Here is a 128,340-nt window from a genome sequence, read left to right as displayed (position 1 = left end):
CTACACAGATATGTACAGAGCGACCAAGCAACACATCAGAATACTGAGTAATAAATCTGGAGTGGGAAAGGGAAGGTAATAATAGTTCACTACAAATGCACATATCCCACTACTTTTTTGTGTAGTCGGTCCAATCTTTAAGGCTATTCTTTCTCTTGCTACAAATGGGGAACATAGATTTGAGTCACAGGTCTGTGCTTAATCGGAATATGGCTGCTTTGTGTTTCTGCGTGCTGGGCTGGCAGCTGCCCTTCTCCTCAGAGATTGTATAGAGAGGAGGCGAAAAGAACAACACTTAAGAAAGCAACATGAAGGTATGACCAGGGATGAGGATGCTCTTTTTTGTGCTAAATCATTCTCTGGTCCACAGAGCTCTGTAGGAAAGACAAGGTAATGTGGAGGGTGACGGATGAGAGCCGCTAATGGACAAAGAATCACAGATAGATGAGGAAGCATGGATTACTGGGAAATTAGCCTGTGGTGGTGTATGCATGGCCAGCTGAATGGGAGAGTAAATGAGCAATTGAGCAGAGGAAGTGGAAATCTATACTTGGTGGAGGAATAAGATAAAAGCGTTGTAATAAAAAACAGAGTGGACATGAGGAGAGAGAAAGAGAGAGAGAGAGAGAGAGAGAGAGAGAGAGAGAGAGAGAGAGAGAGAGCGCATCTGCCAGCTTCAGCCAACAGTCATTCTGTACCTTAACACACTGCTTCACATGACAAACTACATCAGAGAGGGAGGGAGGAGGGAGGCACTGCACAGAGAGCACTAGCACTATCATGGACGGACACACAACTACCATACACACACACACACACACACACACACACACACACACACACACACAAACACACACACACACACACACACACTACTGCACAGGGTCCCAGTCTGCGTTCCACTGCACTCTCCTGGCTGCCAGAACCTCACTGTGTCTCATCAAGAAAAACAACAAACGAACCGATCAACAAACAAACAGACGTAAAGAATAAACAACACACACTTTGGATCCCACTGACAATAATAAAAAAATAAACCAGAACTCAAACCTAGAATATAAAAAGAGCCAGTGGCACTGGGTTTTACAGAAAGCATTTTCTCAATGACTGGCTTTTGAATAGCTCTATGCTTTTTCTTTTAGTCTACCAAGTATATACTATTAACCTTACCAGGCAGCTAAAATCTATACAGTACTGTCATTTTCATATATTTATAGATATTTATACACTATACAAAGTTGGCAAAAATACATAAATAAATACATTAAATTAGATTGTACACATCACAATTGTGTGTTTTAAGTCAGAGCACTCTTTGTTGAAGAGGTGGGCCATGGCAAGTTGAGAAAGGAGGTGAAGAAACAGGAGTGTTACCCTGGACATCCCGTAACGCAAAGGAGTGACCATCGCACTCGGTAAGTAATAATTCAGTGTATGGCGTTTGATTAATTACGTGTATTGCTTATTACCTACCTGATTAAAAATGTCCACATTATGGCAGGGGTTAGAGGCAGCTCTAACCGAATCACAAAGTCTATTTACAACCAGCGAGGAAAGAAAAACAATCATATTCTGAGGGATCTGAATTTAGGGAAAATAGTCAGAATTTATTTTCAGTGCATCGAGAAACGACAAATTGTGTGTGTGTATTTTCAGACTCCCCGTGGACTCCCTCTAAAGGATGGTATTACAGATGAAGGCAGGGCTGTATCCACTGTCCTTCCTGCAGACAGCTGCTGGGAGTATCGGCTGTACTATATCATGTCTGTGGCAGAGACAGTCCTAAAAGTAATACGAAACTGATAAGCTCTGTCCCTGCACTGTACACAGGCCCTGCCAGATACATAAGGCTGTGGCATATGGAAAATAGGGAAGTGGGCGTACACACACCTGCAGTGAAAACAACTACAGCCCTGTGCAATTATTTTGGATGCAGCAGTGGGCTGAATATATGTATGTTGAGAAGGCACAGGGCACATTTTGGACATCTGGAAATATCAATCTTATTCTCCCTCACTTATTTCCACTATGTCTGCCATATGGTGTTTTATAGCACTAATCCCGGTTATTCTTGCTGGAGTTTGAGAGTTCTTACAAATATCTGACTAAGCAGGAGACGAGCATATTATGTGGCAAATTCATGGCAGTCAGTTGTGCTTAATCATGAGTCTAACCCCACAATAAGAGGCTGAATCAAAAGCATGCAAATTGTCTTTAAAAAGGGTCAGACGAATGATGTACGTCCTTCACTTGGAATCTACTCCCTCCTCCACACATGTCTAACCCCATATACGGCCTCCAGCTGAGCAATAATGACTCCAAATTCAATGAGGAAGGCATCATCAGTGTCAGTACAGTGCCAATCCCGTCTAACACAATGGCATTACAGTAAATCCCCAAGCCTATAAGCAGACAGGGTGAGATGTGATGCCAAGCGACCAGGGCAGACTGACTCCACAGGGAGGTGAACAGTCCTCTTACATAGCCAAGGAGTGCTTGATTTTTGTAATAAAATGTTTAATGGCGTACATAACACAGGCTACAATTTGTGCCACATATCGCTCAGTCTATTTCCTGAAATGTGTACGGGGGTAAAAGGTATGTGGCAGTGTTGCTACAGCAGGCCTGGGATGTGTTGGGTATCACTCCATCCCTTTGTTTCTCTTGCCCCGACCTCACGACACTTCCAACAAAAATACAGCGGACATCAAAAGCCCTTATTCAAGAAGGGCAGGTATAATCAGCTTCAGCATCATCCACATCACCACTGTTACTCATCAATATCATCGTTTTCCCCTAATCGTTTCACGTGACAAATAAAAACCCAGCATACAACAAACGTCATATTCCATCAACGATATTTACATACAGTTTCCAAAAACAGGATTTTCTTATCATGTTTTTATAAAGAAATAAATCCAACACAAGAACACGAGCACACACATACATACACACTGACCAACAGTCAAACGTGAACAAAAAGAAAAAGGATATTATTACTCATTGTTTTTCATATTCATTTTGTTACCATTTAAATAATGCTTACTTGAACCCTGATTGGGAGAAGTCACATTGGTTTTCACCAGATGCTTAAAACAATTGAAAGGGTGAGTTAGGGGAGGCGAGGTCTGTCTGCGCAGGGTGAGACTCACACACTGACTGACTGGACATAAGACAAAGGTGACCCAGACGACTTCTGGGCTGACTCAGCCGTCATAATATGATTCAGCAGAAATAAACATCAACTCCAGTCCCTCTAGGATGAGATTACTACAGCCTGATTTTAACACACACACACACACACACACACACACACACACACACACACACACACACACACACACACACACACACACACACACACACACACACACACCAAGAGATAAAGCACAGTGTACCTTTAATTTAATATTGCACAAACTACAGCAAAGCAGGCACCTTTCCAACAGAGTGAGTCATTGACGCTCATCTTAAGAAAGCCATATACATCAGGGAAAACTAGCGTCGCAGAATAAGGAATGGGCTGAGAGTATGACAAGGACAAACAATATCATCAGACTCTGAAGAATATCTTTCTAATCCCTTGGCAAACAGGTGTGACCCCTTCAGCCAATAAAGCTTTCAGTTATTTAGAAAGTAAACAGAGAAGGGAAAGCTGCAGGTGCAAATGATAAATTTGGGGTGGACACACCCATCCTCTAAATAAACATCGTAGAGAAGATGAAAGTTCAGAAGATGAATCACTATATCCAGCTGCTGTAGACAGCTAGCAGCTCTGTACAGCAAGGTTTTGAAGCTAAATGACAAATTGGCAGTGCTTAAATTTGCAGAAAACTACAAACAAAAATGTAAGTGTTCCAACACCCTCCAGATTAAACGCTAAATAGAGACATCTAATAAACTGGGTAAAAATGTAATTTACATAACAAAAAAGTCAGTTTTAAGAGCCTTAATTCAGTGGCAAAGTTGTGGGCAGTGTTGGCTGTGTCTGTCTTCTTAAATTAAACCTCAGTAATCAAACCCTAATTATCCACACCTGCACCAGCGACCAGTTGGCCTTGTAAGGGAATGAAACCCTGATGGAAGACAGAGCTGAGGCTGAACGTAAGGAGAGCCAGTACACTGAGTGGAGTTAGTCTGAAAAAAGTCTTGACTGGGAGCATCTGTAACACTACCATGCTGTATTCATGAGCTCAGGATTGTTGAAGGTTATTGCTGACAATGTTGGTGCCAACAAAACGCAATATGTTTAGAGGTGTGAGACAGGTGGCAGTATAATAAAACTGGGATTTGGAAATTGCTTCCTCCTTTATACTGTTTGGCTCTGAGCTCACCATTCACTTTAATGGTGCTGTTTGACTGCAAGCGATGAGAGAACATAAACATAATGTTTGCGACTCGTTATTTTGTGAAAAGTGCAACTTTTCTAGATACTCTGTGATACGCTGTTTCCAAAAGTACATAACTTTTAAAACTAAAGCTTATGAAAGTAAGAGCAATATTACAATCACATTTGAGTATTTTGTTCTTGCCATTCTTAGACGTAATAGTTAACTTTGTGACCATAAGCATCAATAGTCACTTAACCTCTTTTAATGTAGATACATTAAGATAAATTATAAGATACCCGCTGAATGAATAGTTGCATATGTAGAGCGTTGTTAGCCTGATGTGCTTTTCAACAGCTCAAAAAACATACTTCACATTGATTTATCATCTAGATACGAACCTCATGACGTTTCCTGATTTTATGCAAACTAGTACAGTGCCCGTTAAAAATGTGCCTGTTTGGAACGGGCCAATTGCTTGGCCTGTGGTATTGCTGCTTGTAGAATTCTTCAAAACCAAATTGTACCCCAAAAGTACTTACAGAAGGACCCCAAACCACTTCATATGCAACTCCACTGTATATCCTACTACTGACTTACTGTGTAGGCTACGTCTACATCAGAGGAAGACATTGTACTACTATATTTACCTGACAGAACGTTGCAGATTCAGAGTGTAATCACAAAATATCACAATGAAAATATGGAGTAATCAGACATTAGCCTAATAGACTCATGGCAGTGCGCTAACCACCAGTGGAGCTAATCAACACATATCTTTGTTAATCAACCACCAGAACCGGTTGTTTGTGTGTATGAGAGAGAGAGAGAGAGAGAGAGAGAGAGAGAGACGTCCCGTGAAGTATGATCATTAACAAATTTAACACTTCAGCAGAGGTGTTAATTTTCATACAGGTTTAGTGGCTTGACAGTTAACGGTGAAGTATGTATTTGATTTGCGGGGTTATTAGTGTTGTAAATTAGCAGTAAACTTAATTAACCCGACCCTGATGAAAACTGCTGTGTCTGCCCGGTTCAGCTCTGAGATTTTCTTGCATTGCACAGCGCTGTGAAGGAATAATCTCCGAGATGACGTCATGTTCAATGGCAGTTTATATGCAGTTTATAGCAAAGTGAAAAAGAGAAAAGAAAATGATTTAAAACTGCAATAACTAACAGTGACATATCCCATTTTATGTTGATATGATAAACCTGTTAGCAAACAGTTGCTTATTTTGCACATCCTGCAGTTTCGGAGCAACATTATCATTAATAAAAGTCCAATATTCACTCCTTTTAACTCTGTTTTTGGTCTCTATTAAAAAACATTTTTACATACACAGCATTGAGGAAGTAGAGCCAATGCCAACTAAACACAATGGGTAATAAAACAACATAAAAAAGCATTTCACTATTCCATTTATTCCAGTAACATCCTGCCTTTGCCTTAGTGTCAATGGCTAATTATTTGATGACCGTCCCATTTAAGTTGTTGTGCGCTGGATTCACATTTAAGAAGTCTGTATTCAAAAGCACTCAGGAAGTTTTAAAATCCTGCAGCCCTCCAGCCTACCTTCGAGGATAAGCGACATCACACTGTGCCTCATGTTACTAAAAATAAAGCCATATCCCCCATTTCACAGGGTCACTGATGACTAAGCTTTGTAAACCCTCGTAGAATCACAATTTATCACTCCTGGAGCTACGTGTAATCTTGGTGAAAGGAAATGTCCGAGGTATTGTGTTGACTCATCACCTGCACATTTAAACTATGTTTGGTTTTTGCAGCTTTACACAGCCAACGCCTGCTGATTATTTTCCTCATTTCGTCAGACGAGCCTATATCCCTGTCCATCACCTATATGCTTACTAATAGGAGCGCTCCATAGTTTTGTTTTATTCTTAGCGAGTATTACCTCTGCAAATAGCAAGTTAGGTCCAAGAAAGCAGATATTGCTCCTTTCTGACCACCTAATGGGATAGTAATGTGCTGTGACACTGCAGGCAGTGGCTGTCAAAACAGTGGGCCATGTTCCACGGCAGGCCAATTGTTCTGAAGGGTGCTGGACTGGATCAGTGCATCACAGCAGCCAGCAACGAGTCTCACACGAAAACACACTGCCTCGAACACACTCACAGCACACAGTGTGCTGCCCAGACCGGCTTATAGAGAGAAGAGGACTAACCTGGTTCAGATTAGACTACAATTACACAATCTTTATTGTGGTGATCAGGTTATCATTATCATAAATCAAAACAAGCCCAAAAGTAAAAGATGATATCAGGTTATCGCATGATAAGGGGAAATAAAATCCAATGCAGGGCCCTCAGTATTTTAGGCATGGATTTTAAGCGGCCAGAGTTAGCAGGAACTAAATATGCTGCATTAACAGAAGCAGTGATGCTTCAACTAAAAAAACAAACTGATTATATTTGCTTGTGTTGTTGATTTTCTGAGGCCGATTTGTTGAATCAAAGAATCTTCAGGGAGATCGGATGGTGCAATAATAAGATCTTTATTTCCACAAAGATCTGAGAAGTCCCTGCAGAGAAGTTCTGAAAATTCTTACTACAAGCATAGTGCCTTATACCCAGGCATTACCTCAGCTCATCGTGTGGTCATCTGGTTGTCCTTGCAACAAGGCTAAAAACATGTCCAAATATGGTCAGTTGTCCTTCTCATGTTTATCTATTCCAGTAAGCACTTCCCCCCTGTATCCAATATGTTCTAGGACATGAGATAACACAAATGTCATGACATGACATTACGGTCATGACATGAATGACATTAGATAAAGGTAATGACGTGAAATAAACCAAAAGTTAACACTTGCTAAGTCAGTCAAACATGAGATGTTTTAAAGGTGGATGCTCAATTAGACATAAAAAAGTTGCTCCAGTAAAAAAACTAATCCTGAATAGCTGACAGGATTATGCTTCACAGGACTTTAAGAATGTGAAAACACAGAACAGTTCCAGTAGAGTGTACACTAAGAAAGAGTAGACGTCTGTGTGAGCAGCTCTTAATGGCTGGCAGTATCCATGTTGCAGCTTTGTGACGGTTTTATTTACGTTACAGAGATATCGAGCTGAGCTGAATGTGCCTGACAAGCAGGGCAGCTACCAGTACACTCTGTGGTGCTCTCAAGCACTCAGGGAAGAGATAATGTCTAATCTGCTTCTACGGTATCTCACAGCGGCAGATCAGACCATCATCTAATATCACACCTGCCATCTGTGATACATGGCCGTTTGTAGTTTCTCAGAACGCCTTGTTATCTTATTTGTCTTTCAGCGTTAAAACCAAAATGTACATCTGTCTCACTGTTTCCAGATATGCACCGATTGTGCAGCATCAAGGACTCACGCAGGAGAATCCAGACTCTTGGTTAGAGCTCTGACTCTGCTTTCGCTGTTGATCAACACATTGTGTAATAGCACTGTTGTTGGCCACCACCGTGTGACAAGCAGACGAGCTTGATCTCTCAATTCTCGCCCGACATTTCAGACACTAGCAGCCTGCCACCAGGAGTCTGGTAGGTGACGTACACACACAAACACACACACACACACACACACACACACACATACACACACACACAGGTACACTGAGGAAAACAGAGGAACAAAAAGGAGGATGAGAGCCCTACATCCATCCTCCGTCTCCTCCACTTCATCTCCAAACCCTGAAATCACAGAGCAGACGTCTCCTCTCCCCAACTGCTGCTCACCCTTTCAGATACTTCTCCCTTAATTTTCACCAGTACTATAATCATCATCAAAACTGTCATTATTATTGTTATTACATTTTTAAAAAGTGCAGATAGAATTTCCCTGTGCCCTCGTTCAGAAGGCAGGGCAGTAAAGGAGGATGGGGGAAACAATGGCAGTAAGAAGAGCAAGAAGAGCGCAAGATGAGAAAGAGAAAAGAGAAGAAGATTTCTGCTGTCTAAATTGTGTTGCTCCTGTGAACTCACACGTACACACACACGTACGCACACGCACACGCACACACACACACACGCACACACACACACACACACACACACACACACACACACACACACACACACACACACACACACACACACACACACACACACACATTAACGCAGCACACCATCAGGTCAAAACTGGTGGAGATCGACCCCCATCAGCACAACACAACAGCACAGGGCAGCACAAAGAATTCATAGCATCAATAAACAGACAGAAGTGTGCACTCACAACCGACTGCTTGTGCACAAACAGCGCAAACTTTTTGATTCAGTTTTCATCTTAAACTTGGAAGATTTTAAATTGGTTTCCTCAGTTGGTGATGCTGTGAAAAATGACATCATCGTATCATTGGGGGATTTGTTTTTTTCCATCTTCTTTTTTCTCTCTCCATGTCAGGGCTTTTTGTCTGGAAAAATCAGGAGCGATCCATTTTATAAGTTTATTGTGTTCCCGCTTTCCCAGTTTTGGAAAGTTCCGTTTATTTTTTTTATTTTTAATCTCTATTTTTGTTGGAGCTACAGCACAGCACCCACAGCACACAGACGACAAGGGGTGGGGGGTCCAGAAAGGGTTGGGTACACTAATATTGTGCCAGAGTAAGAGAAATAGGGAACAATAAGGACAAAGGAGATAAAGAAGAGCATAGAGAGGAAAAAAGAGGAGAAAGGAGACAGCAGTATCAGCAATTCCATCTTGAGTTCAGGTTTCATCAAAAACTCAGTATTGATTGCTTTCCACAACTTCAGATGAACATTAAACCGCTTTTGAGTAAAAGGACTGAAATAGGGAGAGGATATTGTACACTTGAGACAAATGACAAGACAAATGAAGAGCAGGAGACGAGAAACATTAGACAGGCTATGGATAACATACCGTATATTAGTCGTGTGTATAGGGGGAGTTCTGCCAATCTATTCTCCTAATATAGTAATAGGTATATGTACATATTGTACATACTGTATTGTGTACCTGGAATAGTCATATAATAGGATTATATGAAATTAAACCGTTACTTAAGATTCTCTGTGATCCCACGGGACTGGCACCTTAAATGGGTCAGGGGCTGCAGTGCAGTTCAGAACCAAGGGGTCGACAAAAAACGGAATATCGGACTTCCACAGGCAAAGTGCATAAGGACAGACAGACATACAGACAGTCAGAAACAGGGGGACCATTGGCAAAGTGGTGAAATACAGAAACTAAGACACGGCTGTATGAAGAAGAGGGAACAGAAGAAGCGAAAAGAGTCGGAGAGGAATACAGATTTTGAAAGAAAAGAGTTTAAAGGTATAAGAGAGCAAATGGCTAATTGTACCCGTGTTTCGCAGCCTGGCAGCAAGTCAGTCTTGTGCATAAGGACGGGAATGGGAGGAGGGGAGGGAGGAGGGGAAGTAGGCGACGGGAGGGGGCCATGGAGGAAACTGGGCAGTGCGATCAGGCCTTGAGAGCGTGCCACTGGGCAACGTTAGTACGCGGCCGAGCGAGCATGTCTTTCCAGTGCTTCACCTCCGCTGGTCCACTCTTCCACGATAGGTAGATCTGAGTGAGGGAGAGAAGGGATGATAATGTAGACTATAAATAATAAGAGTACGTAACATTGCTGGCTTTATCGCTCCGTTAAAGTAATGGCCTTTTGTCATTCAGACATGTAAATTACGTTACTGTTTGCCTTTATTCAGACATGATTAAAGCTTTTTGGAAAGATCCACGATGTTTGTGGTACGTGAGAGGAAGCAGCGGCACTGCCAGAGAGCAGTGATGAGTTGAAAGGTAATGAAATGAAGGAAGAAGACTGGTCTCAGTTCTCTCACAGGCTGCATCACTTATAGATTTTTAAACATATTTTGACGTTGAAGCCTCCATTTCTTGGCTGTAACTCCCTGGAGTGTGTGCTGGTTGCCTGGCAACTGCTAGAGCCAGACCAGAGCCATGCTAGCCATTTCCCCCTGCATTCAATCTTTATGCTAAGCTAAGCTAACCGTCCGCTGGCTGTAACCTTATATTTAATTGCTAGACATGAAAGTTGTATCAATCCTCTCATCTAACTCTGCCAGAAAGCAAATATGTGTATTTTCTAAAATGGCAAATTATTGCTTTAACATAAAGGAAAAGGTTAGCACTATGAGAAGATTAATACAGTATGTTTTGCTAATTGCTAAATGTATTGGCCGCTGATCAGATAATTAAACTTTAAAACTACTGTTGCTTTGGGACGTTTCACCTCACTGATATGTTACCTTGCCGATAACGTCGTTGCGGCTGAGCCTGTCTTTGTCCATGACAGTGATGATGATGGTGGTCTCCCTCAGCACATGGGCGGGCACGTCGAAAGGGAAGGACTCGTTGAAGATGGGGTTCAGACAGCGCTTCATCGTCACTGTCTTCTTCTTCTCTACACGCTTGTCCTTGTGCATCAGCCACACCTTAACATACGGATCTGCAATGTGGATGCAGAGAACAGCAGTTTCCATGAGAGCGAGGATGAAGATGCCCATAAAAGGTGAATTTTAGAGTCAGGTTTGCAATTACCCTTTTAAAGTCATGGAAGGCAGCAGGGAGACAGATACCTAGTTTGAGCTCAAGGTCAACTTATCCCATGAGCTAGGAAACATCCAAATGAGGAAGTATTTATGGAAATAGGGCCTGGGATTTGTACTACCAATTCTGGAGCATTATCGTATTCTGTAATACAAACGGACACCGCTTGTACTGCTGCAGGAAGCAATAATTTTACAAAAATATGCCACAGAAAGCAAGGCACAGTGAGAACTGGTACTTTAAAAACTAGCACCAGACTGAGCTGACACAGTTTTTTCTCTGGGAGGCTGAAGATCCTCATAGATATGTAGAGAGAGAGAAAGAGAGAGAGAGAGAGAGAAGGAAATATAGAGGGCATGGAGAGATGCTTGCTGTAATGTCACCTTGCTGCAGCAGTTATCTACGATGCAACCCGGCTTAAGAGCCAGACGGTAACCGTCTTCTGCTTGTTTGAATGTTTGAACACAGAGATGGAGCTTCTAATGTCACGAGGACTTCAGATGGGCGAACAAGGGTTAGAAAGAGAAAAGACTAAACAAACTTACCTGAGGTGCCCCCGATATCCATGGCTTTAAGATTGCGCGCTTTGATGATGTTCACAGTGATGGTGTTGGCAGTGGGATTATAGCAGAGAGACAACAGGAGGTCTCCTCGTCTCCCCTGAGGAACACACAGGAACATAATGGCGTATGAATCCCCCAGTCTAATATCAGATTTCATCAGGGAAAATCAAACAGATTACTCACTAGCTCGCTGTGTAATCTTACATCACTACTCTAACCCCTTGTGCCAAACACAGATGGTCCAGTGACAAGGCTGGCTTAGCTGAGCTCACCATTCAATTACGTCAATCAAGCTCACATGTTGAGAGCAGTCAACAAATGGCATCACACTTTTAATAAAACTGTAATTACAATATCTGAATGAAAACAGATTCGTCATCATTCGGCCTCTCTTACACTGCCATCACTGCAGGGCTTGAGCTCCTTCCAGAAGGTCTTTATCTGGCCCAGTTCCACCTTGTTAAGGGGGATTGACACCTCTCCAATGGGGTCATTCCTGCTGAAGCGGTCATAGTCCAACACCTGAAGGTATAGAGTGCGCTCTCTCACCTTCTCATAAGGGAAGCCTAAAACAGAGACAGAAACTTCAGAAACACTAATGGGAGAGCTAAGTTACAGAGTGAAATACATATTCTTGACAGTACAGAAAGGGCAGTGTAATCTGCACCACGCTAACCGGGATGAATTTGGCAAAGGCCAAAGTGCATTTCAAAAACTGCAGGACCAGCCAGCGCTCTCTCAAATGACTGAGAAAGATCATTATACTCACAAAATAGTAGTATAGTATAGTCACAAAGAACTATCTCATTCATTTTCAAGACCACTGGCTATTGTTCTAATTTTGGAGCCTCTTGAAAATTATTTTGACTATTCTACCATTGCGCTGTCATCCGAGCACAATGTTCCAACATCAGATCATAGAGAGGTGAGACACTTCACTGCTCTCTGCATGGTTGCTAGCTACTAAACATCTGTAGTATGCAGTGCTCAAGAATATAATTTTTTTAATCAAACCTGTCTGTAGTTTTTTGAGTTGAAGGTTTTATAAATGCAAATTTATTTTTCTAATTTCACACTTTGTGAATTTTCACACAACTCCCACAATGCTCTTTCTGCGTTAAGAAACCACTCTTTGTCATTCTCATAAAAACTTGAAAGAATGATGAATAAAACGATGGCACAAGCTTAGGTTTGTGAGTGAGCGTTCAGAATTCATTTTGGTGATGCTTGAGTTTATTCTTAAAGAAGAAGATCGATACCACTCTCATATTTGTCTGTTAAATGTAACTCTACAGTAAAGCCAGATGTTAGTTTAGCTCAACATAAAGAGAAAGAAATAGCTAGCCTGGCCCTACTATTTCACATGAGAGTTTTCAGTGAAACGGAAATATGTAATAACAACAATAACAAATGCAGCAATTCTTTGATAAGTAGCTTAGTGAAAACAACACAGACCCTCAAACAGGAAGGTTTCGTTCCAGTGGGGGTTGAGGTTCTTCCTCTTGACCTTGGTCTCCAACTTGTGCTTTTTGTCGGGCAGAAGGTAGATTTTGACAAAGGGATCGGAGGTGCCGGAGAAGTCCTTGGCCGGGAGCTCCTGGCCCCTGAGAACTTTGACGGTAAGGGTTGTGTTCTGGAAGCTGTACCCTATGCTGAACTGGATCCGGCCCAGCTTCTCACTGACAGGCCCTTCATCATCCTCCGAACCAGGAGACAGCTGCGGGGGCCACAAATGCAATAAAATAAATATAAATACATGTACATGCAGCAACAGCAGCCACTGATATGGAAAGTTCAGTCCAAGGGCACACACTTGACACAAGCACGTGCACACAGACCGTGACAGAGAGAAGCTGTGAGGGGAGGAGACTTTAGAGCTGCATTTCTATCATGGCGTACTCAAGCAGCTGCTTAAAGGCAGAGATTGGTCTGGCATTAACAAGACTGAGAGAGTTTAATTTCCTTTCTAATGTTCTTAAGAGGCAGGAGGTGCTCAGATTGAAGATAGGGGAGCTTTAGACCACCCATTCTCTCTCACAGCCACTCTGACTGCTTTATCACTGCTGTGCACTAAAAGGCCACTATCTGATAGAAGGCAGCGGACAGAGAGAGGAAAAGAGAGAGCGAGAGACAAACAGAAAGAGTAGGAGAGAGAGAGCATTGCATGAGAGGCACGCAGAAAACAAAAGCACAGCTCAAGGTTGGCATTCTGCACTTGCAGCCGTCTTTGTGGTCACTTCTTTGGCTCCACCTTCTGTCTTTGTCCTTAATTTCTCTCTCTCTCTCTCTCTCTCTCTCTCTCTCTCTCTCTCTCTCTCTCTGCAACAATAGCACTGATTGGAATGAAGCGATTGAGGACATTGAGGGAGAGAAGACACCTAGCAGTTCATAAGACCACTTTGTTCAAGTGCCTCCACTGATACTTTGAAAAAAAGATCAGCCTGGTTGTCTGGTTTACCTGAAATTGTTGGTTTCCGTGCTTTAGGTCAGAGCTTCAATTTCAAAGTGGAAAAGACTCACTCACTCAGCTTTTGTACATATGGGTTTTATAACTGACAGGTAGAGCATGTGTGAAATATTCCAGGTTTAATAAATCAAACAGTGTCAGTCACCTTGGAAGGCTTGTCCGTGTAGGAACTGCCGGTGTGTTTTCTTCCTATTATGGCTCTCTTATAACAATGTGCAGCTTTAAATCAACCTGGCTCAAGCATGGAGAATGGTGAATGATTCAGCAACACTAGTCCTACCTCCTGACTAAGAGTTACCCATAGAAATAAAATGTACATTCTATGTCTATGGAGTTACCTCATGTAGTACATGGTCAAAAGCATGTGGACAGCCGCATATTACACACTTGTGATCACTAAACATTTCCATCCAAAACCATGATGGGCATCAATATGATTCCACCACTCTTCTGGTTATGAAGCTAGTTGAAGGGATTTGCCTCAATTCAGCCACAAGAGCATTAGTGATGCTGGGCAATGATTTTGGCCGATAAAGCCTGGCTCACAGTTAGCGTTCTGATTCATCACCAAACATGTGACAAGGGGTTGGCAGGATAGTCAAATTCTTCCACATCAAACTGGAATTGTCATTTCAAGGTCAGTTTACTCCCCATGAGCAGTACTACTCAGCCAGTGAAAACAGCTGTATATGTCTGTGGCTCTGGACAGAGCTTTTTAAAATCTTAGACAATGATTGTCCGATGTCCAGGGTAGGAGACTACAACTTTAAAGCCTGCTTTAAAAACTAGGGGGCATGGAAGTTAAAATACACAAGCATTTAGGATCTAGGATCTAGCATTTTTGAAACTGGACTGAAAATCTGAATATATTGGCCTCTTTTGCTTCAATTTATTTTTAATCCGTGACTCATCATGTGAGTCCCCCATTTTTGGAAGTGCAATATTAAATTACTGAAGTGCCTCTTTAAGATTTCCCTTCATCTATACGTCTGGTGAAATTCTATATCTTTCATACCATTAACAAATGCCATGAAAAGCCAAAAACGAGCAATGAATTTATCCTACTAACATGTGTCTGTGTAGCTAAAGCCTCATATAGCTTTTTCCTCTTTGCCATAGAGCTCCATTGTAAAAACTATTAAATTACACATAAATGAGACACATTCTTGCACTGGGTGACGTTCAGTTTTTTTTTTAAATAGGTATTAATATTTACTCCCATTTGACTCATACTTTCTACGATCTACAGAGCCCAGCTGTATTATGACTTTTTGAAAGGCTCACATGTTCAGTAGGAATCAATGCTTGTGGCACAGACTATCCCAATGTTTAGTTTTTTTGGGGGGGACTTGTTTGGTCTTTATTTGATAGAATAGCTGAAGACAGGAAAGGTGAGCGAGAGGGGGGACGACATCCAGCAAAGGGCCACAGGTCGGACTCGAACCTGGGCCACTGCGGTAAGGACTGAGCCTTAGTATATGGGGCGCACGCTCAACCAGGTGAGCTACCAGTGTGACCCGGTTTTTGGCTTTTAAAGGGACATGTTGACAATACATGATATAGAGTAACAGCCACCTTACACTCAGAATATGTAGGGTGGATGTGTGGTGGGATGAAGGGTCTTACCATCACCATATCTCCAGTGAGAGAGTTGGCCAGGTCAGTTACGGAGGAGTGGCCGTCAGCATCAGGGGGTTGGCCCTTGGGGCTGTTAGCTGGCTTGTTGCCCCTGTAAGCAGAAACACAGTATGACCCAGAGGGAAAATGGTGAGCACATGAGCTGAGAAGCTTACTCATCTCCAGAAAGAGAGAGAGTGTCTGAGCACGCAAGGAGCCCAACCTCCACCTGTTTGGCGCTTGTAAACTGCCTATCTAAAACAACCAATTGAATCCAAGTTTGCTTTGGATAGATGTCCCTTCAAAGTAGATTGTGCTTTGTCTAGCTATCATGAGCGAAGCCAAATGAAATCTGCCAAAAATTCCACAGATTAACAGCGGGCCCTAGAACTAAGGACATTTGATGCGGTGAGTTGTGTTTGATGAAACTTGGAATCTGAGATGACTATACATATGTCCAGTGTGGCAAACATCCATGTCTCTAACAAGAAAGTTACCTCCACAAAGTAAACAAACACATTTTCAGACAGAACACAAAACAAAAACCACTAAATGTAATCATTATCTCCCTCTACAGACATCAACGAGACACACACACATGTATAATGACATGTACAGCAACATGATGTCACTATATATACAAGAGACAGACATGTATAGCAACATGTAGAGGACCAGACGTTTAACAGGACAAATGTTGAACAGTTTTGTAAAGTGTTGTGTGAAGTGTATTTCTTTGAATCTCTCAGTTATTAAGAATATGCATCAACAACACAAAATATGAATAAAAACATAAAAGAGAGAACAGAGATCTCCCATGGCACAGCTGGTACTTAGGTACAAATGTTAATAGATGTTAAGTTTAGTTCCCCGACACGAGGATGGTTGAAAACATAGCGTTAAAGTGGGAGAAACATTCTGGGAGAAAAACCTCTATGTTCATACATCATGAAAACAAGAAGAATCACAAAGTGTAAAGAAAACAAAAAATCAGCAAAAGAAGAGAAATTAAAAGAGAATATTATGAGATTAAGAAAGAATGAGAAAAGATAGAACAAGAAAGAGCCAAATGCAAAAGTCCTGGCCAATGTAATGTGACACATTGGACAAACAGCACTCCATAGATGACTGGTCAAGGCACATGGAGAGGCTGAACACTGAAACACTGTTAGGTAAGAAACAAACATCAAACACAGAAGAAAAACAACACACACACACACACACACACACACACACACACACACACACACACACACACACACAGAAAGAGAAAAGACATGAGCAGATGCAGAGAGAATGCTGAAGTTGCACACACACACACACACACACACACACACACACACACACACACACACACACACACACACACACACACACTGGACAAAAATTATAAAGTCTGTAGATAAGATAGAATGATCCACAAGGAATGAAAGAAATAGAAAAGCAAGCTGAATTAAAAAAAAATCTGTATTAGAAGAGATAGAACATATTAATAGCATGAACAGTGAGGTTACGAAAACCAAAACCAAACAGAGAGTGAGATTGTTACAAACACCAGCACATTAGAGAGAAAAAACAGAGCTGCAAGAAAGGATAGGGAATGAAGGAAGGAAAGCCTGGAAACACAAGAGAGGCTTAGTTTGGTCAGTCTGATAAGTTTCAAAGAATAAGAGACAAAAATAAAGAGCTATGCACACACAATATCTCTAACAAGAGACAAAGGGACGAACATGCTAAAGGGAGAAAAAGAGCACAGAAGAAAAGAAAAAGACAATAAATACAATTGATCACAAAGAAGATCAAGAACCATCGTTCTTTACATGGAGAGCTCAAAATAAACAATAGATGAGATATAGTATGAAAGAGAAATAAGGCATAAATATACCATACAAAAATATAATATCATTGAAAACACAAAAAGGGACAAATAGTAAGAACATAGGTAATGCACATTTAGAGTGTCACAAAACAGGGCGCTGGTAGTAATGAAGTAATAACTAAAAATGATAACTTTACATCTAACCTGATTTTCCAACCATTTAGCAACACTCTAAAAGTGTGGACTGGGGACACAAGGGCCAAAGCACAAACTGGCATTGGCTACATGTGCATATATCATATATGCAAGTAGTTGTCACTCACAGAGTGAAGGCAATGCCTATGACAGGCAGAAAACAAGGAGCCCATAGAAAGTCTGTCTGTCTGGCCAGCAATCTCTGTCGAGTTTTCACTGAGAGAATGTACTTTTTTTGTTGGGCGCTCTAATTTGGATGATAATTGATGTTGAATGCAATAATGTGTACATTTTTGCTGAAGACAAGGACAGAACCGGGGTAAAATATACTGACAAATAGACAGACAGAAAAAGCAAGCAAACAAGACAAGCAAACAGACAATCCAACAATCACTTCAACCAGCAAAGGAATCAGAGCGAGACGAGGGGATGGGGAGGAGGAGTGTTAACCATTTAGAGAAGGGAAGGGAATATTCATCACATCAATTGGTGTTAGTTGTATTAGTTGCCAAGGGAGGTAATTGCATTTCCAGGGGCATGTTTATTTTTTGCACAGACTCTGAACTGCAGGCAATGAGTTTGAGAGGCGAGGAAAAGGCTGGGTAAAAGACTAAACTAAGATCTGAGGATCAGCTCAATAGGGCTCTAAAGCACGGAGAGAGACTTTGCGTTTTGAAGTAAATCAAGGCACCGCCCTCCTCCTCCAACCTCCCAACTATCGATGGGGGAGTGAATGTCTTTAATTATTCATTCTCCGTCATGCTTCATTCAGGGGTTCAGAGCATTCTCAGGTAAAAGCTAGTACAGCCAGAGGAATGGCCTTTCTACCAGCCCTGCTCCACAGCACATGAGGAGGTCCTCTGCTCCAGCGCCATTTAAACAAAGCGGCTGGAGCTGCGGATTTGTTGAAATAACATACTTCCTCCAGATCATGCAGTAGGAATCAAAAATAAAGATTGGTTTAAGTTTATTTAATTTCTAAAAAGCGATATCAACTATGGAAGATGGTAAAACTACAACTGCTATATTTTGTGTCAATGCTTTTTCTGTCTGACCCCTTGGGGGTTGATATGGAAATTGATGCTTTAAAGCCTGCAGTTGTCTACAGTATCCAGTGGGAGGCAGAGTGGACTCGAGTTCAGATCAGATTCTCCCACAGCTAAGGCACAGAAAGTGGGCTGTTGGCATAGCAACGGCTCTAGAAACACAGACCATACATTTGGGGGTTTAGGGTGTGTGTGCCAAGAGGTTGTTGGGACTGGGCGCTGGGGAAGGGTGTGTTTGGAGGGGTGCAGCAAACAGGCAAACACACTGAGAACAAAGAAGATAAGGTATAGGATATATGACAGGTACGGGTGAGAACCTCGCAGACACACACACATGAGCAGACATATGGAGGCAGGCAGGGCCACTTTGGGTTTCACCGTCCTGTGATACTATCCTTTTTTGTTACCTGACCGAGGGCCAGCAGCTCGAAGAGAGGGGGAGGGGGGGAAAGACACTCCACGTCTAGGCTGGAGAGAGACGCGAGAAAGAAAGCCCAACCCAGCCCCCTTTTTTTTTTTTTTCCCCACCCCTTTGCAAACATGTCACACTCAACCAAACATGCTTGCCTGAGACCATGAAGTGATGTATTTTCAGTGTCTATGCTCAATTTCATAGCCGCCCACTAGATCTATCATTCTATCATTCTTCAGGGGCCACAGCATCCCAGGATCATACACAGTCAAAACCACAGCAGTGAAGCATGGCGCTGCTTACATAACTCATCATCCACATGAAACACATGTACATTCACACTAGAGTCAGCCAGTCATTCCTGCTGCTTCACTACACAAAGTCTACGACCAAAAATTCTGCTGCGACATATGAATATGGATGCTTTCACTGTTAACTAATTACTTCCCGCATGTTGGAACTGGAAATTACTTACTATAATCCCTTTTCAGAAAGTATCAACATGGGCGGTGCTAAATGCTGCCTTCTGTTTCTGCTTCTTAAAATGGAAATAAAAAAAACACAAGTCAATTCAGTGGGTGCCAAAGGTTGATCTTTATAAGCACTGTTTAATGTCTATTTTCATTTGATTAAAAGCCGTATTTCAGACGTACTACTTTTAACGTTGGTGGCCAGCAATTGCCCTTTTGACTATACATACGATACAGTTACAGTTAGAGTTAAGCATTGCAAACATTACTTTTGAATCCAAAGATGAGCTTAGTGTCCACCCCATCTATAACAGTTCAGTCCCCACTTCCCTTTAAAGCCTCCCAATACTCTCTGCAATTTAACATTCATGATGTCTCCGAGTTTAATTAAAACAAACTAACCTATCGTTCTGGGGAATTTCAGCAACATGAAATCATCCAAACATTTTTTTTAAAGTCCATTAAAATTCGAGTCTACCAAATATTTTGAATCACGATTAGATACAAAGATTGCCTCAGAGGTGGAGGCTGCTGCACATGTGCCACCTGTTCTGAGGCAGGACACAAGGGTCCCAGGCTAATGCTCCAAATAGCTCATCTCCCCAACTGCCATCCCTCTATCTGTATGTATGAGATGAGCATGTGTATCAGCATGTACCTGCTGGCTAAAGTGCTGCTTTCAGCCCCGCATAACGCATGGATGTGCAAAGTACAATAAGTACTCCCTCCTCCTGTTCATGGAAGGAAGATTGATTTGCGCCCTGAATATTCTCTCATCCTCCCCTGACATACTGTATGGATGGATGGATGGATGGATGGATGGATGCATTAACCTCTGCCTCTTCTCTTTGTGACTCCTTTTTTTCCGCCTTAGTGCTATCTACTTTCCCCCTTCTTTCAGCATGTAACTGAATGCATCTCAACATTCCCTCTATGATGTGTGGATGAGCATGGCGGCCACAGTGAGCCAAAGCCCCAGGGACAGTCTTAAGCAGAGCCCCTAAGGACGCTGCTGATTAGCCGGGCCCATAAAGACCCTGTCAAAGGAGGAGCCGACTAGCAGGGCATAGCATAATCAATTTACATGTTTATGTACAGACAGATTATATCATCTGGAAGCATAAAACAGCAGTTTCTTTTATTTTATTTAAGAAAACAAGGCCCGAAATTACCACCTTAAAATGCTACTCTGCACATGTATCTGACCTCAGAATAACCTAACATTACATTAGCCTAACACACATCCACCACCACATAAAGATTAAACTCCTCCTACTCAGAATAATGTGGTTTGAACTCAAACACACAGTCATGACTTTAAATAAACATACATTTATATTGATTTATGTTAAAGGTCATACACTGTCATTGTATTTGCCTTTCATCTCAAGTTAAGCAATTTAATTAGTTTTAATTAAGTTTTTCAATATCTGCAAGATGTATTCTGAAAAATAAAAAAACTCCACTTGCTTACACAACATTATGTAATATGCATGGATGAATAATTGAAAGACCACAGGCAAGTGGATTGAATGTTAATGTAGCACAAGGATATATCCCGCCTCTTCTGTTCTGAACCTGCATCCTGATTGGGCCGTTAGCTGGCTGCTCAGAGAGAGATCTAGATTCAAGGCTCATGGGGATTGTGGCTTCTCTTTATAGCAACACGGTTAAAAGAACCTACAGTAGAGGTTCACTGAATCGCAACAGAATTGTATGAGTGAAGACCAATGAGGCCTTACCGAGCCACTCAAGCATCGTAATTAAGCTTTCTAAGATTCACAACCTATAGGTGCCTGGGATATAAACATCTCAGCATGCGTGGCCCCAGAATCAAAGCAACACACAATCTTTGTAATCCAACCGAGTTCCTCTGCTATTTTATCGTGCAACATCCCTCCCGCTCTGTCCCCTAAAATTGTGTAACCTTGGTTTGAAAGTCTCAATCAGTACCACCAACTCTGGTGCAGTTCAAACTGTCAGTCAGCTCCTGCCTCACTTCATAAACAAATGGCTATGCAGAACACTTTCATTCAGCGATTGCACACACAAGGTCAGTGAAGGAGCGTAATGAATAACACGCACTATAACACCTTCTCATGGCCTCTGGGAATAACAGTGTGCCAACTATGGCCAGGCAACAATGAAGCATTAACACACGGCTGAAGGGTCAACAAAAGGTCCCTCTGTTGTTATTTGGGCCTTAAGTACTTTACATACATGTTCCCATTAGCAGGATTATTTGGCTAATTGTGGTACAATGCACATTAATCAACATTTCTGTAAATGTGCCAGTGTTAGCCAGTCAGCTAATTTTCAACTGTAGTCCTAGTTACCTAGCACACATGTCTTTGTGGTGGGAAGAAACTGGAGCACCCGGAGGAAACCCACGCAAGCACGGCGAGAACATGTAAACACCAAAACTCCAAAGTTTCCAATGGTGGAAGAAGCACTCAGAGTAACAATACAATGATGTAAAAAAATACTCCACTTCCTGTCCTGCATTTAAACTCCTACTTAAGTTAAGTAGATACAGATGTAAGTACAGATGTTTTATCAGCAAAATAAATTTGAAGTACTAAATAGAAGTAATCATTCAGCAGAAAAATCTATTATAATATTTGACTTTTGACTGTTGAAGCTGCTTGAGGTCGGGCTAAATGTTTTACTGTTAGGTAGTCCAGTGGTTTCCAACCTAGGGGTCAGGCCCCCACACAATAAATCTGAGGGGTTGTGAGATGATTAATGGAGGAGGAAAGAAGAAAAAGGTCTGCTACACAAATTTGTATATATATATATATATATATATATATATATATATATATATATATATATATAAAATATTCTCCAATCTTTGTTTTTTTTTTTGTAAAATATTTGATAATTTGACCTCTTTGGGTGTTCTATGTTTCAAATTAAACCATGTGAGATATTTAGAGTGGAAATGTCTGAAACGTAACAAAAGGCTGAAACTACACCACAGGATTGGCACAATTACAGTTTTTTTTCAATAGCTAAACGACAGTGGTCACAGCTGAAGCCACATGTGCAAAACTCTAACTACAGTCTGCACTACCAACAGTCACCTGAACTTAACAGTTCACATCACCTGCAAAACTCATTCCAAGCAACACAACTCTTCACACACGTCTCAAAACAGGCTCAGTGCAGCCAAACACTATGAACAATACTCATCTAGATAACACACACTGTCACTAAGAACACACTGAGAGTAAAAACACTAGCATCAAACACCAATACACAAATTACAAACTTGTCATCTTTACAGTTTGAATAATTTAAGTGAGTTTCTTTAAAGAAAAGAGTGAAATTAACATTTTTATATTATAACATACCAGTTTTTGTAGGAAACAAAAAGGAATGAAAATCATCAGTTTGCTTCAATAGATATATCATTTTATTTTGATTCCTTGTGGAGGGAAATCTATTTTTAGAATGCATCTTACAGAGCATGGCAGCAGCAATAACAATACACAGCAATATGCGTATATGTGATGCATAATGCTTATTTTAATTAAAAACAGTATGTAAAGTTAGGGCTGTACCAAATAGTTTCGGAGCTGTACCGAATAGTTCAGAGCTTTATTCAGAACGTTAACATTCTGATGTAATGGTCTGCCTCCGAAGAACGAGCTGCGCTGAGCAACTGCCCACTCTCACTTGACAACAGCAGAGAGAGACAGCGGGGGAAAACAGCATGTAGCCATTATATTCTATCATCTAACTCTGTGAATTAAGGGATTTTTAACTAGCTGTGTGTCACTGCAGCGCGGGCAGTACATGCCAGTAAGACTCTGACACGCAGAGTTTGTAGGCCTACTTCATATACTGCACAGGTTTATTTCGACCAGAGTTGGCTGTGTTACTTATTTAGTTTATTTATCAGACTAAAAAGCTAAGCGCTGGTGTTCCTTCATTAACCCCTCATAATGGTAAGTAATCGAGCAATCGATTACACTTGCCCATCCCTACTAAGTCACAAACCACTAGTTTAATCTTTAATTATGCATTATCTATCTATGCATATTTTATAAGTTATTCTGTGTTTTATTATGTCAAATCTGAATCTGTACTGTAACTATTAACTACTATAGCTTTTAAATAAATGTAGTGGAGTAACAGTTACTTTCCACCACTGGTTGTTTCAGTAATGTAGGGCATCACATATCAATTGTGCAGAATATTCATCAACAGTTCCAGACTTCCCTTTTATGTTAGAATTGATGGTGCTAACGTTTGAGAGTCAACTATTCACATTAACTTCAGAGGCTTTATAATTTGCCAGTCACATGATGTCCAGATGATCCATTTAGTTGAAATCCATGGGGTATAACATGAGTGATGCAAGTATGGAGATAAGGGATGGGCACATGAAGGACATGTTTGATGTAAATGCACAGACTGCGATGATATGGATATACAAGGGGTGTGGAGAGCGGGAGACGAATGAAAGCGCAGCTTTGTCTCCGGCTCGAGAGCCCCATTCAGAATGAGCAATATGCCAAGACCATGATTGATTAAATCATGGCCAGACATCTGTGAAGTCAGCACTAACACCACGGGGAATGATATAGTCCCAGCAAGCTTACACCTTGCATTTCTAATATACTGTGGACTTGTGACATTTAATTGAGCCTCTAAATTTAGCATCCAATTAAAGTGTGGCTAAATCATTTATTATACATTTAAATTTGTAATCTATCATGAAACAAACAAAACAATGAGTGGCTCAAGTGGAATTAGTTTACAGCTCAGGAGAGGGATACACAGGAGCTTGCTAAAGGGCCAAGACATTTGAAGCATTCATTATATTCAGATCTCTTTTTCTCCATCGTTCACAGACTAGAAGCTGCCAGTCATTCTGTTTTGACTGAAAGAAATTAAATGAACCTCAGGTTAATCTAGAAAATACCACAATGCACTCAATCACCGTTAAATCGAGATGAGTCCTGCAGGCCAAGAGCTGGACTGAGCAGCCCGCAGTTCCTGCTTGCTGTTTAGTCTATTAGTGGATTTCACAACCCATTTAAGGAGGTTTCCAGGTGAATACAAAAGCTGGGAAAGCCAGATGTAATGTGCACAGCAAATTACACAGCAAATTGTTCTCCTCTGTGGCTCTACGGGTTTAATCCTGAACAATGCAGATAGTTTTGATGTTCTCAAAAACTATCATGCGACATTGTTACTGAAAGAATATTTTCATGCTTGTTTGTAACTCCTTGCTAGCCTGACGTTGTCATAGTCAGATTCTAGTCAGAATGTGACCTCAAATCGAATCTTGTGGGCGGGGCTAAATTCGGCTGGCATCCAGGCTAACTCCTTGCAGCACTGTGTTGACTTTAGGAAAAGGCCAAAGGCTGCTTACGGCAAGAGACTAACACGAGCCACAAATGAACTAACATGAGACACAAATATCTTTCACTAGTTGCGTAGATCTAAAGGCTACATTTTAAAGATAAATAAAAGGTGCTTATTAGTTCAGGGAAGACAATTGCTATTATGCTAAAGACACAAGAGACCCTGCAACTGTCTCCAGTTGCACAGCCCACATGTGCAGTTTCATACAGCAGCTGTGCAGTCTAGATATGAAAACAGTTACCATCTGTATTGTAATAGAGCCTTAGTTTTAAATCACGTGTCAAATTGATGAAACACTTGTGAATGGGTGTGACGAGTAAATCAGAATTTCTTCACCCTCCCCTGCCATTTTGTTTTAAGGTGTGTGCCATATTATGCATCTCCCAATTGTCTCCAATTTGTCACAGAATCAAAGTGAGGTTAAAACAACCTAATTGGACTGCAGAGGAAATCAAGTGTGTCGCATCTGCCTAGGGCTGGACCAAACGCAAGATTTCACTCTGGCTCTATGGTGTTACACGCTGGCACAAATAATCAAAACCACCATCCATGGCCGAAAAATGAACAAAACAAGCACAGTGCGGTTTCAGCTTGTTGTTTCACATGACACAGCCACTGTACTCATTTGTGAGTCTTAAAAAAATTGTCCACTTCCTAAACAAAATGCAAAACTAATTATTTTTGGGAGACAGGGAGATGCGAGCGAGAGTGGTGCATCCTCAAAGATGAGTAGAAATATTTTGACTTCTAGTGTGTAAGGTGGCTGGCAAGGAAAAGGTTTATTTTTAGAAGCGTGTTTATGTAAGTGACTAACATGTTTTGGAATAATGAGGAGGCTGTCTAGGCCCTCGGTGGAGCTACAGAGACAGGACTTTCAGAGCAGCAGGGGGTGATTGAAGGAAGCTAATGAGCAGGAGGGACAAAAATGAACACAGGAGTAGAAAGGACTGGGATAAAAAAACATGAAAATACAAAGGAAATACGACAATTACCAATGGGAGGTCTCTGTAAGGCTGGAGCAAAAAGAAAAGCAAATAGAGATGAAATGGTGGAGAATGTTATTGTGATGGGAGAGATGATTATGGTCAGGAAAAAAAAGACCACTGGCATGAGAAAACACTGTTTTTATGTGATTGACTGAAATTTCCCCACTAAAAGCAGTGAAAAGGACTGCAGTACCAGTGAGCATCTCACTGCTGTGATTTATGAGCTCATTACTGCTTTACAGCTAACGTCCAAATTGCTTTATCTCTTTACTCATCTCAGCATTACAGGCATTTTTTCTACATTTGGTTTCATAGTCAGCTCTCATTTTTATTTTTGTAACAGTGTCAAGCTCTGGTGCTATTTCAGGTGCAGGTCTGTGGCACAATGCACTTAAGTGCAGTGACTCACCGAAGACACTACAAAACAAAACTACTCTCCTCGCCTAGATATATCCTTCACATCCTTTCATTTGCAACTCATCATTCTCTCACATACAACAAGCACTCTCATACATTATCTGGTACCTCTTCTCAGGAGGGGGCTCCTGATTGGATGATGGTGGTGCCTGCGCTGTTTCCTGCAGGTCAGGGATATTGGCAAAGTCATCTTGCTCAGCCACACCAATGGCCAAAGCCAGGACCACCAGCTTCCCTTCACTGGCTCCCATTTAAAAATACAATAAAGAGATAGAAACAGAGATGGAACGAGAGGCGAGAAAAGATGTAAAGGATAGAGAATTCGGACATAAAGGTGTGGTGCAGGGGGAGAGAAGAAAAGAGAGGTCATTTCATGTGACAGCGAGGACAGTTAGCAAAGAGGCGGTAGGACAAAAAGAGAATATATGACATTAAACAGAGGAAGCAGTAACAAAGAAAATGTTCATCAGGGAAATCTGCAATGCCACATAAAACCCCAGCAGTAAGCACTTTATCCAGGGAAGGATATTAAGAAACAACCTTAAACTAAAAAGGCCAAATTAATAATAATGTATAATGTTTTTAATGAGGTGGTGCTGACAACAGGTGCAGGCTGTGTTCACATTGTACAGACAACAAATAATTAAGGGAACTGTTGGTGATTAGTTAATGATTGTTAATGGATGTGATATTCAGCAGCTTGCACATCAGCTTCCACACATGTAAAAGGTATGTACAGGCCTGTATGCACACACACAAACACACACACTCGCACACCACACTCATAGTAATTAATTTAGTTATTTAACCTGCCTTTTGCTTTCCATAGAGACTCACCTTTCCCATCGAACATGCCTGTCGTCTTTTTCCAGAGTTGAGATTTAATTAAGCCTCATTAAGAAGATCTGGACTAATTGTTTCTATTTGAGTGACACAGTATCTTGAGAAGGTTGGTGTATGTCATTGCTTTCTGGGTCACTGCTCTCTCACTAGCTGTGTTGCTCTCTTCTCATTCATCTTCTCTATTACACTACACTTGCTCTCCAAATCCCCTTTCCCCCTCATCACTATCCTCCACTCTTAATTCTCTGCCTCCTTCCCTACTTCCTGTCACCCACACGCACAGTTCTATAGCCTAAGCCTCTGACTGCGTTACAATACCTCTGCTAAGAAAATGCAGTGCTGCCAAGCTGTGGAACGTTATCACCTCAAAGCTCACAATTTCATTTTTCTTACATGCCGTCAAAGGCTTTTTTTTTTGCAGCACCATAAAGCCTTGTTTAATAATCTCTGTTATGTCTATACCAGTGGTTGTGGGGGTGGTCTGACCTACCCCCACAACCACTTTCAGATTAATTTAAGTACCCCTTTCATTAAGACCATTATCCATTGCTCACTATTTCCAACCGTTCATCCATTACTTTTAGCTAAATATTTCAACCTTTTATCCTTAGCTCACTATTTAAACCGTTTAAACACTGCTTTAGCTCACTGTTTCAACCATTCATCCATTACTTTTAGCTAACTATTGTAAACGTTTATCCTTAGCTAACTAGTTCAACCATTTAAACATTACTTTTAGCTCATTATTTAAACCGTTTATACTTTATCTTTAGCTATTTCAGCCGTTTATATTTAACTATTTAAACTGTTTTTTTACCGCTTTTAACTTACTACTTCAACCATATTTCCTCTGTGTTCCATCTGTGTCATGTGGGTTTCACCACTGCCACGCCTCTTTAGGAGACCAGAGGCAGAAGTGAACGTGAACACAGATTAGGACCTATTATTTCACCCCTTAGTCACCAAAGTAAATATTGGATATAAGTGGAGCCTGAATGGACTGGTCTATATACATATAATGGCATGGTGCTTTTAATGATACTATTAAGTATAGGTTATTGGTTAATGGTTATTGGATCCCTCTTCTCCCACCACCTTTTAAGTACTCAATGAGCATTTACACTTCATATTTGTTAAACAACTAATGCACCAAACATTAAGAAAGCAGAGGCAAGAGAGGGAACAGGATAAGTTATTGGTTTTAAGCTACAAAGCATGAAGACCAATCACCCAAGAGACCCATTTGGTCAAATGGCTCCAAAGGCTAGATATCCGTGTCAATCACATAAACACATTCATTGAGCTATGATTCACCCAGATAGGGAATCTGGCCAAGATTGAAATTAACTGGCTTGAACAATGGGTCATGTCTATTACTGAGTGCTCTGTTATCAATCATCGGAGGTGTTGCTGTTGCAGAGAAGGCAATACATCATCATATATGACCTCAATCTCACATTTACAATGATGAGTTGACTAGTTTAGTTGTGTATAGGCAATATGCTCAACGACCTTGGTGGTGGCATGTGCTACATTGCTAATGCTCAGTTAGCCGGTGACATTCATTCAGCTGTGACATACAGTACTCAAATGCCCAGAGAAGCTTTAACACAAATAAAAAGGAAATACGAATGGTGAAAAGCTACTGTAAAATTGATTCAGTGCAAAGGGACATTAAACACATGTTGTACCTTGGCATTGTCCTTCCTCAACCCTTCATCACCCCCCTCTCTCCCTCATCTGCCCTCCCTCCACTTCTGGCCTGAAGTAACAATATGTTGTGGAAGTAATGGTGCCGGTGACATAAGATCAATGCTTCAGGGTTAACACAAATCTACACACAGCTGCTTAACTCTTGTTCTTTTACTGATGCACAGTGCCATGTGGACTGTGTGATGTACACATGCTGACCCACGTCAAACAGCACAACCAGCAGACTAAGATTTTCTATAAGCATAAAAGTTACCCATGGTACCGGAAAAAGAGGTGCCATTTCAGTTGCAAATTCTCATGAAATATGGATTAGACCTACTGGTGTGCCTCCTTAGCAGGATATTTACCAGTCATTCCAAAGGATGGCTCAAAAATAACATAATGTAATTGAGTGGGACGGTGTGAATATAAAATGTGACTTTTTAATGACGCAAACTCATAAATTTCATGAACTAGTACCACGTCCTGTAAAGACAATTGCAGCAGACAGGCTGAATGCCATCCAAACAGATGTTACTGTTTAGCAGAGCATACAGTGTAAACAAACAATTTTTCACAGAATGGGATAGAAATAGCTCACAATATGTCGAAACTTCTTGCCATTTTTCAGGCATGTTATTTATTCTACAATTAGGAAAAAAATTATTTAACAGATTTCTCAATAAGAAGCTTTGTAATTAATTTTAACTGATCACTGATATAGCACTGTGAATTCATTAGAACAAATGTTAAATAAGGATGCATTAACTTCAGTTGACATTTGAAAGGATCATAAAACATCAAGTACCCCCCACATGAACTTCCCCTCTAAGAATACAATCTAATAAACATAATGTATCATTGTTTATATTAGTGTGTGATCTATAAAGTCCTAATAAAATGAGTTGTTGATCCATCTCTTACACAACCACAGGGCTTAGAGTTAAAAGACAATAGCTTTACCCTTATTAGCTCTACCCTTATTAACATCTATAATACCTTTTTCAAATAGACCAACCTCTGGCCTTCTCATCTACGTTCACCTTCATCATCCTACACCAACATGATTAGCTTTAACATGAACTAAATTTCCTTTTTAAATGTATATAAAAATGTATGTTTAAAATAAAAGTGTCACAGTGAAAGGAATGACTAAACTTTGTGCAAGAAAATCCTGCACATAATCATGTAAAGCAGAGATCTTCAACAGGGGGTCCTCAAAGTTACTAATTATGGTATAATGTATAATATGCAAGTTCATTTTATACAATATACTGTATGTAGTAGGAGGTCCCTGATCCGTCTCTCTCAGTTAAGGGGTCTGTGGCTTAAAAAACGTTGAAGACCCCTGATGTAAAGCTAGGGGTGTAACACAAAATTCTGGGCCCTGTAGAAAGGCATTCTCTATCGGCCCCTCCCCACATCCACAGCTATTCATTCTAGCATCTTTTTGGGCCCTCCTCACATGAGGGCCAGGGGTACTCAGTCTCCTTTTCACCCCCAGTCCAACCCTTGTGTAAAGCCATGAACCACAAAAACCCACCCCTACATGATACATAATACACATTTATACATGTATGCACACAAGCACAGTAGTACATATTTTGACTGGCAGGAGTAATATCCTTCCCTGTATATCAGATGCAAACTGAAAATAAAAACCCAAAAGAAGAAGCACAGAACACAAAGGTAAAAGGTAAATGCAGGTTAGTTAGTACTTAAACATAGATACATTATGAACTATTTGATTCATTCAGCGTTGCATACTAAAGCAAATAATTACCTTAAAGACTAAGCAGGTGATACTACAAAGAACTACATAAAGATATGACATACAAAACACTACATAAAGATATGAAGGAAGAGTTGCAGAGACTCACAGGAAGGACTTTGCGTCCAGGCCGCGATTCCGCACCTGGTCCATCATGAAATCCCAGCTGCCAGGATTGCCACGTGAGCGCCCTGCTGCTCCACCTCCCCTATTGCGAGAGGCCCCTGATCCTGATGGGTTGCCCCGTACACCCCTGGGGCCGCCTCGTGTACCTGCACCCCCACCCTCACCACTGCTGCCAACTCCCTCACCTCTCCCAGCACCCCCGCCTCCCCCAGGCTGTCCAGGTGCAGTGTGTAATTGTCCCAAACTCTGGGATGTGGTGGGAGGATGGCTAAGACCACTGCCTGGTGGGTGGATGAGAGGCTGCTGAAGACTCTGCTGGCGCAGTAGTGTCCGAGGCCGGGAGGGGATGTGCTCCAAAGTGGACGCATACGATAAGACTGGATCCCCAAAGCTGGGAGGGCAGAGGAGCAGGGAGGAAAGAGAGCGCGAATAAGGCCACGGCCGACAGAGGATAGGATGATGAGGATGGAGGAAGGAGTCAGAGGCCACGGAAGAGGAAGATGAAGATGTAGATTTAGGAGAGGAGGCGTGGCAACAGGAGGTGAGTTGGTCGGAAGTGGTGAGGTCAGGAGATGAGACGTAGAAGAGAGGGAAAGAATCATCAGAGATGAGACAAGGTGGCACAGGGCAGTAGGGAGACACAGCAGAAGAAGTCAGGTTGACGTCAGGATGGATACAGGAAAGTTCATCCAAACAGGAAGTTGATGATTGTGAGGGGGAGGAGGAGGAATGAGGAAGAGTGATATATGATGACAATGTGGAGAAGGAAGAGGGAGGAGCGTTGGGAGGTGGAGACAGGAGGAGGAGGAGAGAGAAAGAGAGCAACGTGAGGCAGCAGCAGTAACAGCAGTAGCAGAAATAGCAGTAGAAGGTGCAGCCTGAATGATCGCTGTGTGCCGTGTAGTGCTCATAGGGCTGCGTCAGGCAGCAATGTGCAGACTGTGAGCTCGCCCTGTGCGTCTGCGTCAGATGTGTGTGCACCTTGCGTGTCTGCGCGGCCTGAGCATGCTGTTTGCGTGAGGGTGTGTTTCGCGTGGGCAGTGGTCGGATGTGCACTGTCCGCACGAGTGTGGCGCGATTCTGTGCCACATGACTGAGTCGAGGCGCGTGGGTTGTGCTTTTGCAGGTTCCAGGCCTTCTTGATGAGGGTGTTTTGGTCTGATGAGAGATCCCCATATCTTCTACTCGTCAGTCAATTTTTTCCATCTCTGATAGCCTCTCTTCCTGTCTCTAAGTCTTTTTCGTCTTTTAAATACATGCTGCACCTCTAGAGACATCCCAACAGCCAACCAAGTCCTACATTATGACTCCCTCCCTCTGTCAGCCTCTCATTTTCCACTCCTCCTCTTTATAAATGCTGTTAAATTGGCTCATTGCCTTTCTTACAAATGTTTCAGTAGTTACATCAACATGAAGGTGTGACACATTTTATTTAGATGCCATCACTTACTTACACATACATCATTCCTGTGTTTTGTGGGCTCTACAGTATCCTGTATCATCCTTTTTAGATATTTTCTACTCACCAAATTTATCCTCCTCTCTCAGATCGCTGTGTAACCCAGACTACCAGAATTAGGTCATGAGAGAGCTATTCACATCAGTTAGGTGCAGTTTACTCCGCTCTGCATTACTTCACCTAACATAATTTTGCACAAGGCTTTTAGTGTCCATCATATTTAACAGTCACGAATAAAAGGATAAAAAGTGTAATGAAAGGTTTTGCGGAAATAAAACAGTTTGTGGGCAAAACATAAGAAAAGGAGAATGAGAGGGGTGGCTTTACACAGCGACAGAAAGATGGAGAGAGCAATGGGAACAATGAGAGCAGAGGGTGACGATGGAGGATAGACAGAAAATGGGGTGTGAAACACAAACACAAGAGACACAGACACTTATAGCAGCCTGAAAATAGAATCCAATTATAGACAGGGGGCAAAAAGAAAGATGAGAGAAGGAGGGAATGAAGAGTGAGGTAGTGATGAGTGTAAATGTGATGTGGAGGAAAAATATCACAGGCACGAGGTGCCAAAGGAAGGTGCAAAAAATCACGGAGAACTGAAAATGAACTGCCTCATTTACAACATGCTGAATATAGATTATAACTTATGTCATACGTCATGCCTGTGGGATACATTTAGTTAGTGACCAACATGCGGTTCACATTCCAGCCTAAATCTTAATTAAAAGGCGGGATGGCAAGGTATAAGCCATTATTTCAGTCAGAGTGAGAAAATGAGACTATTTCTGTATTGCATTTTTGAAAGTACACACAGGCAGTGCGGTTCCTCACATGAATAAATCATATTCTCCTCATACACAAGGCTACATTGTGCAGCTGGGCCGACTGTGTCAGCTGAATGTTTGAGTCAGTGCGAGGCGGCTCGAGCAGCTTTTGTTATCTTCTCATGATGACGAGAGTTCACATTTCCCCAGTGCTCACACCTTGATCTGTGCCCACACGCTCACCTTGACACCTGAGCTGCACTTTTCCCCTTGCTGAACTTGACTTGACTCTCCATGTTTCTACTCAGAACTGATTCATTCATCTAATCATAGCTGCTGCAAGAATAACATTTATAAGAATAACATTTGCATTGTAATGTGTGTTTATTCTTCTGCGCCGTGATTGAAATGTTTCTACCCGGTTCTGAACTCACTCGCTGGGTCTCAATCCTCCGGACTTCATGTGGCCCTGGACGGTCTGCCACCTCCCGGCCTTCACTCCCTCTGTCACCATGCTCTTCACGCTGTCACTGCGATAAGGACCCCCCATCATCCCCATGCCCAGTTGCTGCCCCCTTCTGACCCCCTGACACTGCCCCACTAAGAGAGAGAGACAGGGTGCGGAGGTCCCACAGCAGACAGAATGTATAGAAGAGGGAGAATAACAACAGGCAGAGGAGAAAAAGACCAAAGAGTGTAAGAAAGACAGACAAAAACACACTCACAACTGAAAATAGATTGAGTAACCACATGGCTAAGGGGGTGAGACAGATCAGTAGAGTGTGTGAGTGGGCATGTCTAGTTTTCCAGGCCAAGTGAGAGGCAGGAGGATGAAAAGGTCTGTGTGGAATCCAGTGTGGAGAAAGAGAGGGATGGGGAAAAGGAGAGCAGGGAGGAAGAGGAGAATTTACAGGGAGCCTGTGGAGGATGGAAAACCAGCAAGAAGTCACTTCTTTGAGCCTGGTGGACCAATACTACAGCTGCCAGCATTCACTAGTGGCAACAGTGTGTGGACGCTGGTTATTTAAGTCTCATTCTCTCATTCATTTAGGAATTTGGGGCTTGAGAAGTGCTACTATACAAGGCAATTCAATAGCAACTTAGAGCAACTGGAGGATGGCTTGTACTGAAGTGCCTCATGAGCAAAAAGAATTAACTCATTTGGGAAGTCATCCAAAGTGACATTTGCTTAAATACAAGTGCATTTGTAGCTGTACAACATCAATTACACCATATTTTTAGATCTTAATGTATAATATTTAATTTTTAAAGATCTGCATGTCATCTGATCACCACTTAGCATCAATAACAGTAAACAGGAAGTCGTGAATTACCTGCACCACACAGTAGAAAAGATCATAAGGGCAATCTAATCGGTGTTCATACTTAAGAGCACTTGCTGACTCAGATTTCCTCCTAAAACTGGTTTTACATTTAAAATGTCATATCTACTCTAAAAGCAGTGATGATCAAAAAATAAAGCACAGTAGTGCCCTCTGGTGACATGACTACATTTTATTAATATGCATGTTGCTCCTGCTCCAGGAGACACAAATTATGAGGCACAGAAGACAAGTCGTCTGGTGTGTAAGCATGGGGTAGGGGGGGGGGGGGGGGGGTGCTACACTTGCATCATGTCCCTTTGAAGGTCACCTTTCACATTTAATTTTGACCAACTGACCTGACGGTACATGCGGATAAGTCATCAATCACAACAGCATGGATGACACCGCTGAAGCAACGGTCAACACAAGAGACAAGGGCCTGATTTATCGAGCACAAGGTGAACGTCTTTACTCTTTATTAAAGGTAGGAACACATAAATAAATGGGACAATGCATCACTTGTATTTACAGGAATATAGCATTCAGATATCAATCCTGTTTCTGACAGACTTTACTGACAGTCGAGTAGCAATTTAAAAAAGAAAATCTCTTGACAGTTTTTCATCTCATAGCTGTCAGATTGATCAAATAAGGTATAATATACTTGATGGGTAAATTTGAAAAAATGGTTTATGTCAATTCACCACGAATTGTATCATGACTGTTGCTGACATCAAATGTATAACAAGTTCAATATTGAAAAATGATAGTATTGAACCTCCAATCCAATTAATCCTTTAGCATGGAGAACAATCGTGCAGGGAAGGTAACCTGCTTGATAAATGAGGCCCAGTGTCATTACAGAGATTGAAAGCAGCTGATCTCGAGAGATTCTCAAACAGGAAGTAATTCCTAGCTGTCTGTTGGCTTTAGTGGCATATTATTGGTTGGAGTCAGGAGGTCGCAAAAATATCTTCATGTTTTCTTATTTTAATTGAATGTCTGTGTTTTTACTGGCTCACACACTACTGATAAAACATAAATAAAACTGCATTTCAACATTACTGCAGTGAAAAGTTCATTTATTTTTTCCCGCTAGAGAGACAGGATAGCTTTTTGGACAATAAATGACAACCTTGAGGGTTTAAAAAAAATAAATGAACTTCTCAAAAACAAGCACTAGGGTCTAAAGCTGGTTTCCTGAGATCAGCAGCCATCATCTTCAGGCAGAGTTTTCAGACAGCAATCCATATATCCATCGCGTTCATAAGCACACTGCTGCCTCCTTTCTCCAGGCAATTTAACACACAGTCCTCAACAGCTAGGTCTATTAAAGATGACCAGCTATTAGACAGTTTATCAGACAGATGCCTGGTAGCAGGATGTCTAAGCTTAGAGCCTTCACGGTGCCTGGAGGGAGATAGGTATGACCTTGCTACTGCTTTATTGGATTCAAGTGCCAGTGAGTGAAAAATGCATTTATTGCATCAAGTTAAAACACTGTTGCCTTATCTCCCAATGTGACAGACTATAGACACAGTTCAAGTGCTACAATGTTAGTGCAGTACACATTAGAGATTAGGTTGATGGGGATCAGAGAGAAGCCACAGATGGATGTAAACCACAGGTGAACAGTGGCACCACACTGCAACCTGGTTTAACGGTCAACCCTCCACAACAACAACAACAACAACAACAACCATTTTAGTTCATACAAGCAGGACAAGGACAGGGAGATACACAGATTACAGAGGTGGGTTAAAGTATACACGCCTTTTGGAGAGAAAAGGTACAAGGGTTGTCCGTCTCCATGGTTACAGCCCCATGGGAAAGAGGTGAGAGGTTAGAGGTCAGGAGTTAGTGGGACCGGCAGGGCTGTAGGGAGTAGAGGGGCATCTGAACATGCGCCTCGATGTGAGGAGTAGTGGCAGAAATTAGCCCGGGGCGGTTACAGGGCTGTGCTGCTTTGACGCTGCAGTAATAGTCAAATGGTTGTTGTGGGGATGCTGTAATGTGCGTGTATGACATTTTCTACACTCTTATTTTGCAAAGGAGATTATGACTAATCATTAACAACCATTTGTGCCCTCCAGTGTTCTAACATTGGGTGGGTTGTTACTGTTGTCGTTATTACTTTTTTTGATGGAAATCGCATTATACAACAATAATAAGTCTAGACATGTGCATTGTGCATATATTGCAACACTATGACATTTAAAGATAGGGCTTTTTCTAAAGGCCTTTGGCTAAATATCCCCGGTTACTCATGAGAAAATGTTGTCCTCAGGAAAATAAAGAAACTTGGTGGATTTAATAAGCTGTCAGGCATTATAACATCCACATCTGATGGTTCAATTTGAGGCCTGTGGTGATGACTGCACAACTAGAAAAGGCGATGGTGTGGGAAGTGGAGAGGAGAGGAATGCAAGGAAGGGAAGGGACTAAAGGAAAGGAAAGGAAAGAGAGAAGGCAAAGGGGAGCGTGGCACTGCCCCTGCCTCGTTACAGCCCTGCTCAGGGGGAAGTCTCTTACCAACCTTGGACCAAGACTCACTTGAGTGTGAGGCGAGGATCTCCATATGGGGCATAGGGAGAAATGTTTAGTACGAACTCCTTGGGCGGATAGGAGCTCCACCTCTGCTGCACTGTGCTGCTGTCATTGTTATTCCAAAAGTCTCTGTCTAGATCACTGTGGCCAAAGAGAGAGACAGGTCAGAGCAACACAACTATGGACAGCCTTGGCACCAACCAACCATTTGCAACAGTCGCTCCTGCTTTGCTGCTGCTTTTTTGCGATGGCTTGGGTTGAGGAAGATCGTTGGTCTTACACCTTCACTGAATGGGAGTTTAAAACAAAACAGGCCCATATTAATGTCTACTTTTTCCACCTTAAGTTGACAAATCACCATAGTGGTTTGATTTTAAAAATAAAAAAGGGGCAGCCTGGGGGAAAAAGGCATTCACAAAAAGCTTTTCATAAAGCAATGTGCTGTAGCAAAGACAGAGAGATAAAGAAGGAGAAGCAAGAAAAGAGGAAGTCATAATCTAATGAATACATACAGCATGTGATTACATTTTGTTCATCTAGCACAGCACCACTGATGAAACACATTTGAGTAAACATTAAGAAGTCAGGCCCACATCCTCGGCGTGAGCGGTGAGAACACATGAACGCATGAAACACAAGGCAGAGAGATAAATCTCAGACAGTCAAAGTAGAGGAGGAAAAGGTGAGCAGAATCACTAATGTCATACAAGTCACACAGCAGCGGTCAGAGCTGTAAGCACAGGGACAGAGCAGGAGAGAAAGGCAGTGCACAAAGAGAAGAAGTTTGAAGCTGAAATGACCAACTGAGCACACCAATGCTGCTGGAGCAAGTGAGAAAGAAAATGCAAAAATTAAGAGACTGAGGGACTTAAGTTAGAATACATTCACGTAGTGCATCTTAAGTGCTTGTTAAACAAAAAAATAAAAAGTAAACACAAGACAGTGAAAATAGCTGAGACGGCAGCAGGCTATAAAAGAGAAGTTGTGATGCGCAGGTTAATCGAGGCATTTTGTGGAATAAAGTATTGTACTTAGCATTACAAAGCTGACATTTTCTAGTACTGACCTATAGCCTTGTTTCATCAAGAACAGAAAATACCGTAATCTTAGATTGAGCCCTGTAAAAAATCCTCCCAAATATTTATACTCTGATGAACGATTTCACAAAGAGCGCTCAAGCCCCCCTCCGTTTACTCAAACCTGCACCATTTTAAGCAATGAAAGGCGTGGCTAAAGGCCTGCACTTAAGAGATACATAACTTACTACCCATAAGATAAGTGCAGGAGTCCAGCCAAAAGCTTCACAGGTAAAATAATGCAGATTTAATCTATACTAATTAAATTACTAACCTTTCATTTAATGTCTAACCTAACATGCTCTTGTGGAGATTGTGCTCTTCAAGATAAAACAACAGGCCTCATTTTCTGCCTGGTTTGTGTGGTGTAGCCTCAAAGCTGAACCAAATGGAGTACATTATCACCAGATTATTCTACCCCAACCAGTTACCAGCCACTTACTTGATGGCTTTCTTCTCCCCTCGCCCACGTGCCGAGTCTGGAGTGTCTGCCGTTTCTACTCCTGGCTTATTCCTCTTCCCCTTGACATGACAGAGAGCAGAGAAACAAAAGGTTAGCTTAGATTTGTCCTTTGAAGCCATGTTTTCGCTATACTAATTTCAAGTGTAAATGCCTCTCCCATTATCTCAGGAACACTGTGCCATCAGTCCTTTACTTGATGGTCTCCTGATTACACTCATCAAAGTCAAATCAAATCGGATGTGGAGAGCCATTTCTGACTATGATTATCATTCGCACCACCCTGAAATTTACATGGCAATTGCCTCTTTAAGGTAATCCGCTGGGTACTGGAAAGAAGCTGCTAGAAAAGTCCTGCACCAGCCTGATTTCAAATAGCTAGAGCATGACCTGCTGTAACCATGGAAATAATGGCAATTTAAAGGCTTCGAAAAGTGAGGTCTACTGGGCGCATTCTACTGGAAAAGCTCATTACAGTTAAAGGTGTTTCACATGTGTCACAATGCAAGTAATCTCTATTGACACTTTGGTCACAAGTTGGACAGGAAGGGTATCAGTCTAAAGCTGCCCTGCACCCCCAAATACCACGCATGCTTCCCTGAAAGTGTTGCTCCGATACACATCAAGGATAGGCGAGGATTCTCCAGCCCAGAAAATGAGTGGGATGAAAACACACTGAGCTGCCACCGTGTGTTGGCTTGGACAATTGGATCTTAAGTTAAAGGGCAATTTCCTGTGGTTTGCTTGTTGGGGATTGAGCACTGAGCCTGAGATTTGAGCATGGATGTATTATGAGACCTGGATACAGCGTTCGAGGTGGAGCCCCGTTTATTCCTATGAGAGTTGCTCAGTGGTGCATGAAGCCATCATGGAGCCCAAAAATACCAGGATCTTCTGCTCTGCTTCTGCATTATGCGGCCCATAGAGCTGGCTACTTCCGGTTTTGCGCTCCACTACCTTGAATGGGAATTAAATGATTTAATTGTGCGGCTCTTCTAGACTTTCCAAATGTTGGAATGGATGGATCAAATTTGGATAGTGAAAAGAGTCATTTTGCGGGGGTTGTAACACACAAAAAATGTATCCACTGATTTCCAGACATCTCTTTCGCCATGTAAGTCTATGGGAAAAGTCTTTTTGGGCCAGATGGTTTAACGTGACATTGCAATTCCACCATTTGGCCGCTATGTTCAATTTGCTTCAAAGCCTGGTGTACTTCCTAGGGGGCCTGGAATGAAGATATTGGACTAGGCAACATCCCTGCTTCCACTTTACTCTTGTATTGAGCCTTAGTGATAAGCCTTGCTAGACCTCACGTGGACGACCTGAGTTCAAAACCGGTACCTTCTTGCTGTGAGGCCAAAGTGCTAACCATTGGGCCACCGTGCTGCTAATGGTTGGGAATTTCTTCTCATTCGCAGTTAGCGTGATGAAGATGGTTAAAAAAAAAAGGAGTTTTTATAATGAGATTTATTTGTTTACCTGGCACAAAAGGAAACAACAAACACTGGCATCTTTATCAACATCAGCCAAATGAAAATTCTAGACATCAGTATCAGCTGACGAATTTGCAATCGGTGCATTTACATGTATTAACTCGAAGGAACCGATTAGACTTGGTCAGAATTCTAGACCTGAACAATGAGCACCATTAGTCGGTAGGCAGTAGAATATACCTTTCCCTCCAGTGGCAGCCAGATCAGCACCTTGTGTCACCAAGACGTGTCTGCCAAAATCTTTCTGACCACCTATCCATCCATCTTCGTCCACTTATCCGGGGTCGGGTCGCAGGGGCAGCAGCTCCAGCAGGGGACCCCAAACGTCCCTTTCCCGAGCCACATTAACCAGCTCCGAATGGGGGATCCCGAGGCATTCCCAGGCCAGGTTGGAGATATAATCCCTCCACCTAGTCCTGGGTCTTCCCCGAGGCCTCCTCCCAGCTGGACGTGCCTGGAACACCTCCCTAGGGAGACGCCCAGGGGGCATCCTTACCAGATGCCCGAACCACCTCAACTGGTTTCTTTCGACGCAAAGGAGCAGCGGCTCTACTCCGAGAGCCTCACGGAAGACTGTGCTTCTCACCCTATCTCTAAGGGAGCCCCCCATTTCAGCCACTTGTACCCTGGATCTTGTTCTTTTGTTCTTTTGGTTCTTTCTGACCACCTGTCTACTCTAAATAGACCATTTTCTTTAAGGCTGGGCAGCATATCCAGAGATTATGTATGAGTTTCTGACAGAGAATGAATTGAAATATATATGTATGATACATGCAATGCTCATACATATCAAAAGTGTATGGAAATGCAAATTGTGCCACAGTTTATAAACCGAGCTTCAGAACCTAACAGGCGGACTGATGTAGACTCCATAATGTCCAGAGACCACAGATATCATTTCAAACTACGTTCCACACCTTGGATATTATGGCTTTGGATATTGTTGGACTTGTTACAAAGCCAGAGTTGACAATAGCACTGCTGAGCAAAAATGATAAAGCCCACAATGGCACTACTGAGCAAAAGTGATATCCATCACACACGGAAACAAAACTGCTCATCTATTGTATAATCAGCACCAACCTAAAATAGAAAGGTCAACAATTGAATAAACATTGATGTGACAGGAACGACTAGTTAAACAGCTGCAAACAAGAGGTTTGTTTGTAATTCAAACACTGAACACACTAGATTAACAGTCTCTTTATAAACTATCATAGACATGAAAGTCTACTGAACACAACATTTTCTCAACCAACATTATAGAGACCATTCACGATCTTTTATAACGCTTTAGGCATTTAATAGTGGTTATCATTGGCATGCTGGTGAATACATTAAAATTAGCTCATCATTTTGTTCACTGTTTTGAAAACACAAAGATGCATACAATCCACCATTAAAGCTTCAAAACATCTGCATGCCCAGGAGGTAGACGCTTCCCCCTAAAAAAAAGATTTCACATAGGCACAGCACAATAAATACTGTATTCTTGTACAGCAATTTCTGGAAAGGCAAAACTGTCTGAATCTATGTCAGGCGAGGATAAACTATCAAAAGGAAACTCATGTATCATTCAATGCTATCGTAAAAGTTTTAGGAAGGTGGGAAGAAACACAAGATGAGTGAGAGTCCAGTACAGAAAGAGCTGAAAATAGAAATCAAATTCTTAAAAAAATTAAATAAATAACAGGCAGGCAGGCAGAAGGAGAGGATAACAAGGACAGTGCAGGATGGTATGTGAAACAAAGACATGGGAGGAAAGACAGGTGTAAAAAGTGAACTGAGAGAAACAATAAGTGGCAGGAAGTCCTGAGTGGATTGGATGTGAAAACAAGAAATGGACACACACACACACACACACTTCCTCTATAATACCATTCGAATTTCATTTTTTTTATATTCAAATTATATTTGAATATTTAATGCTCAAATGCATGTTATTAATGTACTACACTACTCAAGTTTATGCATTGTCAATGCCACTATAAGCATGTGGTTGTTGTTACATGTTCTGTCCACTAGAGGGATTTCTAAATTAGCCTGGCCTTGAAGGGGACCTACGTCATAACACATTGCACGCAACTTTTTTAACATTCATTTTCCACCACGAGCACACAGCGACAAACACAAATCAACAGAGAACTCTGTAATAAAATAAGTGTAGTGAAGCTAGTTGGCTAACGTTGCTCGGTTAGCACAATGACATCATGTTAGAAAGCACAGCCGAAACGATTTGTCATAAACTAAGTAACAATAGTGTTAGCCACGATGCTAACAACATTAATAACTAAGCCAAACGGTGCTGTCAGTGACAGCCTGTCCCTTCTATTTTAGTGATTAATAAGCAACCTGTTTCTTGCAGATTGTCACATTACTGAGAATACAGCTGTTAGAAGGTAATATATGAAGTTGAAGCTAACTGACAACTGTATGGCAGCAAACATAAACTATAGCTGTCTCCATGAAGCTCCCAGCTAAGCTAACGTTACTATAACTCGCAACACTAATGTTGGCATAAGCACTTTGGCTCGGTGGATGTCAATTTTAAAGTCATGTTAAAACTATTTCCCGTCCTTCCGATTTCCAGCTGTAGCCTGTCACTCCCTGTACTAAGAAGAGGGAGATTAGCTAATGTTAGCCAACATATTTATAAAAAAGTCATATTCGAATAGTAATTTCAGCATTGAATAGTATTGATTTTTTTGTATTTTTGGCATTCGTTCCAATGAACACGAACACACACACAAACACACACACATGAACACACACACACGAACAAAACACACACACACACACACACACACACACACACACATCTGCTCAATACCCCAAATAAGGGTTAAAGCATACCAATGAAGGAGTGAGCAATTGCCCCCTTCATCCTCTGCTCAAATACCCTTGAAAATACTTACATCTAATTTAAACCAGCTGTCTTTTTGTTAAGCGACTAAGGGTTTCACACAATTAAAGTTTTCAGTGCTGTCTGGCTCTGAGCCACAAGTTCAAAATAGCTCCAACTGATATGATGAACCAATTATGAGATAAATCGCAGCAAGTCTAAACTTGGACCGAAAAAAAAACCAATCCACTAACACTTTTCAATAATTAAACCCCAACAGAGAGTGTTTTAAATGACATTACTGAGGTCTAGTGCAGTACATGAGCAGGTGCGTTGTAGTGGGGGGCCCTATCATAGGGAGGGTGCTCAAAAAGCTTAGAAATCAAGCTTGTTTTTATCAGCAATTTTAAAAATATTAGTTAGTTATTAGCATTATAAGTAAATTATTACTGTTGGCCAGATAAATATAGAGCATCTTGATCAGTTTTACTATTGTGTTTACAAAAATTAGTGATGAAATTCAATCTTGAGCAGTATCAGAGAAGTTTAATAATTTAGACTAAGTTGTTATTTAATCGTACTTCCTGTATTAAGACCAGTCAATAGCAGGAACAAATCCTGTGTTTTCAGATATAACACGGAGCTATCTTTTTTGTATATATGGATTGTGCCTTTTGCTTACTGAAGTTTTATTTTGTTACCGGTGTGTTGCATCAGACTGGGCAAGTTGGAAACTGATTTGCCTTGATGCAAATAAAAACATAATTCCAGGGAATACAGTAATACAGTGATCCTTTCTCAGGAGAATGTCCAAAAAACATGGTTTGTCATTTCCACCTTTGTCTTATGTATATGAATTTTTTTTTTTATAAAGTAAAGAAAAATGATAGTGAAAGCTTCACACAGTAAATACAATTTGTTGACAGAAGAGGGATGAAATATGATATGAGTTATAAACACTTAATCACTGATTAGTAATTATTACCCTAATAACCGCTACAGATTAATGTGTTTACTTGCTGATTGTACAGGCGTCCAAATTGATGTATGCAAAGGGGAAGGGGGCCCACTGAGGCTACATATGTACAGGGCCCAGTTTTTTTTGCTACAGGATTGCAGATGGGTGAGAAAAGACTTGGCTTCGGGCTGCCTAGGGTGATGCTGAGGGTTTTCTTGAAGAATCCAGAGATGAGGAAACGGAGTGAAACTACCACTCTCTCTGTCTCAGTTGGCAGTGCACTGCCTTCCAACACCCAGCTGTGTTTGTTTGCTGTGAATTAGCAGGCAGCAAGAGTCTACATGCTCGCTCAATATTACCCACATCACACCATAATTAGAGAGGAGTGCACTATTAAAATGGTCGTCCGCTGCTATCATCAGGCGATCAGCATCTGTCGAAACAATATTTTTCATACCTGTGTTCTTGTGTCGAATTCTCTTACATCAAAAAAAGCATGTAATCGCAGAGACATCAAGTTTACATATCACCGGGAACACTGCCAACACTATCAGTCACTTAAACGTGACAGGTCAAGGTTTTGGATCCACGTAATGTGCTCTTATTCTAATATTCTCAATGGTTGTTTGACATGTTATAATTATTGATTATCTCATCTTCTCTGTCCTCTGATTGGAATAATTACTATGATCCTCCCAACAACTGTGAACTCCTACCTCCCAGTTAATGCAACCAAAATACTGAAGGTTGTTGATACAAGCCCAACAGGGATTAAATCAAGCTGTGAATCTGGTCAGGTCCAATCTCAACTCACAACTATGTCACGGATCAAACGGCACAGGGCTCACAGGAGCAAGCAGAGGGTTTCTGAATGCCAAACAGCCACTGCTGCTCAAACAGATGTTAGCTGCACCACCTCTGATATCTGAAAATCCCACCCAACACCTACAACATGAGCCCCTGCTGACAATCATCATCCCCACAATGCAGCAGCTTACTAACCATGTTACCATTTGTTTTGTTATTGTGGTTAACGCCTATGCCTCTGATTACAAAAAATATTATAAAGGCCGACATAAAAACAAACATAATCAATCAATACAGAAGACTACTTACTGTGAAACCTCAGTAAAAAATGTTATATTGCTTACAAAATAAGTATATTGGCTCAGCACATATTCTAAAAATGTCATGCTGATGCATCTATAAACAGCAAAAAGCAAACAGACTTAGCAGGCAGCAGAAGGGGACGATAGCATTCAATGCACAGTTTTTTTCCAGGGGGCTTAGATAACAGAAAGACAAGCAGGAGGGAGGCTTCAGGATGAATGCACATGAGGACTTTTTAAATAAAACCCATCACACTGGTTGCCAAAGCTAAAACACCGAAAGCAACACTCGCCCAAAATGTCTTGTCTATTAACCTATGAATCATATCCAAAACTGGCATGGGCCCACTCACAACTGACACGTGAAGCTTGAGGCAAACATTTGTTCTTATGAAAGCTGACACTGTCAAAGAGTACACTTGAAAATATCATAAATGAAGGTTTTAGACATGGCCTGGCTTGTGGTAGCTTTATGTAAAATGAGCAATAACCACAGAGCACTTTTTTACCAAATAGGACAATATTTGTGCATAGAAAATAGGCCTGCATGAATTTAAAGTATACCAAATACAGTATGCATCTATAATGGGGTTTCAGTTGAAGGTAACCGTGTTTATGCAAATCATATACATTTTAATCATGTGTTCAGGGAATATAGTGCTACCATGGAAAATAACATCAAGAGATCAAGGGAAGTGAGGAAGTGGAGACAGTTTCTATAACACAAACAGATTGTATAACTGCCGCGCCTTAATGTTGTTAGTCACATAAAGACAACATCACACCTTAAAGATATTATTGTGAGAAAATGATTTTAACAAGATTACTAGTATTTATGCTTGGTCAACGTGTTGTGCATCATTAATAACACGTTTGTCGTCATAGAAATGACTACCGTTTATCTCAGTCACACTTTATTATTTTGTACATTAAGCAGCTGTGTTTAATATCTTTTCACACCAGTGGGCAGCTGACATTTTTGGAAGTGGTCCGAAGACTACAAAGGGCTTAATTAAAATCCTAATGCCACTCTGTGTTACCCCACCACCACCACACACCCTGCAAGTAACCAAGGTAAGATGCACTGATAAGAAAGAAAAATAAGACATGCACAAACAGCATCTCCACTGAGATAAAAGCACATAATCTTGTATGTGAGGATGTGGTTGATATGGGCTTTCGCAAGCTCAAAAGATTGTCATCCTATCCCAGGCAGGCTGCTCTGTGGCTGCTACGCGACACTGTCACAGGATGGAAATGAGTTACATTTACAGCATTGCTCCGGAGGGGACCTATGGCACTTTCCAAGGTGCTGGGAGCAGAACTACCTCCATCCACAGCTGGAACCTAGAAGTCATTCGCTGCTCCATTTACTTTGAAGTGGAATATCAAATATAACACAATGTTCCAGCGAAGCAAACAATACAAAAACTGTGCTGTACTACTGTCCCATTTTAGCACGGACCATTTCCTCCCTGGTTACAGGTTACAGTCACCTTCTGGGGATTCAAGCAATGCAAATGACACAATGTAGAGTGGAGCCTGCTGCAATGCCAAATCCTGCCATCTGTGGACCAATAAGTTTCACAGCAGTGCAATGGTGAGCTGAAACAAGTTTGATCCAACATTAAACTTGAAATAGGTGACCTGTGCTCGTGGGTTGTACAAGCACAGGATGAATCAGAAATCAATTAACTTTAAAGGCATGCAAATCTAAAAGAAATCAGTCAAGTGAAGTGGCACTCTGCCGTACAGCTCTGTCTGAGTAGTTGCCTCACTTTAATCAATCAAATTTCATACCACATAATCACAATGACATGCCCTCTATTAGAGGTCAGTCTGCTTGATCTGTGTTCTGTTTCTCCCCAATGAGTGGAATGGTGCTGACGCTGTATCAGCACAGTTTACTATTGTTGTTGCTGTGTCTGTCTGACAGATTAATTAGTTTGAGTCTGCCCTGTTGTGGTCATATGGACACTGATGCAACTGTGGCCATTGTTTCTCTACAGTAATATGCACTCGTGGAAAGTAAATAGGTTCTGTGGTTAAGGACAATTTTGATGTACTGTACTTCGCAAAAGTAACATCACAGTGTGAAATAAAAATACTACACATCGTACAAGCGAGGTCCTGCATTCAAAGTCTTACTTAAGTAAGAGGGTTTATTGAGATTATTAAGAGCATTAGGGGTGGCACGGTTCATGAAAACCCATCTGAACCATTCGGTTCACTTGTCTCCGTTCGGAGCGTGTGTGCGTTGCACGGTTCGACAGTTCATGGTATGCCCAATGTAGCCTTGTGCCCGTATGTGACCTCAGACCGAGCCCCCAGGAACAGCGCCATGTCTTAAAGCAACTGTGGGCTTAGCAGCCAACGGTGGAATTGCGCCCCTCTGGCCCAGAAAGACTTTTCCCATAGACTTTGCATGGTGAAAAAACCTCTATATTTCCATGGACAATTTTTTTGGGGTACATCAATTTACCAGCCCGAACGCTTAAAGGGTCCTTGTTTTAAATGTCACATTTTTAACATTTTTAACTTTCACTAGTAGCCACATCCAGAGTTATTAAACTAGGCAAGATGAATGAGCATAATGAACCCGAGCAGACCCGTCATGCACTGTGCTTGCTCATATGACTGTTCTCCCGAGGTCCTGTAGCTGTAATAATGGATATAGCTAACGGTTGTAATTCACCATGTGTTCTATTAGTACATCCATGGTATTATCTTATGGTACATCCGAGGGCTGTATGCTGTAAAGCCTGTAACATGGATGAGAGATGAAGCCATGGATGTATTAAGAGAAGCTCTGTTCACGAAACTGCAGGCTAACCTTAGTAGCTAGCGCTAGCTAGTATCTAGCTAGTACCACGACATAATGATTACATCTCCTTGGTTGTCTAAATACATCCATCGTTTATTTAGAAAAGTACGTAAACGATCAGGAGCAACGAAAACACAATGTTTAACGTTAGTGAATATTTTAGACAATGAAACGGCGAGTTCATGACTTCGCCACGTATACCATGGATGTATTAAGAGAACGACCTATACTTGTAAGAGACACGAGAGAGAAGCTCATGAACGTGCATGTTGCTACCAGTTGCTACGACAACACAAATAAATGAAAAGCATGTTGAAATCTGGTTGAAATCATCAATGTCTTCTCTCTTGCTGTATCAAAATCTCACCTAGTGTTCCTCAAAAAATCCCCAAAATGTGCTTAAAGTCAAGTCAAATTCAGTTTGTGCATGATTACATGATATAATTATTTTTATTTTTTTAAGATTATTTTTTTGGGGCTTTTCCCTTTATTATAGTGACAGTGGATAGAAATGAAAGGGGGAGAGAGATGGGGGATGACATGCAGCAAAGGGCAGCAGGTTGGATTCAAACCTGCGCCACTGCAGTACTCAGCCAACATGGGGCGAACGCTCTTACTTATTAATAAACCCCTGGAATTTAATATTTCAGATGTTTGAGCAAGATTTCTGTTCATGTCCAAAACTTTGTGCACATTCAAAATACATCTGTGTTCTCTGAGATTTGGAGGAGTCGTGATATTTTGAGAAAAATAAAGTTATGATAGGCTATTCCAAGAATAAAGTCACTATATTTCAGAAAATAATCTACCTGCATCATAGTCTGCTGTGCATTAAGTGATTGCTCTGCTGATAAGGTAGATCTCAGACCTTCTGATGGCCACAGAGCCCGGTTTGGGTCTCTGGTCTCTGAATGAGACAAATAGTTTAGCTAGGGAAGTGGCTGTACGCTGCTCTACATCGGAGGTGGAAAACCAAAACTACTGCTGCAGAAATACACGGAGCACAAACGCAACACATCTGCCGCAGCATGTAGACAGCTGAGCGCGTCCATAAACCTGAAGCTACCTGCATTTTACAGCGAGAGTGGACACTAAGCGACGCACAGGTCTGCTTCAGAGCTCCTTGTGATTGAGTCTGACCCATAGACTGAAAATATCATGTCACAGGAACTTCAAACTAAATTATTAGTATTGCACTCCTAACCTTTTTGTTGATGACATCAATGTATTAGACTGATCTGGCTAGGATTCCTCCGAAAATTAAACCTTTCACAGGGCTTTCCTTACTTAGAGACGGTTGCTAGGTGATAGCAACAAATACAGCATGGTCGGACATAGACCAGCACGTCTGCCCGTTCTATTTGCCTCGGAAAAATAAACAGGACCAAATCACATCCTGGGCTACACTCAAAACATTTGGGGCTGAAGCAGATGGCGCTCCTGGTGTAAACCGGGACATTTTAGCGTCCCGACAATATTTTGTCAGGACTCGGGACACGCAATTCAAAATTGTGACTGTCCCGGTCAAACCAGGACGTCTGGTCACCCTACGTTAGATAACCTAACTTGAACCCTGGAACGCTACCAAGTCGTGAGTCGTGACTTGAAGTCGTAACTTACGGCTAAAATCTGTGTCTGGAATGCAGCATTAGTCCGTCCCAACGAGGAAATCATGGGAGAGAGGAAAGGTGTTAATGTGTTTAGGTTGATGAGACATCCTTGGCTGCATCGCATAACCCTAATTTGATAGCTCCTCGGCCCTCGGCTGAAATGGAAGTTGTTCTGTTCCTCCTCCGTGAAGGCCGTCTCAAAGCTCTTATTTCTGCCCCGAGGACCGAGTAGCAAGCATAGAGGAGGGATCATCGAGGAGCTATAGCCGAGGAAACACAAGAGCAGCCTTCCCGGAAGCTGTGCAGCTGAAAGAGTTGCTACCTCCGACCAAACGGCTGACCTATTCAAGTGACGCTTCAGAGGAAAGGACGTCTCATCCCTCCAAAAACACATGTTACCTCTCTCCTCCCATGATTTCCTCGCGTCTCTCCCGTGCCTTCTCGGTGGGAGGAACTAAGACGCGAGGAAGGGAGGCAAGTGGATGACTTGAGGAGGCAATTTAAGGGCTATGAGATGCGCCGCTTGTATTTGTCAGTAATAGTAGAAGGCTACTCTCGTGTATCCTCACCTATAGCTCCTCGAAGATCCCTCCTCGATGCTCGCTCCTCGGTCATGGTTCACGGAGGAGGGACAGAACAACTTCCGGTTATCAAATAAGAGACATGAGATGCAGCCTATGTTTTAGATGTCAATGAATTGTTAGCAGTTCCACCGACGAGTCAATTCCTCTCTTAACTTTCACAAAAAGCAAATATTCAGTTCAATGTCCAAAGAATGAATGAAAATGTATGTAGCGAGCATCATTTTCGTTTTGGACTGTAAAAAAAACTGTAAACAAAGTAGGTAAACAAGCTCCATGTCAACTATGTAGTGACAGCTATGTCACAGGGGCAGTTGTGTAACAGAAAATTCTCAGTTCAACAAGACTGCACATAATATTTGCACAAATTGTTTTTATATTTGATCACATTGTTGTTTCTCCAATGCACCAAATTGTCTGTTTCAAGTACACTCACAGTAGACAATGTTTATGAAGGCTTTCTGATTATTAAAGCATGTTAAGATGGAAACTAATGTGACTGGAACCTACAGTATGTGTGTGTGTGTGTGTGTGTGTGTGTGTGTGTGTGTGTGTGTGTGTGTGTGTGTGTGTGTGTGTGTGTGTGTGTGTGTGTGTGTGTGTGTGTGTGTGTGTGTGTAAACTCACCATCTTGCGTTGACACCAACCACAGACGCCACAAAGAGCCACCAGCCAAACAGCACACACTGTCACTGCGAGGGAGACCAGGAATACACTGAGGGACACTGAGCCTGTGCACACAAACACATACAAGGAATGATGCAAGGAGTGATGCTTTTTTTTTTGCATACATGGTTTCATTTTCTTCATTTCATTTCATTTTCTTCACATGGAATTTTTGCAACAGAGCTGATTGTATGCCACAGTAAATCATGTTGTCAAAGACGGCAACCCAAAACAAAACTCTCCCTCTACTTTTAATTCAATAGCCAGGCAGAGCTGCCATTTTTACATTCTGTCATAAGGAGCTGAGAAATACAATCTCATCACTACCCCTTTCAGCATTTCAATACCTTTCCAATAAGGGCTGCAGCCAGGCATCACTCAGTTGCACACACATCACTGTCATGGTGTCAGAGCTTGTTAACTGACAGGCTGAAAGTGAAGGGAGGAGGGGGAGTAAGGCTGGGCTGACAATACAAGAGAGCTCATGATTAATGGGTATCAGTAGATGCCCAGTGAGAGAGGTGGCTCTAAAAGAGAGTCATTAAAAAACATCATCTTTTGCTGAGAGAATGTGTGTGTGTGTGTGTGTGTGTGTGTGTGTGTGTGTGTGTGTGTGTGTGTGTGTGTGTGTGTGTGTGTGTGTGTGTGTGTGTGTGTGAGAGAGAGACAATTCACACCTGCATCTGTGCGCCTGCGTCTGTTTACATGCTGGTTATGATACTGTTACAATAAGTGGATCTAAACTCGTGAGCACTTTGCGTTTCAAGTTGCACACGTTTTCAACAATTCAATGGCCTTCACTTTAGAGGACGAGGATATAAAGCCTCATTGAGCTTTGATATGCACAGCGAGAAGATGCTAATGTATTCAAATTCGTGATTTCCCTTCTAACAATTCTGATTCCTAAATATACAGTGATAAACGGGTGTCAGAATTCATTTTTACACCACTGAGTGACAAACACTGAAAAACACCCATGCTTTCCTTTCAATAACATGGTTTGTCTTCTTCCCAATTGCTGTCTCCTTGCCTTCCTTTGCTTGTCACAACTGGCCTTTTCATCTCACTCCTCCATCTTTATTCTCCATCTCGCCATGTCCTCTGGGAACAGACTAGCTCAAAAAGGAGGAACAGTGGTGGGTAAACTTGTTTCATGTTGAAAATAAGAACAGGATCAGCACTGTATTCCACAGCCTTCACTCAGCCTCCATACTGTTTTGAAGTTGACAGGACACCTGAGGCCACTTGAAGTCAGAAAAGTGAAAGTTCATACAAAACAGCCCAGACCATGGACAGCAAACTTAATGACAGGTAGATAATGATCGTCTACTGTTAGACAGTCCTTTAAAATCCCATGAGAATGACTTTAACAAATTAACCAATTAGTGAGTGCATTTACACTGAAATGTATATGTAAATGGCACAAAAAAACAGGAAAATCTTGGTTTGTGGATGAGAGAATGTACAGTATACGGTTACACTTTACTTTAAGGTATCTACATAAGAGTGACATGACACTGTCATGAACACATGACACTGTCATGACACAGTCATGGCACATGAACTCTAACCCTACCCATTACTTGTCATGACAAAAACCGAATGACACTTACTAAAAGAAGCGTTATGTCATAAACGTTTATGACTTGTTTATAATGTTTATGACACGTTCATGACAGTGTCACGTCATTCTTATGTAGATACCTTCAACTAAAGTGTAACCAGTATACTTTAGGGAGAGCTGGAGGTGAGTCTTCAGTAAAATAATTTTACTCTGTTCTTATGTTGATTGTCCTAATGTCAGGCATAATAACCATCAAAGAAATGTATTTATAATCCTCATGCAAAACTGGAAATGGCTGTCAATATACATGGTTTTACCAACTGCTAATTTTTACTTGCCAATGGCCGGTTCATTCTATCCCTCTTAAGTTGGTTTTAGACAGCAAGCGGTTGGCGCTGCTGCCTCTATTGTTTTTGAATGTTAACACAGCAGTAGTCTCGCATTGCCAGACCAATCTCCACAGCGCTGTGTCAGTGCTGGAGTATGGTCTGACTACACCCTTATTTATTCTGGGATAGGGGACAAAATGGCACCCTGGGCTGTGCTAAGCCCCAGATGCAGCAACGTTGCCCTTGCAAAATAGATAGTGGAAAAGGAGGGACAGCAATGTACACCCGTTGAGCCAGACTAGCACAGTGACAACCCTTCCACTTTTCATATATTATCTTTAATTCACTACTCTACTACATCTTCTCAGAGTGATACAATTCTCTTGTATGTTTATGTGTTACTGGTAGGCCCTTTAAGACCGGCAAGCCATTTTATGACACTTAATGATGCCCTGTGGAGTTTTATTATAAGCAGAGTTTCTGTTTACACTCAGTGTTTGCTCAACAAATGCATTTCCCTCCTCAGAAAACATTTGCAAAGCTAGTTTTTCTAAAAAAAAGTCTGAAACCGGCATTGTTTACATTCATGTTTAATTGCTAGCAGTCTTCTTCTTCCCTGCCTTTTTGAGTACATTTTTGCTTGCAGGTACAAAGTGGAGCAACAAAGTTTTCTAACTGCGTTATGCACCTTAGTGGATTTTTGGAATAAAGAGATCAAGGGTGGCATTATCTGTTGAATTATCATTTGTTTTCATTGAGCTACAATGTATTAACAAATCCTTTTATGCTTTAATCTACAAGAGGAGTGTGTGTGAGGTGCATAGGATAAGAAACATAAGTCAACTACAGTAAAGGTTTACACTCTTCATCGAGTTGGGACCCTACAACATCTCTTCCAAAGCAGGTCCTCCAACCAGCCTTGTACTGCCTGAGAAATAAAAATCCTAAACATCTTAAACATCACACACTATATGAGTTTATCTGCTCCCGGCTGGAAAACACTCGATCCGACTCAACTGATCTTGTTCTGATCGTGAAGGTATGGCTATCATCAGCGTAATAGTCGTTACAAGTGACCTTCCCATTATTTATCTACTGTCATAGAGACTACTAATGGCAAAAAGGCACGTCCATGCCCTCCTGAACTTGAGAGGGTCAATGAAACATAGCCAGCTGATGAATGATGAATATAACTATTCATAGATGTACAGAAATAGACACAGCTTATGTCCTCTGCTACTGTATATTCATAGAGAGGTCAATAAAGTTGAGTGCATTAGATACCACGACATCAGCAAGGGTAGCAATGGATCTTAAATAAGGAACTGTTCTCCAGCTAAGGGCATCTATGGTAACATCAGTGCTTAGTGGCTCGGTGATGGATGTTGTGATTTCTAAAGGGCTTAGAGAGTCAGGTGGATATGTGAAAGCCAGCAGCTGATGTAGGGCCCCACGTCCTGTGCTCTTCCTGAAGGTCGGGGGGATGGGGTGAAGGGTGGTATGGTTTATGATCTGTGTCTGTCATGAGAGCTGATGTAAGTAAAAAAGCCTCCAAATAAAATGCAGCATCCACAGAGGCCATGTTTCTGCACTCAGTAAATGGGCAGCTGGATTCACACTTCATGGAATATAACTCTCTCTTTAAAAGCTACAGAGGCAGTGTGCAGGCAGTGCAGAGGAATAAAAAGAAGGAAATAGACTGCGTTTAGGTATTAGGGAGATATGCAAATCTTCAGTATTATAGCTGTTGAGAAAAACAGGCATCATTAGAGTAAGAGAAGTCTGCACTACACACAGCTATCACAGCACTCAGGGAATTCAATTCATCTTTCCCTTTGAGCAAAACAAAACTTTCAGCTTGAAATACTCAAACGGCAGTGGTGGAATGTAACCAAGTACATTTACTCAAGTACTGTACTGTTAAGTAAGGAATAAAAAATACTGGAGAGCGATGAATCACATCTAAAATGGCAGGACTCGGGAATACTGACAAGTGAGCTGAACAAGCCATTGAACCCTTTGATCAGAAGCCTTTAGAAGTCAGAGCACTCTTGAACTTGAAAGTCGCCTGTTTGTTTTAGATCAGTGACTATCTCTTTTATATGCACAAAAAAGAGAAAATAAAAGGCACTATGCACTGGGGTAAGTAGCAACGGTGATGGTGTAAATGAGCTTGCAATAAACCCTCTGCCTGAAGAAGACAACAAAGACCAAGTACTGCTGACGTTAAACATGGACACAGGCAGAACTTGTAGAAAGGTACAGAGTCTTTAGTATGGAGTGCTCTTAGTGCATAGCAGCATTGAGTACAACAAGCATTACTGTGGAGAGTGGGACTGTACACATCGGTGATCTGGCCCACATGCAGTGAGCTAAGCCAAGCAGAAAGGGACCAGTCCTCAGGGGTAGAAGAAATTGCTAATTGGACAGGCGGAACTGGAGCAGTGTCCAGTCAGCAAAGCTGCCACACCGCATTTTTATGCTCTGACTGAGGTGGAGAGGGCAGTGCATCAGAAGCTCTGGGTGCAAAGCTCACAGCCTAATCGCCACTTCAAAGTGCCCCCTCCTTGTACTGGAGTCTGGGTTCTGGCCGCTTTATAACCACTGAGCTGCTGTTGGGGTAATCCTCCGATGTCACTCAGATGTCTTTACAGATCTGTCCCCTCTGAGGCTAAATCTGTGTGCAACAGCAAACTGTTACTTACTTCCAGTTATGTTGCGATACTAAGTGTTTCAAATTGCTTCCATCTCCATCTCCATCTCTTCTGGCTCAATTCTATGCTGCAGCTTACTGCTTTTGTTTTGGAGTTATTTCTCAAGACAAAATACTGGGTGGTTGTAAACAGCACGTACATTTGGAAGCGTTCTAAATATTTCCCCCCATGCTCAATCGCACAAGATAATTTGTGTTGGAAGAGCGTAAAATTCACAGATATGAATAAAATTATTAACAACAATTATGGTGGTTCCAGTTAAATAATGTCATTGTCAAATAAACTGATGAGATAAGATTTCACACAGTGAGCTCAGAGGTGGTTGCTACCAGTGCTGTGGCATGCTCATAGGATGAGCTATTGTTTTGGCATGTTTTAGCCCATTTACTGTTGTTGTAAAGCCAGCCAGTCTGGCAAGACTAAATAGGCATTTGCTTAAGACAGAACGTCATGTCAAGTAGGATGCATGACAGATGATTGACTGTTCTCTCCACCATGCAGACATCATTGTGAAACCTTCCCACGGCTATTTGAAGGAATGTACCATTGGGCATTAGTATTTGGATTTTGGGGAAAAAAAACACTGCAGTTTTCTGAAAATGTCAAATATATTTTAAACTATTATAAAGTTGTAGAATTGTGCTTCATTTCTTTTACAAGGTTTAGGGATTGTCAAGCAAGGTCATTTTCTCAGCCTTTCCTATGGTTTGCTGGTTGGTCATCATGTTTTTGGGCTCAATACATTCTCAGTGGACAATTCAGTTTTACAGATGTATACTAATACTTTATTTACATCACATTCATGAATTGGATTTTGGCAGGGAACACTTACAAATTTTTGGATGTCAGTGCTTGCTACCACCACTTAATGTTACATTAACACGCAACGAGAAACAACATAGACAACATAATGTGATCTGTGATGGATTCACTATCTAAAGTAAGTTGGCAGCAAAATTCAAAATCAAATTGATCTGGCAGGTATGGCGAACATCCATTCATCTAAAAAGCTCTGGCATGCTTTGGGAAATTGATGGTATAATATTGAGTTTATGCTAATTTGCAGCAATTTGCAGTACATGGGAAAATGATGGACACAATTCTGGTATGATCCTTTAACCACTTAGAAACCCCAGTCCACAATGGACACTAGAGCCCCATGTACTGCAAATCACAGGGATGTGTAGAGCAACCAGTGAAATTTTGACAGGTGGAGAGCACCTGTGGTGAGAGTGAGTGTCTTTTGCATCCCCTGTAGGCTACAGAGAGCTTTGGCTGTCCTCTGTCCCTATATGCTCCCTGTGGCTCAGCTGCAGCACTGCTGTGCTGTCACAGAGGCTGTTTTGCAGAGAGAGTAAGACGACTGCCACCCACGTTCTGTCTGCTCTCAGATGAGGGATAAGATCCATCTCAGTCCAGTGACAAGCCGGGCTGGAGTTGGACCAGCAAGACGTCATGTGACACATGCCTGCTGTCACCTATAATGGCACCATCATCTTATTAGCACCTCTGACAGTGAATAGGTGAATCACCATAAAAGCCAATAAGATCTGGACACTCGGGGTATAAGTGAACTGAAGCTGTGATAATGTTTTAATATAGTTACAAGGGAACACAATTATTGTTTCTATGACTTCTATGCCATACAACTGATGCTGAACAGATGCTATTTTTAACCAGCACACTAATATTCTTATGTGACTTGGGCAAACATTGCATTTCATAATGTATGTTTATGAGTCCTTAGCTCAGATAGTCCAATGCTTAGATATCATTTGGCGTAGACCATTTTATATGTAATTATTTACGTGACAACAAATATGATAACCACATAAATAAAACGTTTTATACGTTAAATACTCTGTTTTCTTATCAACTGTATGCTAATGGTAAATACTCAGGAGTATCTGTGAAAAACAACCAGCAGCCTGCTCACAGTAGGATGCTCAATGAATAGCTTAACTTCTGTGTGTAAGTCAGGCTGTATAATATCCAATAGTCAAAATGACATACTGCAATGAAAATAATGAAGGTGTGATTCCTGAATATTTTTCTTTTCAGCAAACTTAAAGAAATAATATCAGCTATCAGCTCTGCTTAGTGACTTCTATACTTATTTACAACACCTATTGTTCTTCAGACTATCCTTTTGTCAGAGGCTGGCCCCTTCAAAAAAATATTAATATTTGGAATGTTTTAGTAAAAATTGTGAAGCCCTAGTCATGTTGAGCTCATTTACTTTACAGGCGTGACCTCAGTGGGAGGTAAATGAATATTATTTACTTATAATTAAATTATTGATGAGTGGTATAGATAACATTTTGGTTAAATCTAATTCTCCTGATGTGTTTGATGAGGACTTTATCCAGTAATCTATCAGTGTCTCCCCCAGCTCTGCCTCAGAAAGACTGAATTAACTGGTCAGATTGAAATGGATGACTTTCATATGTAAGCCACAAGAAAGGACTCAACACATTTACCAAGGACACTCTCCCGCCGCTTCCTCACAGGCCCACTTGTTTTCCAATTTGTAAGTGCCCCTGCCTCGCATCAAACATACATTAATAATGGATTACAGCCATATATCACCGAATGATTCTAAAACACTACTTCTTCTTGGATATTATTTTAGTGGTGCACATTTGTCAGTGCAGTTTACCAGCTAATTAAATGTTTAGGTAACTTTGATTGTTTCAGATCAGTCAGGATTGAAGAATATTCAGAAATACATGATATAACAGATTACCTCTTATAATGTTGTACCTCTTGGCTTCACCTAGACTTCACCTTTCTCATCTCATTTTTTAAGTACTCTTTCCACTTTCAACTCCTGTCCTGAGTGTCTCACTGGGACAAAGGACTTATATGTTTCAGAAACCTGATCAAGCTAAATGAGCTTCTCCTGTTTAGTAGCCCCAGAGCTTTAATATGGTGTTGATTCCTCACACATTTAAAAACAACCTATTACTCACCAGTCCCACTGATGCCCTTGACTTTATTGATTTAAGTCCACATGGTGGCTGTTGATACTCTGGAGGTAGACTAGTGTCCATCTCAGTAATGAGCTGGAGAGCTTTAAACTAAGTCAACCATGACTAACATTATTCCAGGTTCATGGGCATTACAATGCCTATATATAGCCTATTTTATTTGTTGTGAGCAAGGTTTAGGATTCACAATAAAACAGCTCCTCACTGAATGGTAATAGCTCCTTTGACTTCCTACACCCCATCAATGTTCACTTTCTCACCTTCTTGTCCTCTGTGCTCTAATTTACAGTCACTTCTAATTTATTGCTGTATCACCTTCACCATCTGCAAATAAAGTTGTGTTTTAGTTAATGCCATTCTAAAAAAATAAAGCTTTTTTTATTTATTTTTTAAAAAGGGTACAATCACATGCGGTCAAAATTGCAAATACTCTTCTACTTGACACAGCTTAAGCACAGTGACATGAGTGGGAACACATGCGTTTTAGGGATGTGAAGGAACCAAGAAAGTGGAAAGAGAACAGTGCAGGAAAAAGCAGAGTGGGAGTGAGGGAAGAGGGACCCAACTATAATGCTATTGAGGAGCGATTTGTGAAGCTTGTGCATATGCATACAGTCCCCCATCTACCCACATCTTCAGCTCACTGCTGGTGACATCAACCAAGACAAAGAGGCCTCGGATGCTCCAGATGTAGTATGTGGGTGGCAGTATAAAATCTAATCCAAGTCAAAGTCAATTGTATTTGCCTAAGGATACAGGGCAGAGTCGCATGCGCTCATGGTATGTGTGTTTGTGTACGTGTGTGGATACTTGTGCGCTTTTGTATCCATGTCCAATTTCCAGCGCCCCTCTTCATATAAAAATATCAGCCTTAATATTCTCACGCCATAAAAAAAATTAAAAAAAAAACAATTATTGAGGGTGTAATTAAAGTATTGGCAGGACAAGTGCAACTTTAATTGAATGACAGCTACAGTAGATGACAGTCAAATGAAAGTGAAGCCGCCTAGTCCCAGCATCTCCGTTACGGTTTTATAAAATCTCATCAAACACCATGAAACTACACAATGGGCTTAGCATAAGACGTTTACATGATTATTCACAACCAATACAGACACACATCTATCTGGGAAAAAGCCAGACGGACTCCATTTGTCATAAATGAATTAATTCCAATTCATGACTACCTGGAGGCCTTTACCTTTGCCTTCTTCATTAAATTAAAGACCGCTTGTTAAAGGACTTTATTACCTGTCTGGACAGACTAGGCAGTAAAAACACAGGACCTGGCAAACCCTCGCCTCTAGCCAGAGGTTATAGTATTGACTCGGTCATAACCCAGCCAAAGTCGTATCCCTTAAGACTCCATAAAAAAACCTCTAAAATATAGACTTTACGTGACCTGATGCCATCCGTGCGTGTCTGTCTCTGCATCTGTATGTCTGCCTTTATTTCTGCAAATGGCACCCACTTTCCCAAAACCTTACACTGACTAACTTGTACCCTCGGCTGGTTTGTTGCCTGATCACTCTGCCTCACCTGTGACCACAACCTTCTCACAACTGTGTCAGGAGTGCTGACGAGGGGAGGATGTACAAGTGCGCGACAGCTAAGTGAAGGACGCCGAAAGGTTGCTTTTTAGAAGTAATAATCTGGCTGCCGAACTGTAATTTACACAGTCATAGGAGTGCAGAGGGTAAACAGAGATTAATGGCGTTTCTCCATTACATGGTACCTGCTCGACTCGCCTCGACTCTACTCGCCTCGACTCGCTGTGCATCCGTTTTCCATTGCAGATTTTAGTATCGCCTCAGCGTGGCTGGTTGTCATAACGACTGCCGTGGGCGTGGCTTAGTAGCTTGCTTTCCCATTGACATATCCCCGACGCATTTCCTGGTTCTCCGTCTCCGTAAACAACATGATATCAAAGAGATAGTTAACGTTTACTGCTCCAGATTTCCCACCGTGGTCACATATATATGACTCTAGAGTCGCTACTCGCTTTGTTTCTCTCACATATATATGACTCTAGAGTCGCTACTCGCTGCGGAGATAATCGCCGATCTCTCTCACTTCTCCCTCGCTCACTAGCTCCCCACACACACACATACGGCGACTCGACACACACACACATCACACATGCACACACCAGCGCACCAGTATAACCATCAGGCCACTTGTATGCTACGGAGAAAGCTCTGCGTGGAGCCTCCGGCAGCAAAAAAACACCGCTGGCTAAACTATTTAAAAATGCCGTCTCTCGCTAGCAATGCAGTGATCAGTGACGCTTCTTTCCCACCAATCAGCAGCCTGCAGGGTTTCACGTCACCTTCTCGGCTCGCCTCAGCTCGCTTGGAACCTCAATTGAGCAGGTAATAAAAAAAATACCTGTTAGCAGGTACCAGGTACTTTTTTTTGTAATGGAAAACCAAAAAAGGCGAGTAGAGGCGAGGCGAGGCGAGTATGTAATGGAAAAGCGCCATAACTCTTCTACAGGGTGTGGTATATTTGTTCAGTGGCTGCTTCTCTCATCTGATGGAAATGAGAATCCCATCCCTCCAGTGAGCACCTTTCTCCCCTGGTGACCTTCTTCGTCAGCCGCTGTGCATTAAAGGTAAAGCTCCACCATGGTTGAAGTGATCCTGTCCTCTTCAGTGATGTGGCCTGAGCAGAGGCCCCAGGGAAGACACTACATTGGCTCAATGTCAGGAGGAGATTTAAATACCCCCTCTGCTTTTAGACTCCAGCTGGATAGACACCAAAGAAAATAACTGTCATTAGCATCAGCCAATGTCAATGGAAGGACAAATTAAAGTAATGAAATATATCCTATAACTCTAAATCTACTGTAGCTTTTAATATATCTGCTTCCTCTGACTCATAAGTGAGTTTCTTCCAAAAAACACATTTAATAATTAATAATACAATTTAATATGCGTCATGTTCCCCAGAATTAAGTTTTACTTTTTGCAGACAGCCAGCTCTGTATAAACATAATTTGCTCTTCATAAGCACAGGGTCATTTTAGACGGGCCTTCAGCACTGCTGTCTGTTGCTTGACTGCCCATTGATGTGTTTGCTTGTATAACTGTCAACAATTTACAGCTGGGTAGTACCCAGCAGAATGAGACATATTGACGATGCCATGCAGCTGCTTGCTCGCAGCAGAATACAGTCAAGGGCTCATGGGAAATATAGTTTTCCACAACTACCGGTCCTTCTGGCCTTCACTTCTGCTGGGAGCAGCCTGTAATTTTCCTTCCAATTACACAGCACCTGAGGCCATTTTAGCCTTGCTCCATACTGTAATAGCTTGTCTTAATTCTTACTCACGAGCATATTAATAATAGCATTTGTGGAGATATGAGCTGCTGCAGTAAATATCACCTCGGAGTTTAGGTGTGGCAATAATACCTGCAGCACCTTGCAGGATGTCAGTGTTTGTCACGTCCACCAATAGGGCGATGTCTTCCATCTGGCTGGCAGGGCAGCAGAGAATAAATGGCAGGCTTGGCTGCTGCCATTAAGCAGAGTGACACACACACACAGCTCTCACACCTACTTGACATTATCACCCCTACATCATGACAAGGATGTTATTTGGCTAACTATTGCAGGCGTAGCTGAGTGGGGAAATAATAGAGGGAGTGTGAGTTCAGGCTGGAGAGTGAGAAAGAGAAGAGATTTAAGTTATTACTGGAAATCACCTTAAGTGTCTCTTTGGCGGGGAAATACTGAGAGGCACAGTATTTCTACTACAAATATACGATTAATTGTGGAAGGCGTGTTGGAGCCTTGTTTTCCATCACTTTCTCAATTCACTTGGTGGCCTCTTGAGAGCTCAGAGCTGGGTGACGCCTGACCTGGGGACATGCAAACTAAGTTGTCACAAATAATCTAACGGCATTACGAGCATTATTTATTGTGATTGGAATGAAAAACGAAGAGGCAGAACTAACCTGATCCGTGGGTGATTTATTAACTCTCTTGAAGAGAGCTATAACTGTTGTCATGTGTAATCGGCCAGATGGAGCTGGCAAAGAATAACGGATGCTGTTGAGGCAGCCTCTCAGCCCTGTGTCTCTATGAGGTCTGTTAAATTGCTAAAAGGACAATAACTGTGTGATTGTGTGATTTGTATGCAACCTGACCTTTAAGACGACTGAGGGGCTCTTGAGAACACAAAGCTAATCCAGGAACAAACAGCGGTTCCTGTCAGGTGAGAAGATTTGGTTGGATTGAATAGAGTTTTTTTCAGATCATCTTTTTTGGTTCTTTTGTAAATAAATCATGTCAGTAGTTTGATTAGGATGGGTTCCGTTTGGTGAGAAAGTTCAGAGGTCATCTTTAGCCATGCTGCATAGCATCAGTCAGTTAGCTCCTAGTCTATGTCCTTGACGTTTAACTTCCGGGATTGCTCCGCCGGATGCATGTATTTTCCGTTTCCTTCCGCTTTCTTTGTGTTGGAATTTTAAATTTGGTGGATTAATGAGGACTATTCTTATGACTTATGCTTCTCAGATCGCTGCATGGTAAATTGACGCAGCTAGCTAGACTATCTGTCCAATCTGAGTTTTCTCTCGCACAACTATTTTGCAGCAGCTCTGTATGGAGTTTAGTGCTGCCCATGACGATTGTGATTGGTTTAAAGAAATGCCAATAAACCACAGCATGTTTTCCTCCCATCCCCGAATGCTATTTGGAGTAGCCAGACCCTCCTTCAGCGCCCTTTGGAGGAGGGTCTGGCAAAGCGAGACTAGTTAGCTCCTCACTTTGGTTCAGACTAATATTTCTCACAACTACTGAATGGATTGGCATGAAATTTGGTCCACACATTCATGTTCCCCTCGGCAGGGGTGTCAGACTAGGGGTGGAGAGGGGACTGAGGATCCAGGGCCCTCATGTGAGGAGGGCCCAAAAAGATGCTAGAATGAATAGCTGTGGATGTCGGGATGGGCCCATAGAGAATGCCTTTCTACAGGGCCCAGAATATTGTGCTACGCCCCTGTTTCTCGGGTTAAATTATAGGAACTTTGGTGATCCCTTCCCATCTTGCACCATCAACATTTTAATTTTTTCAATACTTTGGTTTATATCCAAATACTTACAAAGACAATGAGATTTCCATCAGTCTCAGCTGTACTTAGTGCTAATAACTATAAAATGTTAGCATGCTAACACCATAAACTATAGATTAATATGGTGTACATTATACCTGCTACAAATCCGAATGTTAGCATTGTCACTGTGGGCATGTTAGTGTGCTGACATTAGCATTTAGCTCAAAGCATTGCTGCTATGCTAATGTGCTGTAGATTCTTAGTTAAAAAAATCAAAAGGCATAAAAAAAACAATGCAATTAAGTCAGAAAACTAAAATAAATATTAGATCAAGCACTTAAGTGTTTTGTGGACTGAATACATGACTTCTGTTTGAAAATCAGTCGCTATTCACAAGTTAATGGAATGGTTTTACCCAAATCACTGCCAGTTATCTAATGGGTATGTGTAAAGTGGCTAGCACTATAACATTTCAAAGCACTAATTGATGCACAGATGAAATGTAAGGTTCAGAGGGGAGTATGTGTGTGTGTGTGGGGGTATGTGTCCATGCCTATTTGTGTAATTGTTAGAACGTGTGCTGTGCTTAGCCTGTGGATGCAGGGTGATTCACCAGGCTGTTCTGGAGGATTCCTGTGTAGGCTGACAGTCGTGGAGAACGGGACCTGAGATGAGGGAAATGGGGTCGAAAAGGAACAGAAAGGAGAATGGATACAAACAGTACAAAAATGCGTGCTTCCCTTTTGGACCCTCGACCCCTGGTCTCCAGCAAGCAGGCGGAATGACAAGTGCCATCTCCACAGCGTTCCTGCGTGATGTATTGTTGAGTGGTCATAAATGGATGATGTAATAATATGTAGGGGAAGGGGTCTGAAGTGTCACTTCTTTCTGCATCTGGCCTGGAGAGATTGTGTAAACCTTTGCTCAAAAAGCACCCAAAATAGGACTAGTCCAGAGTATGTGAAATATAAAATCAAGCGCAGAGGACTGCCAGCATGCCCTACCTCGAGGCTGTACTTGTTGGGGGGCTGGAGGCTGGGGAGGGGGGGACAAGATCATGCGTATGGCTGGCTGCGGCTGGAGGAAGACAGAGAGCGAGCATGGGCACGCAGGCCTACAGATGCTTAGAGCTTTTTATTAGCCTGCTTTCCACTGCAAAGCCAAAAAGGAAAAGGCAAGGCTTACTCATCACTCATATCACTAATTTCCCCCCTAAAACAATTGTGCATCTTTTTGCACTTTGTTGCAGACCGTGATGGTTGCCAAGTGGGTTATAGTTTCATCAGAACAAATAGTGTTTATATTACATATTTTTTCTCCCTTTTCCAGTTGGCCATAATTCTGACAAATCCTACTTAGCCTTATTGTTGTGGCTGGTGGCCCATAATCCTGTCAGAGAACAGCATGTGTTTCATGCCCTGTTCAGACCTGTTCAGACCAACTGCATCCAGAATGTGTCTAGATTAATCACACTTGGCTCCAGAATGTGTCTAAAAGTGACCACATGGGCGCCCGGATAGCTCAGTTGGTAGAGCGGGCGCCCATATATAGAGGTTTACTCCTCGACGCAGCGGGCCCAGGTTTGACTCCGACCTGTGGCTCTTTGCTGCGTGTCATTCCCCCTCTCTCTCCCCTTCCATGTCTTCAGCTGTCCTGTCAATAAAGGCCCTGCTGAACAGAGACAGAAATGGTGAGAAAGAGTTTGGTACCTCCCATCATGAATCGACTTCAAAACACCATCCATGCTTTTTGCACAAACAACTTGTCGTGCTGTATGCATGTTGTACAAAGTTGAAGATGACCCCACGGCCCTTGCTTTCACGTTACATTGAATATTCAGTCACATGCATCAGTGACCCCCTCTGAATGCTGTTTGAGCAATTCAATCCCAGAAAAGCCTCAAAGCTGTGTGTGTGCAATTACACCTGTGTTTAGACCTGCTCACTGGTGATCAGATAAGATGCTTTTTGGTTCTAAATGCAAACAGAGCCTCAGTAAAGAAATGAAAGGAATCTGAGATTTTAGGCATGTATGTGACTGCGTGTCTGTTTGCACACTTTGGAATGTAGTAAAAACAAAGATCATTAACACTACCATGCAACTGTTGTTGGCAAATACTTAAGAATGACCTTAAAATTAAGTTATCACAGTATTATGACTGAATACAATTATACGCTACAGAGATTTCTTCCAATTACGTTTCATGCTAAAATGACAGCTTACTGTCCAGCTGCATGGCTAAATATTTTGTAGAAAAAGAATGAACAAAGCAGAGAGCCACATCTGTAAATGCACCTATGCAAGTGGTTCAACGAGTGGCTTAATCAGACATGCAGGTTTCCATTCCCAATTCAGAATGCAAAGCAGCATCCAACAGGTGGAGCATCGAGTGCACAGCCTGATTTTAGAACATCCAACAGTACTGCCTCAAACCAGTGGAACAGCACGACAATGACTGCACGCAATGGATTTTTCTTCCCTATCACTGCACACAGTAATAACCTCAGGTCAGCACTATAAATATGGTCATACACTCCAATATAACCACTCAGCACATATCAAAGCTCAAAAGAAGTTATTCTTAAAACCAGAGCATCAAACGATTGTGTATGTTTGGTTTTGTGTCTTTACACCTCAAAGATAATGTACTTTAATGTTCTACTGGAATATTACTAATCTAATTTAAATGAAACCCATGTATTTAAAATTTAATTTAGGAATGTTTAATAAAACCTTTAAACATGTATTGTGAAAAATCTTGGTTTCCTCATGATCTAGGCTTCACCTGCCACTCTTTTTCACTCTTCCACCTAAACCTCCCAGACTCTACATACCTAGGCTTGTGATCTCTTGGTAGATAGTACTCTAACAGGAGGTATTTTATGGTCCACATCCAGCCTGTCAAATCTGTCTGGAGCACATTACACAAAGTGCTGCTGCAAACAGTGGGTAATAGACAGAGGGCGACGGAGAAGAGAGCGCTGTGTTTAGAAAAAGAAAAAGCAGAAGAGGAAAATGGAGCCGCCAAAAGGACATAGGAAGCATTTTTTTCAGTGAACTTCCCGAAGCTCCACTCCTCCAATGCTCTTCTGCCATTCTCATTCTGTCCTAGTCCTGCAAGTTTTTAAATTTCAAAGGTAATCTTAAGTAATACTGACTAGCCATTTATGAGATGCAAATATGACACAGAATTAAATATTTAATACAAATAGCCTATTACATTATATTAATATTACAGAGGGGTAAAGGAGAGGGTGTGAATGTGGCTCTGGAGTTAGACTGAAACAGAGGTGAGTGCAAAATCGCTCTGCACTGAATGATAATATTCCCACTGTTAAAACAAGGCCTGTCATTTCTTACAACTCAGACACCAACATGTAATACAGGGACTGAAAGTAAATACCACACATACATCTACAGCACAAAACGCTTTAGATCCCTGTATAGGCTCTGCTATATAACATTGGGCGACATTGTATGTTTTATACAAGACCCTTTCTGGGTATGTCTCATGTCAATGGAGCCTCCGTGAACAGTCCTTAATGAGGCTTGTCAGGCGCTTTAAGAAGGAGGAAGACTGTCAGAAGAAGCTGGGAGCCACATGCCTGTCAATCTTCAGCCATGTCTGATGTGCGGTGTTAGAACCTAACCATGTGGACGCTTTAATCAAACACGTGGCCTGCCCTAACAAAGGAAAGGCCTACTTGCAGAGACACAGCCTAGACAAGCCAACAGGCGGCAAAACACACCAGATGTTGCAGGTCTCACCTAAGTGTTACCTTTAGGTTTGAATTCAGGTCCTGGCTTCCCATTGGACGAGACTCACGGAAACACTGGGGATTCCCTGCAGTGTCACCCAGGACACAGACTCAGGTTACCACACCCTTGTCTTTCCACTGCGGCTGCTTCAGGAGATGCACAGTCAACCGTTTTTGTTTAACATGTTGTGGATTCTGAGAAATCGCTGTTCAACCAGCCATTTCATCTAACCTGCAGAAGGGAGAGAGTACCACCGTCTTGTTCACTAAAGAGGAGAATAACTTCTAAGACCGGCACTTTTTCTTCATTAAGTTGACTTAGCTGTTTCCTTTGCTGCCACTAGAAGGAGCAGCTTTCCATTAAACTCGCAGAGGAGCGGCCCCGTCTTTGTTCAACTCGGAAAGCCCACCGGGAGAAATAAAAAGGTCTAAAGCACACCTAAATCGCTACAGGAAGCGATCTCAAGTAATTAATTAGAGATAATTAATTAGTGTGTTATTTATGAGCTCTTTTGCTGTGTACTGGCGTTTTTCCATTACATGGTAGCTACTCGCATTTTTTGGTTTTCCATTATGAAAAAAAGTCCCTGGTACCTGGCAACAGGTACTTTTTTTAGTATCACCTCCGTCGAGGATCCAAGCAAGCTGAGGCGATACCAAAAGGTGACGTGAAAACCTGCAGACTACTGATTGGTCGGAGAGAATCATCACTATATATAAATATGTGAATTGGACAGCTGCGTCCAGATTTATATATTGTGTGCTTTAATCACGGTGTTTGCTGCTTTGTTTATATGCTTAATACGCTAAACTATTTGTGTTGTCCCATGGCGTTCGGACGTGTTAGTTACATCCTACTCTGGATAAGGTTAATACATTTTTTCTTTAAATTTCTTCGTTCAAAAGATCAGAACTCTAGTGACACACACAGGAGCTCTTAGTTGACTAAACTAAACTTTCCTGCCATAAGTTTGAATCTCATGTTGGTTTTGCCTTACCTTGTGTGTATCTCTCTCCCTTTTACTAACCACACACACACACACACACACACACACACACACACACACACACACACACACACACAGATGCATATATATACTGGTGTCTCCTTATTATTATATTTAAAGATGGATTATGTGTGTATGTGTTGTAATAACAGTTGGTTATGATGGGTCAGTGCTCGGATTCACTCCTTCACTGTTCACTTTATAAACGTGAATTAGCCGATTAATATCTGCTATTTTAAGAGAACACACCCCTTTGAGACTGTATCCACAGTTCAGTTATTGGTCCCGGAGTCCAGAGTGGTGTCTTGTTTATTATTTATTCAATTTGATACATTTATCAATATTCACAACTTTATTTATATTGATAAAATACCTTTAATAAATGTGAATAACTGAACCTGTGCCTCCTAAATCCCAAAAGCACTTATTATGTGTTTGCCTTCAGAGTCAGAGTCTGTTCAGAGGGGGATTTCAGAATGAAGCCATCATCAAATATTTACTGTAATTCTTAAGAAATGCTACTTCTAAAAAAAAGTCCTAATTATGAACATTCTCCCTATCATAGCATCAGTTTCTCACAGCTGTTCTCATGCACCAATTTTACCTCCTCTAGCAACATGCTTAAAGCTTCTTCTCGCATATTTCATGTTTCTGCCACTTTGTCCTCACCTCCTCCCTCTTTTGCTCTGTAATTAAGCCGTGTGAATTGGAGGACAATGGACTCAGAAACAAGGGTGGAACAGATATACCCCAGGGTAAAATGGTGTGAGAGGCAGATACTATGTCTCTATGCATGCATTATCCATCTTTATGATAGCTCAATTAACAAGTGAAGACCTCCATCATCTCGTTAAGAGTGTGCTGACCGTCACTGGTGGGCAAACAATACACTGTCATTATCAAATGGATAATCACATATAAAACAACATAATCAAGCACAATCAGTCTCATATTACAGCTCACAAACGTAACGATCCGGGGAGGAAGATCACCACAGGCAGGATGCACTGTAGAGTCAGCACTCTGGATGATAGCATGACAATTATTTTATAGTGTTTTTGGCATTCAGGCTTCTTGTTTTGATTATATAATCAACATGCTTATGTTGGTGGTGAGTGAGCTGAGCTGAATTACAGTGCATTCTGGGAGCTCTCTGTTTGACCTGCGTGTTTGTTTTTCCAGGCTGTGCGGCAGGATCCTGCCTGTACCCAAATATCCTGAGCGCACCATGGGACTGGAGAGTCAAGATTTCCTTGTTTACTTGTGCAAATGCATGTCTGAGGGCATTTGAGCATGTGCCAACTCTGTGGGCAAATAGACTCCCAGAGTGAGTGGCCAAATATTGAAATATCACCCAATGTCAGGACTATTGGAGTGTATAATTTTTTCGCCTTTTATGACTCATTAAGGGTATCAATGGCCCCTCCCAAGCTTGAGAGCCATAATCACTAAGAAGGGTCTTGGGGCATTAATCAATGAGGGTTGCATATACAAAAAATTATCTGTGGTTGTAGAAAAGCACTGCTGTTCATTAGCGTGAGAGAGAAAAAGAGGGAGAGATATTTCTATAGAACGTCAGATTTGTGGACAAGTGGCACAAAAGGCACATTTCAGCTTTGTAGCCCAGACCAATCAGAAATGTACTGCTTGGACGAGCCAGCCCAATCTGCTGTGTCTCAGCTCTACTGAGTCCGGGGCTGAGCACTCTCAGCTCACTCCCATGCATGCACAATTGCTTGCATCCAATTCATTGTGCTCTTCCAGCTGCACCAATTCACGCCGCTGCCAAGGTAAACATAGGATGATAAGCCTGCAACCGCAAAAAGTTAGATGGCTGGTGGCGAATCAAGAGGAGCAACAAAAACAGTAATCTAGATCATGTTTGGAGATGGAGTGGGAGGAGAGTGAACAATAACAAGAATAAAAGTAATTTGATCTTTTTGTGTTTATAACAGGTACTCTAGTTAGACTGTGAATGGGGTAAGCATTGCTTTTCTTTAGCTAAACGTTCAGTCGATGAATCCCAAGCCCCCCTGCTTCCCCAGGTTTTCCATTTCCCAATAAGTCATGTGAATCCAGTGTAGAGAGTTTCTTTTGTCTGTCAGGTTTTCCCATCATCTGTCCTTCCTGCCTGTGCTCATTACTCCTAGTTCCTGCTCCTCCTCCTCTCCCTCTGCTCCCTCCATCCCATTCTCCTCAAAGAGTTCTAGTGGGCCATCACAAGCACAAAAGATGCCAATTTTAAACAAATTAATTCACCTAAAGCAGATGTGAAACGTAAATGTGTCCACTAAAATGTTATCTTTTTCACTACGCCAAAATTAAATAGAGCAAAATGAGGACATACTGATAGCTGTTGCTGAAAATATATCTTTCTATCATCTTCACTATGCTTCTGGTAAAAGTTTGAGTAAACTCTCCCCACACAGAGAGACACACACACATAACTCTCTTGAATCCTATCATGACCCAGCCCCGTTCTGTTCTGTTCTGTAAAACAATAGCTCCCTCTTCTTCTTCATCTACAGTATCTGTGTATTTTCTAACTAGTCCTGATGCGGCCACAGAGTGAGAACAGCTGTAATGGAGGAGGGTATTGCAAGGACACACAGAGCGCTCGCTTCCATCTCTCGTATTTTAACCTCACACTGCCACAAGCTACCTCCTTGGCTTGAGCGCAGGGGAGACAGACTTGGACGACTGATCCATCAGGTCATGTAGCTACAGTTATGGAACAGTGAGTTGACTTAATACAGGGAGAGGGCCTATCTATACAGCTAGCTAGATAAGGCAAATGAAGGAAAAATATCTCTTGCCCTGCTGGTCACCACTGAAGCAGGGTAATAGGGAGATGAGGCAGAGGGAGGAAGGAGAGAGGAAGGAGGAACAAGGGAGAAACGCTCAGGCAGCCAAGCTGAGGAGATGGCACTCATACAGTCCAATCTGTCAGTCTGACTACCTTGCCAGATACAGGGTGGCTCACACAAAATCCCACACTTTTTGGTAAATACCAAGAGACAGGGCGGCTACACACACAAACACAGAAATGAATGCACACGCACAAGCTTGTGGAACATGCTGTACTGAAACATACAGCATGATACATCTTCTGTAAAAACGTTCACTTTGTTTTTCACCTGTCTTCCTTTTCACAAAAAAAGTGTTGGCATTGTGTGGGAGCTATTTTTGCTACGAAGTCTTTTTTCTGTATACCTTTCTTCCTTTACCACATTTTTTTTAAACTATTAAAACATTTTTAATTGGAACTAACTAACTAACTAGGGGATCAGACGCTATTTGACCATTCAAAAAGCAGTTATGAGTTTTCTGGCTCCTTAAGCGTATTACTTAGGGCAGTTTGTTTCAATCTAAGCTAAGGGCCGGGATGCCCTTGGGGATGGATGATGGTTAAGAAGATACAATATATCAGCAGTGTCCCTGGTTTGATTCCAGTTGGGGACCTTTATTGCACATCATACCCCTTACTCTCTCATTTCCTGTCTGTCTCTATTCAATCAGCTGTCCAATATAAAAATACAAACATTAAGGGTCATTTGTACAGTGTCGTACACTGCGGGTCAGCTCTGCAGGGTCTGTTTAAGATGAGTACAATTACAGTCTGTAGCTGTCAAATGCTTTGAAACCATTATTACAGAAGCTATTACTTTTCATCTGTGTAAAATCATGGCGTGGAAAGCGTTAATTACTCGTTGGAATGGTAATTATGTCTGTCAACAAAATAATTGGCCAAGAATTTACTGGGAGTCTTCGACTGAATGCGATTGTGTGACCACTTGAGGTTTAATGTGAGCATTAGTGTTGGTGAATGTGTTTTAGGATGACAGATAGGAAAAAGGACATTTTTCTAAAAAGTAAAATAAAATAACATCAATGGAGCATGAACATATTAAACCAGAGGCGAAACATGTGAAACAACAACAGTAAGAGCTGGGATTGACTTGACTGGCCACCCACAGGGTGAACTCTTGACCTCCTGCAAACAAAGTCATCATACGTTATCACGACTCCACACACCATTGCTCCAGAGAGATAATGCCACAGAGCACCCCAGCCACCTCAGATCTTTCAGCACCTTGGTGCTCCAAAACACTATGGCAACTGCTCACACGTGTAATCTCTCCTGGGTGTGAGATGCAAACAGAGCTAATATGTTTGACGAGACAGCAGTGATCACATTTCCAAGTGACTCCTTGCATCCTGCTGGGATAACCGAATAAAGAATGTTCTCAGCAAACCACAATCCCCCTTTCCAAACACTTGATCCTAAGATGACAAGCACCGGGCTATCCATTATGCAATAGTCTCCCTTTCTTCATCACTAATCAAAACTAGAGCAAATTCTCTGGATGGGATTAACGGGTTCTTACTCTTGTCTCTTTGCTCTCAGAGGACAGAGAGGTGGTAAGATGTACCTGCAGAGCTATTGCATTTAATCTACAGAATGCATCGTAGCAACGAGACAGCAAGGGTCAATGAGTGGTGGTGGTGGTGGTGGTGGGGGCAACAGAGAGAATAAGAGAAAGAGACTGCCAAGAGAACATGGATCAACACAACGAGTCAGGATGGTTATGTAACAGCATACATGAAAACGTTCACTTCACATGCACACAGATGCAGTATAATCATAAACATAAAAACAAATTACCACACTGCCTCTGAGTCAAGAATGTAAAAACTTACAAAATTATCAAGCCATTCCTGACATACATTGAGGATTTAAGAGACTATTAAGTTTTAGAAGAGCGGTGTGAAGCCATATTACAAGCTCTTTTTATCTCTTCCTTTCCCTCCACTACTTCCATTCTTCATCCCTCCCCCATAAAATCCCCGATCCCAGACTAAACCAATCCGCTGTCACAGACCCTTCATTCTTTACTATGTATCCTCACTGTTTTTCCCGTTAAACACACACACACACACACACACACACACACACACACACACACACACACACACACACACACATTCACTCAGGGCCTCCTCTCCTCTGTTTGACCTTGACTGGCTAGCACTCCAGGGCTTGTTCTTTGCTTCTCCCTCTCCCTCTGTCTCTACTGCTCTCCACATCTTTTCACGCTGGCCTCCACTCTATTGTCTGCCTCTCTACCTCTTGCTTTCTATCACTCTTCCCATGACCGGCTGATGTTAACCGGCGTTGTCCTTTTTCCTCGTCCTCCCCAAGACACAGAGGAGAAAGAGACAAAACATGGCAGAGAGACGAGAATTAAAACCCAGTCAGCTGAGAGAGAGTCCACCAGAAGAATAACTGTATCAACAAGTCTCAAATATGGATCGTGTCTGATTTCTTATACTGTGTAATAAAAAAAAAACGTGCATCATTAATTTGATATGAGGTCAAACAAGTGTAATAAAATAAGTCTGATACAGTATACAACATCACCTTACATTACATAAGACTAACTTCACGTTATGTACAGTAAGTGTGGTATTTCAACCATACTATAGGGTTATCAATAAAAAGTCATTGATTTTTTTCTTCTATTCTTCACAAATGCAATTTTATTTCTTTGCAACGTATATTGCTTGATGATTCAAAGTGTGATTAGGCTTTGCTCTAATCAGCTGATACGGCTTCCTGTGCAACCGAGGAGGATGATGAGCTCTCTCAGTGGAACAGTGAAACAGCAGGTCCAAATCTGTTTCATTGCAGGTGTTCCTACAAAAGCATCTAATTGCCTCCATTGCAGCATTGTAGCCTGTTCCTCTGACTCCAGTGATCCTTGAGATTTTTCCAGTGGCTTAGCTCACAACATACATCTGTATAATAAATTGGAGCTGTTAACTGTTTGACTGTTCATTCAAAGCTAAATAAACCTAAGCTCAAGTGATGAAGTGATCTATTAAATGTCAAATGGGCTGATTTATCGCTCTCTACAATTACGCTATTCCTCTGCCAATTTATGTACCTTACATATCAAAAAGTCTCTGATGCAATTATGTTCATCAATCTGATGCTCACAGACTGAATCTACTGCTTTTAATTCAGGCTTTGCTGTAAAATATGACATTTTCATTGACTCAACATCTGATATCAATACAGCGGGCTGACAAGACCACAGAATAGCTTGTATGCTTTAAACAATGTTAGCCAGAGAAAATAAAGGGAATCATGAATGAATATGTCCATCTTCCTTTTAGGTTTGATCAATATTAGATCTGCCACCTCTTAGTCGATTAGTCGACTAATCGGTCGTTTTGGTCTTAGTCGACTAAGATTTCTTTAGTCAATTAGTCATTTTTTTATGCTTATTCATGCTTAATTACTTATTTCCAAGAAACTTCTGAGCACATTTATGGTAAACACAAGATTTAAAGTGGTGCTTTTGCAGGATTAATTGTGGAGAAACTCAGTTTTACAGATGGTTAATTAACTACATTTATATTGTGCTTTTCTAGTCTTAACCACCTCTCAAAGCGCACAGCTCTGTCAATTAAATCAACTAATCGATTAGTTGACAAAATCGTATAAGTGTTAGTTGACTAAGAATTTCTTTAGTCGAGGACAGCCCTAATCAATATAGATAATATAGACTTGTTGAATGCAGCAAAGCATAGTATTTTTCTTTTTCAATTCATTTTGCTCTAAGAGGCATGGACATTACAAGACTGCCAAAGCAATCCCCCCCAAATAATTTTCCATATCACATTAGTAAAACAGCCATGAAGTAGCAGGACATCATCAATTTCTACAGGCCAATAATAACAAAGAGGTTAGGAACTCACAGACCACTGCTGATACTTCACACCATGTTAAAGACTCCACAGAAATTCCCTCAGTTTCCCATTACATTTCCTTTGATGCACACTAAGAATTGTCATACACCACCAAGATAGTACACTAAGAACTGCCAAACCCCCAGGCGCAATGAAGGCCTTTTCATTTAGGGGTAAGTGGCTATAGTAAATCACACCTATACAAAAGCTTTAACCACACCTTTGAAAATGTATATAAGAGCATTTGTATGGCTGTCACCTGTCATTTGAAAGGCAGTAACAAAGCCAGGGGCCCACAACTGAAAATGGACCAATAAAATCCAGTTGGATTATTTAATTTTAACAAGAGCCAAGAACTACAGCCATGCTAGCAGCTCTGTTAGGCTGCACAGTGGTTCGTCAGCATGCTAATATGCTCCCACTGTCACCAATATTGCCATCTAGAGTGGCTAAAACAACGGAATTACGTCAGAATTAGGTCCTTGGAACAAAGGAAAATGTCCATAAACTATATATATATATTACATTCATAGTATTCCTCCTCTTTTAATAACATCAAACCTTTTGGTTGCATTTTAGGATGCCAAAACAAATAAAGTCTACATGAGGATTTCTCTTAGTGCAGGCACACATGCCAAACTTATGTCAGTTAGATTTGTTACTCCTGGCCGGAGATTTAGACTCCAGCCCAAATCCATGGCCAGAATCAACCTAAATCAATAGTTAAGCTGACGTTTTACTATATATCATATTCAAGTGGTAGTGTGGGATGCCAGAGTACAGGACCACACGTCTATTAAATTTAGGGCAATTTGTCCCTGATGCACAAACTCTGTCTCCAGACTTAGCACTACAAAAAGCAAGAGATAACAAAATGTCCAAACACAGAAGGATAATACTTTATGCTGCAAAGCAAACAAGTGAAGCTCGCCACCATTTTTTTTTTTTTATTTCTAGACTTATCGTAACTGTACTTTTCTGCACTAGACTGAACCAAACTGGACTTTGCAATAAGACAACAAGGTAAAATGTCATAAGGTGACATTGCTCTACAATCAGAGGCTATAAAACTATATTACTGATCCACCGCGTGTTGTCAGTTATACAGATCAGGGTGATCACATGCATAATACATGCATACCATAGGTAAACCCTCAGAATAAGTCTATCCAAACCTAACCTGTACCTTAACCATTTTCTCTGGAATTGATCAATAAAGGCATCAGCGCCTGTCCAACAAGTCTTTTATAGTCAGTTCATCAAAACAGTCATCAATAGATGAAGCTGGACAGCTCTTCATTCACTGGTCTGTACTGGTCCCCCGCTGTTTGACAAGCTGAAAATCGCACTGTTTCTGTTGGAAAGAAACCCTTCAGTTTATGGCTTAAATGTCTGCTGAAGAGGGAATAGAAGTGAATCTGTGTAGCACAGAAAATTCACAAGTAGGGACAGTCTTCTACTTGTGCATGGGGTGATGATGCCGCCTGCATGATTTTTCACACTTGCTGGTGATAGTTAAAAAGGAGAAACACACACTATTATGTGTAAAGTCTCATACTAACCCAATACTTTATTCACTGAGATTAGAAAAATCTGGTCTATTCATAATTATCATTCATTAAGAAACAGTAGGTATTGATGTGAGAAAATCTTTCTTTAAAAAGCGATTTAAGGTTGTAATCTAGATACAGACATGTAGAGATGAAACAATTTATTGATCAACAGAAAATGAATCTGCAACTATTTTGATTTTAATTAATCATTTTTCAAGCATAAATTCCAAATATTTCCTGGATCCAGTTTCCATGTGAGGATGTGCTGCTTTTGATTGTCCAATATGACAGCAGACTGAATATCTTCGGGTTTTGGAAGGTTGGTCGAACAAAAAAAGAAATTTGAAGATGTCACCTTGGCCTCTAGGAATTTAAACGTGCAGTTTGTTTTATTGTCTAGCATTTTAGAGAATAAACTATCAATGAATTGATGATAATTATTACTTCCCGCAAACAAAGATTTATACTTAACCTAAACTCTATGACATCCAACCCCTTAGAGCTCTAAATAGCTTTTTTTCTGTTGCATGGGCTTTTCATTATTTGGTTTTTAATAGTCAGTGGTTGTTCACATCTTTAGCGTTTTAGTACTCTGAAATACTGTTTATTATGCCTATTCGCTAATGTGTTTAGTCTCAAAAAAGTAAATTCCTGTTTTTGCCAAAGGAAACAGTAAAATGATGACTGCCACACCCATCGAAAACTGGAATCTTGTTTTTTTTTCCTTTTTAGTTTTGTGATAAATCAAATTAATCTGCTGAGTAGACTACACATAACCTAAATGCATTCTTAAACGGAACTCCCCATTAAAGAGTCAAATCTTTTTTATAATTGTTATTTTCACCATGATAAAGAAAAGTTGGCTGGATGGTCTGAACATCCCCAGGTTGTCTGTTAATGGCCTACAATCAAACCCTACAGGAGCCCACACTGCTGCATTCTGAACATCAGTTAGTAGTCTAAATAGTTGTTGAATGTTTTCCAGTGGGTGTAAATAACAAGCCATTTAGCCATCAGACTGAAGAGACGATAGTAGGGTGCCACTCGCAGCATTCACCCCTTTTTGACTTTCTACAATTTACTTTTTTATGTTCAGTATTGATTTGAGCCCACATCCAGTCTTTTTCAGATGTGTATTTCACAATAGCTAGTAGTTTGTGTGATTGTCAGGCTCACATATGATCTACCAGTTTGTCCTCACCCCCCCCCCCCCCTTCTCCTTAATCCTTTGAGGCCATAATCAATATATCCCTGGTAGACCCTTCGCCATCTCCCTGCCACTCCACCTTGAGACGCAGTGTGAATTTAAAGGCCACAGCAGTGCGGCGAGGGAAACACCCGCCGGAAAGGAACACCCACTCACATAAATCAATTAAAGGCATGCCAGTCAAGTATTGAACTCCTCATTTAAAGGAGTATCCCCAACACATTACTAGTCAGCCTACTCATAACTTTGTTACTTTACCTGCAGTCTAATAATCCCTGGAAAACCGCCTTTTTTTTTTATCTTAGCTTGGGCCAAATACCCAACATGTCTAGCAACAGATTTCAGGTGCATTCACTCTCACCATCTTGCATTTAATTACTTCAGAACCTCACACTAATGCTCACTCCTAATTCTCCTCCCTCATCTAACACCTGCTACTAACTAACATGACCTTCTGGGTCTTGAATTCCTATACACTATACAGTCTATTATGCTCCAGACATTTCCCTTTGCATCCCTCTTTGACCTTCAACAAGGAAAGAGCTAGCAGCGCTAGCAGTTCTGTGAGGCTGTGTGCTTAGGCACAACTGTGCTTTGAGTTAAATGTTAATGTTGGCATGCTAACATGCGCACAATGACAATGCATGCTTATGTTTAGCAAGTAATGTTTACCATCTTAGTTTAGAGTGTCATGCTGCATTGACGTGCTCATGGGATGGTCCCATTTTTCCAGACTTGGGAAGTTGTTGTTTCGACCTCGGTGTGTTCATGAGCTTAAAGTTGTTATGTGGGAAAAAGACATGGATGCTACAAAGAAGATGTGTTTGAACAATATATTGATAGCTGTTTCCAGTAGTTATTTCCAGTTTGATCGATGGCGCGCTAAATGAAGTCATAAAATGATGAGGCCAAAAATGTCAACCTATTTATAACAAGTGATCAACCATGGATCTATATTAATAGCTGGATACCAGATCCCAAAATGGCGCCTATTCAGTTCAATGGAGTTGCTCGTCTGGCATACATGCCAAAAAGTTTCTAAGCTTCCGGGTTTACTTCCATGATATGCAGCCGACTAAATATGCACAGTAGTTTTTCTGGGGGCCTGTGATCAACAGACATTAGGGGCATGATCAGCCCCAACAAAATATACCAAAACGTTTATTTAAACTGAAACGGTGGTGCATTTCACACCCTGTTGTGTGCGCAAGCGCGCTGCCTTTTTAATACCACAAGTTTACATACACGTCGCTGCTGATTGGGTAACACCTCTGACCAAACAAGAGAAATCGCACATCAAAGCCCATTGCACGAAACCAGAAACCGTAGTAAAACAGTGCACACCGTTTTGCGTTTGAACATGCCCTAGGATTCATTCTCTGGGGAACATGAATGTCTAGACCAAATTTGAATGGAAATCAATCTAATAGTTGTCTGGACGAAGGTGGCGGGTCGACCGGGCAACTGACTGATACTGGCTTCACAAGACTTTGTTAATAATCTGGGAATTTGGATGGTAGCTCACCTCCCTGAGCTGTGAATGGACTCAGCAGCTGAAAACCATGTGCAATCCTGTCAACACTTTCAGGTAAAGAAAAAAACTAGCACCAACTGGAACACGGCTAGCTAATGTTAATTAGCCTAGTTACTTGCAAGTAAAATGAAGGTATGAAATTTTGTTTCAATTAGCATCAGTATGGATGACAAAAAAATGATAGGCTAAGTTCAGTTGGCATCTAAAATATCCTGACTTAAATGTGGTCAGCAAATTACTTAGCTAGGCTATTGCTAGCTAGTGACAACTCGCAACAGTTAATAACAAAATACACAGTAGAGCTATAACCATATAAAAAACATACACTTATTTAATTATTATTCATTACTATTTCTATGGCTATAGTAATAATGTAAGATAATGTTAGCTAGGAGGACTTTTTTTCCAACTTTTTTTATTTAAATTTTAACAATAGCTAGGAGGACTTTTTAAGCCTAACTATTCCCTTAATTTTATGGGACTGCAGTCAGTTTGCGACCTTACTGAGATGTCTTACTGAATAGGACAAAAATCACTTTCAAAAACTTTTTTGGACGTAGCTTAAGTGTTTCTAGGCTATCTTGTCCTTTTCAGTCTTTTTTAAGGGCAAGCTACATTTGTATTTCTGTAAACATATTACAGCTGGTGGTTCTCATCGCCAGCTACCGTCCTCTTTCTACCCACGGATGCTGTTGCTCGCACACATCTCAGTACAGTATCATATTTTTGTGTGGTGAGATCACATCACAGGAAAATGAACAAAAATGTCTCCTCCCACTCTGCTTTTTGCTTTTTTTTTTACACCCCCTCCTCCCCTCTCTCCTCGGTCCTCGGTAGCAGCAGGTGTTATTCTCCTCTAACCTGAAGATTTAGGTGGTAATTAGCATTACCTCTTAGCCCCAGAGAGCTTTTTATGATTCATGGTAACAGCAGGGGACACGAGCCGAGTATGTTTCTGGGCACCCGAAGAGAGAAGAAATCACGCCTCAAAAACACGTGGGAGAGATTACTCAAATATGCCTCCTTTGTACCCTCTTTACCCCCCCCTCGCTGCTGCACGGTTATCTCTCCCGCTAAGCAATAAACTGCATTTTGTTAGTATTTTTTTTTTCAGGATGTCAGGAGCTGTGGAGCACCATACACTTAGGTTTCATTGTAGCTATATGCTTTGACCTTGTCTTATGTTGCCCTTAAGTAGGTATTGTACATTTCCAAAAAATTAACAACACAGGGCAATGCACACCGGCAAAATGATGCATAAGTGGCTCTGTCTACAACAGGTTCACAATTAATCGTTCACGGTGCATTGGAATAAATGCAGGATTTGGGCAAGCGATAAGCCTTGTCCTAGGAGACAATTAACTGCACTGATATTACATAATGACAGCCCACACTTTCACTAACATCACCGGTCCATGTCAAAGGAGAAGGCTGTTTAAAAAAAGATACAGCCTACATGTTGTGACAGTAGGCTGCATCCCCAGCTTTTCATGTCAGGCAGTCACCTCAAAGAGAAACAGCGGGTCAGAAATGAAACACCTTGAAACTGTCAGGATGATCTTCGCAAAGAGTGGTAATTCTTGACAGGATCTTACCTTTGCTATTGTCCTCTTCCCTGTTCAGATACATGGCTGTTACTTCACTCCGAGGCAAATACGATGGCGTTGTCTCAATTATTTGTTGGTACTCCTCTGGCGTGTATCGTGAACTCCGCTGATGGTTTGTAGTAGTAGCTGTTTATTGTTTTGTTGCTCCTCAACAGCCTCTCCTCTCCTCCTAGTGGATAGTGGGCTAACCAGTTTGAGACTCTCTCTCTCTCTCTCTCTCTCTCTCTCTCTCTCTCTCTCTCTCTCTCTCTCTCTAATAACCACCGGTTCACTCTCAGAGGACAAAATGGGAAAAAGTTGTTTAGTTGTTGTTTAGAAGTCTTTATGATCTGCTGCCATGCACGTGCGATTCTTGATTGTGTTTGTACATCCATTTGTCATTTAAAAAATATTGCCTTGCGCGTTATGAGGAGCGCATATAGAGCCCACCCATGGGATTTAGACAAGGCTTTGCACCCGAGTTGCATGGCTTAATTGGGAATCTTGTTAGTGGTGCAAGAAGTACTATCCAGATCTTTTAATGAAGCAAAAGTGGAAAAGTACCAAAGTACTCAATTACAAGCAGTAAGTCCTGCATTCAAAAATAAAGTAATATTTAAGTAGAACATAGATATATTAACGGTAAAAGTAATAATCATGCTAGAATGTTATTGTATATACTGTATTATTCTTATGTGTTTCTATACATTTCCAACGTGGTCCCAAGATGTTAAAAGATGGTCACAAAACCTGTTTATATTTCATCTTACAAACTACCACTCAAAGAAATAGCAATATACTGGCTTATTATAACGGATTCATTAGCATTCCAATATATTACCAGGTTACTGCCTTATATTCAGTAATTGTAATTCATTGCCAGCTATTTTGATTATTGATTAGTCATTTATCCCTCAAAAATAAAGAAAAGACAGTAACAAAAAATATCTATGATTTATTTAAAATAAACATGTTTGTTAGATAAAACAATACATTTGAAGATGTAACCTTGGGTTTTGGAAAATTGTGATTGATTTGTTACTTTTATGTAAACTAATCAATTAATTGATTCATTGAACAAAATAATCCACAGATTAATCGAGAATGATAATAATGGTTAGTTGCAGCCCTAAAGGAAAATACTCATGTAAGTGGAAGTACTTCAAAACCGTACTTGTGTACAGTATGTAAAATCGAGTATTTTATCACCCAGTATTCAGGCTGTCTGACATCACACAGAGGCCGCAGCCCTGCAAGTGGTGAAGGAACTATTTGTCTGTGACCTTGACTTAGTCCTAGAAAAATCCAGTCATGAGGCAATTTAAAACAATTTCTTTAATTACTTTTCCTTCTTGTTCTCAGAGCAAATTTCCAATTTGTGATGGAACTTCTTGTCATACGAAGCTGGCAGACGGAGACATGGGACATTATAAAATAAATGGGATAAGCCATGACAGTTATTAAAAGTACAGCACAAGGCCATCATTACCATGTTACCATTTGGCAGAATTGGTTTTAAACAGAAGATGTGTAATTCATCTATGTAATGAAAATTATTACAATAAGCACTAACCTCTGACCTGAAATCTTTGCAAATGTGGTCTTTAATGTTTTTATTGCACATCACCGCCTTTCAGTGTCTCTCAGTGCGCCTGACTAATAAATATGCAGGTTCTCCTTACAAGCCTTCAACATAGAAAGCTAATATTCCATTCAATCATTTGGCTCTCTGATATCACATATTACAATTCAAAAGGATATGAGTTGAGCCGTACTGTAGATGCAAATGCTGTGAGCAATACCGCAACCAACAGTTTGCCTGCGTTTTGTCAATAAAGCTGGGAAGGTCATTTACTCAAAGCATCCTGCAGTGATTTACATTTGATTATGTTTTGTTTTACTCTGCGCTCCGTGCTATTTGTTCACTATTGAGAATCTTTTGCCATTTGTTAGGAGAATTCTCTGCAGACTTATTTGACCAAAGCCTATTCCCAGCATCATTGTGCCTGTCACCGATGCATGTCTCCACTGGTATCTATAAATACCCCCTTCTCTCCCCTTCAAAAACCTGATTCCCATTGATTTAGTGACCTATATACACATCAACACCATCCCCTCCCTTCCTCCGGCTCTGGGCTCCTTCTATCGACGACTCTTTACTGTCTCCACCTCTTGATTTCCACCTTTCCTCCATCATTCTCTCCCTTTAAGCTCAACTTGGACTACCCTTTCCTCCACCTTCTCTCCTCCTCTTGCTAGAAAGCATGAAAAACTAATAATAGTTCACAATGGAAGCTCAAGTCATGACACATGAAAGGGATTCAAATGAGCATAAGAACAGGGGCTGGTGCTCATTTCTATATTTTAAAGTCTTGTTATTGTGGTAAACTGAGCCTTCGGCTAATCTCTGGTGTGTGTAAAAACTGGAGTAGATATTCTGATGAAAGGAGTCTCTCAGAGAGGCACAACATTCAATATGAAATCTGACTCTGGCTGAAATAAGTATATACCTGGATGCAAAGATGCAGACAAATAGAAAGACAGCAACGTCTGTGGTGTGTGTGTGTGTGTGTGTGTGTGTGTGTGTGTGTGTGTGTGTGTGTGTGCGTGCATGTGCAGGGTAACGTGTATATGAAGGCGCTAAAGATTTAATTATGCTGCAAACTAGCATTCTGGAAACTAATGCTATAAACAGTAATGGTGAATACATAGCAAACAGCAGGAGATTAACAATGAATTACCCCCTGTCACAACATCAGTTCTGTTGAAACGTGCAGGAATAATGGGGACTTATAAACCTCAGACATCCAGTGAAATCCACAAGAAAAGACACTTCCATATTCTTATCATGCAACTTATAAATACAGAAACACCTTGTTTATCAAGTGAAACCACACAGATCACATCTGTGTACAAGCAGCATCACAGCTGCAATAGCTAGCAACTAGCATGAATGGGAATAGGATCCTGACAGAGAGTGAGATCGGAGCTCGTGATTTACTGCCACACACCACCCAAGCTTAGCATACACCTGTAGTACATAGCACTGCTGCTCACACTCTTCCCCACTCCCACCGCAGCAGGAATACAGCTCTCCTGCGACCCCACACTGACACCTGGTGGCTCCACGAGGCAGCAAATCATCACAACACAACAGCCTTGGTTACCCTTTTCCCCCGAAGAGCCACAACGTCATCCTCGCACTGCTGTTTGGTTTTCACAGCACTATTACAGACAAAAACTGCAGTTTGTATTCTGTCAGACGACTACTGGACCTACAGATACAGTGATGAGTGTAAAAAAAAAAAAAAAGTGTAACCCACAGTACAGACTACATCAGGCAATTTCAGGACAGTCAGTTTATTGAACAGCAAATTGTGACAGGGAATATTTTGTTTGTTTTTTTCAATTGCATTGTCATACATTTCTAGGACAAACTGTGTCATTCACCACACATATTCATAGTGATCACTGATCACCCTCTCTGCCACGGAGAGAGAGAGACTTTGTAGATGGACAGTGGGGTGAGGGTCCTTGTTTAAAAGTGCTATAATGCACAATTCCTCTTGGAGGAAGACAACAGCGGCTGTGAAGAGACCCCAGAAGGTCCCCGCTTGCATTATACGTTGTGTTTTTTTCTTCTAGTGTGTGTCTATGTGTGGCTTCTACTTATTGCATATCAGTGAGCTGGTTCATGAATTTTTTCAGTGAATGTGTAAAGCACAAATCTTTAGATTAAAATGTAATAAACTCTTCACTATAATTATAATACATCTCATAATATCTAAGATACATTCTTATATTTGATTCATTTAGAATATGTAGGCGATATACATTTTGTGGATAACTGCTGATTGGTGACATAGTGGACACCTCTCTTATAATAAGTCGCCTCAGCCCTATGGATCAAGTTTTACAGACAGATAAACTTAGAAGACTGAAAAGTTCATCTCAACTGACATCTCTACTGCAATAAATCAGACTCTAATCCATTCCTGCAAAAGCAGCACATGGATTTCCAAGGACTTTGTCTGAGTATATTCAAAGTTGGCCATGTGGTCTCTTGTGCCTAATAATCCTTTGTGCTTTCTTTGATTGTATACACTCTAAGTTATACATTTGGTGTTTTAGAGCTCCTCAGCATTTACCTGCTGCCCCAGCTGTGGATGCTGGGGAGAGTAGATGACAGAGGAGTGTGACGGATAGAAGGAAAGAGGGGAGAGAGCATGGGTCTGACAATCAAAGAGAAAAATACTGCAGTGTCACACTAACAACTACACATCAACTACAGCACTACACAATCAGACAGACACACACACGCACGCACATACATAACCAAATGCACAAGGTCAGTGAAAATTCACAGCTCAGTAAAACAAAATGACTTGCACAACATTTTCAAGATTCAAAAAAGAAACAGATTTAAAGAAAATCTGAAAACAATGAGGGCAGGGTGAAGGTGGGTGGGGAGGTTAAAAAATCATAACAATAATCTCAACGACACAAATATAGGCATTATGATCACAATAACAGCATATATGAGATGAACTGGCAATCGGAATGTTGAAAAACTACAACAGTAATTTATAAAGACTAGCTCATACGAGTCAACTTTTCGCCGTTTTCCTGTGGCTCAGCTGACATCTGTCAACATGGCTGGAGGTGCCAGTCCATGTCTAGCAGTTCTGTTGTCCCTCCCTGACCTATGGCTTTCAGTTAACACATTGACAAAGCTGAGATTCACTAGCATGTGATTCAGTAGGCACAGCCTTGGTCATTAGTGCCATCAATGTCATATTGCAGCTACCTCATGAATGAAGCACCATTCAAGAAGACAGATGTTAGATTTACAGTCTGATGTCAGCAGGCCCTTATTGGCCTTGCCCAGGCTGTATTTCACTTTCAGAACTGTTTTAGTAGTGCCAGAGGTCATTCACTTAAAACTAACATCATTTATACCATCATTATATAATGCTCTGTTTGGTCCTGGGTGATAAAACTGTAGAAACAGGACATAGGTTAGGTTGACCCAACTTAACAAAGGGCTCAGGAGAAATGGCACCTCCAAAAAAGCCATCCGACTGTAGATCTACACTAGTGTTCCCCTTTGCATACAGTAAAAAACCACCACCAATATGCTGCATTTAAGTTCAACTGATGCTTGTTGCATCAAAACATGGTCCTTCATTTGATATGTCCACACCATCATAACATAAAATCACCACAATATGGATTGAGGGGGGAGCTGGAGAGGTAGGTGTGCAAATAAGCCATCACAAATTAGAAAACAAACAATAAATCCTAAAACATAAAGTTCATATCATCTGCATATGTACAATATAGTTAAGGTGGAAACTTTGACACAGAAAAAACAACACATACAAATATATAATGCTATACTGCCTATAAGGATTATCGATAAATAGATCTCACTCCCACAAATGATAATACATTGAAAAGTTGCATTGCGTATCTACAGTGCAACAGTACAATTGACAAGCTGCTTGAACAGTGGGAGCAAAGAAGGAATGTGATTGGATTATACACATCAAAGTCACCTTGATCTCCGGCGAGATAAACCAATGGCGGGGCTTCAGTGGTGTGATGCATAAACAAGATACGACGGGGCTGCTTTCCCTAGCAGCTTAAAGCAAACAAAACCTCTAAAGCAAACAAGCCGAGATGTTTGGTAAAAATCATAGAACACTGAAAACACATTGGTTTCATTTTCTGATAAAGAAAGGTTTATCACTAGCTCTTTGGGTCCTGCCACTGAATTCAAGTTTGGACAAAGAATTTAAATTAAGTGTGTAACTCATCTGTAAACAATAATAATTATGTCGGGATCTAAGGGGTTTGCACTACTCCAGCTATGGTCTTAATGGCTCCACAATGGATGACTGTACTCATGAGGCCTCAGCATGCGGTGTCTGACCATTTGTCAGCATAATTACTAAATATCTACTAATAATCTGGCATTCTATTCAAATTGCTTTCAACCCATTTAGTGTTCACGGCTAAAGCTTTCATCTGAAATCACAATGAATCCCACAGGGCAGAAAACCACTGCCGCTCTGCTCTCTGTGGACTGAAAAAATTTAAAGCGCACAGCACTTTTGGCCACAATCCAATCAGTGATGTCACAGCAGGTGTTTTCCATCATCCCTCCAAGGCAAAACCGCTGCTGTGACATCACTGATTGGGGTGTGGCCACAACTACAACATGCTTGACAGTTTCGACCCATAGAAAGGAGCATAGAGGCAGTTTTAAAAAAATGTGTACATGTAGATTGGTCGTGCATAATGCCCAAATGTTGCACACTGTCTCTTCGGTCTAGAGTGTAACTGTGAAACAGGAGATATCTTTATCGCTGAGGCAAAACAGTCGAACCATTGTGGTAGCACTAAATATCAGATGGAACCCGATCTACTTAAAAAGCCAAGGCAATCAAAGTCTGCTCGGAGCCGAATGGCTGAGTTCATTACAACCACTTACAGGAAGGGATGTGGCTTCTCAGGAAAGATCATAGGGAGTGCGCTGGTATCACATCAACACATTCCCTGGGTCTTTGTCTGAAACAGAGGCATACTGTATATTTTGCTCTATTTCTAAATATACTATCTTTTAAGACATACGGTCTGGGGGAATTCTTTGAATAGCATTTTAGTAAATATCCTCTTCTTCAAATGTTCTCAAATATCTTTCTAAGTAAAGTATGTGCATTTAATTTAGCTAGTTATGGTGTGTCATTTTCGATAGATTACTTAGTCGCTGTCATTCAGAGACTAATGGTGTTGAAAATTAGTATAGTGTAGGGCTTGCAGAAGTGCAGCAACCAAGGGCAGTACATCTACTTTGAAAATTCGACAATCATATTAAAAAATGCATTAAAATGCTGTAATTATAAAGCAATATTCCTTTAAAACTTTGATTGATATTTGCGGCTTCATTTCCAGAGAGCTAGCTCAGCATGCCTACTGGATTGTTGTGTGCCACCATAGGCAGCTTGGCAAACAAAGGCTCCCTCCTAAACTTTTTTCACATTCAACACAAATTAAAAAACAAAATGTAATGATCGGTCATGCTCTGACCCATTGAATATTTCTTTTAGAATGAGATGAATCCTCACGCAATTGGTATGCTGCCTTGTGGGAGGGAAAGGCAGAAAGTATGTGCTTCTTAGTTGTCTTTTTTAGGCAAGAAGCTAAGGAGATATTCAGCCACACCCAGGAAGTAGATCACCTGGGCGATGCCAAACAGAGGTGCAATGACCAAGGCTCGACAGTAGGCTCCCTTCAGGAAAGCCGATGGACCCTCGTTACGCATGATTTTCCTAGAGAGCACATAAAAGCTAATTATTAAAAGTGAAACATACAGCCAGCATTATTTATGTGCCAGTAGGTGTTGGTGGTGTCTTATCTCTATTTAAATTAATGTTTCTTAATAATCTGTTGTATTGTTTGTTGGTTCTGCTGTTTTCATTGTTTTTTTTTTGTCAAATGTGTGTTAATGCACTTTAAATCCATTTTGACTTGACTATACACAGACACAGCATCACACATGCTGCAGCAGTATGTAAAGACATAATGAGGTCACCTGATACAGTCAGTCACTCCACTGTACGTGTCTTCTGTGCTCCCTCGGTTCAGCGACTGAAGTCTAGTCTTTATCACTGCAACACACAGAGCTCAGGTGAATATTTAACATCAACTAACACATTGCTGTAACAATGTTCACAGTCCCACTGCTCACCATCGACAGGGTTGACAGCAACAGCCGCTGTGCTTCCCGCAAGGCAGCCTGATATAAACGACACGTAGAAAGGAGCAGGCCCATCTACGCCTCTTTTACCCAGATTGTTCAGGTTGGCAAAAAGGGGGAAATAGATGATGGAGAAAGGAACATCCCTACAAAAAAAAATACAGACGATCACAGTAAGTGTGTGAAGTTCATTGCAGTCGGTTGGTAAACTAGTTGCTGGATCTGTTTTACCTGAGCAATGTGGCACCAAGGCCCTTATACAGCCCAGCAATGCCCTTTTCCCTAAATAATTCTCTGGTGAGCTGCATGGCTGTTGGGGACTTGGTCTCCACAGTCCCTGCTGCCACCATCTCTGGCATCAGCTTCCTCTGAGCCGCTATGGAACATAAGAAACACAACATTAATAACAGAAAAAGCTACATATAAAGCTACTCGAAACACACAATGCTCAGAACAGGTATGTGAGCAGACATTTTGATTTATAACAGTAAGAAGAAACCACAATAAAGCTGTTGTAATCTATGACATGACCACATGAGGCCACTATTTCTCCATTTTATCACCTACACTTCACTTTTTGCTAAAACAGCCATCTGGATTTAATTTCCTCTTACCAATTCGTCCAGCATCTTGGAGCTGGATTTTCAGCATCTCCATAGGAGTTGTAACAATAACCTGCAACAAAACAAAATAAAGGTGTCAGGTACAGTGTCAACATAGGCACACTGTGAACAACGATTGATTAGTACTGAGTGTGTCAGGAAAAACATGTGTCCAGTGTAGATCTACTGGCATCCATTTGCTACATGTCAGCTCTCGTTTCCTTCTGTAATCCACACAGTAGTAACTAGTTAACTGGATTAAGGGTGAGATGGCCACGTTCTCAAACACAATCTTAATCCAAAGTCTGCTACAGTTAATCTAATCACGTTCCTTGGACTTGAAGCCATTGGCCTCATTGACAAGGCATTTCCCTCTGACTCAATCACTCAGTGCACATGGCCAAGAAGAACTCTAACAACGTCTTATATGATCACTCAAATCTAGCTGTCTGTGTATCGTTCGCTGACAGGACAACATTTTAGTGATTAGAAATAATTCATGAAAATGGAACACAGATAACAGGGGCAATCTACAGAGACAAACTGTGAGCATGTTTCTGCAACCTCCTACCTCCTCTCATTTAAACATGCTCGTGGCTAATTCTAGATGCAAGCAGTGATAAATGAGGCGATGGCTGAGGCCCAGGGGTGTGTATGTCAGATGACACTGGCAGTGCTAAAGGCAGCAGTTCCAGATGGAGAACAGGAGGATGCAATTAAAGCAGCACCTCACTCACTCACCTGGCATGTACCTGCCCCGCACCCAGCCAGCATCTCTTTGAGCAGAGTGAGTTTTCTGAAAGAAAGAAAAAAAGACCATAAAAAGCAAGATCAGACAAAAGCAAGCACTAGACTGACAGTGTGAGAGCCAGACAACTTTATTTCTGCAGTCCTCGAAAAAGGAGTTGTCACCACCTGCTGTGGTGATGATAATCTTTGTCTTCTATATCAACATGTCAGGCACAAGGGCAGATTAATAATTCACAAGGTGAGCGGCTGGGCCAGACAAGTCAATCATTCATCAGCTTGCATGTTTGTCACCATAGTGATGGAGATAGATGCCCCAGAAACCTTGAGGTTTTTCATGGGGGACAATGGGTGGGTGACTGACTTCAACACCAGATGATGGTTGCTAATGTTTGGTATGTGGTACCACCGTGTGCTAATTTTAACGTGAGTTCAGAAAGGGCTTCTGTTGACACACATACAAGCAATTCTGTATTTTTAAACCAGACAGTTAACGAACCACCGTGAAATACTCAGAAGAGAAGACAGAACGGTGAAAGATTAACTAGATCCTCAGTGAGAATACTGACAGCTAATGTGTCAGGTTACATGTTAGTAAACACGCCAGTTAATCACACTGATTAATGAGGGGAGCGGGTGTGTGTCAGTCAGCCTTTCATGCCTCACCCATCCTTGGAGAGGTGATGCCTGAAGAAGTCGTTGGCAGCCAATTTGATGGCTTTCTCTGGCGTGACTAGTGTTAAGTTCACCGCCGCTCCTGGGGGGATAAAAAGGACAGAGAGCAAGAAAGAGAGAGAAGAAAAAGAGAAAACAAAGAAGGGTGAGAGAGAACGAGAGATAATTGCCAGTGAGACACAGATCCCTGTATTTGCTGTATGTAGGCTCACTATGAATCTGAAAGTAATCAGAACCCTGTGCTATCTAACAGCTTTGATGCTCTAATTTTTTACACTTCAGTGAGCTCACACATTTTTCACAAACATTTAAAAATAATAAGAACTTACCTCGGTACATCCCAAAATACCCCTCTGACCGGATGGTCTTAATAAGGCAATCTGACCTGAAACACACAAACACAACAGTTACCTAGGAATCTTATGACAAACTGGGTGATACTGCTGATTAGCCCCGACTATAAGCTAGCAATATGTTTATATATTCATATGCAAAAGTCAAATATAGAAATAGCATACATGCTGGTGTAAAGGCGACATCCATTTTGCTGGTTTTGCAAGCGAGTTTTGGCCAGGTCAATGGGAAATACACAGGTCACTCCAATTAGGCCAGCGATCCCCCCATTGATCAATTTGGCAGGCAAACTGAACAAAAGTCAAAAATATGAAATACAAAAGGGTCAATAGATGAAAACAAGGCCACAGTGCTGCTATATTTGTAGTCGTTCAACATTCCACCCTACCTGATCTGCTTGTCAGCCATTTATCTAAAGCCCTGTCTGGTCAAAGTGTCAATCTGTCTGTTAGCTAGTCACTCAGGGGTCGGTTTATTACACCAGCGTGTTGTTGTCCAAGCGGGATTATGTAGCCTGATTGTGTTTTGTCCACTTCTCTCGCTTACAGTTGTTGTTATTTCAAGTAGGGGAATATCTGCAAAGAAACAGAAAATGTCACATTAAAAACTCACAACAAGTGGCTGTTAACAGAAACGTTCCAACAAAATAGAGGATCAATACATTTCAAAAGTTAAAAGGCAGCAATGTTGCCTTCACAAACATTACAACATAGACTTCCTTTTAGTAACAAGCTGTTACGCCACCTAAAATAAACTGTAAAAAACGTTTTCAAGGTCCAGATCCCTACACGGACCTCGGACAAAACAATGTGCACCACAAGGTGGCGCTATAGCAGAGATACACGTTTGGCTCTATAACTCCATTTCCGCCTAGATTTTTATGTGCGAAAAATCACGATTTATCGTAAACCTACTTTTTCTAACTCCTCCTAGACCGTGCGACCAAGTGGCAAAAAACTTGGTAGCATCTCCAGACCGACCTGACAAAAATATTTTTTATCAGATAAAAACTGCGCAAATTACGCACAACCAAATTTGTGTAGCTAACTACGACAAAAACTTTACTATGACCGTCTGGGGCTCCACACCAAATTTTACAAAGATTGGCCACTAGGGGGCGCTAAAAGTCCCAAAAGTTTATATCTCATTAAAGGATTTTTACGAAATGTTGAGGATATCATCTAGGGCCACTCCTTAGGCCAGCCCTACAGTGGGGTACTGATTTGTCAAAGTGGGCGTGGCCTATGGTACCCAGGTTTGGATTCACCACTTACACTAATTTGAGCAACTTCAAATTTACAGGGTAGATGTAGAATGGTTCAAGGACCTCACATACCAAAAATTACACATATGGACCACTAGGTGGCACTATAATAACGTCAAACGTGTTTTTGCCTGTAACTCCCACATTACAAATAGCATATTAGAAAACCTTACATCCACGTGTTCCTGGAATCAAGCTGAATCACAGGATATAGGCCACACCCATTTCCGCTAACAAGTTTTTTTGCAATATCGTGCAATGTGCAAAACCAACTTTTTCAAACTCCTCCTAGGCCGTGTGACCGATCTCCACAAAACCTGCTACATAACATCCTCCAGATGGACGTGACAAAAAGTTATCAAAAGAATTTTGCTACGTTAAAGTATGCACAATTTACAATCAAACAAATTTTCGTAGCTAGCCACAAAACACGAACTTTAACATATCTTGGCCAAATTAATAGGTTTATTGTTCGACAACCCATTCCGAGCCTCTGTACCAAATTTTGTGAAGATCGGCCATTAGGGGGTGCTATAATGAACGTAGACGAGTTTTGGCAAATAAGTCAATGCATTTAAATGGGAAATTTGCAATAGCAATATCGCTGCAGTAAATGCTATCATCACAAAATTTGAGATTATTGTTCTACATGCCACTCTGCGGTTCTATACCAGATTGGGTAATGATCTGCCTTTAGGAGGCGCTATAATTGAGGTAAAAATGCTTGGCCTTTTACTCAACAAATGGGAAATGTTCTATTGCATTTCACTACAGACTTTGGAGCTCGCACTTAGTGAAATTTCCTGACTTTTGCCTCGCCACCGTCGTGCTTTGGGTTCTCCTTTTGCGGGCTCCACTGTGGTGGGTTCTGCTTTCGTGAGCTCCACGTGTCATCATAACTGCTTGCAGTACTAGTTATTTTTGTTATTATTATTATTATTATTATTATTATTATTATGTGAGATGGAAGTGCTTGCGTGGGGGTATCAAGGTGAAGCCTAAAATATGGGTTCTCAAACTACTGCGAAAGATTGGCAGTAACTCACTGTAATAAACATCAGTCTGTCAGTGCTTGGGTAAGAAATTACCTAAGCACTGACAGAAACTGAGAATATGTCCAACACTAAGCTGTTTAGATTTAAAAATGCATCTTTTCCAACCATGTCAGCCTTCCGTTCACACAAAAACACTGGCTTCGTATTTTAGTGTATAAGGGGAAAGCAGGTTTTACAAAAGGTAATGTAAGCCTCCCCAGTGAGAATCGGGGGCTGTATGGCAGTAAGAAGAACTATCTGACTCTACTCCCAGGTATGCTGTGAAACAAACCAAATACAGCCCTCAGGTGGGGTGGCAGGTCAACAGTATTAAGTCTTGGCCTGACTGACTAACAACACACAGATAAAATGCTCACAGTATTGCTCTATTTGGGCAATGGAAACTAAGCACTGTTAAAACTAGCGACTCACAATACACCACAGATGAATGTAAGAGCAGCCTCAACACATCTATAATAGAAACCAGCACAAGACACATTTCTATAGTTAACCACTGTGCAGCATAATTAGGCTACATTATTGACAGCCCCTTAAAAATAGAGCTTTAGCGATCAATGTGGAGGGATTACTTTGTGTTAAAACAAATCTCTCATCGTTGGAACATCTGTGGATCATGCGTGTCCTTCAAGCTGGTGTTTTATGCATGAGCTCTCTCATCGTGACACTTAATCCATACTGTACAGGGAAAGCTCTGTCCTCTGAGCAAACAGAGGAAATAAAAAAAGAGGAAATATGTCTAATGTGACCAATATGCTCCATATTTTAGGTATAGAATGCCCTCAGTGTGAAAGGATGCTTCCCATTTCCCCTCTCATTCTCTCCACCCCCTTCATCCACCAATCCCAACCTGCCTCTGCGTGTGCAACCCACCTCCTCCTCTCTCCTCCTCACCGGCCCTCCCCCATCATTTCCCTCAGTCACGAGTCACGACTCACAAACACAGCTTTTCCATCTCAGATCTTTGCTGACTTGTGGGTTTCTTTGTGAAGTGCATCTGCACTCATATGACACTAAAGTCACTAATTCCTCAGATTCAGTTTCAGATTGCACAATATGGGTGGATGTTTAGGTTTCCGAAAACTGTTTCTGGTCATGAATGCAGCTGTGGTCTGGTGTATTTAGTTTGGATGGGGACTTGAGGTCCCCGCCGGCAGCTCCAGAGGTGGAGGAGGGAGGAGAGGGGGTTTCAGAGCAGGTCAGCGAGCCGCCTCTCTGGTCTGTATTGGCTGGCTGTCCTCCTCTCTGCTTCACAACCCTCTCTCATCGACCTTACCCTTTTCTCATCCAGCTGTGATACGGAGCCCACCTTTTCACTTTAAGCACGCTACTTTTGTTTCCCTATTTCCTTTTCACTGCCTTCCTCCTGAACTCCACAGTCAGCACACTGACTCTTTTCAAACAATAATCCTCAGAAGAATATGTTCTGTTAGTAATAGGACTGAGGAGACAATGTATTGGTGGTGAAGAGCACTGCAGTCTTACATAAGTCACCTATCAAACCAACATCTCTATCATGCTTGCGGTTTTACTCATGCACTTCAGTTCATCTACACCACACAACTGTGTCTGCATCAGGACATTTACTTGACCCACAGTCATAGCTTGGCTGTACTGTCTCTTGTCATGATAATTGGAGTCTGTATGGAAACAACTAGCTTCAGTGTGCAGAGTCCACAGCACAGTGGTATCACTCATCAACAAAATCTCTGAGGAATTCCTTTCTTTCTCACAGCAGGAAAAAATAAACAAACGGTCAGGTAACTGAAGTGGAACTGGTATTTCTAGCCACATCACTACACCACTTTAAAGGCTGCAAAGGATTGCAAGGTCATTTTTGCACAATTCACTACACGATTAAAGAGGAAAGTTACTTCAAGACAAAAAATATATTTAAAATGACTGAACACTTCTTTGTCAAACACACAAGTGACTTCTCTTCTCTCTTAAATACACACACACATATTCACAAAGAGGACAAATTTAGAGTTTTCACCTCCAGAGCAGATAAGCATTTATGAGTAAACAATAGACAAGGTGATTGTGCAACTTTCCTGCCATGCAGAACCTTGAACTTAACAATTTAACTCAGCCAGCCATTGGACGCACTTGATTAAAGAGCTAGTGGAGAGTTCGGGCAGAGATTGAGACAGATAACAGCTCAGTTTTTGACCCTTGTTCATCATTTCAAATTGAACAATGAGGCAATAAACACTGCTTAACTGACGGGACGATACTGAAACCATATGTTGAACTTTGCCAGTAAAGTAGCAAGCAATATTCTTTTGCTAGAAGATAGGATATTAAATTCCTAAAAAACTAGAAAAAAAAGTATTTAATTGCAATTTCATAGACCAATGCTTACAGTATATCAAGTGAAATGCTTATAGGTATTGTGTTCAATGATCCAGTTCATGCAATCCTACAAAGGAGAGGCAGAGGGTGTGTCAGCATACAGATTTATATACTATTTATGAATGACACCACATGAGTATATGAAGTGCAATAATGTAATATAATAATGTATCAAACACAGGGATAATGAATATAAATAGGATACTTGATTTCTCAAGTCAATGACTCACCTGAAAAGTGAGCTGATTAATATAATGAAGGTATTATGTAGTTGAGGTGGTAATATGTAGAAGAATACGATGAATAAAATATTCATAACACATGCTCTTAAATCTTTCTGGAATTAGTTTCAGTACAACTTAACGAGCTCAAGCCCTTCATGTGCATGTTTGGACAATTAACACTTATACTGGGATGGTAGCTGGTAACAACTGGTAACGGTAACATTTCATGTAACCTTCTTCTACTTTAATTCATTTTCTAAAATGCCATTATAGGCATAGTTAAATATAAGAAGTGAAGGAGGCATGCATCTACTCTGTTCATAAAAGGAAGATAAGCTTTACTTTCTAAAAAATACAAAATTGTATATTGGAAGTGCATTAAAAAGCTGACAATAACGGATCAGTCCTAGTATAGTCTATATATCGACGACGATTCATTTAGGGGATTGCTTCAGTGCCGCTGGAAGATCTGCCGGATGTCCCTAATTTTCAGCTTTTTTTGTGTTGGCATTCTAAACTCAAGGGGTGGGAAAAATAATTAATTCTTAGATGCATCGCGATTCTCTCTAGAACGATTCGATGCTCGATTCTGATAAGTTAATAATCGGAAGAAAAAAAAAGTCTATTTGTACTCCAGACAAGTACAAATCAGAAAACAGAGTAACTGAAAGAGGATGGGATAATGGACAACAACTTAGAGTTTAGAGAAGAGTGCAGAAAAAAAAAAGATAATGGCCAAAAGGAAAAAAAATGTTTTGTATATACACATAATCTAATAAGACATACATAAAATAATTAGGCAAAACACATAAGCGGTTCATCTAATTTATCACATTACATCTGACCACCATGTTTCATGTTCTAAGAAGCCAATTATCCACCTTTAAACATGACTGAGCCTCTGACATGGAAGATTACTGTGAGAGAAGGTGACTTTCACAAGCATGTTAAAGGCTTAAGCATGGAATGACTACAAAACAAAAACCTCAGTAGACAAAACATTTCATTAAAACGTGTGTGTGACAAATATGTCAAAATCTAAGCTTTGTCTGGGAAGTGATTAGCAAACTCTGAGTAGCAAACTAAGATTTATATGTATATTTTTTTAAATCACGCATCATGGAAATGTACATTAAAAAAATTGTTGCATCGAGATGCATCGATAATCGGTTTAGAATTGAATCGTTGGCCTCTGAATCGGAATCAAATTGAATCGTGAGCTGCCAAGAGATTTCCACCCCTACTAAACTCTGGTGTATTTATGAGGACTATGACTAACTGCTCCTCAGATCTCTGCAGGGTAAATCCAGACAGCTAGCTGTCCAATCTGAGTTTTCTGTTGTGCGACTAAAACAACTTTTGAACGTACACATTCCACCCAAACAAGTTCCTTCCCGAGGCTATTTTGTAGAGGCGCCGTAATTGCTTCCAGCCGCTTAGCGCCGCCAAAGACTATTGTGATTGGTTTAAAGAAATGCCAATAAACCAGAGCACGTTTTTCTCGTATCCCACAATGCTGTGTGGACTAGCCAGACCCTCCTCCGCAGCGCTGTAGAGGTAGGTCTGGCAAAACAAGACTAGTCCTAGTATGAATAGGAAATTAGGTGGGTGGGTGCAAAGTACACATGTAGCTAGCTGTTTCGACTAATCTGCTCTAAGGCATGTCTCAATCACAAAAGACTTACAAAAAGATAAATATAAACCTGCATGATACTAAAAATCTGGAGACAAAGCAATGCCAGTTAATTTCCAATGCAAAACTCAATGCAAAATATATTCCTCTTATTCAAATCAACCAGAGAAAAATTTACCTTATCCATTACAGGTCCATGGCGTCCTCAAGTGTGAAACAGAGCAAAGGTCTGCCTGACTAAATGACAATCCGTTTGTTGAATATTACGAGAGGAAGTGAGCTACACTACACTACAGTGACAAAGCACTGTGGTAGTCAGCAGTCAGCACTCCTCTCACGTGACTGTGGCTGGTCAAAAAGACAGTAAAAGAAAGGAAAATCACACAGACCCTTCTTCATTATCTTAGAGTAGGCTGTTGTTACGAGTCCATCTGTCTCACATGTACTGGTATGATTAATGCACTGTGAGCTCTAAGCCAGCTGTACTGAAGATCTGTTTCAGATGTAAGCGTGTTCCTGCAATCCTCTATCAAATGTCCAAGTACTTCTCTGAGCTGCAAGAGCACAGAGGCCAGATCTAATACACAACTCAATCCGTCCACTTTTACATCCCTTCTGGAGACACTATTTAATAACTGTGTATACATTTGTTGGAATACCATATATAAGTCTACAGCACAGCTATGGGCTGGTATTATATGACTTACATCCAGCTTTATATTGCCCTTGTGTATGTGTTGCTTCAGTTATTTCTAAAAGGATTGGGTTTGAAATAGTTGTCTGCACTGACAGCTGTATGTCTACTGTCCTTAACAACAAACAAACCTGATGGCTGCTACCATGCTTTTTTTTTTAAATAATGGTTTATGAGATGCAGTCTATTTTTGGATATCTACAGCACTGCGGAAACAAGGAATGAAAATTGTGGTGTCGCAGATAAATCTGATTACTATTCCCTCTTCCCTACAGCATCAGGATTATAAACCTAATTCCTATTTATGAAAGCTCTTGCAATCTTCATTTACAACCAATGGAGTGTGGGTTATGATCTAGGCACAGCAATGCATTTCCACTACAGGTGCTCTACATATTGCAGCCAATAAACCTGCAGTTATGCATTTTTGTAATCACCTGCTGTAGATCAGAAATAACAAGCTGGGTTAGACTTTCAAGAAGCACAAATGTCGCTTCAGTGCAGAGAGGTGGTGTATTGTTTAGTCCCTCGTCTGACAGCAGATATCTCTGGTGGCCCAGTTTCTAAATTCACCTGGGGCATCTCCTCTGTTTTGCCTCCCTCTCAGCTTTCCTACAGCCTTGATAAGAACATAATGATTACATTGTGAGTGGACTTTCCTGAGAAAAAAAGCTAAATGCAGCATTGAAGCATCTGATTACAGTTAACAGATTACTGTAAGGCCTTGAATGGCCTGAAGGAGTGTAACTTTCACAAAGGAGCACAGCATCTTCCAACAGCACAGCTACACTTTATTTCCATTCAGTGACCATAAAGAGTGGCATTTTGTCCTTGCCACTGGGATTTTAGCAAACTTTTAGGAAATGCGATGCGGGTGTAGTCCAACATGCTAATTAAATTAATATTTAACCCAATGGTATGTTTTTACTGAATTATAGTAAAGTGATATTTTTAGTATTGCAGTCAAAAAACAGGTACAACAGTTCCATTGGAAAACACAGGATGTCATCCTACACCCAAGAATGGCTCACCTCATCAATTATTTCAAGGCTGCAGGAGTGCCTTATTACACTTCTTGGCCTCATCATAACCTAACCAATACACTGGGGAAAAGGTTGCTTATTTTAAAAAAAATAAAAAATGCATTACTGCTTGAAATCTTGCTCAGCAGTTAAATGTTCCCTTCTGTGAGGCGTTCAAGGCCTCAGCAGAGAGGAGGGGGTCACTAGAAATAGCCTCCAGCAGGTAAGATATTCAGCATGATTAAGAAATTATTTAATTAAAATGATCTGTCTTTCCCTCCTTGCATCCTCATCTGTCCTAAGAAATCACAGTATGTTTATGTTAAGCTAGCTAGCTGTAGTCTGCCTGTCAGAGGTGAGTAGCTTCACTTTTCTCTACCAATGAAAAAGGAGGTGGGTACAGCTTAAATGGTTTACCCTCCACTACCAACACGATAATTACAACCTCACTACTCCGTGGTCCCTTGCAGGTCCGTGAGAAATTCAGTAACGAACTGTGTGGTAACATCCAAAAACCAAGCATATACTAACATTTCCATAGAAACTGACAATTATAATAAATAACCATTACACATGTCACCAACGGCTCGTCGGTTTTGTTAAAATATGACAAAACATATTGACCGGCATATTAACGACCCGCTCCGTAAATCATTCGTGATTTATAACGTTCACAGTCATAAGCGTTGTATCTTGCATTTTAACAGTCTATCGGCCTACCGCTTACGTTAGCTACATATTGATTTATACCCACCATATGTAACGTTAGAAAATATGCTAGGCTTGCCACATAACGGAAAATGGTTTGCTGCGTCTCACAACGAAGCGGCAACACATAACGTTACAATCACAATACTAGCAAGCTTTTCATCTCCATTTAAAAAAAAAAGACATTTAACGTTAGTTTAATATGCCGCCTTCACGTTATTCCCAGGTAAAATGTATACGGCTTGAAGCCAATTCAAGACACATTTTCTGAAGAAGACACCCGCCACGATTCACAACAAGACTTTAACTGCATCCCGTTATCTACATACCACACATAGAGCCGTTTCCGTTCTCTCCCGGTGTGGTTGTAGTAGTAGGAAATCAAAGCCTTTACACTCTGTATCTTTGGCTGACAGACCGACAGTAGTTAACCTAACGTTACCGGTGTTACTAGCATTTGAGTCCAGTGGAGGGAGGTAGAGGAGGTGGGAGTGAGAGCAGGGAAGGAGGGGGGAGCAACCAGGGCTGACGATGGAGTAGGACTCGGATAAAAGACACAGAAAAGGGATTCAAAAAGGGGTCCTCTAGTGGTATGTAGTAGAAGTACAAATATGTTTTATTTGCAATAAAGGTAGAGGGTGGGGGGTTGGGGCCAGCGTCATCGTGACGAACTCAACCCCATGACCTTGAACACTAAAATAGAAAAAGGGCTGCAGCGGAGATATTGGGGACGATGTGCAGTATGCAGCTAAAACTCAAAACAAACAATGACTCACTACAGGAAAAATAGTGGACATTCATATGTATACATTTTTTTTAAATCTAATGTCCTGATATGTGCTGAAGGTAGCTGGTTTCTAGGTAACCAAAGGCACACAATGAAGAAGGTTAATTAGCCATAAAACATTGCTTCCTTTTGTAGTCCAGGCCTCCATAGTCCAACAGCTCCCAGTGTATGCTTTGCCTCTTAACTCTGTCACTGTCTTAACTCTGTCCCGAACAGAAAACAGGTAACCTTTCTGCCAAGAAATGAAAGAAAAAAAAATGAAATTGATTAAGAAATGTTTGCATGTTTGACACTAGGTTAAAAAAAAAAAAACTTTCTAAGCCAAGCTTTTGACTTTTACTTCCATTAAAACAAGTCGGATCACTGTGGGGTTTGCTCTATCCAGGTTAGCCATTGTTAGCAATACCAGTTTAAACAACGCACTAGGCTGTTTTTTGTGCATACAAACAGCTTAAAGGAACACACCGCCTTATTGGGAGGATGGAATGCACCATTAATAGGCCAACTTTTTCACAATTATGACATACTCCGTCAAAATGGTAATGAGTAATGATGTTACTTTGTAATTATGACATACCAAGTAAAAAATATTTGATATTAAGTAACAAATTGTGACTTAGCGTTTAATAATTTTGTACTTACCATAAGTATTTTTTATTTATATCATATATAATTTTTCATCACTGTTCTTTTCCTGGCAGAAATGGGCCTCCATAGTGTTGTCTTGCATACTGAGACAGTTAAAAAAATAAATGGAAAGAACCAGCCTCAGGCCATCATCTTCATGCAGTTCATCCATTTCTCCTGTCTTCTGTAAGTCTTCTGAAAGGTGTCGCCAGCTCTTAACTGGCTACCATGATTGTGTTAAGATAGATTTTTTGTACTCCAGGACAGTTGTTTAGACAGCAGGATGAGATGATGGGGGCACATTGTAAACAAACAGGTTACTCAAGTGTAAGTCAGCCATCTGCACCCAGCGTGGGTTCATCTACTGCTGTGTTTCACAGAGGGAGGAGCTCTCTGCTTCCAGGCCCACTCTCTTTAGTGACTCAGAGTACTTTCTCCTTCCTATGTTGACAATGTCCTCGATCTCATCTGCCAGGTCTCTCCTGCCGCTCTCGATCATAGCGGCCACCAGCCTCGACGCTGCTCCTGGTCCTGCATTCCTCTGTCCCCGGGCCCAGTGGAACAGCATGTCCAGCACCAAGGCTCCCAGGTTGTCCCTGGTGAGGAGAGCAGAAAATATGCAAGAGATTTTACATCGGCTACACTTTAGTCCATGTGTGGTATTAGAATCTCCATGCAGTTGGAAGATGAACCATGTAGAAACTATTAGGTTTTGGCTATGCAACATTTATTGGACAACTTCCATCAAATACACATCAATAAAATGACATGTGAATGAATTCCTATTTAAAAACTTCACAGAAAAACATCTACACAACATGTATGTATGATTTTACATATTGCATTTTTCTACCACCTCCAGGATGCGTCACCAGAGGGTTTTTTTTAGCATGAGGAGCACGGGGAGGGGATGAGCATCAGTCTGTGTGTAATCTCCTGCAGTGTCCCAGATGGCTTAGTGATGGCTGACAGTGCAGATTAAAACAATCAAAATCCTCTATCATTTCTCTCCCACTGCAGTTTTCCTTCACTCACGTTACATCTCTCCAATTCCCTCTTGTTCCCTTAGAGGCTTTGGTTGTACTAACACGCATTTGTGCACGCACTGGTTACGTCATTCACTCATGTAGAGATGCTTTAAAACAGAAAATGTACATTTTGGTCAGGTTGATATGGAATTTTGATTATTTTCTCATTATAAATGAGCTCTGCTTTCATATGAATGTGTAACTTACCTCTTTTTTTTTTACCTGGTAATAGGTTATAAGATACAGTTCAAATTAGGGCTGGGCAATATATCAATATTATATTGATATCGTGATATGAGACTAGATATTGTCTTAGATTTTGGATATTGTAATATCGTAAATGGCTTCAGTGTTGTCTTTTCCTGGTATTAAAGGCTGCATTACAGTAAAGTGATGTAATTTTCTGTTTTAGCTCTTCTATTATTTGTACTTTTACCCACTTAGTCATTATATCTACATTACTGAAGATTATTTGTCTAAAATCTCATTGTGAAGATGTTTTGTTTAAGCACCAATTGTAAACCCTAGAATATCGCCACAATATCGACATCGAGGTGTTAGGACACAATATCGAGATATCTGATTTTCTCCATATCGCCCAGCGCTAGTTCAAATGCAAACATTTTATACTTGCCCTGATGAAGGCCTCAATGGCCAAAACGCGTTGCCTTATTTTAATGATTTAGCCAAGCAATTTAATATAGGCTTTTTAGACTTTACCCTCCTTGAGTGCTACAGTGTCCTTAAACCTTTAAACACTTTTTTTTAATTTATTTCCCAGATAAACCAAAGATTTCTGAATTTGTAGTGTGACATGTTGACAGTGTAGTGTCAGAGTTTTGGCCTTAAAATAAACATATAACTGCACTGAAATTAGATCTCAAAACCACATATGTAGGTACGTATATGATGGCTTGTAAAAACAATTACCAAATCAGTAAATATTGAGTTCAGTTAAGGAGTTTTGGCTGAACATGACGCAGTTAGGCCAATCCTACCTGTACTTGAACTGGATGCGGTCCAACTCCTGGTAGCTTAAGCCAAGATTGATACCAATAACACGCCAGTCTTGTCCTATCTGAAGTGAGATGGACAGCAGGTTGGCTTCTGTCAGGTAGCCGCTCTCAGGGTCACCCAGGTTCAGAGGGGGATACTGAAGCTCTTCCATGATGAAATTATTTTCTGAGTTCAGAGCCTATGAAAAAAACAGAGAGGAGATAATATGTGCAGTGTTTCCCTCAAGGTTATATTGTAGGTAGCAGCTAACATTATTTTGTTGCTTTATTTGGAAGAAATAAGCATCTAGTTTAGATGCTAAATAATAATAATGTGCAGATATTTTTTATTTCTATATACGCATATTCTAATATAAGTATGAGACAAAATGCACAACAGGTTCATACAAATTCATATACTATCCAGAAATGCAAAACTACGTTATCATATGAAATAAGGAAAAAAAATTGTCACTTAAACTGACAGGAAGTCTTAGTGGTAAAGTTGCCAGCCACTGGCTGTCAGGTCCTTTCCTCTTTCTCGCCACTTCCTCTGGTAGATTGCTGGGAATCTCCCCTCTATAAAAAGACACCTGTAACAGAGGTACAAAACATATTTTTTAAGATGTTTTCCAAACAATGCAGACAGACTGATAGATGGGACAAAATAACAACTGCATTTCTAACTGGCACTAAGCGGGGCAGCTATAGTGAACTGGTACACATTACAGAGTGACCACAAAGGTAGAAACATCCATACAATGTAATACAATAAATACTACCAAGTAAATATTACCTTACATAAAATGTTATTTAGAGTCTGGACATGCAGCGCGCTTGCGCAAGCCCGAGACTGTGTTCACAGTGGAGGCATGCAACAAAAACAAAGTTTTTTTCATAAATTCAAGGCAACACTCGGTAAATAAATTATATGCAAATGGTCAGTTTGAGGGTGAAATATTCCTTTAAGATTTGATCGAGTTATGACTCTGAGAATGTCTAGCTAATGTCTATTACAGAATATATCCTGCAATTTTCCAATGCCTAAAATGCCACCTCCCCCTGTAATGCTAATCCTGGCCGATAGGGGATTTAGTGTAGAATGTAATGTATGGTGTCTAGATGAGTGATATGTACAATCTGTTACTTATTGTTTGTCATAATATAATGTATGTGAGTTAATTCAGTCCTTGCACCAGGTATAAGGCTATGTAATGTGGAAATGTAAGATTTACAGTGACTGTTATTATACAGTATGTGTGCAAACAGAAAAAAACAGCAGAAATCCCTATATCCAGTAACTGCACTTTCTCACTCTCTGTTGAATATGATGTCTGTCTCTTACTTGTCCCCTCACTGGCCCCTTCTGACCCTGAGCTGGACAGATGTACACTTCCTTCAGATTCTTCAGGCTGGAGTAAAACTCAAAACACAGTCTTCCCGCCACACAATCTGGTCTCTCTGGAGAGAGAAAAAAAACAGGAAAATATTGTCTCAAGAAGACTTCTTACAAATAGTTGTTCCAAGACAATCATTCCACAAGAGCACATCATAAGACCCTGGAAGGAAAGGGAAGAGAAGTTTTTGTTTATTAAAGACAGAGCCTCAAAGAGGAATTCTAACCTGTGCTGATGTCTAAGCCCCTTTCAAAGCCAGCAAAGAACTGCTCTCCTTCCAGCAGGTCACACAGGTCTGAAGGCTGAGGTCCGTCATATTGCTCTGACAAAGACTGAACTCTGCTTTCCACCTGGGCAGGAAGCATCACAATCATGGTTCAGCATTTATGCATAACTGTTTTGATGTCATGATGAAATCAGTTTGACTCACTGAAGTGTTGAGGCTGAGCGACGAGGGCACAGACTGTCCTTGGTGTAAGTAATGTAGAGCTATTAAACTACACAGTTAAACAGGGTTTTTTCATGAGACTGGGCTGTCTATGCAGTAGAATGGCACAAACATTTTTGAACAAGCTACATGGCCAAAGAAAACAGAGAAAAAGGGGCTGTGGTATTCCCTTTCGCTTAAAATGTAAAAAAAAACTAAAACTACCAGAATGCACTGTGCCACACCGGACCAATAAACGCTCCCGCTGGTGGGTGGTGTAATGCGAGCATTTCACAGAATCAATATGGCGGCCGCCATGTAACAAACGATTCAAACTTACAGTTAAAACGGTAAGCTTAAATATGTTTCTGAAAACATTTTAGCATGAGAAATAGGCAATGCAGTAACAGAATCTTGGATTATAATTGATCAGCGCTACATAGTTTTACTGAGTTTTTTCAGCCTACGTTTTTGCAATACAGGAAACAGTATGGCGCCCAATTCCTCTTCACAAACTCTTGTATTACAGCCAAAATATGATTCTGAAAACATTTTAGGCCAGAAGTAGGCAAAACAGTGACATATTTGATCAGCACTGCCTAGTTTTACAGTTAAATCTGAGTTCGGTGAGGGGCGGCTCTCTCTCTTGATCCGGTTCTATACTCTGTGTCGGTATGCGGAAGTACAATCTGTAGTTTGAGCAACAGCCCTAGGGCCATCAAAAAGCTGCAGAACAACGCTTGTGAGTAAGTAGATCTAGGCGCTGGTGAGATAAAGGGAATTTCACCATATCGTGAGCTTAGAATTATAAGGTTCTATCTCCGTTTAGGGTAGTTCTGAGATATTGAGCATCAATGTTTTTACATCCCAGCTATTTTCTGAGATGGAACCTTTTTATTTTATTAATAACTAACTAAGAAAATATTTTTTTACAAAAATAACACCACACAGGCATTAATAAACACCTAAGGGATCAGATTATGTCAAAAACTCAATTTCGGCCAAAAGTGGAGGTAGAACCTTATAATTCTAAGCTCACAATATGTCATTTACACGTACCACCAACATTATTATGATACAAAGTTGGTTGAAAATGGGCAAAGTATCTCTTTAAAGCACAGAGAGAAGAATTACCAACCTTGGTAGCAGGTAAACACTGTAGCATAACTTGTGAAGGATCAGTCTTCCTCTGGAGGACGAGGAACTGAACTCTAAACTGTTTTAGCCTTTGATAGACCTTCCTGACCACCCCACTAACACAGCGTGTAGTGGTGTACCACAGCCAGTACCTGTGATGGCACACACAAAGCTGTGTTAATACAACGTAAATATATAAATCAAACATACATTATGAGAATATATTAATAAAACTTACCAGGAGAAATGTGTGATGTAGAAAATTGCATACAAATGGGTGATGGAGAGAGACACTTGCGATGTGATGTCAGTCCAGGTTTGGGCAGTGGGGTCTCCATGTAGCAGATGTAAACAGGACATATCGATTGAATGGCCTGCAGAAGCACCAGACATGTTAATACATGCTAAATAATGGTACATGCTGTTATAAACAAGTATGAGAATGAAGGCATATTGTACCTGTGACTCCAGCTGGCAGAGGTACCTGAACTTTAATAGGCTGCAGGAAATGTATGCTAGGGGTCTGGGAGAGGCAGAGGAGGGGGCTAACTCTGGCCTGAGGATCACCACACAGTGCCTGTACCTCTGACACACACACAGGCAGCACCTACAGAAAGACAGACAAACTAAAGCCTTGCAAACCACAGATACCACAAACTGACATAGACTTTCATATAATGTAGTGCTACCTAGCCTACCTGTAAGGTTATAGTGCGAGATTGCACAGTGGAGTCTGGAGGGAAGTGGAGCTTAACTCCAGGGTCAGTGCTGGATACCAGCAGGACTCCAGCTGGTGTAACAGAGCAACTGTCCTTTACTGGACTGGACACTGCGATAAACCAGGAGAACTGGCTCACAGAGCAGCAGGCCAGCTACAGGTACACCAACACTAATATTACAATTTGTACTACCAAGAAAAAAAGCACTACACAAATGTAATACAATTATTTTCAATTATTTTTATAGTTTACCCTGGCTGGACGTCCACCAGGGTGGCTGCTATGGCTCTCACTTCCTCTCCTCAGAACAGTGGGCAGAGTGCTCCATACGTGCCCGTCAAACCTCTTCACCACCACCTCCCTTCTTTTTGACCGATGATATGGCACACACACCTCCACAGGCTGTAAGGATTTCAAAGTTGAAGCACATTGACGTCATGCAAGCGTAGTAAAGAAAACAGGTGGAGAAACACAAAAGATTCTGTATATTTTCACAATGCTAATTTAAAGACATAGTCAAGAACTTTAGTACTGCACTTCCATAAAACTGAGGGACTCCTGAAACACAGATGTAATGATTAGATCAGAATATGTGCAGCAGGTTGAGATATCCTGACTTTTAGTCCCTATTGAGTCATGCTCATAGACCATAAAAATGGTGGAGCAGCAATGACGTCCCCCATTGGTATATTGACTGCCATTTTGAATCCTTGGACATCACCATCTTGGTTTTTTTAAACCGAATGTAACGACTTTTACGAGAGGATGGAGATAGGGAGGATGACGCGACCAAGCCAGTATTGTTTATGGTTGCAATGGCACTATGCGTAGCTTAAAAAGTGGGAAAGTTGCTGATTTTTAACCCTTCTAAAATGAGTCATCCAGTGGAGATTTACCGGCGGGTAAACACGGACCTCTGGGTACTGGCACCTGTTTCTAAACCCAAACTTGTATACCTCTGATGACATCACTGTGACTGAATCAGGGTTATTTTTGCAGGCTTGTCAAAGCTGTCTGATCTTTATGTATACAATCTGTGGAGTGTCCCAATAACAGATGTGTTACATAGAGAAATTAAGTTCAGTACCTTCAGAAATGTAATTCCATGAGGACGAAGTTCCAGTGGACGATTCAGCAAGATGTCGTGCTCTTCCAGCCACACCCACTTTCTTTCTGGCCTTTTCTCAGCCCACTTCAGCCTTGTGGTTGTCACCAGGCAACCCGGGGGGAACAGCAGCTCAGCCCCCCCTGGGAGAAACACATGACACCCAGTAGACGAAACACAGAAACTAAGGAGCAAAAGAAGCATGGCATCTTTAATCTTAATCTAGTCAGGAATGCCTTAATTGACAATATTAATGCAGATTGAGAAGACATTTCCATGCTGAGAATGACACTGTACCTGTGCTGATTAAATCCAAGGTGCAACTCTTGAATTTTCGTTTCTGCTTGATCTGGTGAGACAACAGAGATGCAACAGAGTGAATACGCTGACAGCAAATGTAAACACTGTCTCTAATTACCTATTTATTCTAAATACCTAATTATCTTATCAATCTAATAGTTAGCACAGATCAATTTAAAGCCCTTTTTATCTGCTCACCAGATGTAGGAGGGAGAGGAGGAGGGGTTGAGGGTTGTCCCAAAGGATTGTCACGCACATCTATTTTCAGTAGAGGCAGTTTGTTTAGGCAATGTGGGATTAGGCGCAGTTCATTGCTGTAGATGGCAAGCTCCCTGAGAGCGAGGAGGCAGCCTGGGCAACAAAGAAGACAACATGTATACCTTTTTTCATTGCTGTGTTGATGAATTTAACTACATTTTTTTTACATGTTCTTTCCCTGACACACCCACTCACCCTTACAACCTTACCCATGCTCTCTGGTAGCTGCTTCAGTTTGTTGTGGGACAATTCCAGCTTAACAAGCGCCTCCAAAGAACCAATTTCATCAGGCAGCTGTTGAAGGAGGTTATGTGAAATATCCAGTGTCTGTAGTGCATTCAGCTGACCCAGACTTGGAGGAAGAACGACCAGCTCGTTCCCCAGGAGGGAGAGGTAGGTGAGGGAGGACAGCTGGCCTATATCAGGAGGCAAAGCTGAGAGGTGGTTGTGACAGAGGAGCAAAGAGGACAGCACAGGCAAGCTGAGAAGGCAGGATGGCAGACAGGAGAGCTGGTTGAAGGAGAGATCCAGGTGCACCAGATGAGAAAGGGAGGAAACGGATGCAGGCAAAGTGGTGAGGAGGCCAGACAGCGGGTCACCTTGTGAGTCATAAAAACAGTGTCCTTGAATTAGAAAGAAAAGTGAAGTTAGAAGCAGAAAGCAAAGCAAAGAAAACGACAAAGAATGACACCCATATTATAATGAATCAACACAGTACTTACTGTACTGCATCTACTTTTGTATGTGATAAGGTGAATTAAGCCATTTAACCATCTATGCTAACAAGCAGCTGATACCACATCAAATTAATCGGAAAATTACCCCGAACAGCGAGTGAACGCAGCTCTGTCAGATGGGGTAGGACATCGAGTGCACCATCCAGGCCTGGTTTATCCTCAGAACCCAATCTCAGGTACTGGAGGCCCCTTAGCTGCCCTGGGATGGACCCCCAAAGCAGAGGCAGTACAGCTGCTCCTCCCTGGTACACATCCAGGGTTAGCCTTGTATCAGTCAACACAGCAGGGAGCTCCATAGAGGAAGGCAAGGGTGGAGTCAGAGACAAGACAGAGGAAGAGGAAGATGAGGATGAAGAACAAATGGCATGATGGTGCGTGAAGAAGTAAGAGGAGAGGCTTGACAGAGAGGGACCACAGGTGTCCGTGAGGCTGGTGGGAGACACAGAGGGAACATCCCTCTCTGGCTCAACAACTGCTGCTTGACCTTCAGACATCACACCACCTGATACCGTTAGTCCAGTCTCACTCTCTGATTTCTTCTTATCCTCGCAAACAAGTTCTCTGCAGAGCCTCAGAGCTAAAAGATCAGGAGAAGGGTCTGGTACTCCACCTGTGGACGTTGTCCTTGATGGGTTACATGCAGGTGTCATTTCCACTTCTTCATCCTCCGACCTGCCTGCCTTCACAATCCAACCGGCTGCCTGGTCTCCATCCTCTTCATCAGTAGCTGCAACTTCGTCGCTGCTTCTCTCCATTGAAGACACTGTTTATAACACTAGACAGCTAACTAGCCATCAGATCCCTACTAGTCCAATACTGGTCCGATGTTTTCCTTCTGCAGGATGTGTCTGTAACATTACTCATCATGGCACTATTAGATTAGAAGTTCATTAAAGTCAGATAGAGCTAAATGACTGCCATGAAAAACGAGGAATATTTTACTGGACATGTTTGCTGAATGTTAACAGTTTATTTTACAGTAATGTTAGCGATTAGTTAGCTAACCACTGTTAACGTGAATGTTAGCTAAGCATTACATATCAGATGCCCTCTTATGTTCCGTTTCTAATGTTACTACTTAGCTACTAATGTAGTGTAATTTACTAAATAATGTATAACATTTGTCCCCGGGTTAGCCAGTTTCTCTCATGGATGGTTTCTCTGTAGTCTCTCGATGAATCCCTCTGCTTTCTTACTTCCTTATGTGCAAATGTTTTTAAAGAAAAGGGTTTGCGTCACAGTTGATCGTTCGTTTTCGTGTACATCGTCCACCGACAGCCGACGGGAAGAGTCTAACCATCTGTATCGGTCTAAAAGTAAGGAGCCCCGCCTCTCCGGTTGTCTAGGTGATAAAACCGAGCGCCTTGATGCTGGCGCCGCCAAAGTTTCAACTCAGGGCGGGCGGGACGCAAAATTACGAATCCCACTATGGCCACGCCAAGACCCGCCCTACAAAGCAGCTCGATTGGTTGGGGTTAGGCATTTCACCTCGAGTGGTTAAGGTTAGGGTTAGGAGATTGGTCAGGTGATAGGACCTGTACATGTAAGCATGGACGCCTGGCCAATAGTAGTGTGTGGACGCTATTGAAGGGCGGGTCTTGGCGTGGCCATAGTGGGATTCGTAATATCGCGGGCGGGACAGTTGTGTCTAAATATGCAATGTGTACACTCACTGCCTGTCAGTGCCTGCCATGGTGCCTGCTGGCCAGCCAGCGGCGCTTTGGCTTGCTCTACTACGGTATTTGGTATTATGGTGTACATTCATTATACATAAATACATACTGTACATTCTTTGTACATGGGTCACGCTGTAATGTAAACAATTCTAAATATATATTAAAATATTTACAGCTTCAGTAAAGACCAGTTGCATACAGGTAAAAGGTCTAGAGCTTGTTATCCTTTCTTTGCTTTGCTGCATGCACGTCTATTTATCATTTTGAATGTTGAATTTTATAACAGATTCATTCCACACAAAATACGACTTTTATTTAACATTTTAGATATCATAGGCAGACACGTTAATGAATGTAGTAGGCTAATACATTTTTAAGCCTTTTTTATTATAAAAATGCAATTCCTTTTGAACATTCAAAAATGAATTCATCATTTCAAGATGTAATATATAAGATAAGATGTATAATTAATTTGGTTTATTTTAGTCTTATATACACACACACACACACACACAAACACACACACACACACAAACTTGCATAATTTAAAGTTAGATTGAAGTGAGATAAAATGCATGTGAGATAAAATGCAAGCATTAGCAGTGGAAGACATACTTTGCAAATTATATTCAAGTGAGTTTGAAGCGGCCTACTCCAATATAATTTTTTGTACGAAATATCATTCTTCTTCTAAAGGGTTACACATTTTGTTTTTATCTCATACCCCATCAGTACAAACTGCTCTGCATTTTGGCAAAGAAAGTGTGTCAAAAGTTCATCTCTGCTGTGGAAACCATTTACTTATGTAGGAAACAATTTGTTCGATTCCGATGTGCCAAAGGGAGACGGTGGTTCAAAGAGCTAATTTGGGTACAATAACAAAACAAACAAAAAAACTCAGCAAACCTCTTAGTGCAGCTGTCATTATCTGGTCAGATATATCACCTTTTGAGTCAGTTGTTGGAGCTCATCCATTTAGAGCTGTCCACTCACTTTCACATAACATTCAGAAACTGGTCAAAATGTTTTATTATTTTTAATAGTTTAGGTAATCTCAATGTTTTTGTTGTTATATAACTGCATTACTGTCAGCATGGCCAGATTTGGTTGCCCAAGGGAAATAAAAGGCTGTTAGGCCCCTATTGATCACCACTGCCCACCCAACCTCCCTCATGAACCTCAGACTTGTGGGGGCCGGGGCAGTTGGCACCCTAAAGTTTGACTGTCAGAAGTGAAAAGCTGATGGTGGTTTCACAATAGGATATGTTCTTTAAGGAGTCATGTCCTAAACAGAACCTGGATTAGTGCCCAAAAAAACAATTTGCAGCCTAATTCTGCAAACAGTTTATTCAAGGAAGTTTTCCAGAAAAAACATTTCATTGTTATTGTTGACTTCAAATGCAAGAATTTCTGATTTCATCACTATTTTTTTGTGAAACCTTACTATCGTTTACTATTTAGTAAGGAGGACATTGCAAACAATTTGTACATCCTCATTTTTTAAGACAAGTTTCTCAAACCTATAAGATGATGTTAAGGAAGTTTCTTGAAAAACATCAAAAGTGTTTGTTATTTTGTAAAATTACCAATAGGCTACTACAAATAAACAAGAACAGACAACCATTAGTGTGCACTGTCGCAGGTTTGCTTCAATCGATCTGTAAACAATCTCCAATAGTCGGAAATCAATAGGCATTCTTTCTACTGATAATAACAACTAACCTATGAAAGAAAGTCCCAATATAGCCTGACACGAACAGACAAAAAATATGATCACTATCAGGCAGATAAATATAGAAAGGACAAAACAAAACACGTTGTTCTGACTGGGGACAAACAATTGACAGCTTGTCAGAGCGAACAGAGTGCCCAATCATTCTGCTCGTTCGAGATGAGCTGCGACTCTTTACCGTTTCAGCGATATAAATTTTGATTGGTCATCTCATCGACTGTTTCAATTGTGATTGGTCACTTTGCTTTGCGGAGTCGATTGTGATTGGACAAGTCGGTTTACTCCACGCCCTCCAACCAATGGAGTGAAAGAACAACAATTCCCCGTGGCTCCCCATGTACTAGCTATTTAACTAGCTTAGGGCTGTAAAATACAACATTTACTAACTGGATTTAGCTGCAGCATAAGGGAGTTTTTGTATTGTCAAATAATGCCAATTCAGCGACGGTAATGTTAGCTGCAACGAAAAAGTGTCCATTATCTCAAAGACAGCATGTAAGTAGACATCATTAACAGAATATGAACGCCAGTCAGCTTTAACAGCAGACATTTAGTTATTTTGTAGTTATTAATATCCGAGTGTAAACTTTGTCTAACCGTTGGCCAACGTTAGCCCCACTTGACATAGCTAGCTAGCTGCGGACGACGGCCACCGTCGGTATGTTTCCTTTAGACTCGCCGTGGAACATCTCATTTGCAGGTTGTGGCTTCCTCGGTATCTACCACATCGGTGTTGCCAGCTGTCTGAAGGAACAGGCTCCTTTTCTGGTGCAAAACGCCAGGCACATATATGGGGCATCAGCTGGAGCTCTCACTGCCACTGCTCTGGTCTCTGGAGTATGTCTTGGTATGTATCTTTTGTTTTGGGTGTTTAAACATGTCCATGAAAGGAAGGATGCTAGAAAAAAACTAGGGTGTTTAAAAATGCTTGTGCTGTAAACTGCTAAAGACCAAGTTCAAATGTAGCTTTTTAAAAGTTATGTCAAGTAGGCTACTCATAGTAAACCGTAAACATACTCTGTTTCAAGTAAAAGTACCACCAAATCGTAATGTCTTGGTAGCCTACTCATTATGTAGAATCGCCCTTTTTTATTTTATTTTTTACAGTGGACTATAAGGTTATATACTAGCAATGGATTGTTACTTTTGTTATAAGCAGCATTTTAATGCTGTAGCTTGACGAGGTGGAGCTCATTTTTATATACTGTAGAGTAGTTTAATCTGTAACAATGTAACACATGCTTTATATGTTCATCTGCAAAGTAACTAGTAATAATAATGCCTCCTGATTTGTAGCAGAGTAAAAGAATAAAGTAGCATAAAATGGTAATAGTCAAGTAAAGTACCTCAAAACTTAGTTGCATTCCACTGCTCGTAGTTGCATGAACCATTGTCAAGGACCAATATGGCATCCTGATCATATCCTTGTTAAAATGAATATGCCATACCAACTAAGCCCTCTCCATTTCACTGGTTTTCTTCAAAGTGATAACCATCTTTTTCTCATAAAGACACATTTAAAGCTTACCTTACAAGAGGGAAAAAGTTACATGGAAACATAATGTCGTCCTGAATGTTCTGTAACAATAAACAACCGTAGGCCATTATGTAATTCTTGCTTTTCCAAATATAGTTGAGTACAATATCTAATCAAAAATCTACTTAATTAAAGCTGCAATGCCTGCTTTTATAATCTAGTTCCATTAAGAACTTTATTTATCCCCAAATGTCCTACAGGATAAGAAGAGTTAAATTGTATCTTCAATGTCTTCACAGGAGAGACTGGTGCAAGTATCATAAATGTTGCCAAAGAGGCGAGGAAGCGATTCCTCGGGCCCATGCATCCTTCCTTTAACCTGATGAAGATTGTGCGACACATGCTGCTGTGCACTCTACCAGCTGATTGCCACCTTGAGGCAAACGGGCGGTTAGGAATCTCTCTTACCCGAGTGACAGATGGAGAAAATGTCCTGGTGTCGCACTTTAACAACAAGGAGGAGCTGGTGCAGGTGGGATTTGAGTCTGAGTATATTTCTCTTAATTATTATCCTATTATGAATAATGAAACCAGATGTCAGGATACAGTTGGTTTAATATCTCAACACTGATAATGTGACAGTATTGGGGGTGCCCATATGTGGATTCAGAAGCCATTTATATAGAAGAATATTTTGAGACATGATCTTTAATAATGTGGATATGAGGATTAGTCGATTGATCAATTAAGTCAATATATCAAGAGACAAACACTGGTTTCAGCTTCTCATATGTTTTTTTGTTTTATGTCATTGTAAATTGAACATCTTTAAACAAATCAAATTACATAATTTTCACTATTGTCTGACATTTTATAGACAAAACAGTCAATTAATTGGAAAAAAATAATCTGCCGATGAATCGAACTAATAATAGGCTGTGACTGTTAATTTGACTCAGCTGGTATGCAATGTCACTGTAATGCATCCTTTAAGAACAGAAAAAGTCAGCATTATGGCATATAAGTTACATCATGACATTGTGATATGTAGTAATAATATTTTTACGCTGTAATATCCACATAATATCAATATATCACCCAACTGTAATTCCACCTCCAAAAATTTGTCAAAAACTTTTTGTTTCTTATATTATCTCTATTGTTTTTTATCTAGGCATGTGTCTGCAGTGCCTACATCCCAGTGTATTGTGGCCTCATTCCTCCCACACTGCAAGGAGTGGTGAGTAGATCAATATTATTCAGCATGTGGCACTGTCCTTATGTTGTCAATAATCTATATTTGGTCTAATGAAAAGTAATGAACTTAATTACTTTCTTGGATTTTAAATTAAGGACTGTACATTAGGTATTGCTGTTGGAGAGGTGTAATGACCGGTCTACCTTGTACTGTATTTCCTCTCATTGTGTTTTTTGTTGTTGTAACATTTGGCACTTTCTTCATCTGTACTGTAACTGCCCCGATCAGAGGCCTCCCTTCCTCAATGTGTTTGTTCTGAATGGCACATGTGTGGAAACAATGATTATACAATTCCTCAAGAGTGTTTGTCAGAGATCTCAAACTAAAGGGAAAGCAGAACTTGTATTTTTTATTTATTTTGCTGGTCATGTTTCTAGCGCAAAGGTTTTCATGGCAATTTAATTGAGCAATACCAGCGCTCCCACCCTCCCTCTGTGGCCTTTGTGACGGCTTTTAATGTGCCTGTGTGTGTACACGGCCAAAATGTGAGAGTGGCAGAGCCAGATGTGACCACCATGTTGGCACAGGCTTTAAGGTCGTTCTCTTCTCTCTGACTCTCAGTGGCTCAAATTCAGGAAAATGATGTCACTCTGGTTTTATCTATTGACACACACACCATGCCTCCCACCTCACTGACAATCATTAATCAATACACAGGATATTATGTCACTATTATCATATTCTGTGTGATGTTTGCTCTGTGGCCAAATATGATTTACAGTCAACATTTTGAAAACATTGCTTCAAAGAAGTCTCTGTTTGTCCTGATGCTAATATTGAGCTTTATCATTCAGCGATATGTTGACGGAGGAATCTCTGACAACCTGCCGCAGTATGAGCTGAAAAATACCATCACTGTGTCCCCGTTCTCCGGAGAGAGCGACATCTGCCCCCGAGACACTTCCACCAACATGCACGAACTGCGATTCACCAACACAAGCATCCAGTTCACTCTCACCAACCTCTACAGAATCTCCAGGGCACTTTTCCCTCCAGACCCAATGGTAGGTCACTTGATTACAACCTTCCTGATCCACACACACACACACACACACACACACACACACACACACATACAGATTAATTGAACTCAAATGAACTCAGTGGACTTCTTGTATGTGTTATGTTTCTGAGTGCAGATTATGAAGGCCATGTGTAAGCAGGGATATAAAGATGCTCTACACTTTTTAAAGAAGAATGGTAAGAAACAGTGGTTTATTTTTTTTTCTAACCTCCAATGCATGTTTTGCTCTGTTCGGGTCAGTGAAAACAAGCCTAATTGATTTTGTGTCTGCTGGCCAGAAGATACTAGTATGTACACACAGTATCGTCCTGATATACTATCAGAACTTGTGCTTCCTGTGACCATTTCACCAAATCAACTGCTTTTGCTTGTAATTAGACTTTTGTTACTCCTTACTCATTTGTTTGTTTATTTATTTATGTTTTTGGCAATTTGTAAGCACATACACCTGACCTGACATACATGACATCACCACTGATCACAGATAAGGAAAAGATAATATTTTGCTTCCGTTTTCAGGACTGCTTCATTTCAACGGACCTCACAGAGACAGGCCCCTGCTGGCTAATAGCAAAGACAAGGAGGAATATAAAAATGAGGAGGAGGACAATAACAATGATGAAGAGAAGGAAAAGCCACTTGTGGATGATGGAGCTGTGATGATTCATTTCAGTTCCTCAACAGAGAAGCAGTTCATTGAACACCTTCCACCCGCCCTGCACAAAGGTAACATAGAAGAACAAATGAAAGGAAGTGCAAGAAGAATGAATAGTTGTGGCTTCAAATCATTAGCTTCGTGGAAAAGCATTTTTCAAAAAAATCAAATGGGTTTTCAAATTTGGACATGCACGGTACAAGGACAGCAACACTATGTACTATGAATTACATGTTTATACTACCACTGACATCATCAATGACTACATCCACAGCGTGTTGTAGTGGTTTAGAGTTTTGAAAGGGATTTGGTTGAATTTGTTTTTATTCATTTCCATGTAAAAAGTAACAGGCTTACAACTTGCATGAGTTAGATAACTTATCACAGTTTGGCATAATATCTGTTTGTTCACATATGTTGTGTTTGCAAATAAATGCAGTTAAAAGGGCAGATTAATGTAACCGTATTACATTGAAAAGGTAATGTTAGTGAACCAGTGGCTGCCTGGATGTTAGGAACCAGATAAATATATATAAAAAAAAACATCCGAACACTACAAGATGGATAATGGTCAGTTGTAGGGCTGCAACTAACGATTATCTTCATAGTCGATTAACCTGTCGATTATTTTCTCGATTAATCGATTAGTTGTTTGGTCTATAAAACGTAAGAAAATGGTCAAAAAGGTTGATTAGTGTTTTCCAAAGCCCAAGTTAATGGGAAAAATATTCAGATATTCAGTTTACTGTCACAGAGAAGTGAAGAAAGTATTCACATTTTGGCAGCTGGAATCAGAGAATTATTTATATATATAATGTAGGCTACATGTTTTAACATATGTCTCCTGTTTAGCTCATGAATGGTGTTGCATAAAGCAGGTTTATTCTGTGAATAGTTAAGTAAGTTGTAACCATTGTGACGCTTTGCCTCCCTCTGCAGCTCTAGTTGAGGCCTGCATGGAGAGGAAGAGCCTGACGCAGTCACTAAGCAACCTGCTTCCTGTCAGGATGGCCTCAGCCATGATGCTCCCCTACACTCTCCCTGTGGAGTCTGCTATGTCCTTGACTCTCAGGTACTGTATGACTTAATTAAAGCTCGTCCTATTCCCTCCTTAATTGATGTGCACTCAGAATAGTACTACAGTACAGTACTACTTCTGTATGTCTACTTGGGTCTTATGTTTGTAGTTGTGTACAGCAAAAGGCATTTTTTGTGACCAGAATTTTTAGAATGCTTTTATTGATAAATGGAACTCATTGACTAACACTAACACTGTCCATAAATACATAAATACAAAACACATGTGCTGATCGACTAACAGTGACATATCCCATGTATAGACTTCTGGAGTGGCTGCCAGATGTGCAAGAAGATGTGGGATGGATGCGAGAGCAGATATTAAAAATCCTACAGCATGTTCTTCGCCAGGCCTCTAAAAGCATTTCCCAGCAAGTATCTGCCAGGTAGGTGCATTTACAAGGACATGTAGCTTAAAAAGATTCAAGACATTTCTGCTATATGTCTACAAAGACTGCAGCTACTTGTCTTTTTAAGGGATCTTTTAACATCTAATCATGCCAGAATACATTAAACGTCAGGTCTGTACGCTCTGTCATGGCTCTAGCTGCTATCTACAGTATGTAAACCTGGCCAGGCACTTGGAGGCAGCAAAATCATGTAGTGAACACATGACATATCATCAAGTTGATAAGTCAAACTTGTTAGCAAACTGTTGCTTATTGCACATCCAGCAGTTACAGAGCAACATTATCATTCATTTGGAGTTGTTTTTCTGCCCACCTGATACATGTCCAATACTCACTCTCTTTTAGCTCTGTTTTTGTTCTCTACCAGCTCTTAAGGTGAATATTTGGCTCTTTAGCTGCTAAATGCTCCACTATGTTCACCAGCTATAAGCTATCTGTGTCTGTCTGCTGTTTGCTGGTCAGCAGGCTGAGCAACCAAAACCATAGAGACCACAACAGTGAAGTTGAGGGCGGGACAAATAATGAGCTGAAACTCACTTTAAAGCTCTGTAAAGCAAGGGAAGCTGCAGATTCAGGTGATAATTCTTTGTAGGTCCATCACAATGATGAACAAGCAACCCCTTTTACATTGTCTCACTGCCATTTGATACATACGCTATGTCCCAATTCAGGGGCTGCAGCCTTCGGTGGCCACAGCCTTCGAAGATTACCTCGGCCTCAGCCTTCGAAGCCCACGAAGGCTGAACCAAGTGGTCTCTAAAATGAGACGGTCTGGTCTGCAGAGCATTTCCTGTTTGCGTCAAAGCGCCTCTCGTGTCTCCGAGACCAGAGGAGAGCTCCAGTCAGCTCACAGCGGGGTCTTTGAGCATGACTGGCCGGCCAGATATCTAGCTACTCCCGCAGAGCTAATGGCATTTGGAGCAAAAATTTGCCATACATTTTCATAACACTGCCTATATTCGACATCTACACAATTAATTTCTCGCCTAAAACATTCTCAGAAGTGAATTAAATAATGAAATAGCAGACGAAAATTATATAAAAAAAAAACAACAGATTGCTGGGAATCCTGGGGCTTCGAAGGATACAGTTGGGTCCTCCGAATTCTGTAAAAGGGGGCCGCTTTTGTGGACCGCATTTGAAGGAGCCTTCAAAATTAAATTAAATGGGTCGCGCCGGTGTGACGCAATCGGTCAACGAATGCAGCCTCCGAAGGCTGCAGCCCCTGAATTGGGACATAGCTATAGTTTCAAAGATACTGATTATAGTCGCTTTACTAACAATAAGTGAAATAGTTACAGCTGTCTGCTCTTTGACACTTCTTACTCTAGGTTTTCCTGGCAGCTGGAGCTGCACCACTACCAGTCACTCCCATCGCAGATCAGCTCAACCAGCCTGTTTCCCAGCTGGGTGAATGGGAGCAGTTCTTCAGTCCTGGATGTCTTCATGCGTCTCAACCAGTACAAGAGGCAGCTGCTGTCTGGAGTGCTGTGTATCAACATGGACGTGCAAGGCTCCTTCAAATCTGGATCAATGTCCCCGGATAAGAGCCCTCCCTCGATCCACTCCCCCGAAGGCCTCACAATGGTTGTGGTTGATATTCTACCTGCTGCCAACTCAGAGAAACCATCAGCAGCTCCTAAGAGCTTCTGACAGGTTTCTGCTGCAGATGCTTCGGTCCTAAGGTTCAGACGTACTTATTCTATATCCAGGAACATTTTCAAATCATTTATATCAGAAATTAACATATGTTTAAACCCTGGCATTTAGATGTTTTTAAGATGCCAGGAAGACATTTGAAATCTAGTCAGCCACTTTGTACAGTGGTTGGAAATGGTAATAATGTAGCATATTTACACTTACTGGGTATTAAAAATGTTTTGACAAGTGCATGACACTAATAATAAGTCTTTAGCTACAGTATAATCAGGCAAGCCGATAAACACAGTGTGTCTGTAGGTCTACAAAAGTGCTTTTAAACTTGTTCAAACATGAATTGCAGGGCGTTACAAACAAAAATGCACACTTGAACTAGAATTGTTAAAATAGGCGAGTGTTTATGTTTTAGTGGAATTTCAGTGTTACTCCTGTATCTGGTTATGAGCTCACTTCTGACCAACAGTGGATGCACCAATCTGTTTGTTGCAAGTTGTTACTCCATTTATTTGATGCAAGTGTCAATGCAGTATTGCGAAAAAATACATAGTCTTTGTGTTCTAGGTTTATATGAATGTCAATGTCTTTTACAATTATTTATAAGGAAAATACCAATACTGCTCTGTTGTCCCAATCAAAGAAACATGTTTTTATCATCTTGATTTACTAACATGTACATTTCAACTCTTTAGATTTCCTTTTACATCTATATTGTATTGAATGTCTGCTTAAAATCACACATTTTACATTTTAATGCAAACAGTAAATAAGAAATTGATTATATTTTCATAATCCAAAAATCTGTTTAATATGAATTGCACTTTCTTAGGTAATAACCTACCTGTTTGAATGCTTTTCTTGTACAATATACTACAAGACATTATAACTGTTGTGCCTTGAACTTCAATGAAATAATTGCAAAGGGAATTGTCAAAAGGGTTGCAGGGAATATTTATGTAATCACTAATTAAAATGGTATTGTTTATCTGCAGCTCGTGTGTATTTTCTTATTGCTGTGAACAACAATCATACTCCCATTACCCAGAAAAAGCTGTGACTTTCAGTGCACACACAGCAGGGAACAGTACACAGCTGAAACATTAACCAAACATTGAATCAGGGACTTTTTGGGAAGCTTCCAAATGATCCCAGCAAAATGACTTGTGAGTGTAAAGCACAGGAATATTGTAGCTTTTTAATGTACTGCTGGACACGGTTTGACACTTAAAGGGGTGACGTAAGAACTGTGAAATCTGAAAATTGAGATTGGAGATAAAAATAAGATTTTCTGGTTCAATCCTCCTTAGAAAAACTAGGAGCTGTGATGATAAAAGCCACAACTGTAATATCCACTGGCAATTATTTTGGTTTTGTAAATATAGTTATAGATATTGGAAAGCTGTATAAGACAAGATGATATAAGATAAACCTTTATTAATGCCCAGAGTGGAAATACAGTTGTTACTGGAGCACAAGAACAGAAATAAGTACATATAATTAGATATATACAAAAAAAAATAAGAGGTATAAAACAAAAATAAGAATAGAAGTAAAACTACATAAGACTTTGGTAATGTAAACTACAAAACCAACAAGGTAAAAGTGACAGTGGTATGTTCAATAGCAACATAGTCAGTACTAACTAATAATCCTTAGTGTTTGTCAGTATATAGGTAATATGGAATTATAATATAGTATGTGAGTTTTTTTTATTTTATATCATTGTAAACTTTTGTTGGATTGTTGGTTGATTTAAAGAAAACGTTTGTTAACGAAAACATATTCACTATCGTCTGACATTTTATGGACAAAAACGATTCATGGGGAAAAAAAATAATCTGCAGATGAATTGATAGTGACAACATTTTTTAGTTGCAGCCCTAATAATAGGTAATAACAGTTCATTTGACTCAGCTACATCAATGTAATGTCACTGTAATGCATCCTTTAAGAACAGAAAAATAAATTATGATACACACTGTAATATCCACATAATATCAATATATCACCCAACTGTAATTCCACCTCCAACAATTTGTCAAAAACTTTTTGTTTCTTATATTATCTCTATTGTTTTTTATCTAGGCATGTGTCTGCAGTGCCTACATCCCAGTGTATTTTGGCCTCATTCCTCCAACACTGCAAGGAGTGGTGAGTAGATCAATATTATTCAGCATGTGGCACTGTCCTTATGTTGTCAATATTCTATATTTGGTCTAATGAAAAGTAATTAACTTAATTACTTTCTTGGATTTTAAATTAAGGACCGTACATTAGGTATTGCTGTTGGAGAGGTGTAATGACCGGTCTACCTTGTACTGTATTTCCTCTCATTGTGTTTTTTGTTGTTGTAACATTTGGCACTTTCTTCATCTGTACTGTAGCTGCCCCGATCAGAGGCCTCCCTTCCTCAATGTGTTTGTTCTGAATGGCACATGTGTGGAAACAATGATTATACAATTCCTCAAGAGTGTTTGTCAGAGATCTCAAACTAAAGGGAAAGCAGAACTTGTATTTTTTATTTATTTTGCTGGTCATGTTTCTAGCGCAAAGGTTTTCATGGCAATTTAATTGAGTAATACCAGCATTCCCACCCTCCCTCTGTGGCCTTTGTGACGGCTTTTAATGTGCCTGTGTGTGTACACGGCCAAAATGTGAGAGTGGCAGAGCCAGATGTGATCACCATGTTGGCACAGGCTTTAAGGTTGTTCTCTTCTCTCTGACTCTCAGTGGCTCAAATTCAGGAAAAAGGTACCAATACACAGTATATGATGTCACTATTATCATATTCTGTGTGATGTATGCTCTGTGGCCAAATATGATTTACAGTCAACGTTTTGAAAACATTGCTTCAAAGAAGTCTCAGTTTGTCCTGATTCTAATATTGATCTTTATCATTCAGTGATATGTTGACAGAGGAATCTCAGAATAACAATCACCTTAAATGGCCAAGTAATTGTAAACACATACAAAGCATTTGACTCTGGCTTTTTGTTGCTCTCATACACAGAAATAGACACACGGCTAAAAACAAGGACAACAAAGCTGAACAAGATTTGGGTAACACTTTATAATAATGGTACATGAATTATCATGAATTCATGGATGACGTAATGCATAAAAAAGCATGAATTCATTCATGTAGTACTGTGTGAACTATCAGAATCAGAATCAGATTTATTGGCCAAGTATACTTAGGAATTTGACTTCGGTAGGTGTTAACTCTATACATAGACAAATAGAAATATAGACACATACTGTACAATAGAGACAACAATATACATATACGCACATATCAACATAATATACAAAATACAAATATACAAACAAGACATCATATCAAGACAAGTACACATGGAGTGGGATGTAAAGTGCAAAATGTAATAGTGCAAAGTAGTGTGCAAGATGCATATTGGAATGATAAGTATGTAATGTGTAGAGAAGTGGGTGAGTGGCCAAAGTGGGGATGACCCCACTTATCCACATGTACCATGATTAATAGTATCTCATACATAACTTAATGCAGGAACAATACGTTAATTAATGCATCAATTAAGGTATTTCATTCATCATGATTTCTGATTTATTAATGATGTTCATGTCTTCTTCATAGGTAAATCTGTAGTTAAAGTGACAGGCTAAAGAAACTGAATTGTAGTATTGTAATCATGACTAACTAAACATTACTTCTTCATTACTTCATATTTGTGGCCCTTCAAATAAAGTGCTGACCTGGTCCATCTTTAACATTGATAATATAAGATATGATTAATGGTGGCATATGCCCCAATCTTTGTGACACCACAAATAAAAACAAATGGCAAGACATTTCTTGTGTTCAGACACTTAGAAGTTAGTAAAAAGTAAAATTCCTAAATATCCTACTTGGCTGAGCATTGTTAGACATTACTGTTTAAGAGCCTTATGTCGTTGTGAATAAAGCAACTATAAACATGTATCTGTAGTATACTATTTTGTGTACTGTATTTTGTGTGAATGTAGTGACCTCACTATCAATTTCCAACCCACTCCTTTAATTCTTAATGCATTTAATTTTATGCCAACATTAATCATACCTTTTTTTATCAATGATGAAGATGGACCATGTCAGCACTTAATTTGAAGGGCCACAAACATGATGAAGTAATAAAGTAGTAATGTTTAGTTAACAATTATTAAAAAAATTTAGAATATGTGTACACTGCTGTGACTGGTCAGTTTTTTTGAAGAAGACATGAACATCAATAATATATCAGAAGTCATGATTATACAAATACCTAAATTGATGCATTAATTAATGTATTATTCCTGCATTACGTCATGCATGGGATACTAGTAATGCTTCTACATTACTGATAGTTTATGAAGTACTACATGAATGAATGCATGCTTTTTCATGCATGAATTCATGATAATTCATGTACCATTATTATAAAGTGTTACCAACATTTGAATACAGATAAAAGTTTGTATATAAAAAAGTGTATATATATGTATATATACATATGCATACACATACGTACACATACACACATGTTTTGGATTGTAAGGATTGTAAACAGTAAAACAATAGGGCAATGCAAAAGTGCAAAATGCAAATGGTTCTGGAACAGGTTGCTAGAGGTAGGTGGATATGACAGTATATACCGTGTATATTGGACAGATATTTACATTTCAATGATGTGTTTAACACAAAAAAATTATAATTTATTTGAAAGGTGGATGGTTGATGTTACAGGGGGCACTGGGATTTATGGACACTATGGATTGGTCTCCCTGACAACCCGTCGCAGTATGAGCTAATAAAAATACCATCACTGTGTCCCCGTTCTCTGGAGAGAGCAACATCTGCCTCCGAGACACTTCCACCAACATGCACGAGCTGCGATTCACCAACACAAGCATCCAGTTCACTCTCACCAACCTCTACAGCAGGAGTGTCAAACTCATTTTCACTAAGGGCCACACTGGAAAATGAGAATCACACCAAGGGCCAGACATGTAGAGTTTATTGACATGCTTTTGTTACTGCGTGTCACTTTTTTTTAAAAACATTTTGTTAGCTTTTTTCCTAATTTTTTGTTGTTTTTTTGTTCTGACTTTTTTGTGGATTTCTCAGACATTTGTCACCTTTTTGTAAATTTGTTGCTTTTCCCGACATTTTTGTATGCTTTTTGTCGCATTTTTGTTGACATGAAGCCCTACAAAAGTCATCAAAAGAGTTCCTTAGCCATCATAGAATTTAGCAAATCAAGCAAAACAATGATCTTTTTTTTTTTTTAACAACAACCTGTTTCACAGCCTGAATAGGAAAACTCTCTCTGCTTCTGGGAGGATTTCTGAGTCTCAGAGTCGGCAAATCTGCTGTATTTTGCTTTGAATGTCATATAATTGCAGTTTAAAAGAACAGTTTCCTGTGTTTGTGGTTTGGCACACAACTAGGTAGGCCAAAATTTATTGTAAACCCAAATTTATATATGGGCCGGATCTAAATCTGCAAGGGGCCGGATTTGGCCCCCGGGCCTTGAGTTTGACACATGTGCTCTACAGAATCTCCAGGGCACTTTTCCCTCCAGACCCAATGGTCGGTCACTTGATTACAACCTTCCTGATCCACACATCACACACACACACACACACACACACAGAAGAATGGTAAGAAACAGTGGTTTACTTTTTTTCTAACCTCCAATGCATGTTATATGTTCGGGTCAGAAATAACAAGCTTAATTGATTTTGTGTCTGCTGGCCAGAAGGTAGGCTACTAGTACTGCATGTACAGTGTGCACACAGTATCATCCTGATATGCTATCAGAACCTGTGCTTCCTGTGATCACGTCACCAAATCAATAGACTGCTTTTGCTTGTGATTAGACTTTTGTTACACCTTACTCATTTATTTATTAATGTTTTGGCAATTTGTAAGCACATATTCAACATAGTATTACAAAATCACCATTTACAAATGTGTTGATTATTATAAATGACTTGAATAATTTAACTAATTAAGAAATGACATCACCACTGATCACAGATAAGGAAAAGATAATATTTTGCTTCTGTTTTCAGGACTGCTTCATTTCAACAGACCTCACAGAGACAGGCCCATGCTGGCTAATATCAAAGACAAGGAGGATTATAAAGATGAGGAGGACAATAACAATGATGAAGAGTAAGAAAAGGTCTGGTTTTGTCCACAATATCCAGTTTACTCTAAACTGAATACTTTTTGCAGCTCTAGTGAGTTGTAATGTAAAGTATAATGCTTTGAAGTAATACATACACATTAGTTGCTATTGAAAAAGTACTATGACTCATATTATGGGTCGTTTTCTATCCCATCCGATAGTATTTCCCTTTTCAAACATGAATTGGAGCAGAGCACAACTTAAGGAAATGCTGTATTTGCTTACAAGGACAATTATGTTTATTGTGCTGAAAATGATTGTGATGTAGGCTACATTTTTAACATATGTCTCCTGTGTAGCTCATGAATGGTGTTGCATAAAGCATGTTCATTCTGTGAATAGTGGGTAAATTGTAACCTTTCTGACCCTTTGCCTCCCTCTGCAGCTCTAGTTGAGGCCTGCATGGAGAGGAAGAGCCTGGCGCAGTTGCTAAGCAACCTGCTTCCTGTCAGGATGGCTTCAGCCATGATGCTCCCCTACACTCTCCCTGTGGAGTCTGCTTTGTCCTTGACTCTCAGGTAGCCTACTGTAGGACAGGTAGGTGACGGTGCTGTTACACAGACATAGGCTCATAAACCACATCACCCCCATCCTTAAATCACTCCACTGGCTTCCCTGTCTTACTCAGGGTTGAGTACAAGGTCTCCCTCCTTACCCACCAGTGCATCCATGGGGAAGCCCCCCCCTACCTCAAGGAACTCCTCACCCTACAGACCTCAACACTTACCCTCTGATCTGCCTCAGCATATTTTTTGAAACCTCCCAGGACAAAGCTCCGTACAATGGGAGATCGGGCTTTTTGCTCAGCTGCTCCCAGTCTGTGGAATGCTCTCCCTGACCACCTGAGGACACCACAGACTGTGGATGCTTTTAAACGTGGCCTTAAAACCCACCTTTTTAGGAGAGCTTTTGAATGAACTCGTGCCCCTTTCCTTATTGTTTTTGTTTCATGTCATTTTATTCATTTATTTTTATTTTCATGCTCTCCATGTGTTTTTATTTTTACTTTTTTTAGTACTATCATGTAGCACTTTGGGATTTTGCATTAATATAAAGTGCATTACAAATGAAATGTATTATTATTATTATAGGCTATAACTTAAAAGTTTCCAGCCATTTATGCCATATGTCTACAAAGACTGCAGCTAGGCTTACTTGTTTTTTTGAGGGTACCAGAATACATTAAACACCAGGTATACGCTCTGTGAGTGATTTAGCTGCTATCTACAGTATGTAGTATGGCCGGGCACTTGGGGGCAGCAAAATCAAGTTGTGAACACAACATGACATATCATTGAGTTGAACCTGTTAGCAAATAGCTGCTTAGTAGCCTACACATCCAGCAGTTACATTTATTTGGAGTTGTGTTTCTATGCACCTGATGAATGTTCAATATTCACTCTCTTTTAGCTTTGTTTTTGTTCTCTTCCAACTCTCAAGGTAAATATTTGGCTTTTTGGCTGCTAAATACTCCATTAGCTAACTGTGTCCGTCTGTCTGCTGTTTAAACAGTAGGAAACAGGAAACCCACTGTACACTACCTGCTGAGCACCAATTGGTGCTCAGCAGGTAGTGTACAGTGGGTTTCCTTTACACTGAAGAGAGTGAACTGGAACTCTTATTCAGACCTTCAGACAGTCTATTGGAGTATGTAGGCTATATGTTTAGTCTGCCTCTGAAGTTTTGAAATGGAGGGCATGGCATCTGAGATTTATTGTAAAACATGTATTTTGATGTTATATTAAAATGTCACTCTTTTAAATGTCACTAATTTTGTGAGGGTCAAAGTAAACGGTTTTAATCTGATTCTCACACAAGCTCAGAATTGGTGTCAATAGAGAATTTGCACTAAACCATAATTGATGACAATATTTGTTTGTGTGAATGTGTTTGTTCAAAATAATAAAAATAAAGGCTTCAAAATAATTAATCAATCACTTTATTTGTGCCCAACAACAACAAAAACAACAACAACAACAACAACACATTTTGTAAATACAAAATAGAGTACACAAATTAAAACAAGTCAAGTTAAATTATGAGTAGAAATGTAAAATCTCAAAATATTAAGAATTTCTTTTATAAATGTTATATTGCTCACGCCACCTAAAATAAAATATGCTAAGATGAAA

General features: G+C 40.8%; 4 protein-coding genes and 1 long non-coding RNA gene across 11 annotated transcripts; 2 read left to right on the top strand and 3 right to left on the bottom strand.

Annotated features, from left to right (window-relative positions):
* Positions 1-8,808: 8,808 nt before the first annotated feature.
* Positions 8,809-80,667, bottom strand: syt7a (synaptotagmin VIIa). Of its 4 annotated transcripts, XM_028584158.1 has the most exons (12): positions 80,456-80,667; positions 50,350-50,453; positions 38,285-38,364; positions 36,773-36,907; positions 30,652-31,059; positions 26,345-26,476; positions 15,522-15,624; positions 12,884-13,145; positions 11,825-11,994; positions 11,411-11,525; positions 10,565-10,764; positions 8,809-9,866 (listed from the first exon to the last, which is right to left on the bottom strand). In XM_028584158.1, the coding sequence occupies exons 1-12, from the start codon at positions 80,487-80,489 to the stop codon at positions 9,762-9,764; spliced, it is 1,848 nt and encodes a 615-aa protein (XP_028439959.1). In that variant the 5' UTR covers positions 80,490-80,667; the 3' UTR covers positions 8,809-9,761. The 4 variants fall into 4 exon arrangements, with proteins under 4 accessions (XP_028439959.1, XP_028439961.1, XP_028439960.1 ...); XM_028584160.1 differs by lacking the exons at positions 26,345-26,476; positions 30,652-31,059; XM_028584159.1 differs by lacking the exons at positions 36,773-36,907; positions 38,285-38,364; positions 50,350-50,453; positions 80,456-80,667 and adding an exon at positions 33,329-33,423.
* A 3,134-nt stretch (positions 80,668-83,801) lies between these two features.
* slc25a22a (solute carrier family 25 member 22a) lies at positions 83,802-100,046 on the bottom strand. Of its 2 annotated transcripts, none has more exons than XM_028584880.1 (11): positions 99,868-100,046; positions 90,975-91,161; positions 90,751-90,876; positions 90,562-90,617; positions 90,224-90,314; positions 89,552-89,606; positions 88,823-88,883; positions 88,440-88,584; positions 88,200-88,354; positions 88,044-88,119; positions 83,802-87,780 (listed from the first exon to the last, which is right to left on the bottom strand). In XM_028584880.1, exons 2-11 carry the CDS (start codon positions 90,992-90,994, stop codon positions 87,627-87,629), a joined length of 939 nt encoding a protein of 312 aa, XP_028440681.1. In that variant the 5' UTR covers positions 90,995-91,161; positions 99,868-100,046; the 3' UTR covers positions 83,802-87,626. The 2 variants fall into 2 exon arrangements, with proteins under 2 accessions (XP_028440681.1, XP_028440682.1); XM_028584881.1 differs by lacking the exon at positions 99,868-100,046 and adding an exon at positions 97,293-97,356.
* On the top strand, positions 99,822-102,261 carry LOC114559884 (uncharacterized). The gene is made up of 3 exons (XR_003693144.1): positions 99,822-100,128; positions 101,428-101,551; positions 101,815-102,261. It is a non-coding gene; the product is annotated as an uncharacterized LOC114559884 (long non-coding RNA).
* Positions 100,132-110,243, bottom strand: pidd1 (p53-induced death domain protein 1). Its single transcript, XM_028584878.1, has 16 exons — positions 109,141-110,243; positions 108,528-108,941; positions 108,259-108,411; positions 108,058-108,109; positions 107,743-107,944; positions 106,908-107,057; positions 106,635-106,808; positions 106,396-106,543; positions 106,175-106,310; positions 105,938-106,088; positions 104,599-104,722; positions 104,321-104,436; positions 103,461-103,568; positions 102,979-103,175; positions 100,968-101,548; positions 100,132-100,557 (listed from the first exon to the last, which is right to left on the bottom strand). Exons 1-15 carry the CDS (start codon positions 109,808-109,810, stop codon positions 101,314-101,316), a joined length of 3,030 nt encoding a protein of 1,009 aa, XP_028440679.1. The 5' UTR covers positions 109,811-110,243; the 3' UTR covers positions 100,132-100,557; positions 100,968-101,313.
* Positions 110,244-112,793: 2,550 nt separating this feature from the next.
* On the top strand, positions 112,794-121,011 carry pnpla2 (patatin-like phospholipase domain containing 2). Of its 3 annotated transcripts, none has more exons than XM_028585175.1 (10): positions 112,794-112,958; positions 113,164-113,310; positions 114,240-114,472; positions 115,115-115,180; positions 115,993-116,202; positions 116,338-116,398; positions 116,742-116,948; positions 117,817-117,949; positions 118,218-118,340; positions 119,696-121,011. In XM_028585175.1, the coding sequence occupies exons 3-10, from the start codon at positions 114,302-114,304 to the stop codon at positions 120,015-120,017; spliced, it is 1,293 nt and encodes a 430-aa protein (XP_028440976.1). In that variant the 5' UTR covers positions 112,794-112,958; positions 113,164-113,310; positions 114,240-114,301; the 3' UTR covers positions 120,018-121,011. The 3 variants fall into 3 exon arrangements, with proteins under 3 accessions (XP_028440976.1, XP_028440975.1, XP_028440974.1); XM_028585174.1 differs by adding an exon at positions 118,830-118,939 and having other exon boundaries at positions 112,794-113,310; positions 119,696-119,864; XM_028585173.1 differs by having other exon boundaries at positions 112,794-113,310.
* Positions 121,012-128,340: the final 7,329 nt, after the last annotated feature.

The sequence above is a fragment of the Perca flavescens genome, chromosome 8 (assembly GCF_004354835.1).
Source record: "Perca flavescens isolate YP-PL-M2 chromosome 8, PFLA_1.0, whole genome shotgun sequence".
NCBI classification, from domain to species: Eukaryota; Metazoa; Chordata; class Actinopteri; order Perciformes; family Percidae; genus Perca; species Perca flavescens.
The sequence above is the reverse complement of the archived record's forward strand: the minus strand, read 5'-3'. Positions and strand labels throughout refer to the sequence as shown.

Coding starts and splice junctions, on each gene's coding strand:
- syt7a (XM_028584157.1), bottom strand. CDS start 31,844: ATGGGGATCTCTCATCAGACCAAAACACCCTCATCAAGAAGGCCTGGA. Junction 26,477..30,651: donor CTGGACGCAAAGTCCTTCCT/GTGAGTCTCTGC, acceptor AATGGGAGCCAG/TGAAGGGAAGCTGGTGGTCC. Junction 11,995..12,883: donor CGAAACCTTCCTGTTTGAGG/GTCTGTGTTGTT, acceptor TCTCTGTTTTAG/GCTTCCCTTATGAGAAGGTG.
- slc25a22a (XM_028584880.1), bottom strand. CDS start 90,994: ATGGCTGACAAGCAGATCAG. Junction 90,877..90,974: donor ATGGCTGACAAGCAGATCAG/GTAGGGTGGAAT, acceptor ACTTTTGTTCAG/TTTGCCTGCCAAATTGATCA. Junction 88,884..89,551: donor GCGGGGCAGGTACATGCCAG/GTGAGTGAGTGA, acceptor GTTTTGTTGCAG/GTTATTGTTACAACTCCTAT.
- pidd1 (XM_028584878.1), bottom strand. CDS start 109,810: ATGGAGAGAAGCAGCGACGAAGTTGCAGCTACTGATGAAGAGGATGGA. Junction 106,311..106,395: donor TCTGCCAGCTGGAGTCACAG/GTACAATATGCC, acceptor GTGCTTCTGCAG/GCCATTCAATCGATATGTCC. Junction 106,089..106,174: donor TACATCACACATTTCTCCTG/GTAAGTTTTATT, acceptor GTGCCATCACAG/GTACTGGCTGTGGTACACCA.
- pnpla2 (XM_028585173.1), top strand. CDS start 113,124: ATGTTTCCTTTAGACTCGCCGTGGAACATCTCATTTGCAGGTTGTGGC. Junction 116,203..116,337: donor TTTTCCCTCCAGACCCAATG/GTAGGTCACTTG, acceptor TTCTGAGTGCAG/ATTATGAAGGCCATGTGTAA. Junction 116,949..117,816: donor TCCACCCGCCCTGCACAAAG/GTAACATAGAAG, acceptor CTCCCTCTGCAG/CTCTAGTTGAGGCCTGCATG.